This window comes from Plecotus auritus (assembly GCF_963455305.1).
Source record: "Plecotus auritus genome assembly, chromosome: 6".
NCBI lineage: Eukaryota > Metazoa > Chordata > Mammalia > Chiroptera > Vespertilionidae > Plecotus > Plecotus auritus.
The window spans coordinates 14,746,044-14,890,222 of NC_137773.1; the positions used below are offsets into that span (position 1 = coordinate 14,746,044).

Genomic DNA, 144,179 nt, shown 5'->3' on the forward strand with positions numbered 1-144,179 from the left:
CCCATCCCTCCCAGGTGACAGACCCACCTAGGGTCCTGCCTAGGATTGGGGTCCTAGAGGTCAGGGCCAGGCCAGACATTGCCCAGTGCAGCCCACAGCAGGAGGATTTAGATATTGCTGAGTCAAAAGCAGACAAGCAGGATTTATGGGACAAGTCCAAGGGGTCACTTGCAGACACAGGGTCAGATCTGTTGAGCTCTGGGGGGCAGTAATGGCAAAGGCAGAAATGGATTCCAGGGGGTCCCCACAACTATTCCCCACAGCATGGCCGGAGGGGCTGGCACACACCAGCCCCTGCCTGCCACCCCCACCCCCCACCCCATCACAAATTACTCACAGCCGCACAGGAGAAATGATCTTTAATGTTCGACTTTGTTTCCAACTCCGCCAAAGTGCCAAAGTGCCAGCGTTCAGTGTAGTACAAAGAGGGGCTTGAGAGGTACGAAGTCACGAGACAAACAAGGCTCCCACTGCCTCCTGGGCGCGCACTCGCTCTGCCCCCCACCCCACCCCCCACACACATGCAGACCACACGTACACACGCACGTACACACGCACAGACACACGCACGTGTACCCACAGTTAAATACATGTACAGAGGGACTCATTTATATATATATACACAGAGAGAGAGGCGTAATCCCGGCCGGCGTCGGGTCCCCCAGGCTCTCGGCATGCTCGGCCCAGCTCTGCGCTGTACCTGGCACCCATGCCCCTGCCAGAAAAGCAGCTGCCCCTCTCCCCACCCCCCTCCCCGCGTTTCCCCTTGGGCCCGGCTCTCCCAGGCGCCGACATTCCCCTCCCCTCCGCCCCTCCCCCCACCAGGATTTCCTTCCCAGGGAAAGGGAGCCGTGCGCGCGGGGCCCTACAACGGCGCGGGCGCCAGGGGCATGTTGGTTTTGAAGCCAGGCTGCCCGTTGGCCACGTCGGCCGCGGCCTCGCAGCCCACGCTGCTGGCGTCCCCTTCGGTCACGGGGCTCTCGGGCTCGGCCAGGAGCTTGAAGGTGAAGAGCGATCCCGAGTCGCGGCGGCCGCAGTGGCCGGGGGGCTCGGGCAGGCTCAGGAGCGCGCCGGGCGCCTTCCATTCGGGGTAGGCGCACAGCTCGACGGGCGGCGGCGCGCCCCCGCGGCCCAGGTAGCCGGGGCTGGGCGAGGCCGAGGGCAGGGTCCGCTGGCTGCCGCTCAGGCAGCTGCCGCCGTCGTCCAGCGAGTCCTTGCGCGACTGCGAGCGCTCCAGCGAGCAGCCCCGCGTCCACGGCCGGTAGGTGTAGGCGCAGTTGCCCAGGCGGCGGCGGCGGCGGCGGCGCCGGCGGGCGCGGCACTGGCAGCCGAGGATGCGCAGGAAGGCGCGCTTGAACTCCTTGCTGGAGCACGGGTAGATGATGGGGTTGAGGCAGCTGTTGAAGTAGCCCAGCCAGAACACCACCTTGAACACGGTGTCGGGGGGCTTCAGGGTGGAGAACAGGGAGCCTGCAGGGGGAGGGGGGGGGCACAGGCAGAAAGACAGACAGCGGTTTGTGAGTAGTCAGACCCTCCACGGGCTCCACCTGAGCATCACCCACCGCAGGATGCTCCCTCTGTCTGGAATGCTCGCCTTGCTGTCTCAGAAGGAATGAATGCTACATTCACTTCTAGGGCCAATATCGAAAACTCCCCCTTCGCCCATGAAAGCTTTCCTGCTCTAGCTGAACAACATCTAAGCTCCTATATCTCTAGATTTCCTAGGACAGCGCTCACCAGTTTCTACTAAATTGATACTAGTCACCCACAACTGCACGCTTCTTTTGGGTCAGAGGCATTATGCTGGGCCTTTTACTTGTATTGTTTTATCCATGAAGTAGACACTCATTTATTTCCATGGCAAATATGAGATACATTACAGACCTTTCTGAGAAAGGTAAAACTTGAAAGGCAAAAGAAGACAATGAAAAGGAAGATTTTTTTTGACCTAGGGATGAAGGAAAATGACCCAACGCCTCAAAAAGATAAACTACAAGAAAAGGGTGGGAGAAGATATTTACAATGTCTAAGACAGGTAAAGGGTTGATATTTCCAAGAAAAGGATGGCATTCCCAGTAGAAACAGGGACAAAGAAAATGAACAGGAAATGTACAAAATTGGAAACCTGAGTGTTAATGAGCACATGACAAGAAGCTCAAAATATTAGGTAGTCAAATAGATTGAAATGAAAACCATAAAGAAATATAATTTATATCTGTTAGGCTAGCAAAAATTAGGAAGATGGACAGCACCAAGTGTAGGCAGGGCTGTGGGGACATGGGGAGCCTTCTGCATGGCTGGTGGGGGCAGAGGCTGTGAAGATTGGAGAAGACTCTATGTGGTCCAATTAAGTCTACACACACCTCCTAACCTCAAAGCTCTGCTCTAGGGCATAGATCTCAAAGAATTTTTACATACGTCCATAAGGGACATGTATGAACATGCTCAGGGCAGTGTTGTTTGTGGTGACAGGGAGCTGGAGAAAACCTGGGTGTCCCTCACAAGGATTTATGGAACGGTAGGGTGAGGTAGATGCACAGCATGGAGATTGTGTAGCATGTAGAGGCCCCGGTTGACAAGTTCATATCACAATATGGAAAGGTCTTAAGTACATTGTTCTTTGTGAAAAAAAAAAGTAGGAAACAATGAGATTTATAACAATACTATTTAAGTAACATCCCAAACAACCACACACATTTTGCAAAATTACTTTCAAATTAAAAAAATACATATTAAACACAAAATGAATGACTAAAGGTGGAGGCAGAGGGAAATGGGAACGAGAAATGGGAATAAAAGGAAGTAAATCAATAAAATAAGGATGATGCCCAACACAGACCTATGATGATGAGATGGTATGAATCCCTTTGAATGTGAAGTCCCACAACATTTTATGTTTATATTGAGTTAAAAACAATTTCCATTTTATTTATTTATTTTTTAAAAAATATATTTTATTGATTTTTTACAGAGAGGAAGAGAGAGGGATAGAAAGTTAGAAACATGGATGAGAGAGAGACATCGATCAGCTGCCTCATGCACGCCCCCTACTGGGGATGTGCCCACAACCCAGGTACATGCCCTTGACCGGAATCGAACCTGGGACCCTTGAGACCACAGGCCGACGCTCTATCCACTGAGCCAAACCGGTTAGGGCAACAACAATTTCCATTTTAAACGCAAGGCAACTGAGGCTTGGAGAGGTTAAATGATTTGCTCCAGGTCACACAGCATGTTTGTAATATAGCTGGAATTTTAAACTAAATTCTGTTAGAATACAAAATACGTTGTGTGTACTTTTTAAAAAGTGCTACTAATAATACCTTTTGTGGAAAATGAGAAAATATAAGAAAGCAAAAAGAAAAAATATTTTAAAAGTACACATAACCTCTCCATGCCGAGAAATCACATTTTGGTGCATGCACTTTCAGATTTTTTATATGTAAACTAAAGGCCCGGTACACGAAAATTCATGCACTGGAGGGGGTCCGTCAGCCTGGCCTGCACCCTCTTGCAGCTCAGGAACCCTCAGGGGATGTCCGATTGAGGGCTTAGGCCTGCTCCCCACGGGAAGTGGGCCTAAGCCACAGTCTGGCTTCCCTCTGTGGGAGGTGACCAGGTGGGCGGATCAGGGGATAGTGCCGGCTGGTGAGCCCCCCCATTACCTCTCCACCGCCCACTGGTTGCCACTGCCCCCCGCCCCCCATCACTGTCCCTTCCCTCTGCTTGCTGGCATGCGCCTTGGCTGGCCTGGCGCCACCTGCTTATTGGCCCCGCCCCCCTGCCAACTGGTTGTTCAGCCTTTCAGTTGATTTGCATATTACGCTTTTATTATATAGGATATTTTTTAAAAATGGGATATTTTATAGGATATGTTGTAACTTCAATCTGTGTCTCTAACCATGCCACTCTGCCTTTTATACAGTGACTTTTATATTCCTGTCTTATCTCCTCTATTAGACTGTGAGCTTCCCAAGGGCCTGGTCATCAGGATCCCCTGTGAATCCATTTGTTGAACAGAGAGCACGAACCTCTAGAATATATGAATGGGAGGAGCTTCAGCAATCATGTCCAAACTCCTTGTTTTGGAGATGGGGACACCAAAGCCCGAAGAGTGGCTGAAGATTCCACAGGTAGGTGGTGGCAAAAATGTCACAAAGATTCCTATCTTTGATTTTGGATTGCACTTGAGTCCTCCCCCTTTCCTCCCCCGCATGCACTTCACCTTCTTATTATTTGAGGTTTAACCTGTTGTCACAAGGAGCCTTCTACTTTTCTGCTTAGCAACCCAGGGATGGTGGCTGGGGGGAGATGGCTGGGCTCCTGGTGCAGGGCTTAGTCAGAGAGGGGTTCCACTTGGGAAGAGGGCTATCCATCTGCGATGCTAATTAAGTACACTGACCTCTTTTCTCAACTCAGGGGGAACTGTGGGAGTGGACTACATTCTGGGTTAGCTTTAGGGGAGGTAGATGAGGTCTAATTCGTGACAAGGCTTGTACCATTAGGTTTTTATCTCACCACCCCGGATACTTCTTTGGATTGAGACACTGCACAGAAGGCCCCAGCTAAAATGCAAATATGGCTATTCTTTTCCCTCAGCCGATTTAGGCAGTGTCCCCATTGGGTGGAGCACAGGGCTTGGGAACTTAAAGACCTGGTTTTGAATCTCCCCTTTTTGTGTGTTGGCTGTTAGACTTTAGAAAAGTTATTTGGCCCTTTCAGACTCAATTTTCTCATCCATAAAATGGGGACAAATATCTGTTTCATAGGGTAGTTTGAATAGATGAAAACATCCATGTAAAATTCTTGACACAGGGCCTGGCATCTTGAAAATAAATGGTGGCCATTTTCCAAATATACTTTATATCCTGGCCTAGTCATCACCCTCCTCCAGGAATTCTGCTCCTCACCTATCGCAGATAGACTTCTTTATTCTCTGCCCCACAGAACATCGACAACCAGATCTTATTCTCTTTTTTTTTTATTGTTAGTCATAAGTGTTGTTAAGCAATCCCAGGGCTGGCCGAGTCCTTGTTCATCACCAGACGTTAAATTCCTGCTGGGCAGGAACCACATCTTTATTTCCTTTTTTTTTTTCTCTCTCTTCAGATTTTTATATTTTTATTCCAAAATGATACATAAAGGGATGAATAGGTAGAGGGCAGAGAATTTTTAGGGCCACAAAACTACTCCATATGACACTATAATGGTGGATACATGTCATTGTACATTTGTCCAAACCCATTAAATGTACAACAGCAAGAGTGAACCCTCATGCAAAGTATGGACTTTGGGTGACAGTGATGTGTCAATGTAGGCTCATCAACTGTAACAAATGAACACTCCAGTGAGGGATGTTGATAATGGGGGAGGCTGTACTCATGTGGCTGCAGGGAGTATATGGGAAGTCTCTGTACCTTCTTGACAATTTGGGTGTGAACCTGAAATTGCTCCTAAAAATAAAGCCCATTAAGAGAACCTCACTTACTTAAACTAAAAAAGCAACACATGCTGAATTTTAAAAGATTACACATTGCAAAAACACTTTAGAATATAGAGTTCAAGTAGAGGGGACCAGAGTTACCAGTAATAGTTTTGTTTTTATCCTCTTAGGATATTTTTTAAAATGGAGTCAGACACATACTTTTCCCCAAATTGCTTTCTTTGCTTAGAATACATATAAGACACTTTCCCAAGTCAGGACATAATGGTGCTACAGCACTCCCCGACCCGCTGCCTCCTGTTGAATTACAGCCTGTTGTCTGGATACATAGTAGTTTACCTAACCCTTTCCTAATGATAGCCAAATAGGTGATTTCCAATTTTTAGCTGTTACAACCGCAGTCATGAAAAGCCTCTTGCGTTTTGATTTCTGCACGTTGGGGTGTTTCTGTAGAATGAATTCCTAGCAGAAAAATCACTGGGCCAGTTCCACATTCAAGCGAAAGCACTGCAGCCAGCAGACTGCCTTCTGAACTGGTGGGTGCAACGGTTTCCGCCTGCATCGGCTGTGTATGAGTACCAGGGGCCTGCCCCCCGGGTCACCTCCGCATTAACACAACCAAATGATGATGGTTTTTGTAAATCACTGTGGTGGAAACCTGCTTCCAGGAAGCCTGTGTATGAGACCTCTGTCTGGGGACTCGATGTGTCATTTGGGTAAGCTGCTTTCCCTTTCCAGGCCTCAGTGTCCTTCCTTTGGGTGAGTGGTTTGATCTGGGTCCTCTCTGGCCTTAGAATCAGTCTGTGAAGTCTGAGATGGAAGTCCTGTCCATCCCTGCAGGAGTGTGTCAGTTTCTCTAGACTCACCACACAGGGGCAGTGTAGGTCAGGGACTGGAGCAGCTGGTGCCTGGGATTCCTTGCATATTTCCGCCCCTTTACTCCTCCCTCTCCCCCTAGCAGCATAGTAGTTACTGGGAATAGGGGCCCTGTTTGCCACACTGGCCCACCCCGGTGGGAGCCAAAAAGTCTAGTTAATTGAGGAAGGAGCTGAGCCTCTTTGGCATGAAAGAGGATGGGTGGCAGGGATCTCTTCCGCTGGGCATCCAAACAGACCTCAGGGGAGTAAATATCAACAGGAACGGAGGGTTTCTGGAAGCCTGCTCTCTGCTGGAAGTCAGAGCTGTGCTGGCTCTGTGACAGGGCCACAAGCTCACTATGCATGTCCCTGAGCCTGGCTCCACTTCTCCTGCTTATGACATGGTCCAGGGCTCCCTGCCCCGTGTCTTAGAATCATGGCTTCACCGAAGCTCTGTGAGGATCGGTGACTTGCTCAAGGGCAGTCAGCTGGTAAATGGCAGAATGACCATCAGAACCTGTGGAAGTTGTTCATTTGGTTCCACAAACACTTATTGGAGCTTTGGGGTTAGTGGTTAAGGTTCTGTTCAGAGGTCCCAGGAAGGCAGATCTGGCTTCCCAGTTGTGTGGCTTTGGAGAAGCTACCTGATCTGGTGTGGCTGTTTCCTGGGAAACAGGGAGGGCGATAGTTCTTCTGTGCACGGGTGAGATGAGCTTATTAGGCTTGGTTAGTGCCAGGCATGGTGAGAGCGCTCCATGCAGCTATTCTGACTGCTTCAAACACAACTACTATTACTACTGCCAACACTGCCGTCCCTGCCAGTAGTACTGCTACAAAGACGAGGAAGGAGGCGAAGAGGCTGAGATCTGTGCTGACCACGTATTGGGACCCTTACTGCACTGCTCTTTATTTAAAAACATATTTTTATTGATTTCAGAGAGGAAGGGAGAGGGAGAGACAGAAACATCAATGATGAGAGAGAATCTTGGGTCAGCTGCTTCCTGCATGTCCCCCTACTGTGGATAGAGCCCGCAACCTAGGCATGCGCCTTGACCAAAAATGGAACTGTGACCTCCTGATCCATAGGTCAACATTCAGCCACTGACCCACACCAGCCACGCATGCTCTTTTCAATATAGGCCCAAGGATGGGTCCCACCCAGGTAGTTCTTGAACCAGCTGGAATTGTATGTGACTTTCACCCATTTTTCTGGGGAGAATCCACAGCTGTCACCATGGGCTTGAAGGAGTCAGCAACCCTAGAATGGTTAGGCCTCACTCATCTCAAGTCTATGGTTTCCAAGCATCAGTCTCTCTACCCCTGGATGGACCACCTGTTTTTACTACCTTTCTTTAAGTCAGCTCACTTTTAAAAAAATTAATCCTCACCCAAGGGTATTTTTTTCCATTGATTTTTAGAGAGAATGGAAGGGAGAGAGGGAGGGGCAGGACAGAGAAATATCTATCTATCTATCTATCTATCTATCTATCTATCTGGAGGGTAAGAGAGAAGGAGACACACACACACACACACACACACACACACACACACACATTGGTTGGCTCTTGCACATGCCCAAACTGGGGCCAGGGATTGAACCCACAACCCTTCAATCTGTGAGCTGACACTCTAACCACTGAGCGAGCACACTGGCCAGGGCCGAGTCAGCTCACTTTTGGTATCTAAATTTAAAAAACATTTAAGGAAGCTTTTATCGCTATTTAAAAACCTGTATTGTTTGCTATAAATAGGATGTCATGGTAGAGAAAAATGAGATCACCCCAGACAGTGGTGGGTCCAAGGTCTGCTCTTTTTCAAAAAGGGAGATTAGCTAGGGTTGAAGGGTGGTGAAGACTTGCTGCCCTAAACTGAGGGGAATTCCTCTTTGAGGAGCCTGAAGGATTGAAAGAGAAGTGAACCTGGAATACCATTCTCACTGGCACATAGTAGGGGGCTAAATAAGTAATTGCTCAATGACTGACTGAATATGTAATTCACAGACTCTTGTGCCACATGTGGCTGTCATTTCAAGTTATTCTGCACACCACTCAACTCTGTACTGAACCTGAGTAGCAGTGTAGTCCTGGGAAACCGCTAGCCGGAGGCAGCCATGGCTCCTATTTTGATGCCTCCCGTAGCTTCTTACTGAGGCTTTTAAAGCAGATCAAATGAGACAACACTTCTGAAAGGGCTTGGAGGGCTTGGAAGCTGGACACCTGAATGGGATGAGGAGGAGGAGTTTGAGGGGGATGGATAAAGCCGAAAGCAGATGGTGCACCTGGGCCTTGCCTGCTTTAAGGCGATTTAGAGGGATTGTGAAGTTCAAGGATCAAAAGCTAAGGCTGAGCAGGATTGGCACAGGGAGAAGCATTTCTTGGCTGGACGTGGTCCCAACAAGTCATCCTTAAGGTGCCATTCATCAGATCTGAACAGGGAACACAAGGTCTCTGTGAACCTCCCCTCTTCAAAACCATACGGCATGTTTGTGGAATAGTAGCTACCATTTAACAAGCTTACTCTGTGCCAGCCACTGGGCTAAATGCTTAATAACCGTCATTTTCCAGTCATTCTTTCAACAGTCACTGTTCCCAAGGCAGCTTGGCATGACAGTGCCTTGCTTTAGGGGGCGCCATTCTACACTGTAGTCTCCACACTGTAGCCTACTACAGCACTCCTTGGTGACTGTGTCCAACCTGCACGTGTCTGCCGGAGGCCATCACTATTACACTGGTGTGTGTGTGTGGGGGGGGGGGGGAGGGGAAGTGGGGAGGAGAATGGAAGGTACCCTGCTCAAGGTCACGGAGCTAGTTAGTGGGTGATAGAGTTAGAATTTGTTGGCATGGGCAGCCTCTTAATCACTATTGATACAGCTCATGGGAAAGTACAGTTTGTATGCTGACATGTATAAAGGCTGGAAGGACATACATGGAAGGAAACCAACAATTTTATCCTTGGGTGCTGAAATTACGGGGTAATTTTCCTTCTATGTGGTTTTCAGTGTTTTTCTAAATTTTCTCCATAAACATGAATTACTTCTTTAATTGGTAAAAATCCAATGAATATTATTTAAAAAATAGTCCTGGCCAGTGTGGCTCAGTTGATTGGGCATCATCCATGCACCGAAAGGTTGCCGGTTTGATTCCTGATCAGGGCACGTGACCTGGTTGTGGGCTGGATCCCCAACAGGGGGACATACAGAAGGCAGCTGATGGATGTTTCTCTCTCTTTCCCTCTCCATTTCTCTCTCTCTAAAATTAATAGCAATATTAAAAAAATAACCCAAATCAAAATATATATGTATTTTTAAAAAAAGATACCATGTTTATTGGGATCCTTGTCATGTATTAGCTAACTTTATGTTCTATTTCACGTAATTCCCATAACAGCTCTATGAGCAAAGTGGATTATCCCTACTGCAAAGAATGAAGATGAAACAGAGACACAGGTGGAGGGCCGCACTGCCCAAGGTTCTGTGCAGGTAAGAGGGTTTGAAATGAGATCTTTTGTTGTTAAACTCAGCAGCCTCCTCTGTTAGTTTCTACTGTGCCTATGAAGCCCCTACTGTGGGGCAGAAAGGGGCCCTTTTAATTCTTTCTGTACATCCATAGGCCTTTATTAAACATGGATGCAGGAATGACCGATGGAAGGGTTTAGAGACTGTAGTGAGACATGAGGACCTAATGCATCATTTATCTGGTCCACACAGGGTTGGGTGGTTTGTAACGTCCCTCTGGACTCTGACATTCTGGGACTCTAGGCTATAAACTTGACTTGACTTATTTCATAGTCAGCATCAGATAAGCCAATGACTGCAGCGCAGCCAGTGGGTGGTGAAACTGTTTGATCAGCTTGTAAATAGAGTGGAATCCTTTGCAATGTGTCTCTCTCTCTCTTTTTAAAAAATACGTTATTATTGATTTTTAGAGAGAGAGAGAGAGGAAGGGAGAGGGATATAGAAACATTGATGTTAAAGAGAAACATCCCCCACCCCCCCACCACCCAACAGGGGATCGAACCTGCAACCCAGGCATGTGCCCTGACCAGGAATTGAACCGGTGACCTTTTGGTACAGTGACCACACTCAACGAACTGAGCCACACTGGCCAGGGCCAATGTTTCTCTTCTTAGGAGCACTGGCTATACCTGCAGCCAAGCCAAGCCTCCCAGTTGGGCTCAATAAAAACTCGAAAAAAATTTAAAAACAGTTGCTGATTCTTTCAGCACCAGCTTTGTAAGGGGGGGTGGGGTGGGGTGTTCCTTGGTTTTGGAAATTCCTTTCAAGGTTTGAATGAGATCTAAAATTGTCCAACAGATACAATATTTTTGGGGCCAACAGGTCCAAGTGAAGTTTTAAAGGAAATGCTGAAAACAATAAGAATCACCAGAGGCACCATTTACAGTGAACTAGGAACCAGTTATTAGGCGCTATGTCTACAACCTTTGCTCACACTGTCCTTCCAGCAGCCCTGCTTTATTGTGTCTCATTGCACAGACGAGGACATTGAGGTTTAGGAGACAAAGCCACGTGTCTAGTAAGTGGGAGAGCTAGGACTAAAATCCAGCTCTGAAGTCTGCTTCATTGTTTATTATTAAGAAAAAAGAAGCTTCTATTTACTTCCTTAAGCACCAGGTAATTTCTCCCTCAACTGGGAACAATCTCTCTTTTTGCTGAATTGTCACAGCACTTTATCTCCTTCTGCCTAGAATTACAGTTGCTTAGGGCTATGCCTCATGTCCCCTGATTAGACTGTGAACTTCTAGGAAAGAGAATTCATGTCTGATTTGTCTCTCTCTCCCAGGACCTAGTACAGAGACTGACACAGGACAGGCACGCAGCCAACCTGTGTTACATGAATAACAGTGGGGGAAAAGAACTGAAATATGTTCTCCCCTGGCTACTCAGAGTGAGGTCCCTGCAGAAGCAGCATGGACACCACCTGGGTGTTTATTAAAAATGCTGAATCTCCGTGATCCAGTAACTCAGAATCTGCCTTTTAACAAGATCCCAAAGTGAGAAGCATGGGCTTAGCCCACATTTCAATTTTCCTTTCAAAATTGTTTTTTCTGGGTATCTTGGGATTCATGGATGAGCAAAGGCTGGGCTGAGAGCCACCTCACCATGGGACCGACCGACCTCCTTGCCTCCAACACTCCAGCGGCTCCTAGAGTTTATAGGACAAAGTTCAAACTGCTTAGGCTGGAATTTAAGACCTGCTCAACTTGGCTGCGATGGCCCGATTCTTCGCAACATGAGTTCACTTTCTGGCTCCTTTCCCTTATTCACGCTGTCCACTGGTGTGAGAAGCCCTTTCCTTTCCCCTCCCCCTCTCTACCCTTTCCAGGCCTGGCTCAAATGCCTTCTTCCCATAACCACAGCCCACAATGCACAGCTCCCTCTGAAGCGTGAAAGCAGGAGGAAGGGATGTGCAGGCTTCAAAGACCTGCCAAAATCCAGGTGACCCGCACACCTTACCTAATGTAATTCTCCATTCCCTGTTTACAGCTGTGGAAACTGAGTCTCTGAATGTACAGAACTCATCCAATGTCACACAGCTATTAAATGATAGAGCTGGGATTCAAACCCAAATATGCCTAGTTCCAAACTTGGGCAGTTTCCACAACAAACAATATGTCTAGAGGCCAAGAATTTTGAATCACTGTACCCCAGTGGTTCTTTTTTTTTTTTTTTTTTTAAGACTTTTTAAAAAATTTTATTGATTTTTTTACAGAGAGGAAGGGAGAGGAATAGAGAGTTAGAAACATCGATGAGAGAGAAACACTGATCAGCTGCCTCCTACACACCCCCTACTGGGGATATGCTTGCAACCAAGGTACATGACCTGGACTGGAATCGAACTCGGGACCCTTCAGTCCGCAGGCCGACGCTCTATCCACTGAGCCAAACCAGTCAGGGCCCCAGTGGTTCTTTACTTAACAATACTTATTATGCAAATAGTTTAGCATCATATAATTTCAGGGTCTCACAAACCTGCTGAATCCCATCCATGGTACACCCATGAGGTGCACGGTCACCAGATTAAGGGTCTCTTGCTGTTCTCTCCACAGATTTCTATCATAACAGCTATTGGACTTATTAAGATTCTATTTCCCTTGTTTACAAGTTCCTTCAGGCTAGGGTTGATCATACTTGTCTTAGTTTGTCTTGCACCTAATGCAGAGCTTGGCTTATAGTGAAGGTGTGAAAAGATTTGTTGAGCACATGACCTCCTCTTCATTTGTTGTGTGCATAGTAGGTGCTGAATAAATGGTTGTGGAGTGACCTCTTACTTGTACTTTTTTCTCCTCTTATTTATTTATTTAAAGTGTGACACAAGCCAACGCCCAGTGTGGCTCCCATCTCCTTCCTGAAAGCTTTCCTTACTGCTCCAGGCCTCTTCTCCTTTATTTCCCATAAAAACAGAGTCTGCAGCAGATGGGTTAACACGAAAAGTTACTGTTAAGGGATATGATGCTTGACTTTTTAGGCAGACAGCGTCAACTCTCCTTAAAGATGGGGTCTGGCTTTGCTAGCATGGCTCAGTGGTTGAGCATCGACCTATGAACCAGGAGGTCACAGTTCGATTCTTGGTCAGGGTGCATGCCCGCGTTGTGGGCTAGATCCCCAGTGTGGGGCATGCAGGAGGCAGTGATCAATGATTCTCTCTCATCATTAATGTTTCTATCTCTCTTCCTCTCCCTTCCTCTCTGAAATCAATAAAAATATAAATTAAAATTAAAGATGTGGTCTGTGTCCTATATTTCTAGCACAGGGCTGAGCATATGGTCAGTGCCATCAATTACTTGCTGATGGATTGACCCATTCCGTCTTCCAGAAGGGAAGCTACCTCCCGGCCGAGGCTCAGAGTTGAGAGCAGATGGGGTGGAGTGGTGTCTGTAGCACTTAAGGGTCCATCTTTGATGCCAAATGGAGAGTGTTCCATGCCTTGACCTCACTGAAAATAGCAATTTCCCTGTAGAACACTTAGAAATTGAGCATTGGTGGGGCCTCCGTGAAGGAAGCTATAACACTTCATAAAGGGGCATAAAAGAAGATGTGCAAGAAGGAGAGACTTGGCCTGCTTTAGTACAGGAAGTCTCTACCCAAGATGACTTCAGTTTTTCCCAAACTAATTTGGAAATTGAAGACAACCTCATTAAAATTCCAACAGGAGGTGGTTTATTATAATTACTTTCTTGGAAGGGGGGAACCTAAATGATCCAAAGTTAAGTATATGGAAGAATATGGAATATGAAAGAATAATCATGAAAAAACCCCAGCAAGGTCAATTAAAATAAATAAGAGGAGTGGTGGAGATGGTATTAAGAAGATGGGTCGATCTACCCTTACAGATATTAAAACCTGTTATAAAATCACAGTAACTAAAAAAATACTAGAGCAGGAAGTGCAAGAAGAGGCAGATAGATCAATGAAATTATAAAGTTTGTAAAGACAACCATATATCCACTAGAGGCCCGGTGCACGAAATTTGTGCACGGGGTGGGGTGTGTCCCTCAGCCCAGCATGCACCCTCTCCAATCTGGGACCCCTTGAGGGATGTCCGACTGCCCGTTTAGGATTGGGCCTAAACGGGCAGTCGGACATCCCTCTCACAATCCAGGACTGCTGGCTCCCAACTGCTCGCCTGCCTGCCTTCCTGACTGCCCCTAACTAATTCTTTTGCCAGCCTGATCACCCCCTAACCACTCGCCTGCCAGCCTGATTGATGCCTAACTGCTCCCCTGCCAGCCTGTTTGCCCCTAACTACCCTCCCCTACAGGCCTGGTCACCCCTAACTGCCCTCCCCTACAGGCCTGGTCCCCCCCCAACTGCTCTCCCCTGCAGGCCTGGGTCCCCCCCAACTGCCCTTCCCTGTAGGCCTGGTTGCCCCCAAATTCCCTCCTCTGCTGGCCTGGTCACCCCTAACTGCCCTCCCCTGCAGGCTTGATCGCCCCCAACTGCCCTCTCCTGCAGGCCTGATCGCCCACAACTGCCCTCTCTTGTAGACCTGGTCCCTTCCAATTGCCCTCCCCTGCTGGCCATTTTGTGGTGGCCATCTTGTGTCCACATGGGGGCAGTCATCTTGGGTATTGGAGTGATGGTCAATTTGCATATTATTCTTTTATTAGATAGGATTAGATAGGATAGAGGCCTGTTGCATGGGTGGGGGCCGGCTGGTTTGCCCTGAAGGGTGTCCCGGATCAGGGTGGGGGTTCCCTTGGGGCATGAGGCAGCCTGGGCGAGGGGCCTGTGGTGGTTTGCAGGCTGGCCACGCCCCTAGCGACCCAAGCAGAGGCCCTGGTACCTGGGATTTATTTATCTTCTATAATTAAAACTTTATAGCCTTGAGCGGAGCCAAACCTCCTGCTTGATCCGTGGCTGCTGCCATTTTTGTTGGGATTTATTTATCTTCTATAATTGAAACTTTGTAGCCTTAAGCGGAGGCCAAGGCAGGCCAGGGCAGGCGGAAAGCTTGGCTTCCTCCATTGCCGGTGAAACGCAAGCCTCCTGCTCTCTCTGTGGCCACAGCCATCTTGGTTGGGTTAATTTGCATACTTGCTCTTGACTGGCTGGTGGGTGTGGCTTGTGGGTGTAGTGGAGGTATGGTCAATTTGCATATTACTCTTTTATTAGATAGGATGAGAATTTCATATGCCATTTCAATGTTTGTGGGAAAGAAGAGATTATTCTATCAACACTGTTGGACCAACAGGCTAGCCCAAGCATGTCAAACTCGAGGCTTGCGGGCCGCATGCCTCATTTATTTGGCCCACGTTAGCCTTTGATATGGTTGGGCTAGGCTTTTAGAAAAAAATAAAGGTGGAGTTCTACTTTATTTCTTATATCAAAATAAGCCCATATGGATCCAAGGTTTTGAGCATAAAAATTATTATAATATTAGAAGGTCTGAGTGAATATTTTTATTATTTTGAAATAGGAAAGACCCTGTTAAGCATGACAGAAGCTTAGGGTCTGTAAAGAGGTATTGGGAGTTTGCCTGGACATTTCTGTAAATCGCAAACTTCAAAAGCAAAGCTAAAAGAAGAACTGAGAGAAATATTTGTAATTTAAACAACAGTAAAAGGAATAATATTTCTAATACACAAAGCTCTGTTTCAAATCAAGAAGAAAAACAACTTAATACAAAACAAAGCAAATAATATGGATAAGCAAAGAAGTACAATGAACAGCCAATGAATGAATAAAAACACAATAAAATTCTTTCAGAAAATAAATAATGCCAATTAAAAAGTGGCAAAATATTATGGATCTATTAGTTTGGGAAATCTTAAAAAAACTGCTTGAGATGCTAAAAAACTAAAATTGAGAATACCCAGATATTGGAATTAGAAGGTAGCATAAAGGTTTATTAACTTAATGGGGGAAAATCATAACCAAAGTGAAGTGGGGTGCAGGTAGGGGTGGTCCTACGGTGGCTAGGGAAAGGCCTGTGTGATACGGAGGAATTGAGAAGGAACTGGCCAGGCATAGAGGGTTCAGGGGAGGGTATTCTAGGCAGAAGATCAGAATGTGCAAAGAGCTCTGTGTGTGAAAGAACTTCGTGTGTTCCTGGGAGTGAGGGAAGTCAAAGTATACGGGAGAGATGGGGAAAATGGGAAAATGGCAAAATAAAATGAAATCTAAAAACATTTCACGTGCTGAATTTGGCAAAGGTGTGTGGAAACAGATTTTCATCCATTCTGGGTAGGGGTATACATTTTGGGTAGAAAATTGGTTTTATCTGATAAAATGAAAATGTGCACAGCTTTGATCTAAGTACCTTCTCACCCAGGAATTTACCCTACAGCAGCACTCTTAAAAGGGAGCAGAGACAAAAACACCAGGAACTGCAGTGAGGTTCCCGAAATGGGAAATAGCCTAAATTCCAACATAGGGAACTGTGAAATAAACCGTGCAGCATTCGCACAATGATCACCACCCGCACAGCTCTTACAGCAGTGGGCTATTCCACATGGGTTATGTCCATGACAGAACTAAGTAAAAAAAAGCAAATTTCAGGAGAGAATGACACACACCTACCTGAAGCAAATTTCAGTATAATCTGATTTTTATAAAAAACATTGTGTGTTAGTATGTTCATGGAAAAAAAAAAAATCACCAAACTGTTCATAGTAGTTATCTCTGAGGGATGGCTTTATGACAAGATTTCCACTTCGTATTTGAAATTCTTTTTGCAATGAACAATCATTGCTTTTGAAGAAAGAGAGAGAGAAGAGAGAGAGAGAGAGAGAGAGAGAGAGAGAGAGAGAGAGAGAGGCCGAGAACATAGGAAGAAAAGAACCAGTATAGGCTAGGGCAGCCGTGGGCAAACTACGGCCCGCAGGCCGGATTGGGCCCATTCGGCTGTTCTATCTGGCCCGCGGAGCCGAAAGAGCGGAGGGTTCTCTTGCTCTCCCCTCCGCTCCTTCACCAGCAGCAGTGTTAACATGGCAACGTCGGGAAACACGGCCGCAGCTCCTTCTTCTGAGTGGGCGGATTTATATCCGCCCATTCAGTAGAAGGAACAACCTCTCAATCTTCCAGAGGCTCCTTGTAATGGCCGCGGACGCGTCCCCCGACATCACCCTGGGAATGCGTAGACACGTTATCGTGGTGATGTAGGGAGACACGCCCCTGGAGAGCACAGTATCAGAGCATTAGCTAAAAAGGAGACCGACAACACTGTTCCCACTGAAGTTGATGTTTTAAAGACCAAAAACCTTTCAACCCAGTCTACATTGCCATCTACATCTACGTCCCGGGCATAATTTGGAAGTTGCACTAAAGAAAATGTTTAATTTACTGTTTACACATTTTGTTCTTTTCTATTTGTTTTAGTTTTAAATTATTTTATTATATTTAAGTTTAATTTGAAAGGCTTTTGTACCTTTCCTTTGTTAGGCAATTTTATTTTGCCTTTGCCATCTTCAATATAAGGTATGTTATTGTGCTATGATTCCTCCATTTTTTGAAGTTTCAAATTATAATAATTAGTGTTTACATTCTTCTTGTTAAAATGTTGGAAATGAATAAAACTATTGAAATAAAAAAAAAAAGACCGTACCCTTTTATGTAATGATGTTTACTTTGAATTTATATTAGTTCACACAAACACTCCATCCATGCTTTTGTTCCGGCCCTCCGGTCCAGTTTAAGAACCCATTGTGGCCCTCGAGTCAAAAAGTTTGCCCACCCCTGGGCTAGAGGCTAGCTGGTCGATCTTTAGGCCCGATCACCATACCACCTTCCCGGGCCCCCATTTCCTCATGTATGAGACAAAGGGGCATTAGCCACTAGGCCCTCCTCTTTCTCAGACTGTAAGCTTTGTATTCATCCCATTATAGAGGTGGAACGGAAATTAGGGAGAAGATACAAATGCACCTGCAGCCAGAGTGCCTTTGAGCCTAGATCTGGAACAAACATCACACATCACTTGATCTTTCCTTCTGAGGCAGCAGATGAACCTGCTGGCTAGCCGAGAGGCCCAGTGTCTTTGGATGAAAGGCTCCACAAGGGAGCAGGGACAATTACTGGCTTTGGCGAATAAGGTACAACGCCTGGATTGGGCCACTTAGCCGATTAGGCCCCGCACAATGCCTTTGATCCCCTCTCCCAGCAGTGGTCCACAGACTTCCCTGACTCATCCCTCTGTTCTGTCCTTTGGCTGGTGGTAATCAAAACGTTGCCCTACATCCAAACTGGTTGGCCAAGTTCAGTCTGGCCTGGGACCCCCGGACAGCTCTGCGCCTTCTTTTTACTTATCCGGCCTCATCTGGACATATTCCTACCTGAGGGGGCCACACCTGGGGTCATGCCCTCCTTATCACTTGCAGCCCTCAAAGTTTCTGGACCACAGTGTGAGAGATGCCAGCCGGCTCTCTAGGGTGTCTTGTCTTCTCACCAGAGCCCTCCCCTGCCTGTCTGAACCCTGAGAGCCAGGCGCGTGGCTGGTATCTTGAATACCGTTTAATGAAATGATTAGTCTGTGCTGTTGCATACGTGCTGCTCTGCAGGTTTTGCAAAGCGGGACTTCCTCCTGCTTCTCAGCACAGGTCCACGGCATGCCATAAAACAACCCTGAAATGTCTGCCTTTCTCCCAGCTCCGAGGCTCCTCACACTCGGAGATGGGCTGGGGGACAGAGCTGGCCGGGCTGGCTGTGGCCACAGGACAATGTTCAACATTCCTGCCTGTGCTGTTCATACTTGTGTAGCTCACACATCAGCTGGGGGCCTTCCTGCCCTTGAAAGCGAGGTGAGATTATCCTTAGTGACCCTTTCCATAACCCTGGGGAGTCCGGAGCCCTCGGTGGAATCTGTAGAGTGGGGCAGGGGACCCCCTTCATTCCTGCCCCTCCTCTGGCGTCAGTCCCTGGACAGCCCGCTTGCTTCTAGCACCTGAGGCAATGAACCCTCCTCACCCTTTCCCATATCACATCCACTCCTCCCAGGTTGCTCCAGCGTTCCAAATTCTTACTATGTGTGTGTGTTTTTAAAAAATTTTTTATTTAAGGTCAGTATTTCTGTCCTCCCTTTGGTAGCCTTGGCATCAGCCTTGTTGAGGGCTGCGGGGAGGAGATGGATTTGGTGGTGATGGGGGAGATGGGTTTCACTTTCCACCTTCAGCTCTAATTAAGATATTTTCCCAAAGAAAAGCTAGATTTTCAGAAAATGTCCATTTTATGGATGAAAAAATTAATTAAGGAAATTGCTTCAAGATTCCTTAGTGCGGGAGTCGGGATTCAATTCCTGGCCTGACCCCAGAGCAATAGCTGTTTCCGCCAGCCCAATGCTGATTCCCACAGACTGACAACCTGCTACTTCCCTGGAGCACTCTGTGCGCAGTGCCTAGAAGACCAGGACCAGCTGGTTACTCGTCCGGATGGGGCGAGGTGCGTGGGAGACAGTTGAGGAAGGGAATGCTGTTTGACTTCGCTGCTTTCAGAGAACATCCCTGCAAAAATGATTCTATCTTCATACATTTTGAGGAGACAGAAGGTGGACAGGCAGCCTTGGTGGGTGAGGGTGCAATGGGGCAAGTGGTTTCAGAGAGCTGGTAGCTTATTTAGTTCTTTGGAGAGAAGGCCTGACTCCCTGCAGTGTCCTAATCACAAGGGAGCATGCACGCTGACTCTCACAATAGTTAGAAATGGACCCGGTCTTTCTATAGACACAGACGACAGTGTGGTGATGGCCACAGGGAAGCGGGGAGGGCGCTGCGTGGAAGGGGGCTGAAGGGGAGGAAATGGGAACATCTGTAATAGTGTAAACAATAAAAATAGGAAAAAATATAAGCTAAAAGGATGGAAAAAACAATCTTAATGGTGTTTTCAAAGAAAATGTAGTGATCCGAATTTAACAACAATGACGATGACAACATTAACAATAACAGCTACCATCTATTGAGAGCTTATAGGTGGCAAGGGCTGTACCTAACTCCTAACATGTATGGTCTCATTTAGTACCCAAAACAATGAATTCTATGTGGGCGATACAGTTACTGTCCCCATTTTACAGACATTGAAACTGAGGCTTAGAAGAGAAGCCATTTGCTCAGAGTCACAGAGCTATCAAGTAGTAGAGTCTCATTAGAACCCCAAGTTCCTCCCTGCCCATCTTCTGCTGTTTTGACCTTGTGAGGAGGGGCCACCCAGAAACCAAGGCCTAAAAGAACCTTGTAAAAAGTGGAGCAAATTTCACAGGGGAGTGCAGGGTACGGTGCGGGGGGGGGGGGGGGGGGGATGTGGGGGGGTGGGAGAGGGAAGAAGAGCTGGGCTTGGGTGTGAATATACTTTTCAGATGATTCATCTTCCCAGCCAACTCCGGTGGAACTGTAATTATTTAGAATTGAAAAGTCATCCTTCTGCCATCTCCTGGCCTTGTGAAAGTAAGTCCTGGACACGTGAGAAGGCAGAGTGTGTGTGTGTGTGGGGTGGGGGGTGGGGTGGGGGGGAGAAGGAATGTTTAACAGAAATTCTTCATCATCTGCAGACAGGCAATGCCAAGAACAAAAGTGAGAGGATAGGGCAAAAGGTAAGTTTTCACAGAATGGAGAAAAACAGAGTGAAAAAGATAAATGTAAGCCAGGAAATAAAAGGACAGGACAGCCCTTTCCCATCACCACTCCTCCCTGTGCTTCCGAAAAAGGATGAAAAGGATGTGGTAGTTGTATGCAAAAGGAGACTCTTATAAAGGTGGCCCTGGATGGGTGGGGAGGCCAGGGCAACTTAGGTTCCAGCCAGGGAGCTGCCGCACTTCCTGTGTGTTTCCCCCGGTGGTCTGGCAATTCACTCGAGTGTGTAATTGCTCTGTGCACCTCCTTCCTTTGCAGGCTGGGATAGATGTTCCACCCCCATTCTGAAGTGTCACTGAGCCTCGGTGGATCATTATGAAAAACGGCCCCATTACTCTCAGAAGCATGTGCTCACGCCAAGGAGGGCTCCCAGAAAAACCTGCCAGGCATAGCAGCAGATGGACGGGCAAGGCTCTGGCTCTGGCTCTGGTGCTTCCTTCCCCCGCTGTCCTAATCCAGGGCTTGTAACAGGAGGGTGTGGGTAGGATTGGTGGAGGCTTGACTGATCTGGGACGAGGCTTTCCAAATTGCAAAGGAGCAGGATGCAAGGGGAGATAATAGAAAACACCAGAGTGTGAAGAAGTGCGTTCGGCAGGAGGATCCCAGACTTGCTCTGTAGAGGCTGGTCAAGTGCACAAATGGAGGCAGGTCAGTGCTGGCCCGTCCATCTGCTCTTGCCGGGTTGGTAGGGGACAGCACGACCTAAGGTGCCTCCTCCCCACACAGCAAACGCACCATTACAGTGCATGGTCATTTTATTTCAGTCTCTTCTGAGCTGGCTCCTTACGCTCCAGGATTGTTGGAAAGAACAATCTGGTCAAACCAGCATTTTACTGGGTTTATTAGTCCTGCTTTTAGTTTTAGATTCAATGTTGTTGATGTGTCAATCCTCTAGCAAGCACAGGAGTACTTAATGGTGTCCGTGAAGCCCTGAGAAATAAAGGATCATTTGATGTGCATTTTCTGTGTAGCTGCTTCATAGCTTCCATCAGATTTTCAAAGGGGCCCATGTACCAAAAAAAAAAAAAAAAAGGTTAAGAAGCACTCATTGAAAGAAAATCAATGTTTTGATCGGGAACCGGGTTGCATGCATGCTCTAAAGAGTGTGAATAAGCTATGAGGTCTGGGCTTCCTTTCTTTAATGAATAATCAAAATTAATAGTGCTCCGTGTTGGTGATGATGTAAGTGAATGGGTTGGGAGTCATACCTTGATTGTGGGAGTATAAACTGGGATGCTTTCGGAAGTAATATGACTCAGAGACCTTACCTTGAAATGACAATTCTAAGAATTTGTCTTAATGGCTAAGGGCACTGGCTCTGGAGTCATTATTTATGTCACTGTGGGCAAGTTACTTAAGCTCTCTAGGCCTCAGTTTCCTCAACTGTAAAATGGAGGTAATATTATTTATCCATAGGATTTGGCCTGAGACACAATACATACTAAATAAATGTTCATTATGATTAAATATACAAGTTTTGTTGCCACATGAGTTATCATAACTAAAAATTGGAAACAACCAAATACCTACCCAACATCAGTGATTGGTTTAATGATCCATACAACTCAACCATTAAAGATCAAATTAGTTAATGTGATTAGTTAAAATGTTCATAAATTATCAAAAGACAGCATAGTATGTATGATACCGTCACATAGAAAAATGGTTGAAGAAACAAGCATTTAATATTTTAGTGGTTATGTTTGAGGGATGGCTTTTTCTTTTTGATTTTCTGTATATTCTATATTTTCTGCAATGGGTGAATATAACTTGTAGCAATAAGACAAAACTAACCCAATAAAAGTTACTTTTTTAAAAAAGGATGACTAATCTGAGTTGAGAAACACTGAGTGGCTTTGAGTAATCATATCTGTGAAGGTCCCTCCCTTCATGTCGAAAATGAAAGCTGTACCTTCTCTCCATCTTGAGATAAAGGGAAACTCAAAGGAAAGAGCGAGGGTGAAAGTGCTTTGCGAAGGTGTGGTACGTGGCAGGCGCAGGAAAGCAGGGGTTCTTAACCTCACGAGATTGTCTGTGTTGCAGGAGGACCCCAGAGGCCCAGCTATCTGGACGTGGAAAACCTGCCTCGAGCCCTGGGCTAACGTCCTGTTGTGATTGACTCTGGGGACCTTGGTATGGATGGAGGATGAAAGGTACAGCGACTTTCAGCTACAGAAATGGTTCTGCCGTCAGGATCCCAGGTTTAATCTCTGCGAAACTGATGGGCGAGTGTGGCCATGCTTACTAATGAGACAGCAGCGATGTAATTGATCAAATCAATTCCCTTCATGACGCAAAGCCAAAGAACCCAGAGACAGCTTGGGCTTGGAAGAGCTTCCAGAAAGCTGGGAACACAAATCGCTCCCCCAGAGATGTTAACATGGTCAATCTAGATTGCCGTGCTAATTGCTGGCTCTTTCCTCAGTATCTGATGACATGGTGCCGCATAGTGGCTCCCGTGTCCTTCACGTGCCAGACTCTGGGTCGGGTGATTTAAAGTGTGCTCATTCACTTCTTTCCTGGATTTATAGCAAGCATGAAACCTCATCCAGGCTTACAGAGCCTTTGCTTGCTGGAAGGAAGCAAAGTTCTAGCCGGGTGCCCTATTTCATGTATGAATAGCCTTACTGTTAATTTGAAAGTCATTGTATTAAAAAAGAATGGAGAAGGGAAACCATTAGAAGAAATGCGGCCTATTGCAGCAGGCAAATGTGGAGGCCAACATTTTCAATGCACTTAGTCTAGATCAAAGGAAGACAAGCATGAGAGAGGCTGCTGTCGTTGAGGGAAACGAGCAGGGGAGACGGGAGCAGACCGTGCTGGTTCCAAGCTCCGGGCTGGTCACTTAGGAGCCCTGAGAACGTGGGCCAATCATTTTCCCTTTCTGAGCCTTGGATTGCTTATCCGTCCAATGGAGAGATTGCTACCACCATTAAAGGGTGGTCAAGATTAAATAAGATAACGTACAGAAACACCTAGCTCAGGGCCCGGGACACAATAAACGCTCAGTAAATATTAGTTCTCTGCCAGCGTCTTGCCCCCTGAACAAAGCCCTGAGATCATGTTGTCTTTCTGTGACACTGGATTTCTAGACTATGCTTCCAGACGAAGGTGATTGGTAGTCTTTCCAGAATTTGCACCATATGTCAAATTTGAAAAAACATAGTCAACATTCTTCTATAACCTTTAATGCAAGGTTGTTTTCGTTGTACGCATCGCAGAACGCAAAGCTTGAATCTTCTTGGCTGGTGGTATAAGAGAATCTCTGATTGCAGAGGGCATGTGACTATCAGTTTAGAAAAAGGGGTCACGGTTAAGCCAGACTGAACAAAATGATTTACAGAATGTCTCTCTGGCAAAACACACTTGGAAGCCAGAGAATGACTGGAAGGGGGCACGAGGGATGCTTTGGGGATGTGGGTAATCTTTTCTTTCCTGTTCCAGGGGCTGCTTACAGGGATGTGTTCACTTTGTGGGAACAGATAGGGCCTTACCCTTGTGATAGGTGCACTTTTCTGTATGGATGTCATGTTTTAATGAAAAGTTTAAAGAAAAGTAAGTGGCACACACTTGGCACATGCACACATTCAGTATGATGGGACAAGACCTGCAGATGTCTCCTGTCAATTTCCTCAGGAAGGTGGAGAATTCTCCATAAACCCTAGATCATACTTTTCCCTGAATGGCCTAGATTTTTATAGGTAAGATGAGAGTGCAACCCCAGCCCCCCATCACCTGTCTCCTGGATCACTTCTACAGCCTCCTCAGTGGCCTCCCTGACTCCTCTCACGAGCTTCTACAATCCATTCTCTGTTTATCCACAGAGGTCTTTAAAGAATGTAAATCAGATGATATTATTTCCCTTTCTAAAGCCCTCCAGTGACTTTGTATCCCATTTAGTGAAGTCTCTAAGCTCTTTATCCTGACCTACAAGGCTGCTGCATGAAAGGTCCATGCTATCTTTCTACCTGACGTCATCTGTCACCTTGCTTCACGCAGCACTCCACCTGCCATTCTTCCTGCTCAACCAGGCCAAGCACATCCCTATACTGGGGCCCTTTGCGTTCACTGTTTTGCTGCCTGCAATGCTTTTACCCCAGATCCCTGCATGACTGGCTCCTTCTAGTCACTCAAGCTTCCGTCTGTGGTCTTAAGGAACCCTTCCCTCTCAACGTTCTTGTGCTTTTCCATGATCTTCCCCACCCCATCCCTCTCCTGCACACCACCTCCTTTTATTTCTGCTACTAGAGGCCCAGTGCACGAATTCGTGCATGGGTGGGGTCCCTCAGCCTGGCTGGCGATCGAGGCCTATTGGGGGACTGACCAGCTGGGGGAAGGGGCCCTGGGAGGTGGCCAGCTAGCCCCCCGATTGGGGCCTATTTGGGGGCTGGCCGGGAGGGGGGGAGGGACAGCGGGAGGTTGGCTGGCCAGGGGGAGGGGTCGCAGGAGGTTGGCTGGCCACAGGAGGTTGGCAGTGGGAGCACACTGACCACCAGGGGGTAGCTCCTGTGTTGAGCATCTGCCCCCTGGTGGCCAGTGTGAGTCATAGCGACTGGTTGACCAGTTGTTCCAGTTGGTTAGTCCTAATCGTCGCTTAGGCTTTTATATATAGAGACTAGAAGCCCAGTGCACGAAGGTTCGTGCTAGAATGGGCCTTCCTTTCCCTGGCTGCCAGCACCACCTTTCCACTCTGGCCCAGCCCCAGAGCCACCTCTTTCCGCCCCGGCCCTGGAGCCGCCTCTTTCAGCTCCAGCCGGCCTTCCCACCCTGCCCAGAAGTCCTGAGAGACTTGGGGTGAAGCAGAATGCCTGCATCGTCGCTATGGCAATGACACAAGTGTCCTGCCCACCCCAGTCGCTCGGTGCCTGTGTATGCAAATTAACCACCATCTTTGTTGGGTTAATTTGCATATCACTCCTGATTGGCTGGTGAGTATAGCGGAGGTACGGTCAGTTTACATGTTTGTCTATTATTAGGTAAGACTAGAGGCCCGGTGCATGAAATTTGTGCCTGGGGGGGGGTGTTCCTCAGCCCAGTCTGCACCCTCTCCAATCGGGGACCCCTCAGGGGATGTCCGACTGCCTGTTTAGGCCTGACAGTATACACATACTATTTGTTCCTTTTCCCCATTCCCCCAAGACTGAAAGCCTTATGAAGGTGGAGGCTTTGCCTGTCTTGTTCACTCTTGTATTAACAGTGCCTATAAGAATGCCCAACACATCGTGGGTACTCAGTAGATATCTGGCTGTGTGATCTTATAAGCCTCCCAACCTCTGAACTTCAGTGTCCATCTCTGTAAAACTAGACTGATCATAAGCCTCTCCATCTGTCCCCAGAGTTGTTGTAAAGGTTACAGGAGACAATGGATGTGAGGCCTTCACACAGTGCCCAGCTATGCTCCCAGGGTGCCAAATGCAGGCTGTGTTCATCTTATACCAGCCAGAGGCCTCTGACTCATTTGTCAGGAACAAACAATCATGTTTTATTATGACAAAACTGCAACATGGCGTGTCGAGAGACCAGGTTCCCCAGCGTTGTTCTGACGTGTCTTTGGTGAGGGCTAGCCCTTCTCTGTGTGCTGTATAATTACTGACTGATTAACAGAGACCTTGTGCCACTTCGATCATTCTTCAAGAGGCAGGGCAGATGGAATCTGTACCCAGAAGAATGAGTAGCCCGCAGGACAATGCACCCCAGTTGGGCATGTAAGAAACGAAGACACAGGAGCACGACCCTCAGGCCAGTGAGAGAGCAGGCTGCCAAGGCTCTGGCTGGAACAAATGGGGCCATTTGCTCCTGGGGCTTCCTGAGCAAATGTCTTTAGAAGTGTCTTGTTAAAAAGAAAATGGAAAAAAAACTGCTAGAAAGGTTCAGGGGGAACAGGACCCGTCTGCTTTAAGGAGTTCACAGAGGTAAAAGTGATCTCTGTAAGACATCAGTGTAAATAAATGGGCAAATCTTGGGTAAAGAACCTCACTGAAGGATAAAGAGCTAACTGATTAGAAAGGAAGGAAAAACGCAGAAAGATAAAAGTGGGGAGGAAGGGTCAGAGAGAGCGAATGAGAGCCGATTGTGGCTGTCAGTCACCAGGCAATAACATCCTGATTGGAAGGACCTCACCACAGAATTTTAGCTACAAAATGAGAAGTGTTTGTTCCATTGTGTTCCTTTTCATTTTATCTTTTTTCTCCCCCTCGTGATCTAGGGAAGAAAAGACTGAAAAAAAAATTGGGGAAAAATCAAATGAAAAGCAAATCTCTTCTCTTCTCTGACCCCTGGGAACAAAATTCCCCTAAGTAGGTCACACGCGGTGTCCTCAATCATCGCGGTGAGGACAGGTACAGAAGCATAAAGGCATTTCCAGGGGCTACTCATTCTTCTGGGTACAGATTCCATCTGCCCTGCCTTTTGAAGAATGATCGAAGTGGCACAAGGTCTCTGTTAATCAGTCAGTAATTATACAGCACACAGAGAGGGGCTAGCCCTCACCAAAGACACGTCAGAACAACGTTGGGGAACCTGGTCTCTCGACACGCCATGTTGCAGTTTTGTCATAATAAAACATGATTGTTTGTTCCTGACAAATGAGTCAGAGGCCTCTGGTTGGTATAAGATGAACAAAGCCTTGCATTTGGCACCCTGGGAGCACAGTTCCAGGTTAGTGAGAGGCGATGACAGGTGACGGAGACAGGACATCATGCAACTAACAGCTTTTAATCAGGTGGAGCTAGGGGTTGGGGACCTTCATGTCTGGGGCTCTGTTAGCCTGGAAATCAGAGGAATAGCCCTGTGGGAGTAGTTGCAGCCCCAGAGAGTTCAGGGCTAGGCAAAGTTTAAGCTTGTTTTCCTTGGGAGACCATAAGAGGTCTATTAACAAAGTATCTGATTACCCTTAGGTAGTTTATTTTTTTGAAAAAACAAAACACACACACACACACACAAACAAAACTTTCTCTTTATTCTAGTTCTCTTTACTTCCTACAGAGACTCTTTCAATGTATGCTTTTATTTTAATAAAGAGCTTTAAAATTGATTGTTAATCCGAGTTGTTGTGTGACCAGATGTTTTCAATTCTGTTGGGTATTTAGCAGGAGTGGGATCGCTGGGTCAGAAGGCAACTCTATGTTTAACTTTTTGAGGAACTGCCAGACTGTTTTCCAAAGTGGCTGCAGCGTTTTGCATTGCCACAAAGAATATGTTTGTTTGTTTTTTTAATAAGAAAGAACATATTCACGGGATCAGCGGATGCATTTATCCTCTCGAGACATCATCCACCACGTCTGGAGCATCTGAGAAACACTGACTCAGAACATTCACGGTGATGAGGATGTTCCAAATCTGTGCCGTCCGGCCTAACTGCTAGCCCCATGTGGCTACTGAAATGGGACTTCTGTGACTGAGGGAGGGAATCTTAAATGTTGTTTAATTTTAATGAATTTACATTGGATTCACCTCATATGGCCAGTGGCTACTGTGTTGGACACACAGCACTGACGCTCTCTGGGGTATGAACACTCACAGTCCCTAAAGGCACCTTTAGATGCCGGGGAGTGACCCTCCTTCTGGCCCGCCCCTTGCAGCTCCACACCAGCTTTTGCCACAGAATTACAGAGAAGACAGTCAGAGACTGTGATTTAAATCAGAGACGCACCGCACTGAAATTCAGGTAACTCCCAACCTTTTCAGGGATGTGTTTGGAAAATTCACACTTCCTGCACCTCCTCTATGCTTTCAGCTCACTCGGGAGAAAGAACTGTCTTTATGGTTTTGTTTCTTAAATCACAAGAGTAATACATGTTCACTGTAGAAAGCATGAGCAGAAAATAACGGCCAGTGGTACTACTCTAATATCGTGTGAGTGAGTGAGTGAGTGTGTGTGTGTGTGTACATAGAATTGATTTATGTTTCAGCTTTGGGGGCAGGAGCAGAAAAGGCATTGGAAGCAATCATATTCCTTCCTCACAGTCCCTCCTCATAGTTCCGGGGATAAGATTTTGTTCACTGAGTTCTCACTTTGTGCCAGGCCTGTGGTAGGTGAGACCCAGTGTTCTGGGGAGACAGACATCAAAACCCCCTCCCAGCCAGTGTGACTGCTTTCTGAGAGGGACAGAGGAGGGCAGTGAAAGACAGGAGAGCAGCAGTCTTTGGTGGGGGAGTTGTGGAAGACCACAAAGGGGAGTGAGTGACACCTGCGCTGGACATTGGAATTGGGAGAATTCATGGCACAGAGAAGGGGTTGAGGGAAGAGCGTATGCAAGGGCTTAGCAGGGGTGGGCAAACTTTTTGACTCGAGGGCCACAATGGGTTCTTAAACTGGACCGGAGGGCCGGAACAAAAGCATGGATGGAGTGTTTGTGTGAACTAATATAAATTCAAAGTAAAGGAGCGGAGGGGAGAGCAAGAGAACCGGATAGAACAGCCGGATCCGGCCCACGGGCCGTAGTTTGCCCACGGCTGGCTTAGGGCATGAATGAGCCAGGCGTGTTCAGGGAAGGGGAACTGCTCTCGTGTGGGTCACGTGTGGCTTATCTGCTTTATTGCCATTTAGTTCTCCCATTAGCCTGATAAGTAAGATGTCAACCCCCATTTTACAGGCAGAAAGTGGAAGCTGAGGGTGTAATTTGCTAAAGGCCGCACCACTTGTGAGGGTCGGGGCTGGGATTCCAGGTTGCTGAGCACAGACCTCAGTCCTGAGGGATGAGGTAGATTGAAGCCCAATTGCTACGAGACTTTTCTGCCATGTGCAGGAATTCAGAAGTGACCTGGGAGTTCAGCAGGGTCTGTGTTTTAGGAAGCCCATTGTGGCAGCGATGCAAAGACAGGTTTGGAGAGAGCTCAACCCACACGTCAGCAGTTTACCTGGGACTGAACCACTCTACACACTCACACTCCTACACTCACACTTTCACACTCACACATACACACTCACACACATACACACTCATACACGCACACTTTCACACTCACACATACACACACATACACACTCATACACGCACACTTTCACACTCACACATACACACACACACTCATACACGCACACTTTCACACTCACACATACACACACATACTCATACACTCAAAACACACACACACATACACAGACACTCATACTCACACACTTTCACACTCACACTAACACATACACACACGCTCATATACACTCAAACACACAGAACACACAGAACACACACACACACACACACACACACACACACGGCTTCAAAGATAGAGCCTCTGGGAATCCAGCCCTTTGTGTTTCTCTCTCTTCCCAAATGGAGATCCATGCCAGCAACTGGAGTTCTGGTCTACTCCAGAGCACGGTGACGGAGACTGGGGGATCTCAGATACATCACTTTCTCATGGCCCGTTTCCTCTTCTGTCAAATGAAATTCGTGGAATGTTCATCTCTAAATGCCCTTTCCGCCTTTAAAACTGGCTGGCTCCTAAGAGTAGTGGGAACTATTACAGTATTTCACTCTGGCCATATACTATGGCTTTTGGGGAGCTAAGATAGTTACAGACTGACTGCCCCCAAGTTTAGAGACTCTCAGCATTTCCTGCACAAAGCCAGGGACCTGGCTTTCCAGGCATCACTTGAAGACAGGTCAGAATCTTCCTTTTTTTTCAGGCTGTGCCAATGGCAGCAAATAACCTAATTAGGACCTTGGAGCAGCTTGCCCAGTGGAAGTTAATTTAATTAGGGCCTTATTAGTTGTTATAACTACTTTTTAATGAAGCTTTATTACATTCAAGTACGCAGATCCCAAACAATTGTATTAAATGTTGGCAAACGACCCATTAGTCTTTGATTTCACTTCTTTTTTGCACCATTCCCAACTATTCTGATATTCAAATGCCTGTAATTTTTTTTTCATCTTCAAAGCCAAGTGCAACTTCGAAGGCATATTTTCTCTTTTAAGATCTCATTTCCCATTTCTCTGGTATTCCTGCCCATTGGAGTTGTTTGGGAGCTATGTGGAGGATGGGGAAAGGCTCCCTGTTGGCCGTCCATATTCCCTAATATTTCCACCATTAATCATTCCCAATCTGCACAATTTTGAGGACTAAGGGCCCCTGGTTGAAATGCTGATGGTATTTTGGAGGCAAACACAGAAAACCATTATGAATTAACACTTTGGTGAGGATTAGTGCATCATATTAGCTAATAGTATGCCCAATAAATGAGACTTCAAGAGAATCAATCCTGGATTGTGTAGTTTTGACAGTGGTGTGTAAAGCAAGTTGGGAAAAAACCAAGAGTTAACTAGTTTATGCTATGCACCAGGCACTGAGCTAGATATTTTCATGTTTATTATCCCATTTCATTCTCTAAGTTACCTTGGTATGAATGTATTCATGTAACTGATTTACAGATGTGAAACAGGAGCATAGGGAGGTTGAGTCAGCTTAAAAGTCACGCAGCCAGTAAGAGGGAGAGTGGTGATTAGAAGTCCCAGAACGTTAGGCAAAGGCTAGGAGAGGGTTGCAGCGAGGAAAGCCTCGGCCTCTAGGGGGCAGTATTAGGACACTGGTGGTTAAGAACCCTGAGGGATTATCTGTGGGCAGGTGAACCCCCGGACAGGTGCCTGAGGAGCACTAAGGACAAACCTGGCAGGGCTCAGAGTTTGGCCCCGGCAGGGCTGACCTGCTTGTGTTCTGTCTCTCATCATCAACGGGCAGTGTGACGTCATCCTTATGAGGACAGCACTGGCACCTCTGGATCCAGATCCTGGTTCCAGCCCTTTCTGTAGGTATGGCCCTAGGCAAGCTGTTCAATCTCTCTCAGCTGTGCTGTTCCCATCTTGGTCTCTCTCTCATATTCTTGTTGTGAAAGCTCAAGGATATCTCTCAAGCACCCAGCCCAAGCAGAATGCTGGGAAGTAGTGGCTCCTGCCCTTCTGAACCGGCCTTGGTGAGCTGTGTTGGCTACGGCGGGAAGGCCTTGGGCAGCAGGAGACCAACCCACAGGGAACGTGGGATCTGGTCTTACTGGGCTAGTGGTTCTTAAACTTGAGTTTGCATAAGAATCACATTTAGGGTTCAGGAGAACCCAGATTGCCAGGGGAGTACTCCAGTTTCTGATCCAGTAGGTCTATGATGGAACCCAAGAATTGTCATCTCTAACAAGCGCCTGGGAAGTTTTGATGCTGCTGGGCTGGGGACCACACTCGGAGACCCACAGGCTAAGGATGTTCCTAGTGAGTGCTCTCTGGCCACCACAGCGGTTCCGATCCCTTGGGCGGCCATGGGCAGCAAATACTCTGAGTCCACTGAGCCCGGGGTGATTCAGAGAAGAGGGGCTCTGGCCTCTCTCCTCTTCCCCGTTTTCCACTCCGCTTCTGTGGTTTCTGGAGCCTTTGGGAGCCAGTCCTTGCAAACAGGGGCCCAAAATGTTCACTTCATTATGAGACCTTATTTATTTTTTGCCATGCCAGCCCTGTGCCTGCTTAGGCTGAAGGGATATTTGTGGTTTACTAGTAAATGAACCAATTTTGTGGCTGAAAGTGCTGATGCCATTTATTCTTCACAGAGAGCAATGAGGGTTGGGCTCTGAGTAGCAACTTCCAGTTAATCTATTAGCCTGAAAATTTACATTTTTAGTAAGTTTATCACTGATTTAATGAATAGGATATTCTTAGATATGCAGAAGAAACAGTGCCTGCCTTCTACCTCTCTTATTTTTTTAAACCAGGAAGAGGCAACTCACTGGATACTAGTGAAAGAATATTATACGTGAAAGTGTCTAGCATGATGTCTTATAAATGAATTACATTTTGTTCTTATGTTTATAGAACAAATATTTTTGAGCTCTTATGAAATAGTGACCACAGGCTTTATGTTAGGGTTTCTCTACTTTGGTCGCTATTGACGTCTTGAGCCAAGATGGTTCTTTGTTCTGGGGGGCTTCCCTGTGCATTATAGGATGTTCACCTGTGTCCCTGGCTTCTCCCACTAACTGCCAGTAGCACACCTCAGTTGTGACAATAAAAAATGTCTCCCGACAGTGCCAATGTCCCCTGGGGCGTAAGGGGCGGGGGAGGAAAATCACACTTGATTGATAACCATTGCTTTACAGGAGGAAACTTATTTCATCCTCACAATGACCCAGTGAAATGTTATTTGTGCCATTGTAGAGAGGAGGAAGAGGGGGAACAGAGAGGGTGAACAATTTGCCAAAGACCACACAGCTAGTAAGGAGCAGGAGTAGAATTTGAGCTCAGGACGGACATAATCTAGAGCCTCAGTCTTGACCACTCTTCTCCTTGCTTCTGAGAGTACACGTTTAAGAAGGTGCAGAGGACAGAGTCCATTTAATCACGTGCATTCTGGAGGTTGCCTCGGAGAAGGAGAGAGATGACTGGGAAGAGGAGTGGGGCTTTAGATGTATTTGTAACATTTTATTTCTTAGAAGAAAAAGGATATGTAGCAAATCCAGGCACATGTTAACATTTGTAAAATCTGGGTGGGGGAATCTTGGGCATCTCTCTTAAATTATTATTTTTGGAAATGACTGAGATATCTCATAATTAAATGTCAAAACAATTTTAAGAAGAGAGAAACATGAGTAGAAATGTAGGTTAAAATCTTCTGATATTTTCTGAGCATGTGACCATCATACTCAGCACTCTATTTATTTAGTTTTTTATTCTTTTTGTCTTTCTAACAGAGGGGCTGCTAACCTTTAAAAAATTTTTTTTAAAAAATTGATATCCGAGAAGAACGGAGAGGGAGAGATAGAAACATCAGTGATGAGAGATCATCATTGATCAGCTGCCTCCTGCACCCCCCGCCCCGCACCCACTACTGGGGACCAAGCCCACAACCTGGGCATGTGCCCTGACTAGGAATTGAACCCTGACCTCCTGATTCATAGGTTGATGCTCAACCACTGAGCCACACCAGCTGTGTGAGACCTCTAACCTTTTAATGAGAAGAAATTGGTCCAATTTTTGTTTCCCCCAAAGGTATAACCCATTCATAGAATTAGTCATAATCACAATATCAGATACTTATTAAATATCGCCTCTGAAGTCAATAATGTATTAAAGTCTTCACATGTATTAACAGTTGATGTTTATGAAATATGTAGTTATATTTGGCACCTGGCTGAGTCCTTTTCATTCGTTTTTTTATTTATTCCCCACTACGATCCTATGAACAGATGAGTTCAGCCGCATTTTACATACGAATTAACTGAGGCTTAGAGAAATGAGCCGCAGGGCCAGGACTTCCGACCTGGATTTGTCTGATTTCTATGTCCCTGTTCTTGCTAGTACTCTAAGCTGCCACTCACACAGGAGTCCTGAAGGTCTAACGAGGATGTCCCAGGGAAGGGAAGGTGCCAGTCCTCTTCACTGGGTGGCAGTGACAGAGACAGGTGGCAGAAAAGGCTTTCCTGGTCAGGTTCTGAGGATCCCTGGGTGATCCCAGGACCCTGGTTTAACATCAACTTGATCTCCAGCCCCTGTGGCAGTGGGTCAAAGTTCACCCCCTTCCTGCCTTGTCCTAGATGTTAGTTCCAACACCTCTAGATTTAGTTCAGTCTGAAAATAACCCTGCCTTTCTTTCCAGGGCAGCCGTTCAAGGTCAGGATTAAATTATGCCCCTGACCCACCAGGGCCCATTGACTGTCTCTCATCAAAACTCCTTCCCCGGCAGAATGCTCTCAGTGGGCCATCTCCCTGATTCTTGAATGGTGCTCAATTCAATTTTTAATTCGTGAGGCTGGCATCTTCCAGAGCCAACTTGAATATTTCAACTAAAATGTGGTGCATTTGCCATGCCCTTGTCTAAATATAGGCTGCCCACTGCGTTCCCAGGATCCGCACAGGCCCCCACCGTGGGGTAGGGCAAGCTCGGATGCCCAGTGGAGTTCCTACTTATGAACTCATCCTCTGAATGCTGCACACTCGATTGTTTTCCAGCCTTTTCTTTTATATTGTTATGGTTTTTAATCGGGATGTCAGCCCCGGAGCCTTGAACCACTGATGTGGACCTCGGTGGGCCTGGCAGCCCTGAGAAAGATCAAATGCGTTTACACACCGTGGGTGACTGCTTTTTGTTCTCAGATCCGGGGTAAAATACACACATTCCAAGGCTGCTGCCTGCTCTGGTTCCCCTGATGGACGGGTGTTGTATTCCAAGAAGGCAGCTTGCTAGCCTTGAACTTGGGAAGCTGACACCAAGTCAATTGGAAGGATTTGAAGCTTCCCAGCCATCTTATCACCTCGGAGGGGAAGCTGACTGTCATGCAGATGCCTGAAACTTCTGGGGCCTCAGGCCAAGAGGAACTATCTGTATAAGAAGCAGTTTCATTGGCTATGCTGAGACACACTTACTGGAGTGCGAATTGCCACACCCTTCCCAGGGGGTCGTCCAAGGCCTTTCACAGGAGTCTACCTCTTGACCTAGCCATTCATACCCCAAGGAGATCCTAAAGGGCAGGCGCACAAAAGATATTAAAAACGTGTAAGAACCTTTGTCACAGCTGAAAACTCAAAACAAATGTGCACCAAGAGGGGATGGATCAACGCAACCTCATCCACAAACATTTCACCCATCAAGTTGGCAAAGATTGACAGTCTGATAACCCACTCTTGGTGAATGTGTGGGCACTCTCAAATGTTCGCTATGGATATTTAAATCTCCATGGAGAACAATTTGGCAATATTTATAAAAATAAAAAAGTTACCTCAAAATAGTCCACTTCCAGAATTTTATCATACAGATAATATGGGAAATGAGGCATGTACAAACGTTTGCAATGGAATACTATGCAGCTGTGAAAAAGAAGGATCTCTTACCCCTTGAGACAGCATGGAGGGACCTGCTAAGGGAAATGAGCCAGTGAGAGAAAGACAAATATCACATGATCTCACTTATATGTGGAATCTAATGAACAAAATAACTGACGAACAAAATAGATCCAGAGTGCCCTAGCCAGTTTGGCTCGGTGGATAGAGCGTCGGCTTGCGGACCAAAGGGTCCCATGTTTGATTCCGGTCAAAGGCACGTACTTTAGTTGCAGGCGCCTTCCTGGCCAGGGCTGGGGTGTGTGCAGGAGGCAACCAATCGATGTGTTTCTCTCACATTAATATTTCTGTCTTCCCCTCTCTCTAAAAGATCACCAACAAAACAACAACAACAACAACAAAAATAGATCCAGAGACATGAAAGTATGGAACAGATTGATGAATCTCAGTGGGATGGAGAGAGGGGAGGAGGAAGAGATTAACCAAATAACATATGCATATATGCATAACCCATGAGCAAGAGTGCAGTGAAGGCCTGGGGCAGGGAGCGGGAGCAGGATGGAGGGAGTCAATGGGGGAAAAAGAGGGACATCGCTAATACTTCCAAAAATAAAAATAAATTTAAAAAAATGTTTGCTACAGTATTATTTGTAATAGCAAATGATTTGAAACAACATAAATATCTTTCATAAAAGGTCTATTTGAAAAAAATTAGAATGGAATACCATGTAGTTATTAAAAAGAATGAGATTGCTCTATTTATATTGAAATGAAAAGATTGCCAAAATACATTATTCAGTTAAAAAAGCAAGGTACAGAAGAATGTTTCTAGTGTTATTTCCATTAAAAAAAGAACGTATAAATATATGTTTGTATGCATAGGATATCACTGACAGGATATGCAAGAAACTGGTAGTAGTAGTTGTCTCTTGGTGGGGGTGAAAGTGAATGGCTGGGGCCCAGTGAAGTGAGAGGGACATTCTTTTCACCCCACGTGGGCCTTGTGGATGTGATGCCTTGTGTATGTCTCACCTATTTACATAAGTGGGTTGTCATAAGTGGTTAAGTACATAATGATACCTTCTATCATGAAATGCAATGCAACATTAAAAATACGTGAAAAATAAATGAAAACATTCCAATTTATTGAAATGTCAAGAGATCCATGCTTGATACTTAGTAATAAAAGCACTAGTCAGTGGTTCTCAACCTTTCTAATGCCGCGACCCTTTAATACAGTTCCTCATGTTGTGGTGACCCCCAACCATAAAATTACTTTCGTTGCTACTTCATAACTGTAATTTTGCTACTGTTAAGAATCGTAATGTAAATATCTGTGTTTTCCAATGGTCTTAGGCGACCCTGCTAGTCCCACCACAACATGAGGAACTGTATTAAAGGGTCGCGGCTTTAGAAAGGTTGAGAACCACTGCACTAGATGATCTGGTTTGTATATATGCACACACATGCACATATGGAACATTCTGGGAAGTTCCATAGGAAAATATTAAACATAGTTATATAGAAGGTAGGATTTGGGTGACTTTCCCTTTCTTTTTTATAGCTTGCTGTAGTGTGTGAATTATTTTTTTGCTATCAAGAGAGAAAATTTCTCATTTAAAAATTATAAAAACAAAAGTCAGCAAACAACATGTTTTTGAACTGGAGGAGTAGGCAGGGCTGTACCCAGCAGAAGAAGGGGTCAGTAATTTTCAAGTGTTCTAGAACTGGTGATCACATAGCAGGACATGTGTGTATGTGTTTCAATCAACTAAAATTATATTAAATGTGTGTCAAGATTAAAAAAGACTAAGGATGCCCAGCCTGAGTGGCTCAGTGGTTGGGAGTCAACAGGAGGTCATGGTTCAATTCCTGGTCAAGACATATGTCTGGGTTGCGGGCTCAATCCTCAGTGTGGGGTGAGCAGGAGGCAGCCAATCAATGATTCCCTCTCATCATTGATGTTTCTATCTCTCTCTCTTCATTTCTGAAATCAATAAAAATACATTTAAAAAATGACTAAGGACAACTACCTTTTCTTTCTTGGCCCTTGATTTTTTTCTTCTAAACATAAAAATGTAATAGTCTTCATTATAATTCTATTGGAACTCAATTTATATTCTATCACAGTTTCTTAATCACAAATAGAATATTTGCTCATTGTAACATATGAAATAATGCAGAGGTATGTAGAAAAAGTTAATCTACTCTTGCTCACTTCATTTTATCCCCTGAGGTGACTAAGTTAATAGCTTTTAAGAATAGATTGATTACATATTACTCTATGAATTACTTTTTAAAATGTAAATATCATGAATAATCTTTCTAAATGATAGTTTAGTAGACACAGATCTAACCTATGTGTTTTAATACCACTTTACATTTTACAATATTTTAAATTCCTTATTTAGTAAAATTGAACATAATTAGGCTAAACCTGAAATATCAAATATTTCTTGTCCCAGTTCTTCCATTTCTATGAATTTATCCTGAATACATGGGCACAGACATCGATTATAGTAGTAAAAGGTTAAAAATAGCCCAAGTGCCAATGAATCATGAAATTGGTAAGTAAAATAGAATACTCCATAAAGTGAATTACTATATAGCCACAAATAGGAAAGCAGTAACTCTAAACATTCTGACAGAGAGTGATGTCCAAGATATGCTGTTGAGTATAAAATGTAACCTACACTGTCATGCTTATAAAATCCCATTTGTAAAAATAAACAGCGTGGAAATACACATATTCCTTACACATACACACTCAAATATATATACATACTTGCATGTGCATGTTTACAAACACGTAAATAGAATGTTTCTGGAAGCACACACAAGTAATCTGGTAACAGTGTTTGTTTCTGGAGAAAAAACAGATGCAGAATGGCAATGGACCAGGGCCTTGGGAGAGCAGAAGAATTCTTTTCATTGCTTTCTTTTTCTTTCTGATTTAAATAAATCTATGCATTCTTTTTAATAAAGAAAGTAAAATCTCCACAAGCAGTCATGCAAAACAGTTGCAAAATATGATGGCATAGTCCAAGTTCCCTGTGGTCCAAAGACTATAGTTTTGAAAAAGAAAGAAGAAAGAAAGAAAGAAAGAAAGAAAGAAAGAAAGAAAGAAAGAAAGAAAGAAAGAAGGAAGGAAGGAAGGAAGGAAGGAAGGAAGGAAGGAAGGAAAGAAAGAGAAAGAAAGAGAGAAAGAAAGAAAGAAAAAGAAAGAGAGAAAGAAAGAAAGAAAGAGACCCTCACTGCCTGAAGCACAGCTTCATAATGTCGGAGGCAGGGTTCTGGGGATCCCTAAACTTGGATGGGAAAAATTACCTTAAAAACAAAACAAAACCCAAAACAACCCCAAACTAACCTTTGGCGGAAAGTGAGCATTTTCTTCAATAAGAATGTAGGCTACAAGCCACAGTAGAATTAGCAGAATTTTTCACCAATATAAATCAGATTTATGATATCACATTACTTTTTTTGCAGGTATCTTGAAATATTTTCACTTTCACTACTCCAAAACTGTACAAGTTATTTATTTGACTTGCTACTAGATCTTTGTTTACTTAATATGTTAGTAACGAAGAACACTGTTTCACTCTATAATGAATTTGCCTTTGCAACATCATAACTAGTTCCACCTAATTGGTTTTCTTTGAAGTCCTGTGCCTCTTATTTTATGTCTGTTGTGCATAGGGGCTTCACCAGATTGCCAAAGGGGCTCATGGAACACTTTGTTAAGATCAATTCTGAAGGGTTGGGGAGAAGAAGTTTCAAATGGACATGGTGAGGGTGTACCTGCAAGCAGAAAGAGGGGGCCCTACCACTTTCTCTTGATGCCAGGGGCAATTTATGGCCTGAATATAGAAATTGGAGGTATAATATTTGTTGTTACAGTTGGTGGAACCTCTCCCCCCCGCCCACCCCCTACAGCTGTCTCCCTGGATCCCTGCCCAGCCCTGTGCTGGTGCTATGATGCCTGGGGCCTGTGCCTATGAATGAAAGTGAGCCCGGCTTGTCCTTGGTCCCATGTTAACCTCCTTCTGGGGCTGGGCCAGGGTGCTGAGCTCAGCCTCTAAGCGATGCATGTTTGCCTCACAGGAAACTCTATTTCAAAAAGCGTACAAGGCCAAGCCCCACATGCATCCCAAATTCAGGGGAACAAGTCACCGAGGGCCTGTATTATGAAAAAAGTTAAACGGGGCTCGGTGAGGAATGGTCCACTCGCATGTGCTAGGACATTCTGTTTCTGAACATTTTGGCCTGAACTGTTTATTGGTGCAACTTTTATAGCACAATTTGTGTACTCACACCAGAGAGGGGCACTTGAGTGTTCAAAGGGGACTCCTATGTGCCATGGGTAGGTGTGGTCACGAGTGGGCTGTTGACAGAGTTCTAAGAACACTAGCCTACCAGTATGGACTGTGCCCTGACTCATGCTCTGTCATGCCGGGAGGGAGGGTGATGGACAGGGTGAGATGCCCTCCCCCTACAGCCATTCCAGCCTTATAAGTCATTAAGACATACCTTGCTTCCTTTTCCTTCCTCCCAATTCTTGTGTCAGCCCCCCTTCTTTCCATCCCCCTTACATTCCTGAGACACTCATCATTCCGATCACACCATTTGCCTCGTGCTGAAATGGATCCATTCCTTCATTTAGTCATTCGCTAAGTATATAGGGTCAGCCAACCATGGATTCAGATCCCAGGGTAACCAGGGTAAATTAACTGAAGATTTAAAAACGTCAAACTAGCATTTACAATAACTCCTATTTCCCACAAAAACCCATACATCCTTTCTCGTTAAATTGATGTTCATTTCATTCTCTGGATCGTGACAGCTGTGGGTGCCAGGTTCCCTCTCTCCCCCATCTCAGGCTCCTTTCAATGGGCTGCTGGGGGTTTCAAGGCATGGGACAAGTCACCTACCTCCTCTGAGCCCATTTCCATTATAACATGGGAGTAACACTGATATCTATCTGATGGGCTGCTGGGATGTTCCAAAGTTGGGTACACACTAAATTATAGCTTCAAGCGCCATATTCACCAACAGTCACCTAGGTACACGTCTCTGGGTTGGGGGGACAAGAAGATGTGTCAAACCTGGACCCTGCCCTCCAGAGGTTTGCAGCCAGGTAACTCTGTTAAAGGTGTGCACATCAGTCCTGGTCCCATGAACAAATGTGGCAAGTACCATAGGGTCTAAAAGGAGTGATCACTGCCAGGAAAGGGAGTAGGAGCCAGGAAAGACCATGAGAGAGGTGTCCACAGAACTGGGGGTTTACAGCTAGGCAGGATTGGGATCTTCAGAGGGTGCAGGTAGGGCATTCCTGGCAGAGGGAACAGTCTGAACAAAGGCACCGGAGAAGGAAAATACAAGCTGTATTTGCGAAATGCAAATAATTCTATTGGAGTTAGCGTATGCTCTTAATTCTGCCAAACTCACAGTGCTGTGCATTCACTCATTCCTTTAGCTTTGGTGACCAGGGTTAGGCAGTGAGGAAAAAATGTGGTCACTGCTTATGAGAAGGTCACAGTTTGGACAGGAGACAGGGAAGTGCCTCAGACAGGAGGTTGCCAGAGAGAGCCATTCCTGTGGTGTTTGGGTGTGGACGAGGGGACCTACTGAGCCTCAGACCCCCTCTCTTCATGGGGTCCTCCAAGGCCCTGGGAGGGAACCCAGCATGGTTTCTCACGATTGTATGATTTTGTAAAGTTTTCAAAAGTAGGATCTATTACCTACAATTATTAGGACCACTGTCTACTTCCATTCTGACCCTCCTCTGCCAGATTTCCCCTCATGTGGGTGTTAGTATAGGAGCCATGGGCATTTGGGGGAACTAGCTGAGAGTTAAGGTACATTTTATGTGGGTTCTGTTGAATACACGTATGTGGCTTGTAACTTTTTCTTTCTGTATAACTAGGTTACCACGAGCCAAAGTTAGGGCACGGTGGACAAACAGCTTCTAGAAATACTCTCTTGTCCATGATGCCGATTCACCTGGCCTTGTGGCATCGAGTGGTCAGACTAAAGACTGGTCCCTCATAGGAGAGTCCTGTGGTGCTGGGACCGCATGGATGTGGATGATGGAGGTGAAATGTATGCAGCCAGAAATGAAACTGCAAAAAAGTCTTCCAGATTTGATGTTTCCCCAAATTTCATAAAAATCTTAAAAATGTTATGTGGCATTACTAATAAGTTGTGAAGCTGAAGAAAGTCTGGAGTATCCTATATAATAAAAGTCCAGTGACAATAATGGCAAAATGACCAGAATGACCGCTCGACTAGTCACTATGAGGTGCACTGACCTCCTCTCAGTCTCTTTCCCTGGCCAGCAGGCTCTAATCGCCGATGGGGAATGGGGAATCGGGGTGGGTGGTAGGGATGCAGGCGGCACCAGGCCAAGGCCCCTGCCCTGCCAGTTGCCCCCCACACAGAGGGTGACCCGCAGCAGGTGTGGGGCTGGCGAGCAGGCAGCAATGGCTGACCTCTTGGTCCCTCCCCCGGCCATCAGGCTCCCGTTGCCTGATGGCGAATGGGGAACCGGGGTAGGTGGCAGCGAGATGGCCCTGATCGCAGGCTAGGCCTAGGGACCGTACCCGCCAGGCCTCTAGTCTATATAATAAAAGCCTTAGCAACTGTTATGGCGGAACAACCAGAATGACCGCTCAATGCAAGAGCTGCCCCCTGGTGGTCAGTGCACTCCCACAGGGGGAGTGCTGCTCAGCCAGAAGCTGGGCTCACGGCTGGCGAGTGCAGCGGCAATGGCGGAGCCTCTCCTGCCTCCGCGGCAGCGCTAAGGAGCAGTGAGCCGAGTGGTAAGGAACAGAGAGCAGGCAGGCGATAAGGAGTGAGGGGTCCCGGACTGTGAGAGGGCACAGGCCGAGCTGAGGGACCCCCCCCGCCCCAGTGTATGAATTTCATGCATTGGGCCTCTACTCCATAATAAAAGAGAAAATTTGATTTCTCTTGCTAGGGGAAGGAAGACTCAATTATTTTTATGCTAGAGGCCTGGTGCATGAATTCATGCATGGGTGGGGTCCAGCTGGCCTGCCCCAATGGGGGCCCATTGGCCCGGGCTGGCTGGGGAAAGGGGCCGTGGAAGGTAGGCCGACCCCAACCCCGATTGGGGTGGTGGGCTGATTGGAGGCAGGGCCGGCTGGGGGATGGGCCATGGGAGGTTGGCCAGCCAGCCCCAACCCTGATCGGGGTAGGGAGGCCGATCATGGGCGGTGCTGGCCGGGGGGAGGGGCTGCAGGCAGTTGGCCGGCCAGCCCTGCCCCCAATCGTGGTCGGGGGGCTGATCAGGGGCTGGGTTGGCCAGGGGAAGGAGCTGTAGGAGGTTGGGGCAGTCCAATCGGGGACCCCATTGGGCAGGTTGGCTGCCACAGTGCACATCATAGCGACCAGTCATTCTGGTCATTCCGGTCACTTGGCTTTTATATATAATAAGATTCTCTGGGTTCTCACCAGGATACTATGCCTCTTGGTGGCTAAACCATAGGCAGCCCCTTCCCCTTCCTTTCCTCCTTCTCAGAGTAGGCTCTGGTTTCCCCAGTTCCTTCATGGGGTTCCATAAAGGGGCTCAGAGCCCCATCCCTAGGGTATCCCTAGTGATAAACTGTTAGCATTACCTGGTTACCTAGACAATCCAGGTTCTGTCACTAATCAGCTGGGTAGCCTGAGGCAAATCCCTCAGTCTCTCTGAGTGTCAGCTTCCTCATCTATAAAATGGAGACAATAATAGTGCCCCCTTCGTAGGCCTATGGGGAAGAGTGAGTGAGAGAATGCATAGAGAGCACCCCTGCCTGGTGTAGCACAATGAGGCTGGCACATGGCCGACCTAATAAATGGTAACTGTTAGTGTTATTATTATCAGACGTGGTCGGGGCACAGTGGCTGTGGAAACCCCCTGCAGAAATGGCAGAAAGCAATTTCCCAGTGTGGCCTGGAAGCCATCAGTTATTTTTATGAGCCACGCACATGCTCAGGTAAAGGCCTCTCCTGCATTACAGATCTTAATAGGCCCATCTGTGATGTCACCGCAGCTACACACAACCCGCTGGCATGGCTGTGGCCTGTTTTGCTCTAGCAGGACTGGATGTCTCTACAAATGGCCCCTCATCCTGTTGTACCTGACAAGCATGCCCTTTACATCACCTTCCCTCTCCCCACCCTCTGACCCAGTCCTCTGAACCTCATGGCAAAGCTGAGGCTAAGATTCATCCACTCTCTCCTTTCTTTTCTTCTTTCTACCCTGCCCCTCGCTTCTTCCCACAAATATTCGTTGTGTCCAACCACCATAGTGTTTTCCAGGACTCCAGGACTTTAGGAGACTCATAGTAAAAATTCAAAATACATTTTTTTGAGGGGACATAGAGTTACCAACTTTTTGTTTTGCAAGTAAGGCATTGAACACACACACAATGACTATCACCACCGCTTATTACCATCCTTTCTAAAAAGAACATAATGGTTCCATTAAAAAAAATGCTATTTCAGTGCCCCAAAATAGAATAAAAGAACAGTCATTTTATATTGAATACATTTGGAAAAACACGGAATTTTTATAATTTTTTTTCTCGTTTCATCACGAGCAGCAAAAATTTATCACCCAAGGGCACCAGACCTCAGACAAATGTTTGGGAAGCACTGTGATTACAAAAGGAATGATATAATGACTGTTTATTAAGTGCCAACTGTGGAGTCTGGTAGACTTTACCATTTACTAGCTGTGTGACCTTGGGCAAGTTACCAAACCTCTCTGAACTTTTGTTCCCTTGCCTATAAACACAGGGATGTTGCTCTGCAGAGGGGTTGTAAGAATAGAACACCCGCTACACTGACGATGCTGCTTCCACAGTGCTCATTTTCCTCCCCTTCTCCAAGGAGGCTTTGGTTAAAGAATTCACTTTCCCTCCTGCCAGCCTTCCTGCCTTCCACCATGTGGACTAGTCCAAGGGTCTGGGCAGGATTGAGATGCTTCTGGCTGTACCAGGGGAGGCTTAATCAAGCTTTCTGGTCCCACCATGGGGTGCTGATTCCAGGGGTTCCCAGGCATGGGGGTGGGAGGCTGATGTTATCTATGCTGGCTACAGAAGATTCACCTGCAGGAACTTGTTAAAAATCAAGATTCTCGGGCCCATCAGGAAAGATTCTGATACGATAGGTCTGCAGATGGTGGTCCAACAAACTTCACTTTTAAAAACAGCCCCCCTTGCCTGACGTTTCTGATGAGCAGCTAAGTTAGCTGATGATCATGACTCTCTGGCTTTTGGGTTGGGACACTCTGACCACTCAACCCATAAGTGTGTCTGGCAGATCATTCCTAGTATGGTGTCTTATGGGCCCTCATGAATGGGGTCTGAAGATGATCGTGGGAGGAATTCTCTTGGCTGTGTGTTTCACCCCACCATCCCCCTTCCTATCTTCCCCATCTCAACAAATGGTACCTCCATCATCTGGAAACCTCAGGGTTATTCCAGACACATTTCTTGCTCTCACGAACCCTCCTATATCATAACTAACCCACCCCCAAGTCTTTGAACTGCCTGCTTATCTCCATTTCCACAGCACCAGCGTGGTCTAAGTCACCACCAGCTCTCACTGGGATTGTGGCCTCCTAACTGCTCTGTCTCTGGTCTGTGTTCTACATGTTGGCCTGAGTTGTCTTTTTAAAGACATAATTCAGATTCTATCTCTTGTCTGCTTTAAATCCTTCAGTAGTGGCCAATGCAACTTAAGATAAAATCTGAAGTTTTTATGGGGCTTAAAAGTTCCTGCATGACCTGGCCTCTGCCCACACCTCCAGCCTCCAATTGCACCTGCCTCCCCTCCATTCTCCGGGCTCTGTTAGTTTCCTACAACTCCTACCTCAGGAATTATGGGTGTGCCCTTCCTTCTGCCTACACTCCTCTCCTTCTACCTGCCCCCCTTCACTGAATTAGCTCCTCCCAACTGCCCAGGATTCTCTCTAAATGTCACTCAGGGACCCCTATGATATACTGATTCCCATTATAGACTTCTAATAGCATCTCACCCCCTTTCTTCAAGTCACTTATCACAATAGTGGGCATGCAAAAAATACATACTTATTCAGTGAAATGAAATGAATGAATGAATGAATGAATGAATGAATGATGAAATATGTCGAGCTAGAACCCTAGAGGAAGGCCAGGACCCACTTTTTCCTTCGGGATGGGATGAAAGGCTGAACCTTGAAACACTCACATCTTATACAGTGCAGGAGGTGTGCAGGAAATCTAGCTAGATATTCTAGAATGTTGTATGAACTTCCCTGACATTTTATGGGTGCATCCTTTTTAGGAGTGAGTGAAGAGTGGGAGAAAGGTAGGGCTTTGTAACAGAAGTACAATAACCCACTTTTGACAGGTGGCTCTGAGTTTCCTGGAGACCAATTGCTATGAGAGTAGGTTGGAACCACAGAGCAGAAAGGCCAGACATCTCCTGGGTGCAGTGGAACAGGTATGTGCCTGCTCTGACAGACCTGGATTCAACTCTTGGTACCATCAGTTACTTGCTGTGTGACCCTGAGCAGGAAGACTAACCTCTCTGAGCTCCAGTATGTTCCTCTGTAGTGAGGGAGCAATTACTCTCCCCTATCAGAATTAATGAGGTAATGTCTGTTGAGGGCCTAGCAGAATGTCTGGCTTATAAGATGTGTTCCATGTTAGTATGATGTCACTAGGCTGTAAGCCTCCTGCAGGCAGGAGCCATGTTCATTTTTGGCCCAACAATCCAGTAATTAATATAGTGTTTGGTACCTAGTAGGTGCTTTAGAAAGTCTTTATTAATGATTTCATTAATGGTCAAATGTATTTTCCTTCTGTAGGATTTCCCTCTTGTAGGAAGGATTCCCTGTGTGTGAAAATTTGTCCTAACTCAAATCAACTGCTTTCCTTGTGAGCAACTCAAATCCTTGTGTTTTGAAACCTCTGAGCTGGAGGATTAGTTGTGTTTGTGGGGGTGGCTTTGTCCTGAGTCATCTTTGAGACCCCCACCCTCCCTATGCTCCTGTGGGAGGTGGGGATTCATTCCACACTTGGAATGAGAGGACTGGAGAAACAAATCAATGGCGAGAGGAATTCCTATTTGGTTCCAGTACTATAGAGAACACAACTGCTTCTTTGAAATAGACCTTCATTTATTTGGAGGGGAAAGCAGTTAGTTCAATAAGGGCTTCCTAGGGCCTTTCAGCATTTTAAAAGATGGAAGAAAGATTTGGAGCAAGGCAAGGTTCCAGTGTTTTCTAAGCAACACACTAAGCCCAGCTACTAGTTGGCTGCCCAGCACTTCCTGCTACCCCCGTCCCCACCCCATCCTTCCCCCCAATGCACTGCACTTCCCTCAATAGCCCAGCCACTTCTTGAGACCCTGACCAGGCCTTCCCCAGGCAGGTGGGAGCTGACCTTCATTAGAATACTGGGCAGGTGAAGATTCCTTGGACATCTTGTACATGACCCAAATGAGTAGAAATGCTGCTCTATTATATTCCAATTATTTCCTGTCTCTCCATGGCCTGATTCCAGGGACCAAATAAAGAGGTCCTTGTTTGGTGGAGTCCATCCCTGCTCCAGAGTAAGTGAGAGCTGGTCCCTGGCCGTACTTGGTCTGAGGCCACAGGAAAAGGGTGGGGAGGAGGTAGGGAGGGTGTTACAGGTGGGGAGGGCTCCACAGGAGATGAGAGGCAGCCCAACCCTGCTTCCAAAAATAAAAATAAGGGAGGAAGGTAAACAAATGGGGCTCCTAACTATGACACTGCAGGGGGAATGGCTATTTTCCCTCTTTCCCAAGAGGAATACCAACCCTCCTCTCCCACGGAGAAGACAAACACGGCTATGGAAATCTCCTGCCATCCAGGCCCCTATCGCCAATTGGAAGTTACTCCTACCTGCACTTGTGTTTGCCAGCCATTGTCTTCTCAGATCTGCTTTCTCTCCTTATGAGCAGAAAGCCTTTCATGGAAAATTTAGAATTTGGAACCTTCTTCAGATTCCAAAGGAGTTATTGTTCTACATCATGCTACTCTTATTTGGGTGTTATTTGAACTCAGAGAAAGTAGAAACCCACATCTAGGGTTTGCTTGGATGCTCTTGCTGAATTATTAAGAACATGTTAATTAAGCACCTTCTCTATTTGAAGCTCTTGTGTACCTTTTCAAACCCAAAGCCTGGAGTCCATATTCCTCATCTGCTAAGGCGAGGGGGCTGGAGGAGAGGATGTGAGTGGGGTCAGTTCAGGGGCAGCTCACTGGGACATCTCTGGGAGATAATGGCATGGATGGTCAGAAAGTTTTCATGGCAAGGATAGGAGAGAGGAGCTTTGAGAGCATCATGGTGGTAAGAACATCTCACTTTCTGTGGTGTGGAAGCTGTTACAGGGATAAGGTCTCAGAAAGGCATCAACAGAAAGGGGGAAAGTGGGGAGGGTGGGAGTGAGAAGAAACTGAGGGTGGTCCTGAAGAGCAGGGCCCAGAGAGCAGCCACATCATCCTGAACCACCCACCCTGTGGCTGGGGAAGGACGAGGCTTTACACTGTGTAAAACCATGGCCTCCAGCAGGCTGGACAAGGGTTCCAGCAGTGGCGCTCCAAGCCTGGTCGGCGGGCCACCTTTTCAGAATCACCACGTGGACTCCTGGGATCCATCTGATCTACTGAGTCAGAGTGTCTGTGGGTTAGGCCTAACAAGCTGAATGTTTTATCAGGTTCCACAGATGATTCTGATCCTTATTCAAGTTTGCGAGCCCTTGATCTAGAACCCTGTGGTTCTTTGAAAGTGATCTCTGAAGCCCACAGAGGTAAAGCAACAATCCTAAGGTCACATGATGGCAAAGCTCACATGGAAACCAAATGGCTCCTGATCCTCAGAGCAATGCATGAAAAACTAGACTCCTCCTGACTCCCAGACCATTCCAACATGCCAGCAGCCTCTTCACCTATTTGGAGCTGTTTCCCTTGCCCGCCTACTGTGAGCGCCTGCCCCTTTGATCCATCCCTGCATCCTGCTGGGGCCTGCTCCTTCCTGAGGATACTCGGGTCATAGCCTCTGCCTGCCAGTGGGCAGGAGCAGAAAGGCCCAGTTCTCTTCTGAGCCTTTAGTAACAGGTGTGGGGACTGGCAAATGAGTAGAGAAGGAGGAAATACACAGTTATAGCTGAGGGGTGACTTGGGTTGGGTTTGTAGTACTAACAGCTAACTTTCGTTGAGCATTTGCTGTGCACCAGACACTGCATTAAATGCTTTCCATGCATTAGTGCAAACCCCATGGAGCAAATCGTAAACAGGTCTATTTTGCAGATGAAGAAACTGAGGCCCACAGAAGAGCTGTCTTTGCCCAAGGTCACTTAGCTAATGACACGTGGCCAAATCACTTCCATGTACAACTAGGAGCTTTGAATGGCCCAATGCAGTGTGAACCGTCATCCACTTTAACCTGACGAGCCTGCGAAAGGACCTTGAGACCTTGGGAAAGAAAAGAAAGCTTCTCTGCAGTGGGATGTGATCACTCCGGGTTGGGGGGGCAGAGCTTAACCCTTTCCACTGAAATCATTCATGACGCCATTAGCCGGGCTTTAGAAATGGTAATGTGGAGAGTAGGTTAAACAGCCTTTTCCCTTATCTTTTTTAAAGGCAAACTCCTGATATCAGTTTGCTTTCTTTCCATTTGCCTCTTTCTCTTAAAGTAACGTGTCTTCAGAATTGTAGTTACTTGAGGAATTTGGTTGTGTAGGGTTCTAACTGAGCCTCTGGTGTGATTGCAGGCATGTGTGGTCCATGTCATATAGCAGCTGCTATGTCTTCTGATACCAGGCACATGACTTTGCCATGATCGCCTCCCTCCATTCATTTTTCTTGAGCGTCCCCCAGAGATAGGAGAAGAAATCAAAGCAGATCAGTGCCTCAGAGGAGGGGACAAGTGTTTCCCAGCCCATGTGGATAGCATGTCACACTATGCTTTAGGTTTGCCTCTTAACCAGACCTCTTCTTCCTTAGAAGAAATCAGTCAGGTAGCCTTTGAATAACTCAGTTGGACCACCAAAAAAAAAAAAAAAAAAAAAAAAAAAAGAGAAAAAAAAAGATGGACATATTTTTATTGGAGGGGAAGGACTCAATTTCATCCTAGCAGGATTTGGTGTCTGGCAGCTAATGGTGAGGGACGACTATAATTTAATTCTGGTCATTTCATAAATCACCAGAATTAGGAGCATTTTTTGGTGAAAACTGAGAATATGTGATCTTCAGGTCATCTTCCTTTTCTTTCAAATCTCAAGCTTTAGATAACTTAAAGGCAAGTTGGGGCTGTGTGACTGTAAAATGATCTTATTAACTCATAATGAAGCTGTGCAGGGAGGAGGGGGAGCACGCAGCCTCTGCAAAGCTCTTGAGCAGCGTGGGGCTCTCTGCAAAGAGCCCTGGAAATGCTGAATGAAAACCGCCTTTCTGTGTACGAGCTGCCTCCCTGCTCTCCAGTGCCGCGTCTGCGGTAACTACAAACTACTTTGTATGCTGCATTCGTGAGGCTGCCTTAGCTGACACATGATTACTACTGAAATAACGCTGGTGTGATGTTCAAGTCCAGCGGCCTTTTTAATTATTAAACTGAGGATGCTGAATGAATTATTCTGCATACCAGATTTTCCTCCTGTGGCTCTATTTCAAGCAACTAGTACCTTAGCGTGTTCCACTAACACCTGAGTTGGTTCTTAGCCAGCTATCCAATCTGCAAAGCCTTTGCAGACAAACAGTATTCTTTAATCTCCAAACACTCACAGACTGGAAAAAACAACAACAAACCACATCACCCCCCCCCTCCACACACACACACAAAAAAAAAACTTTAAAGTAAGCTCATCAGTAAAGCCAAGATCGGAAAATGCACACAGTCCCTCCACCATGCCCCCAACTCACCAAGTGGTAGAGCGATGAAGAAGGGTAGCCAACACAAGATGAACATCCCGACCACTATGCCCAAGGTCTTGGCTGCTTTCTTTTCCCTGGAGAACTTAAAAAGTTTGACAGCTATGGAACTCCTGGGGTTGTGGCCCTTGGCCTTGGTACTGCTGAGAGTGTCCTCGTGAAAGTTCTTGGAGTGGATCCTCAGGGTCAGCTCCTTGGAGTTGCACATCTCCCTCATGACTCCGGCCTCCAGGTTCTTGGTGGTCCTCTTGGCAACTATGTAGACCCGGCAGTACATGACCAGAATGACAGCCAGAGGGATGTAGAAGGAGCCCAGCGAGGAGAAGAGGGCGTAGAAGGGTTCTTCGGTGACCCCGCATTCCTTGTCATCGTTGGGTGCTGGCTCCTTCCACCCAAGGAGAGGCCCGATGGAGATGACTGTGGATAAGACCCAGACACTGAGAAGCGCCAAGATGGCCTTTCTCCGGGTGACAAGCGTGGGGTACTGCAGAGAATGGCGCACCCCAATGTAGCGATCGATGGAGATGGCGCACAGGCTCAGGATGGAGGCGGTGCAGCACAGGACGTCCACGGCGGCCCAGATGTCACAGAAGATCCGGCCCAGCACCCAGTAGCCCAGCACCTCCAGGGCAGCCGAGAAGGGCAGCACGGTGAAGCTCAGCAGCAGGTCGGCGATGGCCAGGTTGACGATGAAGTAGTTGGTGGGTGTCCGCAGGTGACGGTTGCAGGCCACAGACAAGATGACTAAGATGTTGCCTACGATGGCAAAGATGATGAAGGCGCCCAGCACCATGCCCACGGAGATGGCCCTGGTGATGTCCAGCTGGGGCAGCCTGGAGTTATTGGAGGTCTGGTTGGGGCCAGTGAAGTTGGCATTTTTCAACTCTCCCCAGTGGGCAGGTGCTGATGTGTTGTGGCCGGTGTCCAGGTCGGGATTCATCTTAGAGTCCGCCCTCCATAGCCAGGGGGTGGACAGGGCTGGAAGGGCTGCGGGGAGGGCTCCTCAGCTGCCCTGAAACTTTGCCTCCCCCGCGGTGGGCTTCTTCCCAGAGGCGCCCTCCTGGCGAGGAGGCATCTCCCCTAGCAGCCGGCAGTGCGTCTCCTGCACCGCGCTGCTCGCTAGCTCGCCTGTGCCTGTGGAGGGAGGAGAGAGGGGAGAGGCGGCAGCTCCAAGTTAATGGTCCACGTCAGGCGCCGGCCGGCTCGCGAGGGAGCAGGGAGCGGAGCAGCGGGAGGAGGGGCGCGGGCGGGGGGCACCGGGCTCCCGGCGGCGGGCTCGCCCCGCTGCGGGTCTGCGGGCAGCAGCGTCTCCGCCCAGCCAGCACCGAGGAGGGTCCGCTTTCAATGAGCCGCCTCTGGGCTGACTGCACGCTGGTGACATCAGGAGGGGGAGCCCGGCGCCCTGACTCCACGCGGCACTAGGGGGCAATGCGGGTCTAGCGAAGGCGCCCGCAGCCCCGACGCCGCCACCCTGGTTAGCTAGCTGTGCCCCCACCACCGCAAGCCTGGTGTGTGTGCGTGGGGGTGGGGAAGAGGGGGTGGGCAAAAAGAACGACTTGAGCGTGGGAATTCCCGTACGCCCCATCCCGAGGTGGCACGCTGAGGTTCTTTTCCCTCCTATTTACTCCTCATTTTAAAAAGTGGGGTGGGGGTGCTTACCTCTAATAGGATGGCGTCTGAAGTCAACCCCCAGAATTAGCGGGATATGCAACTTGTGTGGCACCTAAAAGAGGAAGAATGCCTAGGTTAGGCAGGTGGGAAGGACTTGAGTCAGATCTGAGACCAACCTCCATCCTTCACCTCTCCATGAAAATAAAACTAAGGCTTCTCTTCATTCATTCATCCATCCATTCACTCATTCACTCAGACACTCACTCATTCATTCAACAGATTGTTAACTAAGTGCCCATGGCCTGCCCTGGGTTCTGTTCTAGGCCCCGTGGGCATAGCAATTGAACCCATAATAGACAAAGACCCCTAGGAGCTTACATTCTAGTGGGAGGAGACAGTCATTAAAAAAGCAAGCAAATTGTGAGGGGTGTCCTATGCTGACAGATATCACGAAGAAAATATGGCAAGTAGGGGGGAAATGGAATGGGGTGTGTGTAGGGGGGTGGCATTTGAAATTTTGAATGAGTGCTCAGGATGTCACTGAAATGGTATTTGAGTCAAGACCTGAAAGAAATGAGGAACAGCCGAAACCGATTTGGCTCAGTGGATAGAGCGTTGGCCTGCGGACTGAAGGGTCCCGGGTTCGATTCTGGTCAAGGGCATGTACATTGGTTGCGGGCACATCCCCAGTGGGAGGTGTGCAGGAGGCAGCTGATCCATGTTTCTCTCTCATGGATGTTTCTAGCTCTCTATCCCTCTCCCTTCCTCTTTGTAAAATATCAATAAAATATATTTAAAAAAGAAAAGAAGAAATGAGGAACAAATTAGTAGTGGGTTATCTGGGGGTGAGGATGGTGATGGTGGGGGTAAGAGACCTCTTGGCATCGGGTGACAGGACTTGGAGAATCTAGATTAGTTGTTCTCTCTCCCCTCCCCCTTTCTGCCTTGTACTAGTATAATCACCATGCCGTACATTAGATCCCCAGATCTTATTCATCTTATAACTGGAAGTTTGTACCCTTTGACCAACATCTTCCCATCCCACTCTCCCAAGCCCTGGTAACCACCACTCAATTCTCTGTTTCTATGAATTCAGCTTTTTTAGATTCTACATATAGGTGATCTCATATAGCATGTCTGTTTTGGAGTCTAACTTATTTTACTTAGCATAATGCCCTCAAGTTTCATCTATGTTGTTGCAAATGGCAGGATTTCCTTCTTTCATGGCTGAATGAAATTTCACTGTATATATACACCATGTCTTCTTTATCCATCCATCAGTTGATGAACACTTAGGTTGTTTCCATATCGTGGCTATTGTGAATAATGATGCAATGAACATGGAGTACAGTTCTCTCTGAGTTCCTATTTTCATTTGTTTTGGACATATACCCAGAAGTGGGGTTGTTGGATCATATGGTAATTCTGTTTTTAATTTTTTGAGGCACTTCCATGTGGTTTTTCATAGGACTGTACCAATGTAAATTCGAGATAGGGGGTGGATTGATTGTTATAGAAGGCACAGTCTTCCAAATAGTCAATTTTGGGACCCTGAGCTACTCCTGCTGGGAGGGAACCCACATATATTGAGCTCTTACTGATAGCCAAGCATTTACTAATTTTCCTTTATTCTTCACAACAACCCTTTGAGAGAAGTATAACCATTCTCCATTGACTGGTGAGAAAAACCATGATTTAGGAAGCGTTTGTATATTCCTGAGGTCACATGGCCAGTATACATGTGGCAGATTAATAGGCAGTCACAGCTGGAGACTGAAAAGTAAAGCCTCATGCCTTCTTTCACTCCTGTCCACAAGCCTGCATCTAGGGTTTCCTACCTCCACTATAACCTGATATTCAGGGCTAGAGAACCAGGAAATCACTCAGGGTGACTGACATTTAGGCTCCTCAACCTAGAGGAAGGTTCTGAATTTCTTTTTATTTACTTTATACATATATTGGGGGGGGGGATAGGTGGTTGTTATACATCTAAGGTTTTAATCTTTTCCCACCAAAATGCACAAAACACACAATTTCAAGGGATTCCATGAGATTAAGATATCTGAGGTGGAGAAAATAGGTGAAAATTTCCCATTTTAATTAAACTGGCTTAAGTTGTTTTTTGATATTTTAAAATAAGAGATTCACAGATGTATGGTGACTTCACTCTTCAAGAACTATTAAACCCTCACTTGCCCATTTTCCATTTTGTCTTTTTTTAAAAAAATATATATTTTATTGATTTTTTTACAGAGAGGAAGAGAGAGGGATAGAGAGTTAGAAACATTGATGGGAGAGAAACATCAATCAGCTGCCTCTTGCACACCTCCTACTGGGGATGTGCCCGCAACCAAGGTACATGCCCTTGACCGGAATTGAACCTGGGACCTTTCAGTCCGCAGGCCGACGCTCTATCCACTGAGCCAAACCAATTAGGGCACCCATTTTCCATTTTGGAGGTGGCCCAGGAGGCAGTGGCAAGTGGTATGCTCCCACAGCTAGTCAGGTGCAGAGCTGGTGATCAAACAGGGCTTCCGTGGCTCAGAGCTGCGCTCCTTCCTCTGCCCCAGAGGGAAGCCACACAGGACAGCTACTCATGACTTACACAGCGGGATGTGAGACTGGGACAACTCTCTGCCAAGGGTCTTTATGAAGAGGAGAGATTGTCCTTGGTCCTGGGTGGCTTAAACTGGTTTATTCCCAAGGGGGAGTGGGAGGAGGTAAAGAATGCCAGTAAGTCGGCAGAAGCTGGCAATTAACACAAAGGCAGGGATGTGGGAGAGGAAGAGTGGGACAGAATGGAGAGCAAGCCCTGAGCCCACATTTCGATGGTGGTGGCCCATTTCCCACTTCCCTGGGCACTAATCTCACCAGCTATTGAACAGCCAGCAACACACCATTGAATTCACAGAGGCTGTGTGTACATAATCACAGTAACCAGCTGCAGTGCGAAAACTCAGTCCATCAGGTATTTTCCTGTGGTGGCAAAAGGCCAGGAAAAGAAAAAGAGCAAATGTGAGATTCAGAGTTGGTTTATAGTTGTTTGAAAGAGAAAAGTGTATTACCTAGATGAGACCTTATGTCTTCATTCAAGTGTCAGGATGTGGAAGAGATTATTGAGCCACATCCAGAGGTTCAAAATCCTTGTAGATTTCAGACATGTCATTTACCGGTGTCTTTCCCGAAGACAAAACAAACATCCCACCATAAGGCAAACAGGAATTAGCTTTAATAGCAGCCATGTACCAGGACCCCACTAAAGCAACCTTTGCTAATGGTCCTTTCCTCGCTGTTCCTCCCCTCTCTTCACTGGAGATGCCTCTTAACTCCGCCTGGCTGATATTTGACCGATGGAATTGACCGTTTGTCTAGGTGTCATGAGGATACAGATGATATTTTATTTTCTCGGTACTCCCTGGGGCAAAGCCAAGCACAGAGCTCTGACTCACTCGAGGCTTGGGGAAGAAGAACCTTTTCATTATCGGTGATTACATTAGAATCCTCTGATGTTACAAACTCCCATTTCTGGGAGCCCTCTAGGTGAAGCTGCCACTGAGTTTGACCTCTGGGGAGACCCAGGCAATGTGAGACTCAGAGATCTGCTTCGAGGATGTATGGAGGAGAGCTCTCACATGAGATCATGCAGTTTTGCATGGTTCTCCCTCTCCAGCTCTCTCCAGGTTTGCATTCAAGCAGCTACAGACAGGGCATCTACTCTGTGCCAGGCACCATGCTAGGAGCTGTGGGTGAGTCAAAGATTAATTAAATCAAACCAACAGCTTAGCACTGATCTAGGTGCCATGGGCAATGAATAAGATGGTAGAGCACCTGTCAGAGAGTACCTTCTATGTGCCAGGCACTGTGCTAGGTAGGTACTTAGTGTGCATTTATGCAAATCTCCGCAACAATGTAAGGTAGGAATTACCCCAATTTTACAAATGAGGAAACTGAGGCTCGGAGAGGTTCTGTGGCATGGCCAAGCTTATTCGGTGAGTAAGCAGCATTGGTATTCAGAGCATTGTCAGGCTCCAAAGCTTGCATCCCTCTCTCTGCACCAGACTGAGATTAAAAAAAAAAAGGCAGCAGAAGGTTCAGTGTTCGCCTTGAAGGAAATTACAGCAGAAGACAGAATGTGATCAGGTTCCTGAGCGAGGCAGAGGTCAGGGAGCGGACGGCAAGGCAGAGCTGGCCAGGCGAGAAGGTCCTGCTGAGGAGCTTCTCAGGTCGGGCTTCCTGGCCAACACCCGCTCTGCTGAGAATTTGAGAGCCGACTTGGAATCTAATCCCGCCTCTCTCATTTAATAGCTACTAATGTGACCTTGGGCAGGAGAGTAAAGTGATTAAGAGCCTGAACTTTGGCATCCAACAGATCTAGATTTATGTTCCAGTTCCACTAATTTATTAGCTGTGCGTCCTTGGGCAAGTCATCTATCTAATCACTTGGAGCCCCACTTGCCTCATCTGTAAAATGAAGATCGAAATAGTCCCTGCCTCATGAGGTAAGGATTAAATGCAATAATGTGTGTCATGTGCCAGGCACAGAGTAATAGTAATAATATCAGCTAAGGGTTATTAAGTGTTGGCTAGATGCTAGGCATTGTGCCCCAAATGCCTTATGGCCATGATCTGATTTAATAACATGAGGTAGATGCTATTATTATCAACATTTATAGATGAGGAAACTGAGTCTCAGAATGGTTGCCCAAGGCCCCAGGGCTAACAACTGGCACAGCTGGAATACAAAGTACCCAGTGAATGAGGCTGAAAATGAAAAAAGAGGAGGTGGGAGGCTTCTGCTCCAGCTACACGAGGGTCGTGATGGGAGGCTGAGAAGCACACTCTCCTGGGCAGGAGACACTTCAGCTGAGGTGTTTCCTCCAGCTCCAAAGGCAGCAGGTCAGAGGAACCCGGGCATGAGGGATTTCAGCTCCCTCTGGTAATGACAATTTGTCAATCTTTGTTGAGCACAGATTCCCTCAACTCAGGAATTCTCATTGCACAGCCTTCCCTGGAAGGTAGAGAACGCGGGAGTATCCCTTTGCAGCAGGCTGGCGAGGATTAATTGCCAAGTCATCCAAGGGCTGAATTCATGTCACATGTTTGGGAAGAGCCCTGAATTGGAGGTCTGGGGTGTGAGGGCACAGGAGTGCGGAATGTGAAAAACCTGCTAACTCAGGAGCTGGAGAAGGGGGTCTATTCTCTCTTGGACCCCAGCAGCTCCTCTGATGGGTGGGACAACATAAACAGGTTGCCCAAACCAACCCGTGGTGCTGCACAGTTGAGGGCCAGGAGGGAGAGTGTGCCATTTTCTCGAATGACTCTGGCTGTCCCTTTATGGCCATGGGCTTTGCCCGTCACTCTGCCCAGGAATCTATAGTGACCCCAAAATTGATCTAGGAAGGGTCTCTAGGCTATGATCTGATTTGGAGCTGGGTGGGCAGTAGTGTCTGCAGCATGTTCTCCACAAGACAGATGTCTTTGTCCATATCAAAGACTGAGGGCAGGGAGCTGATGGAGATTTTACTGGCACTAAAGCTCTCCCAAGCTGCCTCTGTAACTGCTGCTGCCAGAATGTACTTTCTAATCACCCTGTTGAAACCATTAAAGGTTAAAGTAAGACGTAACAAAACAAAACTTATGGCAATAGGCTCTTTACAGCTGATTTTTGAAGGCTACACTGTTGTAGTTAGGATCATGGACTTGAGAAATGTCAGAATCAGAAGGACCCTAGAGACTGCCTAGTCCAGGGCTCAGCAAACTATAGTCCTTGGAACAAATCCAGGCTTGTGCCTGCTATTTTTTTTTTGGTAAATAAAGTTTTATTGGAACACCATACCCATTTGCTTGCACATTGTCTATGGGTGCTTTTTCATGCTACAATGACAGAGTTGAGTGGCTGCAACAGAGGCCCTATGCCCGGCAAAGCCTAAAATATTTGTTCTCTAACCCTTCGTAGAAATCGTTTATTGACTTTGGGCTAGTCCATCCCTCTTATTTTACATGTGGGGACACAAAGGCCCAGAAAGGGGGAGGGATTTGCCTAAGGCAAAACCAGTGTCAGTAGCCTGGGATTTTGATTTCACCAATGTGACTTTTTTTTTTTTTTTTTTTGCTGTCACCTATTTCTGCAGCCTGGAGCAGGCTCTGAGTTTGAATTATAGCTTTAGTTGACCAGATGTATGATCATGGGCAAGCTACATAAACTCTTTTAGACCTGGGGATAATGCATTCTATTTTCTTGAGATAAGGCACATACGAAGTGATTGTGACAATTAAAGGAGCCTGTAATGCTTATGCTGGGATCTGGCTCATACAAAACATTCAACTGCAAGTAGCTACTGTTATTGTACTGATGTCCTCTGTGATCTTATATGCATTAATCTCATCCCTCCCACTCCATATTTCATGAGGGAAAGGGCTACTCCTTACCAGTGGTTCTTTAACTTTTTAGGTCCTAGATCTTATTGAGAACCTACTGAAAGCTATGGGCACATGGCTTTAATCCATCCTTTTCCTGAATTTCTGACAGGGGCTTCCTCATTGCCAAGATCCTGGCAGTCCCCTTGATGACTTAATCTTTACCCTGTTACTTCTTATTTTTGTTTGCTGGGGCTCTCTTCTGCTAATTGCATGTTGGTGTCACCTCTTTCAGTCCTGGGCCACAGAACTAACCCACTGTTTCCCCGTTCATCAGGCAGTAGAACTTGAACTGAATAAAGTGAATGTCCTCTTGGAGTTTGTGGTCTAAGATGAATAACGGAATGTGCATCTGAGGATGCATGGAGCATTGTGTGAGACATTGAACATGGATGCAAGTTAAATAAGGAAACAAAATACGTGACACAGGTCTCAAATTTTTCCATACTTCCTCTTCTTCCTTTCTTGTGGCCCTCTGAACCAAACCACCCAACCCTTTTGGAGGATTCTCCCTTGTGGTGGCCACCAAGTTCAGAAAGGTCTACAGGAAGTGGTAGAAATCACTTTTTCCTTGGGGGCATCTAAAAATGGCATCTGGATAAAGTGTTAGAGCCCAGCTTCAGAGAGGACAGACTAGAGAAAGGCAAGAAAGTGATGTCAGAGGGTGACTTCTGCCTTCTCATCTCTTCTCTGGCAGAGATGACAGGGTAGGACCCTGGATGGGGGTGGGTATGCTTGGGAACTGGTGTGTACATTACTGCGGGGCCCATGGGCATGGAAAAGGAGGGCAGAGGGTGAGAAAGGCAGTTTTCTTTGCCCATCTCCTTCATGTACTGAGGAATGCTGGGACAGGAAATGCCCAGCGTTTCTCAGTTGTTTACTGGACGCCAACCTGGCAGATTTGGGAGTCCTAAAAAAAATGAAGGGAGGAGGAGGAGGAACCTTGGTTTTTCTGCCTCTTGGGGGACTGCCCTGGTAAGTGCTTGGGGGGTGGAGTTTGGGGAAGATTTTGTGAAAACTTCTAGACAGGAGCAGCCTGGTATAATGGCAGTTAGCTGTATGCTGTGAATTACAAGTTCTTGGAGGGGCCTTCAAATATCTACCCTGCGTTTTGGGGTGCTATCCATTGAGAGGTACTATTTTAACTAACTGTGACTGACTGAGTGCAGTCATGCATCAGGCATTGTGCTAAGCTAATTCACAGGCAACATCTCATTTAATCCTCCAAAAACACTTTTGTGCAAGACATTGTTGGCTTCAATTTGCAGGTGAGGCAACTGAGGATAAGATTAATTACATGTCCACGATTACCCCGAGATGGGATTAGGGCAGAGGCAGTTAGACTCAAAATCAATACTTTTCACCTCCCAAATACTACTCAAATTTGGCTGTAGGCTGACCTCTCGGCTAAACAAAATTACAGGAATTTCTGGGCAAACCTCAGCCAGCCAGGTACATGGATTCAGAGGCAGAAGTTGTTTTGGGCTGTGTGTGCAAACATGGGCCCTTCTCTAGAATGGGGTCCAAGGATTACATCTCTCCTCCTTACCCTTCCCTGGGAAGCTCAAGTGAGCTGGAGGGCATGTGTCAGGTTGGAATCTCAAATCTTCTAAGAAGAAAAGTGGAAGACCTGACCCCATAATGTCTTTAAGGACTGCAAAGGCTATTGATCCCATGATGATAACCAACTGTTATCTATGAGAGAGAGAGAGAGAGAGAGAGAGAGAGAGAGAGAGAGAGAGAGAGAGAGAGAGAGAATATAGAGTGCAAACTCAGTATGAGAGATGCTAGTCAGACCTAAGGAACTAGCTTATTAAACATCAGACCAAGTTCTAGTTTCTGGCACTTCCTAGCTTTGTGACCTTGAGCAAGTTACTTCATTTATTTAAGCTTCAGTCTGTTTATCAGTTACATGGATATTTTAATGATATTTACCTCACTGAGTTGTTGTCAGGATTCAATGGGACTTTGGCACCTAGAAACCTCCCAATAAATGTTATCGTTGAATTATGTATAATTATAAAAACATAAAACAGATTTCAGAATCTGGGGTATTGAGGTAAAGATTTTCCTAGTTGACCTCTCAGTGAACCTTCTAACCCTTTACTTGCCAATTCATATAATTTATTCCTTTTTTCTGATATAAATAGTGGCTGGAAAAATAACAATAATACCAATAACAATAGCTACCACTTGTTGAGAATCCTACTGTGTGCTAGGTTTACATACTATCTCATTTTAACACAAGATCCTAGGTAGGCAGAAGTATTATATCTGGCCTTTGAGGTGCAATTCCTGAAATGGCCTCTGCCATACCCAGAGAGCCTGAGCTTGCTGGAAATATCTCTTCTTGCAGAGAACTCCTGGCAAGATTAGAGACAAAGCCAGTGCCAGTGTGGGTGGGCTTGGGAGTGGGGTGTGGTGGGCAGTGGGCCCTGTGAGCTCTCTGTGCAGAGGGAAAGGGAAACAGCTTGGTTCAGCAGGCAGGTGGCAGGCTCCCAGCCTATAATTCTTGGCTCCTGGTACAATTAGCGTCAACAGGAATTTTCCTTGTGAATCAGACCAAAGAGGCTCACAGACTATAAACCATCACATCAGAGGCCGACCATTCGTGCCCTAGAAAGGCAGGGAAGGACGGGGGCACCTGAGGACCTCCACCTCTCCCTAATACCTCAGAGAGGTCCAGATCTATGAGAAGGGGAAGAAGAGGGGGGGTGGGGAAGGGGCAGAGGACAGACTCCAGTGAATATACATTTTCAACTGAATTCCAGGGGCTGAGTGGAGAAGTGAAAAGGAAAAAAGTACTCAGTCCTGGGTGTTTTCCCCCTCTCAAGTCATTCTGGGAAACTTATCCATAAAACAATGGAACCAACTCTAGGTGTGAAAGTTCAGTCCTCTGTTCTCACCTGAAAACTTAAGAATGTTCCTTTGCTCCATTTGGGGGACTGCCCATGTTCCCCCTTCTTGGTGCTGCTCCCTTGGGAGCCTAAGAATTTAGGAAAAAGGAAGTATGGATCCATTGAACAGACCAAGGTTTGCCTACACAGCCAGAGATACCAAACTTTCCTGGACATGAGCCACCTATAGGGGGCCTTAAAATTCAGATTCCTGGGTCCTGGCTGCAGTAGATCTGAAGTGAGGTCCAGGAACATATATTTTTCACAAGTCACCCAAATGATTCTACTGCAGAAGACTGGCAGACCACATTTTGAGAAACATTATTGTAGTCCATTACCCCCATTTACAGATCATTGAATGGAGGCCCAGAAAGTACAAATGACTTGGCTGACTTTCTCACAGAAAGCGTTCTTGTAGGGTCTAGGTCTTAAACACAGGTTTTTTGATGACTTGCCCTGCTAGTCTTGCCTTAGCTGGACACGTTAAAGATGACTTTGGCCTCCACTTGCTGTTCCTTATTCCTTACTAGGCAGGGGTCTTCCTCTTCTTCACAGCTCAAATCAATGGTCACTTCCTCGGGGAAGACTTTCTTGCCTCCTCCCCACCTTAGTCTAGGTGAGGTTCCTTTCTTCTCTGCTCTCAGAAAACCACATCCCTCTCCTTCACAGCATTCACCCTGGTTTGTGATTACACAGCCTCCATGCGATTATTGCATCAACATCTGACTCTCTCCCTGGACTTCAGGTTCAGTGAGAGCAGGGGTTTCTTTTTGCTCATCCAAGGGCCTAGCACAGTGTGTGATGGATAGATAGTAGGTACTCAATAAATATTTATTAGATAGTATGTGAATGAATGAATGATAGTCTTAACTGAAAGTCAAAATAAAGCAAAATTAGTGAAATGTTTGCCTTTCAATGAGCTTTCTCTTTTGAGGCCTTTTTTTTTTTTGGGGGGGGGTGTTGTTTTTGGCTGAGCCTGTGTGATCCTAACTGCTCATCTATCCCTGAAACCAGAGCTTCCCGGAGGCAAAACTGTGTAGGAGGAGGTTAGCTTTCCTTGATTTTGTTTGTCTGTTTGTCTCTCTTCTCTATCATTTTTTAAATCTTTCTATTATTATAGCAGGTTTTATGTTGGGGATCCATTCTCCTCTATGCAAGCCTCCCTTCCTTTCAACTCTAACCCTTGCCCAAGGTCCCAATGCCCCCATGTTGCCTCCAGACACCCCTGAATCCTGAACTTTTCTAACCTCCTGTTCCTGGTCAAAATCAACCAGTCCAATGCCCTACCTCCTGAAGGCCTGTGTTAGGACAGCTCTTCAAAGTGATGGCTTCCTCCCAGCAATGGATCATGACCATCTGTTGCCTCCCCTCTCCCCCTTTACCTTGAACTAAGCCATCCCTTTCTTTGCCAAAGGTGTGTTGCTTCAGTGAGCTGGTGAAACCTTTGATATTAGGGATCATCCTCTATGGAGCCCAAGAAGCACTGATGATGGGAAGAGGATTCTAATAATCAGCAAATATCTACTGAGCCCCGTGTTAGGGTCTGAGGGACATACAGAGATAAAGAGTGTTTTTTTTCTCTCAAGGATCTTTACGGAGGTGTCATGGACTCACATTTAACAACAATGTGGTAATTAAATAACATTTCTAGACACTTGGTTGCTTGTCCAACAAATGATGCTTACTACCAAGTGCTATGAGTGTAAATTAGATTCTATGTATAATGCACTTTGTATTTGGCCGGACACACAGTAGGCCCACTCAGTCATGGTAAATCTTCTTCCCTCTAATGGAGGGAGGGATTTTTCAGGGCTTGAGTAGGTGAGCTGGCTTCCACTGAGGAGGGGTGTTCTCTTTGTGGTTTTGGGGAGAATATTCAACTCAACTCCATAAATGCACCCGCTTGTATTCAGAATTGATTTTTGTTTGAAAACAATTCCTCTCTTTGCATTCAAGTGGGTCTCCTAGGATCCAGCTGAACCACACTCTTACTTGCTGTGTGTACACAGGAGAGAGGCATTCAGAAGGGACTGTGGAAACTGTGTAGCCCATCCTTCATTTCATAGATGGGGAAACTGAGGCCATGCAAGTTACCTGACTGTGGTCACTCAGAGCCAGAACCAGAATGGAAGCCCCTAATGTCCAGCTCAATACTCTCAAATATAAGTATATTTAATATAACTATATATTATTTACATTATTTAATCCCTAAGCAATGAAAATAGCTTTTAAAAAAAGTATGGAAGTAAATTGTGCTTTTGGTAAAACTAGGGAAAGATATAGAGAACAAAAGGGAATCACTCTTTGTTCTACTGTCCAGAGAGAGCATCACTGTAAACTGCAAATGTTTTCTAGACTTTCCACATTCACACACACATGCACACACACCTGCACCCATGCACACATACAAGTGCATCTTGTTTGGGCCCCTTACCTCCATTCAACCTCCCTTGGTACTCACAGCTGTCCTCTGAGTCCCACCTCTCAGACACAGGCTCATCCCCTCCTATGGCTCTAGGGTCGAACCCTAACTCAATCCTAGCCAATGAGAGCGCAGGACTTCTTTGCCATGAGATCTGAAGATGAGGGGAAGTAGGATTTGGAGCAAGGTCTGAGGCATTCCAGCCACCATGTGACCACTGTGAGGGTGCCTGTACGAATGTGGAGCTGAACAGAGCTGACTGATAGTGCCTGTCCTTCCCACTCACTCCCACAGGAGTTATTCCCATGAGGATAACTCCAGTGCTTTAGAGTAGCTGGCAATGACCAGTGGATCCAATTCTTAGCAGGACTTTGAGCAAGTCACGTAGTCTCTCTGAGCACAGTTTTCCTCATCTGTAAAGTGGGATACTACTTGGGAGGTCATAGTGAAGAAAATATGCTACTAGTTCTATCAATCCCAATAATAACAATTACATTTACAGCTGCTTCTATTGATTGTTTGCTGTGGTCAGGACTTATGACAAACAATTTAATATATTGTTTCATTTACTCTCCATACCCACAGAGAGTGGAAGGGGGATCTGCTCTGGCTGTTTGTGTAAAGGCAAAGGATTGAAATGCAGGACCTGATTCCAGCTGCCCCGATTTCTGTCTCAGTTCAACCTCCCTTGGTACCCACAGCTGTCCCCTGAGTTCCCCACCTAACTGATCCCTTTGCCTGTTTGAGTGTTTGGTAGCAGGATCTTGATGCTTTTCAGGTCCTCTTGGCTGGGGGCCATCTTGCCCTTTGCAGGGAACAGGACACTGATTCCAAACTAGAGAGTGGGGAGCCCCTGCAGGGTTGTCACTGAGAAGGTGGGGACATTGGCCAGAGTCCTCTCTGTCTGCAGTGCTCCCCTCCTGGCTGTGCCCCAGTGTTCCCTAGGTAACCACGGGGATGCTGCACAGATTTATGGCCCTGCTGCTCCTGAGTAAGTACCTGACAGGTTTTGTCTGAGACAGATGGTGTCTGGCTCCCAGATGACTCATTGGGAGGGGAACAGACACCCATGGGTGACACAGAAGGAAGAAAACCCCCTCCTTCTCACCTCCCACAAGCAGAGAGACTGGGAGTAATTTCTCCATCACACAGGCTGTTCAAAAGGCAGATATTCAAGGCTCCCATATTACGGATGGGGGCACCGAGGCCCTATTTCATGCACTCCTTCACTTATTGCACAAACATTTGTTGAACTTTGTGCCAGGCTGTGTTAAGACTAAGCTGAAAATGCAAATGTGCAAAAAACATAGACTCTGTCATCAACAATACTATTGATTATGCAGGAGAATAAGTCATGGAACAGGGAACTATCACCAGGGTGGGATTTAAAGTGTGGGGCAGCCCCAAGAGTGAGCATGTCAATCATTTGTGTTCAAATGGGTTCAACTTTACTTTATTCTTTCAGCATCTACCAGGTGCTGAAGACAGCTGAGATGAACAGGAAATCCCTTAGGGAGCTTTTAGAAAGGTGCTGGATTTTCCTCAAGGTTGATTTTAAGAAAGGTGAATGATTCAGAATTGAAATTACATAGTGGGTTCATTAGTTCATGCTGACATTTAGCAAGTCTTTATTTTAAAAGTATTGTTCCTATTGGAATTCTATTTGGCCTGTTTGGCTGGTTCTGGAGGCTGGAGGGGATGCACCACCTGGGAAGTCCCCTCACTTTCCCCCCAGGAAGTCGAGCTGACTACTCTAAGGCAGAGAAAAGAGATTTCACTGAGTCCTTTCAGAGAACGAACTATGTTTGGTCTCCACCTGGGAGCCTATTGGAGTAACACACATATTTTATATATTGTGAATAATTCTACATTAATGTGCCTACTTAAAAAATATCAATATGTCCATGTATAATTTTTCTGCTTCTGAGTAGTCACTTCGAGAGGCAATAAGCTTGTTTCAATAATCCCATTAAACTATATTTTCCCTCTCTTTTTTTTTTTTTTTTTTTTTTTTAAATATATTTTATTGATTTTTTACAGAGAGGAAGGAAGAGTGATAGATAGTCAGAAACATCGATGAGAGAGAAACATCGATCAGCTGCCTCCTGCACACCTCCCACTGGGGATGTGCCCGCAACCAAGCTACATGCCCTTGACCGGAATCGAACCTGGGACCCTTCAGTCCGCAGGCTGATGCTCTATCCACTGAGCCAAACCGGTTTTGGCTATTTTCCCTCTCTTTTAATATTGTTCTCAAACCAATGCATGTTCTTGGGAACATTATGGTGGAGTCAAGCACTCATTGTTTGAGAGCAGATGTGATTTTTAGAAGCAATCAATAGTCCTTATGAAGGCACACAGCCCTCCCTCATCCTTGGCTGTTTGTCCCAGATTCTTTCCATGCTGTCCCTGGGCTGTTTTAAATGGCTGGGGGCTAACTCCTTACTCTCCAGGGCTATGGTCAGTGGGGGGCATGGCAGGAGGGAAAGAAATAGGAGAAGCCAGGACATTACTCTCCTCAACCCTACACTCCCTTCTCTCTGTTTCTTGGGGGCTATTTCCAGTAAAGTTTCATCATTTCCATGGTTCCTTTTCCACTAGAAAGATCATACACATATAATTATAGAAATAATCCTATATAATAAAAGCATAGTATGAAAATTGTCCCCTTGACCGGGAGTTGTCCAGGAGTTCAACCAGGGGGTGGGTCTGGCTGGGGGAAGGGAGGGAGGCCCTGGCCAGTAGCCGACAGTTGCTAGGGACCCTACCAGTGCATGAATTTTGTGCACTAAGCCTCTAGTATATATATAAATCACGTATAAAAATATATATCAATGGCTTACTATATATACCAGCATGAACTTGCTATAAAATATAATAAAAGAGATTTCACTCACAATAGCAACCAAATATGCAACACCCAGGAATATCTTTAACAAGAAATGTAAAGGATGGCCCTGGCTGATGTGGCTCAGTTGGTTGAGCATTGTCCCATGCACCAAAAGGTCACGTTTGATTGCAGGTCAGGGCACATTCCTGGGTTGCAGATCTCCAGTAGGGGGCATGCAGGAGGCAGCCAATTGATGTCTCTCTCTCTCTCTCTCTCTCTCTCTCCTCTCTCTCCTCTCTCTTCTCTAAAATCAATAAAAACATATTTTTAAAAAAGAAATGTAAAGGAAGTATATAGAGAAATGATTCATTTTTAGTGAAGAGCATGAAAGAAGATTTAAATAAATGGAAAGACATGTTATGCTTCTGGAAATAATGGAATCTATTTAAGGCAATTACATAAAAAATATCAATGGGATTTGGAGGAAACTTAACAAAATGATTCCAACGTGCTTCTGGAAGAATACATGCTTAATACCAAACAAATTTAGAAAAAGAAGGGTTATGTGGAGGTAACTGCCTACAAATTAAAATGCTGGATAATGTGACGGGCCCAGGATTAGGCAGGCAGATTATTAAAATCTATCACCTAAAACCAGATCCACCTATGCACCAGAACTAATATGTGATATTTCCATTCTTCACATATGGTGTAAATTTTGGAAATTTGAATAAATAAATAGTTAGACCCTTACTTTTCACCTTACATAAAATATAAATTCCAGATAAATTAGAGATTTAAATGTAAATGTCTAAATTATAAAACTTCTAGAAGAAAGGATAGGTGCATAGTTTTAGCTTCTTAGGATTAGGGAAGTATTTTTTTAACAATGTTATCAACATCAGAAATCACAGAAGAAATGAGTATGAATATAAATAAAAATGTGGAACTTGTATGTAACTTATCACATTATCAAGCTAAAACACAAAGGATATATTAAAAACATATTTTCAACTTATAATAATAATAGATATTAATATTCTAGATAATTAAAGAATCTTTCTAGATCAATCATGAAAAGAAGAATAACTTCCAAATAAAAATGTGGAAATGACAAGAATGGATAAATCTTAAGTAAAATATGTACAAAATCAATAATCATATAAAGCTTTGTATAGTAATAAAATAAATGCAAATTACACAACAATGATATCTAGATTTTACCTACTGCATAGATAGAAAGGAATAAAACTAAGTGTGAAAAATCAGAAAAGGGTGAAGGAAAATTGATTGTCTCACACAGAGTTGGTAGGTGTGTAAATTGGCACTTTTCTAAAGAACCTTTGAGAAAAGGTGTCAAAAGATTCTAAAATATGTATAGCATTAACCTAGCAATCCCACTTGTTGGAATTTATCTTAAGAAAATAAGCAAACAAATGTGCAAAGATCAGCTCATCACAGTTTTTCTGTAAAAGCAAATTCACACACACATATACACTCACACCTAATTGGAAATGTCAGGGTAAATGTCTACCAATAGGGAACTAGGTAAGATATTATAGTACATCCCCATGGAGAATGCTATGCAGCCATTTAAATGACAAAGATGTCAACTCATGACATAGCATATATTCCGTGACATTCTGTCCATGAAATATTGAAAGTGAAAAACCGAGGGTGCTAAACTATATAAATAGTTAAAGCCATTTTTATAATTATGTAAATGTTTAGATGATTAGAAAGAGGTAACAAGCATATATACAAATATATTTGCTGGGCTTATATTTGAATAAGTAGAAGGTTTATAGGTGATTTCACACTTTTCCATATTTTCTAAAAAGTTTCCTTTTCTTTTATAAACAATAGACATGTAATCAACTGTCCATCTTTCCCTCCAAAAATTATTTTGAAAGGGCAAAGTCAATTGGAGGCAAGTCTGTTAAGTAATGTAGGTGTCAAGATGGAAGGCTTTTTCACACAGAGGTCTACTAACACTGTACTTATCCATTTTCCCACAAACTTTTGGCCCATTTTTTTCCCTTCTGCTAGAAATACTCCTTCCAAGATGCCTTTCTCCTCTTAATAATCTCAATCCTCTCTACTTATGAAAGCTCTACTCAGCCTTTGAGGGTTGGCCAAGTCTCTGTGGCCCTCTCCCCATCCTTGCAGCCAGATCTGCTTGCTTCTTCCTCAGTGTTCCCACAGTGCCGTGGACACAGCTCCAGCACAGTCCACACATGCAACCAGGTGTCACTGTTTCCTGGGAACTTCCTTTCCTATTCTCTGCCCTTTACAGGGGAATCAAGCTGGAGTTTTGCAGGTTGGGATAAAGGTGGTGAAGCGCCACCTGAAAGAATGGAAGGCATCAAGTTGCAGGAGGGCTCCACGTGCTCACATCCATGCAGGTCCAAGTGCAGAAGTTAGGGAGGGGACCAAATCTGGCTGTGTGGACTTGAACTAGAACCAGAGATATCATGCCTATCAGGACCATGTGCTTACAAGGATTCTAGAAAACTAGCTCCAGTTAGCTTAAGCAAACCCAGGAATTTATTTATGTTAGTTGAGTATAACACACAATTCAAACCTGTGTTTGGGCTACAGCAGCAACTGGACTCAGGGGTTTAAGAACTTTTGGAAAACTCCTCACATACCACATCTCATCTTTGTTTCCTTCTTTTTTTTCCCACAGGGTGAAACCCTTTTCTTTTGATTCACATGATGAGAAATAAGACCACAAAAGTTGTAATTTTTACATTTTAAGAATGTACGCAGTCACAAAAATATCTGGCTCCTTATTCTAAAACTCCCACGGAAGGGTTCAGATAAATTTGAGGGTCAGATAAATTACATGAAGTTAAATCCTGATTAAGTAAAAATAAAATCAGCTGTCACCAGGCAATGGTTCTATTATTGCCCCAGCTTGGGTAGGTGACAAGCCCTGGATCATCAACCTTGGCCAGGGGAGAAAGGTCACATCCTTCTGGGATGGCTTCCATGGTGATTGTACAGACAAGGGGAGAGACAGTTCTCAGAAAGAGGTGCCTCATAGGTATTCACTACAGAGCACACAGGATGCAAAATGGGATGGAGGAGAGCCTGAGGGTTTAACTAGAAAATCACTTAACATTGGGAGATTAGTTTTATGAGCCAGCAAGAATACAGTGTTTGGATGGATTGGCCACATGCCTTATTTTTTTCCTTCTAAATTATAAATACTTTGAAGTCCTGGACTCTTTTGTTGTAGTTTGCTCATCTCTCAGTGATTGTGAAAGCCCCTTACACCTAATAGGTGGTCTGTAAAGGTTTGTTGTAATTTTGATCTAGAGTGTTCTAATTGGGGGTTTTGCACACTGGATCTGCAGGCCTTCAAAAAGAGTACTGGAAGCATTTTTGACATAAAGAAATAAATTCACAGCTTCCTTCCCCAGGTGACTGCTTTGATGACAACAGTCATTTAGAAGTGGAAGTTTTGGAAAGCAAGTAATAACATTTCATTTCCTAGTCCCATTACGTGTGTGTGACGTGTATGAGAGCAGCACTCACGTGGAATCTGGGATGCATACTGAGCATCTCACAGCATCACACAGATGTCCCATTTCTATTGGGCTCCTGTCAGTGATCCAAGACCAATTTTAGCCAGAGGTAGAGGGTGTAATATTCACTCTTTTGATCTATAAATCCAAACATTTCAGTTAGGATCCTGTGATTGGAGAGTCTACATCAGACTACTTAAGCAAAAGGAATTTACTGGTTTATATCAGAGAATGTCTGGCTTCAGGGGAAGCGTGGTGCAAGACTCAGACAGTACAACCTGTATACAATTCTCTATTTTTAAATTTTGCTTCTTTGGTAAGGGCTCTATTTTTATTTAATCAGGATTTAACTTCATGCTCCCCCAAATTACTGCCAACACTTCGTGGGCTACATGCTTCCAGGTTCACATCCAGTAGGAGAGATGAAGCTCACCTCTACGCCAGCTTAGAAAAATCCCTGGATTTGAGTGTCATTGGCCCTGTTGGGGCTATGGGTTCAGTCACTGTGGCTGAGGGTTTGGGGTGGATGAGACACACTGCTCTGTTTAGCTTAGTTATATCAGAGTTTAGCTCATGACTGGAGTAAAATGTAGAAGTTGAGAGAGAGGAGGGCAGCTCTCCAAACAAAATTGGGCTATGATATCACAAGAGGCAGAAGAGACGTTGGATGGTAAAATCAACAACAAAGTTCACCACAAAGCACACATCTGGCAGGGATTTGGGGTCCCCGTGATCTAAATAGCTCATTTCGTAAGATGTACAACTAAAGCCCAGAGAAGGTAACACGCTTGCCCTAGGACACATAACAGACTGAGAACAGGGCCAAGGACTCATTATTTCCCACTTGGAGCTCTTTGCACTGAAGCACCTACCTTTTAAGGACACACCCCTACATCCCAGGTCACCACCTCCTACCTCAGTTTTCATCTCCATGAGGGATCATAGGAGCAGGGCTGCCAAGTACAGTTGTGCAGGTTATGGACTGCAGGATTTCAGGGGGTTCTGTTTAACCAAAATCAATATGAATGGCACCTCTAGAGTTGTGCAGAGCACGACCTGTATGGGCATAATTAGGAGGCCTAAAACAAGAGGATGGATCTGGAATTTGTTCTTCAATAGGGATGGCAAATACTTGTCACATGTAGTGACACTCCTCCCTTCAGTAAACATGACATGCATTGCCTACCAGTCATGTCACTCTTTCCCACTAAGCTCAGACTTAATATCAGAATTTTTCGCAACCCAACCTTCTAGGTTCCCACCAGTTTTCATTTGTAGCTAGCACTTGAGCTAAAATCTATTTGCTTTCTTGTACTAAAGTGAGTAAGTAGCGCACTTCAGAATGATTCCCCTCCCAAACCTCTACTTAGCTTCTGACCGTTGATACTAGCATCAGATAATGAGAAAACTCCCAAACAAAACAGTTAATATGGCCATGACAACATCATAGAATGTTTTAAGGATTAAATGAGATAATACAAGTAAAGTCCTGAGATGGTAACTGACATCTTGCAAATGGTCAATAATTAGTAATTGAATAATAAAATATTAAAAATCACCATGTTGAAACCTATAAACACATGTTTGACCTTCTAATAGCTCCTAATCTCTGTTGGTATTCTTTTTTTTTTTAATTTCTTGATTGGAAAAAGGAAAATAAGGTTTGTAGTGCTTAAATAAGATTTGTGCCTTGTTCAGAGCCTGACAGTTATGTTCTTTTTAATATATTTTTATTGATTTCAGAGAGGAAGGGAGAGGGAGAGAAAGATAGAAACATCAATGATGAGAGAATCATTGGGGATGGAGCCCGCAACCTGGGCATGTGCCCTGGACCAGTCAGTCCGCAGGTCGATGCTCCATCCACTGAGCCAAACCGGCTAGGGCTGTTTGTATTCTTGTTTAAATCCTAGGTTAGAACGTAAGTAAAAGGTGAAAATTTAAAATCCAGGGGGATAATTCTCTCAGCCCTATGCCTTATGGCTATCTCTTGAGTTGGTCTCTCTTCTCTCTTCCTCTCCCCCAACCCTGGCTGTCTGTGTTCATAGGAACCAGTGAACTTGTGGGGGTGTGGTAGTGGCAGGTGCCAGGGGAGGCCATCCGTCAGTGCTCTTCACTGGCAAAGCAGAAGCAGCCATGCACATTGGGCAGGACCACAGACATCAGCACAGATGGTTTCTTTAAGTGGAACCAGGCAGAGCTAGTGGAGACACCACAGACCAGCCTTGCCAAGGACTTCTCTGCCTGTGGTTTGCCAGCCTGGCCAGGCAAGTGAGGAGAGAGAGCAGGGAGGGGTGGTGAGTGTTATTAGGTTGTTGGCATTGGAATAGGGAGCTCTGCCAGACTCTGGCAGGAACATTTCTTTTCAGGCACCAGTGCCCCTTGTCCTTATCCTGCTACTGAGCCTTTTGTAAGTGAACAAGGAAGAAGTGGCCAAACTCCTTACATGTATGTTCAGAACAGAGTGACAGAGAATGTCCCAGCAGGATGGAACTTTGAAGATCATGTGACCCAGACTCTTTATTTTATAGATGAAGGCACTGAAAGTCCAGAAGCAAAATCTTGACTCAAATGTTCACCAACAGGCATAGGCCTGGGCTCTTTTGAAGTCTCAGATGGGTCAGCTCTGTGAAGGGTTCCCTATGGACACTTGACCTTGCAGAGAGATGAGCAAGGGTTTCAGGCACCTTGCAAGGTCATTGGAGGAGACATTTTTGGGGGCAGAGAAATTAAAAAAAAATCACTCTGTTTAAATGACCATCTACTTCATCTATGAGTGGGGCCGGTTCAAGAGATACCAAATCAGCCAGTGGGAAAGGCAGAGGAGTCCAGAGAAATAGCCCTTGGGGTCCAAAAAGCTGCACTCCCATCCCAGCCGTGCCACCTCCTTGCTCTGTGACTGTAGGTCACTCCCTTGATTGTCTGAGCCTTGAATTCCTCCTCACTGCTTGGGGGTAGCAGAGCCATTGCCAATTTGCCAACAAGGGTTGCTGGGGAGAAAAAACAGGAAAAAAAAGCCGGGAAATTTCCAAATGGTCCCATGTTCTATAAGTAAGTATTTGGGACCTGGACAGTTCGGTTACTTTGAGCTCTTTCATGACAGAAGGGAATTCTCAGACTCCACCATGCTGGGCACCACCTTAGGCACTCTCACCTGTTATCACATTGAATATGCATGATGACCCAGCATCTTTCTGTCTTGAGACAGATAACTAAGATGCTTTTTCTGCCCGGTGCTGGGCAGTACTTTCTGTTCTTGAGAATTTTGTCGAAGGGGCTATGAGATTTGAGGTTCCAGTGGAGCATGGCTGATGAGTGCTCTATCCTGAGATGGTCACATCAGAAAACAAGAATGGATTTGACAGAGGACCTAACATGCTCTTCAACTTGCAACTGGTTTCAAGTCATATTAAGTTTCCAAACCCTGTGAAATAAGGGACTCATGTAGTCCCTATCCTTCCACACCCACATGCAGTGAACAGTAGATCATCAGATTTTTCCTTTCTGAGCTCGCACCTTTTTATCTGAATCAGGAGGGACCGCTGAAAATTCTGGGGACACATTTGATCACTTAAAATTGATTGATCAATCAAAGGACTTGTATGCATGCATATAAGCACAATAAATGGACACAAGACACTGGCGGGGGGGTGGGATGAGAGCATGCGACAGGGGTAGAGGAGGCTGGGGGAAGGTCAATGAGGGGGGGGAAAGGAGATATATGTACTACTACATGTAATACTTTAAACAATAAAAAAAATTAAAAAATTGATTGGTGCCATTAAGCTCTGGGAAAGTGATACAAGAGCTTGGAATTATGGCAGGCATACAGAGGAAGCACATTTCTGACTCCTATAATACCTATAGAGGTCACAGTATGGTGACTGGCACAAACCAAGCCTCTTCAAAGGATGGCAATTATTTTTATTTGCCATGAGGAACCCATTTCAAAATTCAACATTGATAACTCAAGCTTTTTGACAAGTTCAAGTGACTTCTATTTTACAGTCATGGTAGAAACGTAAGGAGACTCTCCCCTATCACAAACTCTACGCCATTGAGCAGCCTAGAGTTTGTACCCAATCCAGGCTTCCCTAACACCAGCCTGCCTTCGTCTCACATGGAGTCAGGCCTGGTCTCCAGCCGAAGCACTGAGGCTGCATGGCTGCAGGAGGTTGTTGTGAAAATTCTCAGCGATGAATCACTGATGTTTTGCCTGAGGGCTAAAAGCACAGTCAATTTATTTGGTGCCTTTCTGCCTCCAAATTATCTAGCGCCTGCAAGATCTTTCGCTTGGGAACATTAACTCAGGTTTGCTAGGGCCTCCTTTTCCTGTTGTATAAGCCACCTTCCTACCTGGTTTCCTCTCCCACCTCAGCAAGCTTGCTGATGTGGAACATTTTTCATGCCGAGGTGTCAGCCCCATAGGGCTGGGTCTTCATGAATATAATTGAAGACAGCAGACGTTAAGCTGGGGAAGTGTAGCATCAGTGATTTTCAAGCCACATTGGTACTTAACACTGTGTGGTTTTATTCATTTACTTTTTTTCGTCAGAAAAGTAATCTTGTAGTTTATTGATTAAATGAGCCTGTGCAAGCAAAAGCACAGTGTGAACTGTAGAGCGTGTATAGCTCTAAGGGGTAATTGAAATTAGTATCCTTGGGGTCACGTGTGTAGCGGGGAGCGCTATTGAGATGACATTTGCATTTATATGTTTTTCTTTAGAACAAGGATCCAGAAGACAGTTTGGGACTCACTGAGTGCAGTCCCTTTCTTAGAAGGGGGATGTGGAGAGTTTTTTGGACTCATTGAGGTGCTAGAGGGTGTCTTGGACCCACTGAGGGTTAGTATACATAGAAGGACAGGTGCAGAGTGAGTTGCTACATGAGAATTGTAGCAACTGAGTTGAAGGAGAACGAGTCGAAAGGGACCTTCTTAACCTAGGAATTACTGAAGGTGACTGTGGCAGAAAGTATTTTCCCAAGGTGGCTGTGTCAATATATCTCCCATTCCACAGACTTGTCTTGCAATGTGACATTGACAGTCCTCCATTGGGAAGTGTGTGTGGGGATCTCTCTTCCCTCCCCTTGAAGTGGGGTGAATTTATGTAACTGTCTCCACCAACAGGATGAGGTAGAAGTGATGCCACATGACTTCCAAGGTTAGATCATAGGGGGCAACACAGCTTCCACCTGGCTCATGGAACCCAGCTGCCATGTGGTAAGGAAGCACAAGCCAGGGAGAGGCCATGTGTGGGAGCTGTTTCAGTTAATCATGCCAGCCTACAGCCAGCATCAACTGCCATATATGAGTGAATGAGCCCCTTGGATGAATGCAACCTCTAGCCTTTTAGTTTTCTAGCTGAGGCCCCCCACCCCAATCATTATGGAGCAGAGATAAGCCACTCCTACTGTGCACCCCACCCCAGAAACCATGAGAGGGAATACTTGACTACTATTGTTTTAAGCCACCAGGTTTTGAGGGGATTCATTATACAGCAATAGATGACCAATTTAATAGATAGCAATTTAGAATAGGAGGAGTAGGGTAAGTATCCTGACCCATGGAGATCCTTGGTTGGTGTTTCAAGGAGGTTGGAGGTTCTGAAATTGCAGGGGAGTAGAGGGCAAAAATTTTCTGACAGTGCTTGGTCTGGGAGAGGGCAAGAGATGCAACAAAGCCAAGGGCTTCCTGGATGGAGTGAATCTTTGTGGGAGAGGCATGAAGATGACTCTGCCATTGGGTTTTGCACATAGTCCTCAAGAAAAATGACTCTTCTCCATCATCATGGCTGGAGATGGCATGCTTTTCACGCCTCTGCGTGCTGGAGGCTCACAGCATACCCCAGCCCCTCAGGACTTCTGCAAGGTCCATACCAAGACCTTAACTTTCATTGCCTATTTCTCTTGGATATAAGAGACAAAGCTCCCTAAAACCTATGGGTAATCATAAGTGCTAGACTCAAGATATAAGATCTCTGGTCACAAAACATGGGAGGAGTTTATGCTAGTAGAGGGTCTTGGTTGCAAGCAATAGCTAATTATTCTAGATGAGTTAAGGCGAAAATGAAATTATTGGAAAGATTCAGATAGTTCTTAAAACCTTGGGAGGGTTAGAGATTAAGGGCCAAATCACATGAGAGGACCAATTCAGTATAGGCACAGTTGCCATAGCCCTTGGAACCTAGATGTGGCAATTTCTCCATCAGGATGTAACCTTCATGTCTCTATTTCTTTGTATAATTAGCTCCCAATTCCAAGTCCAGAAACAGATAGATCTGATTGGTAGAGCCTTGGTCATGTGCCACCACCTAGCTGCAAGGGGATTAAAGACCTAGAGTTCATCTTTGTACAATGGGGGATTCCCCCCAATAGAAAGAGATCTCAGGTACTGAGCTGACAAAAAATTATAAATGTCCACTACAGGGCTGTTCCAGACTTGGTACTATGTGGGTATATCAGTGTGCCAATGTGTGTTTGTGGGGGAGAGGGAGAATAGACACTGGGGAAACTTCTGGGAAGAATATTACATTTAGAAAATATGGTATGCTAGTTATTTCCTGCTTATTCTCTGCACTATTCTTGCCCTTCCATGCCGTGCCCTGCATCACAGGGCCTGGACCTGCAAACCACAGATTCCAGCCCACTTTTGGTAGGTCTGGCCAATGGGAAGCATTAGTAGGAAGTGGGAAGGTGGGAGGAGGTGAGAAAGCATGTTGTTCTGTCTGCCTGTCTATCTCTGTCTCTCTTTTTTAAAAAATATTTTTATTGATTTCAGAGAGGAAGGGAGAGGGAGAGATAGAAACACCAATGATGAGAATCATTGATTGGTGGCCTCCTGCACACCCCCTATTGGAGATTGAGCCCGCAACCTGGCATGTGCCCTTGACCAGAATCAAACCCGAAAGATCTTTCAGTCAATAGGCCAATGCTCTATCCACTGAGCCAAACCGGCTAGGGCTGTCTCTCTGTCTCTTGATGTTCCTCATGTGATCTTTGGGAGTGACAGCATCTCTGACAATTCCAACTTCAGCCCCATAGCTTAGTACTGGCCTGGGACAGCCCTCCCCATTGCTCCTAGTACTGATTCGGTGGGCTCTCCTTGGTGGTGCCTTCACATTCTCTGGCACCCCCCAGTGGTGAAGTCATAAGTGCATTCCTGCACTTGGATAATAACATGCTCTCATCTCTGTCCCAGCCCTGGGAGAAGGAACTGCTTTCGGCTTTTTCCTAGTCTCTGGCTTACCTCACTTTCTCCTTTCTGTTCTTTTAGCATTTCCAACACTTTGCAACTAGTTTCTTGCATCAAATCCCCTGATTTGAAATACTAATGTGCTTCCTGTTTCCTGACTGGACTCTGATACACGTGGTAACTTGGCAAGAACTATATGCTTTACATTTATAACATGATTCTCAATCAAAGAGGTTGAATGTTTGAAATGCTCCAATTTCTTCCTTTTTAACCTAGTAAACTCATATGCATTTTTCAAAATTTTGTTTAGGCATTAATTCTCCTGGAAGCCATCCTGATGTTACTCCTGTACTCTGCCCCTCTAAGTCCCAAGGTGGCAAATACAGTACCACACACTCACAGGTAGGTGTGTGACAGTAGTGATGTATATAGTGACAGTCATGAAGATCAGAAATGTATATTTGCAAGAGAAAGTGTCAATATCTTTTCTTAGGCAGGTGTAATGATCTCTGAGTCTAGAATTCTAGTTCAGGTTTCATTAGTAGCTAGCTGTGCAATCTTGGACAAGTCAGTTGACTTTTCTGGGCTATGACTTCCTCTCCTGAAAAAATAAGTGAGTTCAATTAGAAGGGTGATTTCCAAATGTTCTTTTTTAAGTTGTGAGTAATATTATGTGGAAGCCTAATATGGAAACCAGAAATATGCTCTGGCGGAAGCCCGTGGTGGGCATTCCAGAGTTCTATGAACCCCAGTGCTCCCACAGTCCTGAACCCTTGGTGACACCTCTACCATGACCTCTAGGGCTCCATGGATCAAAGTTATAGTTGCACTATATTGTATCTCCTATGTCTTTCACACACAGAAACAAGGAGGTGAGCTAATTTATTTATATACATACAATAAGTGACCGTCTGACTGGTCGTTATGACCACCAGGGGGCAGACACTCAACGCAGGAGCTGACAAGCTGTGGTGACTTGGCAGCGGTGGTTCTCAGGTGATGCACCCCGGAACCAGAGAAGAGGGAGCCCGATCCCGATTCTGGGTACGTCACCCGAGAACCGTCCTCTCACAATCTGGGACGCCTTGGGGGATGTCGGAGAGCTGGTTTCAGCCCGATCCCCACAGGCCAGGCCGAGGGACCCCCACCTTCCAGAGGGACCCTGCTCACTCCGCAGATGCCCTTCGAACCACCCCAGGTGCGGCCAGTCGGGGAGGGAACTGCGGGAGGTTGACTTCAGGGTGTGTCTGACCCATCTCGCCCAGGCCTGCCCTGCTGGCCACCTTCTAATTAATTTCCTTTCAATGTGCATGAGTCCATGCACTGGGTCACTAGTGAAATATGATGCCCATGCATTGCTCAAATGATAGCCTGCATACAGCATCACTTCAACCAACAGATTTAGAAACTGGGGTGCAAATCTTCTCTAAAGCCATGTCAAATAGACATGCATATTTTGTCCAACTGGATAACCACACCATATTCCCTGGCAGATGTAAATGGAATTCTAGGGAGATATCTGAATAAGTGTAGCCCACATCTTTTCACCATAAACCTGATAAGATCATTTATACTAGCTTTGAGGCTTAGTTACCCCATAACAAACATTCCCTCTTGAAATTAACCTTATCTGTGTTGGTTCACCTTTCCCAGTTCTATATGTAGTCTGACTAATTGGCTCTACTGAGTTGAGGTGGGTGTTCACCATTAACACAGCTTGATATGATAGAAAATTATCTTTATAAAGCCAATTGATTGGGTAAAGTTCAATTGCACTGAATTGTGCTTTCCTTAAGGAGGGAAAAAATATGGGAACATGGGGCAAAATAGAAGACAAAAGTCTATTCAAATGAGGCTGGGACCTATCTGGAGTTGTTATTAAGAAGGAGAAACTTTGACCATGAGAATTAACACATGTTTTCTATACACTCAGTTTCCATCATTGTTGTCATCATCTTTGCACCCAGTATCATTATATTCAAACATGGAGCAATTATTATGTGCCAGGCATAATGCACATCCAATCCCCACAACCATCCTAATCTTATTATTTAAAGAGGAAGAAACTGAGATTTAGAGAAGTTCCATTATTCACTTTTTCTGCTTTCATCAGCTAGCAAGTAACTGAACTGGGAGTCAAATCCACATCCGCTTAATTACAAGACCAGTCTCATAACCACGGCATCCTACCACTTTCCCATATCCAGAACCCCACCTTGCAAGGGTGGGCTCCTTATTTCTGTTTGTGTCATTAGCACGATGTCAGTCTGTTATGCTATCATCAGCCTGCCCTCTCACTCATGGACAATCCAAGGCCTGTGAGGTTCCTGGGTGAAGCTCCTGGTGACTCACCCTCTGCTTGAAGCAGCTTTGAGTGTTTGCTAGACACTACTGAGCAGTCACCTGGATTGGTAGACCCACAAATCAAGACGGAAACCAATTAGCACAGGAAACCTGCCAACTCATCCTCCACGCCCCCCAGGAGGCCAATGAATTTCTTTGCTGGTGAGAACTCCCCACCGGCAATGATCTTGCCAATGCACTGGGGGATTTTCCAGGAGAATGACACGTCTCTCTTCAATGGCTGCAAAAAAGTCAATTAATGAGCTGAAAAGGCACAAATGAAGAAAGAGATGGAAGGGAGATGAGCACAGAGAGCCAGCAATGTAGCCAATGGTTAGAGAGAAGAGCCAGTCATTTAAGTCAGACTATGGGTTCCATGAGAAGGGATGCCTTGGTGAAAGGTTGGTTGAAGAGACCACACTGGTTTTTGAGCTCTGAAATCATCACCATTCATACGAACATTTAAGAACACTAGGCCTCAGTTTAAATTCCTGAATGATACTAACTTATGGTGCTTTTTGGAGCAAGTCTTTCCCTTTCCTGGGTTATAAAGCATGGAGGTTAAGAATGCAGGCCCTGTAGTCGAACTGCTTAAATTTTAAATCTACCCCCATCCTTTCCAACTGATTCTAAACAAGTTATTTAATATCCCCAAGACTTAATTTCCTCAAATGTAGAATGAGATAACAACAATATGCATCTCAGAGAGTTGCCACAGGATTAAGGAAAATAATGCTGTAGGGTATAAGCACTGTCACATGGTAAGCATTCTCTCTAATTTAGGATGTTTTTGACTGCAAGTAATTGAACCTCCAGTTCAGAATGGCTTATATAAGGAAGCGTAATAGCTCAGGTAATCCGAAAAACAAGGAGAGGATGTATTCGAAGTTGGTTAAATTGGTTCCTCAATGATGTCATCAAGAACCTGGTTCTTCCCAAGTTTCTGTTTTGTGATCCTGAGTGTTGGCTCCACTCTTAGGCTGGTATCAGGTTGGCTGCCTCATTCCCAGGAATCATATTTAAATGTGTCAGTATCCTGGGGAAGAAGGATGTGTCTCCACAGACTATTTAAAGCACATAAACTTGTTTTGTATCCCACCAGCAAACCTGCTCATATCTTATTGGCCAGAACTAGGTCAGGTGCTTGTTCTCACCAATTACTTGAAAGAAGCATTTGACCTATAGAACTCACTCTGGACTTGACAGGTACAGTCAGCCGCACCTGAGGCTACTTGGAAGGAGGTTGGGTGCCTGAACAAAACTGAAGTTCTGTTGGAAAAGAGGAAGAAAGATAGGAACACTGGCTGGGCATCTGACTAAAATCTCCACCATCAGTAAAATTCATTACTGTTATTTTTATTATTCTTTTTTATCAGTGTCTGCTTTGGACTGCTTGCTCTCCCAGTCTCTTCCCTGTTCTGAGAGCCATGACTCTGATCTTACTTGGTATTCTCAGTGTACGCTGGGTTAAGTTTGGTCCCTAACTCTTCTGATGAGAGGGTAACTGAAATGTACCATGTTTGCTTCCAATTTTTATTCTCCTCTCAAAAATACCTCAAGCCAGCATACTAAAAACCAGCCAAAAGGCACTGATTTCAAGAACCAAGCATCTGTCACTCACAACAGTGAGTTGGGTAACTGAGCGGAGGATACAGTTGATTATATGCCAAAGTATCTGCCTTTTTCGACTCCAGGAACCTACCTTGGAATCCTTCCTCTACCCAAGATGGCAAGCCCACCTCAAATAGTGTTCTGGATTAAAGGGCAGTAGATTTGAACATTTCTAACTCATTGAGGTAGCTCCTCAGTGTTCTGTGGCCACAGATGTGCACTTTTTTTATTTTAAAGAAGGACCAGAGTGGACAGTTTGGTGAAAAACCATTCCCATTTTGAAGAAACATCTCAAAACATAATGGTATGCCATTTGGGGGTTGGGAAACTATTCCTTAATTACATGGAACAACCAATTTTTTAAGCTCCCCCACCCCAAAACATAGCTTAGTTCCACATGCATAATTGAATTGATTTTTTTCTTTTTAATTTATTCTTGGCTTTTGGTCACAATAAAGGCTGTTTGTTGAGCAGATGGCACAGATACCTTCTCATGTCTGTTGCAAGTGGTCGGCTGAATCAACCATCAGCAACCCCTCAGCTGCTGATCAACTGATCTGAGTCAACCAGAAAGTGATGTGTTTGGTTCTGAGGGTAGAAATGATTCTATTATCTCATAGTTTGGAACACGTTTTTCCTCCAAGGGTCAAGCCAGCCCCTGCTCTCTAATGTCATAAACTCCCAGGCAAATGGCAGAAATTCAGCACCATGGGAGTGCTCTCAATGATAAGCCAGGAAATCTCCAGAATCTGGCAGAGTGAATTATGGTTCATTGAGTAAGATATTCATTACCCACTTCTTAGAAATAAATTCCCTTTGCTTCCTCAGAGAATCATGAACCCTTAGAGCTAGAAGTGACTTTGGAGGTTATGTGTTTAAATGTTTTTGCAGCAAATTCCATGGGCCTAATTTGTGTCTGCTGCAGGGACTCTGACGCAGAGATTCTGTTTGTATGAAGTCCCCATAGACCTTTTAGGAGAACAAGTGAGGGAATATGTTGGAGCTGACTGTTTGTTCTAGGCTAAAATTCTTGAACCACGATGGGAATAAGGGTTGCCCCTTAACTCTTGAATTGAACCAACTCTAAGTTTGAGTCTAGTTCTTGGATGGCCTGTGAAAGAAGGGAGATAATTTTGGATGCTACACTTTTTGGATCTTGCCCTCTGTTCCAGTCCCAAATAAACCTCGTCCAAGTTCCTAGAAGAGAGAACATGGTAAGAAATGAGTGAGTGAAATGAAAGAATCATACCATCAAGCTGCAAGATACATAAGAAGAGAAGGGAACTCTGGGAGCTTGACAAGAGTTTGGTCTTATGATTCTTGGAGTGGTGGAAGCATGACAAGAACCAAGTCAGAAAGAGAGAAGGGAGAAGGGGCCAGACCAACTTCTGAGCTAGAAAGCCTGTGACTGCTGCAACCATGCTACTCAAGATTTGGCACAAGAGGAGTAGTAAATATGGTGGCATGGAGAGCCTGGGATAGCAGTTGGACAAGAGAATGTCAGTGGCCACTAAGCAGGTGGTAATGTAAAGCTCATCCATCAATCTCCCTCTTTGAGAACCTTATATCTTGGGAAGACTGGCTGACCTTCGTATTTTCCAGCCCAGGTGCCTTGACATTGTCAAGTTGGAGAGCTCCTCAGCAGTCTCTCTCAGTCTTTCTTTTAAGCTAGTTAGAGTTGGATTCTGTTGATTGAAATTAAATGACCCTAGCTGTTATAGGGTCCCTTTATGAATTAGCTAATTGCAAAATAGATAGATGTCCAAGGAGCAAGTTTGACCATTTAGGGGACTTGAGCCATGTCCTGCGGCTTAAACACTGCCAAGCACAGCTGTATGCTCGGACTATTGGGCAATGGTAACGTGTTAGTAGTGTATGCTGGGCGCTTCACTGCAGGTTGAAGGTATAGATGGTTAGCTTGCCATGATAATTATCCTTGTCAAAAACCATTGCTTTCTTTCTTGTCTCAATCTGACCTATGCCAGCAGGAGGGCTCTGGGAGTCAGCACAGTGGGCAATCAGCAAAGTTCAGGCTCTGGCTAGCCATGTGACCATGAGAAAGTCACTTCACCCCCCTGCAGTTTCCTCACGTATAAAAGAGTAAATAACATACAGCAAACCAACATATAATATTAAAAATAGCAGAATTGCTCTGGTTGCTGGAAGAATACTGGTGGGCCAGATGGTGACAGTGGGGGGAAATCTGCCTACCCAGTCTCCCTGGTTACCTCCTCTTTTGGTTCTTGAGGTACTTCTGGGAAACACTAGAGGTCCAAGGAACACAGTTTGATAACTACATGGCTAGATGATCTCTAAGGAAATCCCTAGTCTACAATCAATGAATTCCTCTTTCAAAACAGTCACATCCCCCATTTCTCCAGCCCTAACCACAACCCTCATCACCCTATACACATAATCCTTCTCTATGAAAACAGGGAAGAAGAAAATGGGCTGCTTATGTGTCTAGCGCTTGCTGGTTGAAGGTGGAGATGACCAGGATCACTGACAAGATGCTAAGGAGTCATTACTAATTTCAGTGGCACACCTCCCACAGGAGGGAACCTTGAGCCTTCTTCAGGCCACCTGTGGGCACTGATTAGGCCTTTAATGGCTCCATGGTCCTGAGGCTGAATTACAGAAGCACAAGAAGGTCTGAAGGCCCAAAGTCCCTAGCATACATGTTTGGACATCCTAAGGATAAAATGCTTCTCTGAGAGCATTCTGAGTCTTTCAGGTGGATTTATAATATTGGTACTTAAAGGTGTAAAAGAGATGCCAGCATTTTTATTCACTAATACTCCTTTCCCAAAGAATCTTTTCTCCCCTATGACAAACCCTTTGAGTCCTTGCTAAAGAGGGACTGAAGGATGCATTTTTGTTCTAGATGATCCCCCTTTGCCTGCCAGCTCTCACGGATTGGCCTAGGAGTGGCCACTTGATGCAAGTGTGACCAATCAGTTTCTCTCTAGTGGGCCATAGAGCTTCTGTCATTTAGATGCTGATGGACATGGAGCCAAATAGGAATATGGCTCTGGGACAGCTGTCATGTTGAGTCGAGCAAGAGAGGGACCAGTATAGCTAGAGGAGAACATAGCAGACACACAAAGAGAATGTAGAGAGCAGAAAATATAAAGGAAGAAAGAGAGAGAGGTTTCTAATATTGTTTTCATTTCACAAGGCCTTTCAATTTTCCTACATTTAGCTTTCTTCACAGTATCTCAGATCCTTCTCTCAAACCTGAAATTTTAGTTGAACTAGCCAGAGACACTGTTCCTGGCAACCAGGCAATCCTTAATTAAGACAAAAGTCTTAATGAAACAAGTCATGGCACCATCTACCCTGCAAGGACCCATTCATCTCATTATTCACTCAACTGATATTTACTTAACCTAAATGTGCCAGCACTGTGGGTACCAGCAGGAGGGATACAGTGATGTACAAATATTTAAGGATTTAAAATTATTTCAAGTGTGAAATGGTTGAAGGGCCTGGCTTGGTGAGGAAACAGCACGATGATGGCTGTCATCTTTATTTGAAGGGAAGTGACAGGAAGAGGAATTAGACTTGTTAGCCGCAGAGGGCATAAGGGAGTTGATGTGCTGAAATGAGAGCTTTCCAGCAGTTTGGCACTGCCTAAAGGTGGAACAGTTTGGCTCAGGAGTTGAGTTTCTCCTATGGAATGGCCGAATGATCAATTTCCAGGGATTTTATAGGGTAGATACAAACATTAAAAGAAGGTTCAGATGAGAAGACCTTTAAGACTGTGGCCTGGATTCTAATTTTACCCTGGACTTTCAGAGCTCATGTGATTTTATACAAGTTATTTAACTTCTCTGGGGCTGTTTTCTCATCTGTGAAAACTGGAACGAGAAACTCTCTTTTGCTGTGTTGTTGTGAGAAGAAAATTGTGTGGCACTTAGATGGTGCCTGGCACAGAGGCGAGCTCAGTAAGTGAGTGAGTGCATTCTTGATTTTTCTCTGTTATAAGTCAGGCTTTTCTTTTCATGAAATGCTGCTTTCTCAACTGCTGCTGCCATTTCAGGCATTTTATTTGCTTTAAGTAGCTGTAGTCCATAAAGATGCCAGAGCTTGTGTCTTGTTTTCTTTGCTTAGTAAAGGACTGTGCACAGAAGGAACTTAAAAAATACTAGTAGATGAGATTTAACCTGGAGTCTAAGCTTACAGTCCCCACACCAAAGCGTGGATGAGAAGGCACCTCTCCTCTACTCTTTGAAATGAAACACGGGGTCACAAGTAGACATGTGTACATGCAGAATTGCATGCACAGACACACGTTCATGCACACAGACTGCACCTAAGTAAATGCAACATGGCATGCAGACAAGCATGGCCATGCACACCCATACACAATGACAGGCAGACGTTCACTTTCCTCTCCTGTAATCAAGAAGATGGAAGATGAATCTGTCTGTGGGATGAGTCACAGGCGCCTGGGATGAAGGGCAGGATTCAGCATCCCTGGGGAATCTTTATTTATAGCCCTGGAGAGGGGGTTGAAATCATTCCTAAGGAGCTTCAGTGATGGTGAGAGTGATAAGATAACCAAGAGATGTCATTCCCACCATCGTGCTTCCTTAGAGGCAGGCGCCTGTTGCTGCAGGAGCCCAGAGAAGCGCTGTATCACTCCAGGTCCATGCAGAGGAGTTGAGCTGATTGCGTTCCAGCTGGTCCACCAGCAGCCGCTAGCCCCTTTCCTCAGTGCACAGGCAATCTCTATGCTAATCCCGGCAAAGCCTCCCAGCTCCAAGCAAACAGAAACCTCCCTAAGGCGGCAGGGGCCACTGATCATGAAGGATGCAGTTTAGATTCAAAATGATACAGTCTAATCTGCTGGCCCAGTGGTCCTGCCCTTGTCAACAGTGTGGTTTCTGTAATGAGCAGAGCAAGTGGCATGAAGAAAATGTCAGTGGACTCAACCTTCCTTCACAGGGTGGGAAAAGGCATTGACTCTTTGCTGAGCTTTGAGGGACACCAGCAAAATTTGGTGGTGGTGCTGTTGGGGTCAGTGAGCTCTTTGAGTGCAGACTCTGTGTCTCACCTACTGTTGCACCCCTAGCACCCTGCATATTGCCTGACATAGAGGCAGCACCCAGAAGATGGGCACATGCATGATCTCTTTAATTTCCTAGTGCATGAGGACCCCAGTTACAGTTCATGGGTACTACGCATGCTAGAGAAGAAAGAATATTTTCTAGGGATCCAGGAAGACCAAACCTCTAATCCCGCCTCTTCTTCTAGTCTAGAAGATCTTGGCAAGTAACTTAATATCTCCATTCCTCTGTTTGCTCATCAATAAAATGGGGACTCACTGATACCTACTATGTTTTAGGCACCATGCTAAGGATTAGAGATGGTGCAAGTGTGTTACTTCACTATGATATTTGCTACCTGGGAGGAATGGATATGAAGTTATTACCAACCAGTAACACTTTAGTCGGATTAATTGATCAGATTGCACCTGTCAGGAAACAGGGACCCCTGCACCCCACCCAAGACTTCTGGGGAGTGTTTGTTCTATTGGCCTTTTATTTGTGAGCCCTCCTGCTTGGCCTGGAGCCCTATTTGGAGTTTGGGTTCTCCTCTCAGCTCCCACTGCTTTCCGTTGGCACATATGTGCATCTGAACTTCTGTTTCAGGCTGAGGGAGACCCCATCTCAGTGCAGACCCTGTGCTCCACCCACACATGCTCTTCCTCTTGGCCCTTGACTCCTGGCCCTGGACATGGCTTAGGTAACAGCCACCACTTATCTTTGAACTCTATTGATTCAAGTGGGTCATTCTGGATCTGCTGGTCCTGACCTCCCCAACATGCCAGGGTGGCCTGAGACTGTCCTGCCCTTTGGTCCCACCTATCCGTTTCTACCTCTGATTTCGTGGGCCTAATTTTGCCTTGGAGTCCTGATGGAACCATGCTGAAGTGCATTAAACCTGATCTTCTAGGATACAGAGCACCAAATCCAGCACTTGAGTTCTAAAGTTATTCCTGGGGAGGAGGTCAGAGTGCAAAAGAGAGCAGTGAGGCTTGGGAGAGAAGGAAGAATCAAGAAGTGGAGGACAGTAACACCCAGCCTTATCTATACACTGAGTGGCCAGATTATGATGATCTCTGAACACATAATAATCTGGCCACTCAGTGTATATCCTATATAATAAAAGGTTAATATGCAAATTGTCCCCTCGACCAGGAGTTTGACCAGCAGGCAAGCCGGCCAACCGCCCATGTCCCCTCCCCATGGCCAGGCTGGCCGGCCCCCACCCATGCACAAATTCATGCACTGGGCCTCTAATCCTATCTAATAAAGAGGGAATATGCTAATTGACCATCACTCAGTCACAAAGATGGCTGCACCCACAGCTGAGGCCAAGTTCCCCTAAGAAGCCTTAATGAGCAATCAGCAGGGACCTGAGGCTACACCCTCCCCCACCCCCGTGGGGCTTGATAGAGGACCTCAGGCTGCACCCCCCACCCTGCAGGGCTTGACAGGGGACCTCAGGCTGTGCCCCCCACCTGGCAGGGCTTGACAGGGGACCTCAGGCCACGCCCCCCACCCGGCAGGGCTTGACAGGGGACCTTAGGCTGCATCCCCCACCCAGCAGGGCTTGACAGGGGACCTCAGGCCGGGCCCCCCACCCGCAGGGCTTGACAGGGGACCTCAGGCCACGCCCCCCACCCAGCAGGGCTTGAAAGGGGACCTCAGGCAGCGACCCACGACCTGGCGTCAGGCTGTGGGACCTCAGGCTGCAACCCCTGCCCCAGTGCCAGGCCAGGGGACCTGAGGCCATGCCCCCCTGCCTGGCAGGGCTTGACGGGGGACCTCAAGGTGTGCTTCCCATCCTGGTGCTGGGCTAGGGAACCTCAGGCTGATCCCCCCACCCCAGCGTCAGGCTGGGGACCTCAGGCCGCACCCCCCACCAGGTGTGGCTTGACAGGGGACTTCAGGCCACGCCCCCCCACCCCAACACCAGGCTGGAGGACCTCAAGGTGCACCCCCAGTGCTGGGTTGGGGGAACTCAGGCCACACCCCTGCCCAGCGGGGCTTGATGGGGGACCTGAGGCTGCGCCCCCCTCCTGGTGCTGGGCCGGGGGGCCTGAGGCTGTGCCCCCCCACCTGGCAGGGCTTGACAGGGGACCTCAGGCCATGTCCCCCACCTGGCAGGGCTTGATGGAAGACCTCAAGCCATGCCCCCCACCCTTGGTCTGGGCTGGGGGACCTCAGGCCACACCCCCGTCCTGGCACCAGGCCAGGGGACCTGAGGCTACACCCCCTGCCCGGCAGGGCTTGACAAGGGTGGAACTGGCCGGGTCTGGATCTAGCCCAATGCGGGGGGTGGACGGCCGGGTCTGGGTCTCATGTGATTTTGAGGTGCATGTGGGTGAGCGGGGACTTGACTCTGGGTCCCGTGGTGAGCCCCAGACTCTGACAGGAGGAAGGTTTTCATATACATTTTACTAATTTTCTTTCATCTCTGACACTTCTATTATAGAGAAAGGGCAAATAGCAATATTAAATTATTTCCTCTAATTAATCTCCTTTTAATGTGCACGAATTTTGTGCACTGGGTCACTAGTGTGTGTGTGTGTGTGTGTGTGTGTGTGTGTGTGTGTGTATATATATATATACACACACACATATATATACTGAGTGGCCAGATTATTATGCATTCAGAGATCATAATAATCTGGCCATTCAGTGTATATGTAAAAGCCTAAGTGACCGTCTGACTGGTAGCTATGACACACACTGACCACCAGGGAGTAGACGTTCTGACCAGTACCTATGATGTGCAGTGACCACCAGGGGGCAGATGCTCAACGCAGGAGCTGCCAAGCTGTGGTGACTTGGCAGCTGCAGTTCTCGGGTGATACACCTGACCCAGAGAGGAGGGAGCCTGATTCCAGGGTGCATCACTGGAGAACCACCCTCTTGCAATTTGGGACCCCTGGGGGTATGTCAGAGAGCCGGTTTCAGCCCAATCCCCGCAGGCCAGGTTGAGGGACCCTACCGGTGCATGAATCTGTGCACTGTGCCTCTGGTTCTAGAGGTAAAGCCACCATTAAAATACCACTTCCTAGATGGAGAGAATACTATAATTGTTATTCAAAGTCCAGGCTTATGAACCAGACAGATCTGAACTTGAAACCTGGCTCTGTTGCTTGCTAGCTGTGTGGCCTTGGGCGAGTTGCACCATCTTTCTAAACTTTGGGTTCTCACTTATAAAATGGGATCACTAACATGTTGCCCCTATCTCAAAGGGCTGTTGAGATCATTAAATGAGACACCCTCAGCACTTAGCACAGTGCCTGGTACACAGCAGGCAGCCAATAAAACGGTAGCTATGATGTCTGAGATTTACTTCTGTCCCAGTGGCTGCTCAAGGTTATAAGGAGGATCCAATGAGATAAGGGATGTGAATGTGTTTAAAAGAAGGTTGGAGAGCATGACATCACATAGAGTATTAAAATAATTATTTTATCTTAGTTTTTTAAATTTTCCAACTGATGTGCTATTGGACCTGGATTGGGCACCTGGTTGATGTAAGGTGTGATGGACTCTTCTAGACCTGTTTGCTGTCTGACATTTCAATCTGGTACAGTGGGAGTAAGGGGCATCTAGAGGGTCTGCTTAGTGTCCCCAGGCCTTCTGAGGCCATCAACATTGTTCAGTCCTTTCATTTTAGCAGAGTGGTTTATAAGTGGAGAGGGCACACTAGACCAGGAGCTAAATTTTTATTTGCTATTTCACAGAGCCTGTGGCTCTGAGGCTGCTTGGGACTGAGTGAGCCAACAATGAGGTGACAGAGGACCAAGCAAAAAAACCCTGATTTATGACCTGAGATTCCCATTCCAAAAGCCACATCATCAGTCCCTTTGGGAAAGAGTTTCCACCAGATGAACTGCCCTCCAGCCTCAGTACTGAGTCTCAGGCCTGCTCCCAAGGGCAACCCCTTTTAATGCACCCCGTAAGGGGAAGAAAACCCAGAAAGCAAATTCTGGGACTGGGTCAGGATAGAAACCTGTCTTCCTATTGGCCAGTGAATACCCAAGAAACAAGAATCGCATCCCCTAATGAGGAGGGCTGGTAGAGTTCATAATAAAATGGTCTTATTGTCAACTGGGCTTACAGAGAGTCTAGAAGGAGGGATAAATAGTTCTTCACTTTGTATTCCTGACTTATCTTATATCCCCTACAAACACCACAGTAGGTGATGCCCCTCAGCCACATTCTAGTTCTTTAATATCCCAGTTGACATGGGGCCATTATAGTAGAATATTGGGATGCCCTTCCTGGCCACACCTCTCCATCTTCTTTTTAGCAGAACTGTGTAGGCAGCAATGTACTAAGGCAGACACCTCCACTAGATCCAGAGATGAACCAAGTTTGTTCTTTAAACTTAAACATAATAATTCCATCCCCATTGCCAATGTTTGGTTTATGGGTGGTCCTGTGGTCCAGCTCTAGCCAATGGGATCTGAGGAAAAGTTTTTTGGAGTCTTCTGGAAAGATTTTGCTCTTTGATAAGAGAGAGACATGGGAGGAGAAACTCTGATCTCTCTTTTCTTTCTTTTGAATGTCATTGGGTGAGGATGTGGTGCTTGGAGCTGTGGCAGCCACCTGGCCACCATGAGGAGAAGGCCAAGAACACTGCAGAGAAGCTGACCCAGAGCCTTGAAATTGTTGAGTGCCTGATCTAACCCTGCATCCAACAGCCAACTTGTAGACTTTCTATTAAAGTATCAACAGTCCTTATTGTTTAAGAAACTTTTAGTCAGATATTCTGTTACTTGTATCCCAAAGAATTCAAAGTAATTCCTCAGGGAAACCTCTTCATTTGACCTTCTCTCTTCCCTACCATAACCCAAGGGACTCAAACTTGGATGCTTGCAGGGACCAGGTAAGTAATACAGAAAGGTGAAACTGCCTGGTTTAAGAGAAGCAAATTGGAGAGTAAGTACTCCTTGTAAAGGGACTGGTGCTGGCTACTTAGCTTCCAATGGTGATGGCCATGCAGGAGTGCTAACAGGGCATGACCAGGTGTTTTTATTTTTTAAGTGAAATCAGAAAACTGTATTTTTATGTGGAATCTCTCAATCTTATATAAGCATTTAAATTTTAACTAATATACTGTATGGACCAAGTGAGCACTTCTGAGCACTGTGTATCGTTCAGAGGGCACACATTTGTGACATGGCTTTAATCCCAGAGTTCCATCTCTTCCTGGGCTTGATCTCAAGTATAGGCTGTCAGTGAGTTCTTTCAGATTTTGCTGTTGGGTGGGGCTGTGGTTGTGGGCTTGGGTGAAGCAGTAATGGTAGATAGAAGATGGGGGAAGGGAAGAGAAAGGCCAAAACTCTGGCTTGTGGTTAAGATGGAACATCTGAGGGACAATCAAACCTTTACTCTGCAGGATAAACCTTCTCTTCACACAAATATTGGTAAAATAGGTCTTGTGTGCAATTTTACTAAAAGGGTAGCTATGACTTTCTCTACTAAGCCCATTAGGCTCTAAGAACAGGAATGATGAGAGTCTATTCCACCAGACAGCCATGAAGCTAGGAAGTTGGATGCAGCCTCCTAGGAAAGTGCCATTCTATATGACTTTATTAGTGCTATAGAAACACAAGCTTTGTTGGTGAGCAAGCCTCTTCAGTTCCATTTAGCCCAATAAGTGCTCAGTGTTTTTCAGCAAAGTAAAAATATTCCATGGAAAATCCAAGGACACTGTTTTCAGACAGAGGCTTGCATTGCAATATCATTCCCCTTCTGTGCTAAGAGCATTTTGAGGGGTGATAAGTTCAAACTAACCTTTGTTAAACTAACTTTCCATGGACCTGGGGACTGTGCTCCCCAAGGGCAAGTCCAGAGTCCTGGTGGCTGTGTGACCCAGATAGGTTGCTTAATTAAAGTCCACAGGCTATAAACTTGGAAATCTTCATGTTTGCATCTAGACCATCAAATTAGAAAGTTTTTGGAGCACTTCTACTAAAAGGCATCAGAGAAGAGCTAACAGGGACTTCATGCAGTGTACTGTGTGCTGCCCTTTGATGAAACAAGAGGTGAGTCACCACCAGCTTCAGGGATTGAGAAGAAATGTCAATGAAGGATGAATAATAGGTGCTGTACTGACACCTAAGAAGGTTAAGGGCAGGATTAGTTGGCAGGGAAGAAAACAGTATGTGGGGGAGGCCAGCTTCTGTAGCTCATTGCCATTTGATTGTTTAGCCAAGAAAATAAGGAATTTCTTTCATTTTTTTTAAGGAAAAAATTATGGATGTGTTGGAGAGAGGGGTCTTTCTTCAAGGGCAGACAGTGGACTTGATAGTTTTCAGAAGCTCCTTCAAGCTCCAGGCCTTTATCACAGTCAGTCAGAAATAAGTGAATTTGGGCATTTCTCTAAGCATTCCAGGCATGTCAGAAGGAACATTCTGCAGAAAGGCAAAGCCTAACCTTGGCCACTTCTAGGTGGACTTCAACATCCCAGAAGTGCTGAAGAGTGTTAGGATGTGTTTGAGTCCCTGCCACCAAATTAGTAAGTGGTTATGAAGTCATTTCCTGGCCTCTGCATAGGAAACAGAGATGAGGTTAAAGAGTTGGTGGTTATGTTTCCATAGACCAAACACTTTCTTGGTGACCCTTTCTGGGGGGAATCAGCAAAGAATGATCATCAAGAAAATGACCAAATGACTCACCATCTGATAGTATCTTCACTTGCTTGTCAGTCTAAATTATCCAGAAAAATCTCAGTGAGGGCAGGTTTGGAAGCTTGTAGAGTGTCTAAGAGAAAAGGAGGTGACACCATCCCCATTGCTTTCACTATGATGCACAGTGACACATCATTAACTAATATGTGTAGATTGAAGGGTTATGGGCCAAGATGAGTTCACAGCACTGACAGTGTTGGGCATGGTGAGTTCTTTCTTAAAGGGAGATCTTAGTGGGGCATCTCTTTGTCTTCCACAAGATCCAAATCTCAAGCCCAGAGAAGGTCCTCTTGTTGATGTGGTAGCCACAAAACAAGCCTTTCAGAACCCCAAGTTATGCCATTGACCAAGGCAGTTGGACAAAGCCACTGAAATGAATGCAATGGTAGTGAGAGCAGAGCAGAGCAAGAACACAGCCTTTAGATTCAGATAGACCTGGGTTCAGAGTCCACACTAATACCTACTAGCTATGTGACTCTGGGCAATTAATAACCTTCTCTGAGCTTTATGTCCTACTCTGTGAAATGAGGGTTAATATAATATGTGTGGGTCACAAGCCTCCTTGTCCTCAGATCCATGCCTATCCCTCCCTCCTCTGCTCTGTGTCTCAGGGAGCTGATCTCTCAGGCTACTATTCCCAGGCTCCTGTATCGGCTGGCTTCTAGCTGAGTTTGGCCAATTTTAGGAGATCTGGGATAAGAAGAAGGGGCTAGGTGGGAGCATTTCTCCTTTCCCGTCAGCTTCAGGTAGTGTCTCAGGCAGCAGCTGCATCTCCATAGTGTGGAGCTGGTATTAACATGATGACAGTTGCAGGGCTATGTGTACAGGTTTTAACAATGTTGACAAGTCAGTGCCTTAATAAAGATTATTTTGGTTGATTAACCATCACTCATGTAGAGGATGGGATATGAGATGGGAATTTTGATTAGGACATAGAAAAGTAGATGATAAAGTATGTCAAGGTTTATCATGCTGCAGGAGCGCTGGTGAGTAGTTAAAGTAGGGGGAGAAGGGCTTTAGGGTGTCGGATGGTGGCAGGGAGGCAGAGAAGGAGACCCTACATTACAAGGCATTTAAGCAGCAGTGGAAGTCAAGGTTGTCAGCATCAGAACTCTGCAAAGAACTAGACCCTCAAAGACACCTGAAATTGGCATTTCTAAGCCTGTCAAAATAGACCTTAGACGCATTTTTAAAAAATATATGTATTTTTATTGCTTTCAGAGAGGAAGGGAGAGGGAAGATAGAAACATCAATGATGAGAAAGAATCACTGATCGGCTGCCTCCTGCATGCCCCCTACTGGGGATCGGGCCCACAACCCAGACATGTGCTCTTGACCGGAATCGAACCTGGGACCCTTCAGTCCACAGGCTGACTCTCTATCCATTGAGCCAAACCGGCCAGGGCTGGACCCATTTTTATTACTCTTTCTTGAAACTTGTGGTGGGTTGAATGGTAGCCCTCAAAAGATATGTATAAGTTCTAACTCCAGGTACCTATGCATGTGACCTTTTTTGGAGATGAGGTCTTTGAAGATGTTAATGATCTCAAGATGAGGTCATCCTGGATTTAGACTGAGCCCTAAATCTAATGACTGGTGTCTTCTTAAGAGAAAGGAAGGAGAGGCTTGAGCTACAGAGAAACCTTGAAGATGGAGGTAGAGATTAGAGGTAGGTTGCCATAAACTTAGGAACATGGAGCCACCAGAAGCTAGAAGAGATAAAGAATAAAATTTCCCCTAGAGCTTCCAGAGGGAGTGTGGTCCTGTTCACACTTTGATTTCAGACTTCTGGTCTCCAAACTGTGAGAGAATAAATTTCTCTGTGTGTGTTTTTTTTAAACCTATTCAGTTTGTTACGGCAGCTCTAGAAAACTAACACAGATCCCAAATTTCGGCTATATTGTGTCACTGAGCTATTTCCTGAAAGTCTAGCTCTTTGCTTAACTTGGGACTTTGATTATGTTATATTTGACATGCATATTTATATTTAATGCATGCATATTTAACTATTTGGCAAATATAAAAAGAAACAGGCTAATTGATAGATTGATAGAGAGAGGCAGAGAGCAAGAGGGAACTAATAGTGAGGCTACTGGGGACAGTTCTGCCCACTTTCCACATGGTACGTGATGAGTGCCTGCCCTGGAGGATGCAGGAGGCTTGGCAATGACTGCTCCTTCTCTCCTCTCCTATGGACTTTGTACTATGTGCGAGTTCTGCATTTAGAGATTCATATTTTTTCACACAACTTGGCACCTCAAGGCAAGCTCACACATTTGTCTGATGCTCAACTGAAGCAACAGCAATTGATTTCAGAACTAGAGGAAACACTATATTGGATTTCTTGAAAGATATTATGTCATTTTGCCAACACAGTCACTGCTGAAGGAATTTTCAAGGGTACTTTTGACTATCATCTAGTCATGATTTTTGTTTTTTGGCTTTATGCATTGATTTTAGAACCTAAATGCTGAGTAAGATTAGATTCCTTTAAATTCACTTTGCTTAGAATTCCTTGGCATGATTCATCATGCTACCTTTTCAAAAAATTCTCTCTTTACCCCTTCATCTATGTTGAATTTCTAGCTTCCTCAAACTTCCGTAACATTTCCCTCCATCTCCCCGATGTATCTTTGCTTATAGGAACTTGTGTACATATCAGCCTCCCTTATAGGAGCTCCTTGAGATTGGGGGCTACATATCTTTGACTTTTCCAACGGGGGAACTTGAACAATTTGGATGCTCTTCCTTACATGAAGCTGAAACCCATTTCCATGGTACCTATGGCTGCTGTTCTGCCCTCAGCAGCTTAAAAGAACTTTAGTCTCTCCCATATAACTCTGCTAAGTGTTTCCACATCTACCGTGAGTGGCTCAAGGGTAAGCAGCTTTATCTTGTCTGTCTGTACCTTTGGCACCTCAGCATAAAACTTGTTGTGGGAATGAATTAATGAATGAACATATACTTGTCCTTGCTACTTCTGTGAAGCTTGAACAAGTTCATGAGTATGAAAGAGATTTCTAGAAATTCATAATTTTCTTGTTTATTAGAAATCTCACAGCTAGCTGCCACATTAAAAATTATAAAGCTAGGCCATTTATTTAAGGCATTAATATTTGGGAATTAGCCTTATTGGTTACCTCTGTTGGGGGCTAGCTGGTTTTTTTTTTGGTGAGTTTTGGGGAAGAGTATTTATATTTACAAAGGGGATATAACTAACCCATGGAATTATGGACCTCAGTGACAGGCATATTGAAAAAGAGATTTTTGGACAAAAAAGGGGTTTTCTTGGTTTCTTGAAGCAGAAAATAAAATCTGCCAGCTTCAGTCGTACCCGCAAACGCCACAACTACAGCATCTTTTCTCAGACTCCTCAAAAAATGCAGTATAGTTGACAGGCTATATCTTTAATCCAGTCTCCATTTAAAATGAAGCACATCAAGAAGCCAGAATCAAAAGCAAGCCACATAGTGATTGTGGGAATTAGTGATCAGCGTGGGCTATGAACCATGCGAGTTATATTTTTGTGTTTTGTGCAAAAACTTCTTCCATTTCATTTTAAGTTGCATCTGCTTAAGTGATTTTTTTTCAGAGCACCATGAATGATTTATGACTATCGACGCCGCATCCCACAAGATTACATAAGGAACAGAGAAAAACAAGTGATTGAGCCAAACTTAAAACAACAACAAACATTTTCAAAAGCAGATTTTGTTATGGCTTCAGCCAGACAACAGTTTTTTACTCACCGAAAGTGCTTCCTCATTCCAAAATGCACCCCCCTTTCTGTGAGGATCCCCGATTTCCTTTCTCTGCTGCCTGCACTCTACCATCAGCTTCACATTTGGCCCCCAGTGAGGTCCTGGAATGTCCAACTGCCCTGATTCCTCCCCTTCTCCCCCAATGTGAACTTTGCAGTTGGATTGCATAAACGACCTCATTCGTTTGGTTAATAATTGGACAAAAACACTGATGGGAGTAACATCTACCAGGCTTGTCATTTCTTTAATGATAGAATAATAGAATTTCAGTGTTTGCCAGGGCCTGGGACCATCTATTTATACCTGTTTTTTGACAGCCAGAGACATTAACGGCAAGAGAGCTAACGTGACTTGCTCAAAGTCCCACAGCAAGATACTTCAAGCAGAGCAATGGACAGAATCCAACCTCAGGGCAGTCTAGTCTGTGCATATTAACCAAGAAACCCTCATCTCCTTATTTAAGTGGAGGTGGTAACACTGGGCATTGTTTTCAACTAATTTAGTGGTTACTGGTAGAATTTCTATTGCTGACTTGTTTATTCAGCCAGAGCCAGTCTTGGGAAGGTGACAAGTGCTTGCAAGGCAAAAACTTGTGTTGAGGGTTCGAGTACTGGGGAGCAGGCTGGATGGGGTAAGATGGCTCACCAGAGTGGTCAGAGTGGCCTAATCCTGGGGATGAGGGTTTGTTTGAAACCTGAGGTCTGGGTCAGTGGGTCTATATACAGTATCTGGTTTGACAAGTAGGTGTAAAATGACAACCTGAAGGTGAGAGCAATGTGAGGAGTTGAGGAGTGACAGAGAGCAAGAAGGTTGAGATGAGTGGTCAGAGTGTGGGCTATGACAAAGTAGCAGGGACCACTAGGAGAGGCAGGGCCAACTGTTGGTCTTAGGGATCAGGATTGGGTCAGGTCATTTTAAGTTTAAAGGCAAGGATTGAAAACTCAATGCCCTTGCGTATGAAAAAAAACAAGTTACGAACAGTGTGTAGAGTATGACTCCATGTGTACATAAATCTGCCTCAACCAGTGGAATGAAGGGTACCACATAGTTTCCTGGTCAAGAGCATGGACTTAGGACTCAAAAATCCTGAATTTGCTTTTTTGGCTCTGCCTTTTACCAGATGTGTGATTCTGGACAAGTCATTTAACCCCTCTGTGCTTTACATTTCCCAACAATAGAATAAAAGCTGCTTTATCAACTTGCTGTAAAGGTATCAGATCATTGCATATAAGGCATTTAGCACAGTGTCTGGCATATAATAAAGGCATAAAAAAGGCATATATATATTTATTAATCCTCATCTGAGGATATTTTTTCCCCATTGGTTTTAGAGAGTGGAAGGGAGGGGGAGAGACACACAGAGAGAAACATTGATGTGAGAGAGACACATTTTTTTTAATTTAATAAATCTTTATTGTTCAGATTATTATAATTGTTCCTCTTTTTCCCCCCATAGCTCCCCTCCACCTGGTTCCCACCCCACCCTCTGCCCTTACCTCCCCCCCACTGTCCTCATCCATAGGTGTACAACCTTTGTCCAGTCTCTTCCCGCACCCCCTATACCCATTTCCTCCTGAGAATTGTCAGTCCACTCCCTTTCTATGCCCCTGATTCTATTATATTCACCAGTTTATTCTGTTCATCACATTTTTTATTCACTTGATTTTTAGATTCACTTGTTGATAGATATGTATTTGTTGTTCATAATTTTTATCTTTACCTTTTTCTTCTTCTTCCTCTTCTTAAAGAATACCTTTCAGCATTTCATATAATACTGGTTTGGTGGTGATGAACTTCTTTAGCTTTTTCTTATCTGTGAAGCTCTTTATCTGACCTTCAATTCTGAATGATAGCTTTGCTGGGTAGAGTAATCTTGGTTGTGGGTTCTTGCTATTCATCACTTTGAATATTTCTTGCCACTCCCGTCTGGCCTGCATAGTTTCTGTTGAGAAATCAGCTGACAATCATATGGGTGCTCCCTTGTAGGTAATTAACTGTTTTTCTCTTGCTGCTTTTAATATTCTCTCTTTGTCTTTTGCTCTTGGCATTTTAATTATGATATGTCTTGGTGTGGCCCTCTTTGGATTCCTTTTGTTTGGGGTTCTGTGCGCTTCCTGGACTTGTAAGTCTATTTCTTTCACGGGGGGGTGGGGTGGGGAGGGGAGTTTTCAGTCATTGTTTCTTCAAATAGGTTTTCAGTATCTTGCTCTCTCTCTTCTTCTGGCACCCCCATAATCTGGATGTTGGTACGCTTGAAGTTGTCCCAGAGGCTCCTTACACTGTCTTCAAATTTTTGGATTCTTTTTTCTTTTTGCTTTTCTAGTTGAGTGTTTTTTGCTTCTATGTATTTCAAATCTTTGACTTGATTCTTGTGTTCCTCTAGTCTGCTGTTAGGTCTCTATAATATTTTTTATTTCAGTCAGCATATGTTTAATTTCTAGTTGGTCCTTTTTCATATCATCGAGGGTCTTGCTAAATTTATCGGCCTTTTCTAGGAAATTCTTGAAAAACCTTATAACCATGGTTTTGAACTCTATATCCAGTCATTTGCTTTCCTCCATTTCATTCATTTGTGATCTGTTTCTTTGTCTCTGCATTTTCATTGCTTCCCTGAGTTGGTAGAGTAGCTTTGTGTGCTAGGTGTCCTATAGGGCCCAGTGGCTCAGCCTCCCCAGTTACCTGAGGTGGACACTCTTGGTGCACCCCTTTGTGGACTGTGTGTACATCCTTGTAGTTAAGTCTTGATTGTTGTTGGTATCACTGGGAGGAATTGACCTCCAGGCCAATTGGCTGTGAGGATCAGCTGTGTCTACTCCGGGAGAACTTCTGTGCTGGAGACAGCCTTATGAGACAAGACTTGCAAAATTGCAAAAGCCTCTGTGCTCAGTTGGATGGGGCGGAGTCTCAGGGCAGAGCAGACAGCCTTGGCTTCCCGTCAGCCCTGCCTTATGAGGGCCCTGGGTCTCAGTGTCCCTTGGTAATTGCTGCAAACACCTCTGAGAGAAAGCCGCCCTTGAGTTTCACCCACTGCAAGACAGTCCAGTTTCTCCCCCAATCAATCTGGATTCCTAGATTCTCTCAGCGCAGTCAGGAGTTTCTGACTTCCTCCTGCTAGAGAAAGCCAGCGGCACACTCAGCAGTCAGTCCTCTCTGAGTGCACTTGCACGCGCGCCTCCAGACCTTTGGCTTTTGCGGCTCCCCTGAGTTTCCGTGCGCTCCTTTCTTTTCCCAACAGTCCAGATGTCCCCCCATATGAGTCTGGGACCCCAGGGTCTTGCCCAGAACTGGGGTTCAGTGCAGTTGGAACTGGGGTTCAGTGCAGTCAGGAGCTTCTGTCTCTCTCCCGCTAGAGAAAGCTGTCAGGAACTCAGCCGCCCGTCCTCTCCATGCGCGTGTCTCCATACCTCAGCCTTTTGCAGCCCCTCTGAGTCTCCGTGTGCCCCTGTCTTTCCTTCTAGTTGTAGAATTTCCACTCAGCCAGCTTTCCTGTGGTTCTGGATGATGTCCGTTCTGTCTTTTAGTTGTAGTTTTGAAATTATTGTGCGAGGCAGCAGTTTAGGTGTTCACCTATTCTGCCTTCTTGGTTTCTCCTTGAGAGAGACACATTAATCAGTTGCCTCCTATACATGCCCTGACCAGGGATCAAACCCACAACTTAGGTATATGCTCTGATGTGGAATCAAACCCACAACCTTTCAGTGTACGGGAAAATGCTCAAACCAACTGATCCACCACCCGGCCAGGGCCATTCAACAAATATTTGCTAGAGTTTATATGCGAGGCACAGAGCTAAAAATTAAGTAAATAAACAAATATAAAAATAAAAATAAACAAGAAAGAAAAGAAAAAAATGTAGAGCAAAAGAAAAAATTGTTGATTGTACTTCAAATTAGTATAGAAGAAAAGACATTGGACCAGGAATGAGGAAAAACTGTTACTTCAGTTGTAGATGTTCTATTAAATAACTGAGATTTTAATGAAGTTACTTACCCCTCTGTGGGCTTCAGATTTTCAAACATAAAAATGAGGAGTGTGGGCACATTGCCCTGGTTGGAATGATCCATTGAGTATTCCTCTTTGAAGAATGGACCAAGAAGGAGAGCTCATTTCCAGTGGGGTTCACACTAAACCATTCTTTAATATTTATTTTCTCTTTGTGGTCAGCAGAGGGAAGGCCCAGATTTTCCAGAGAGGGATTTCCCACTTGCATTGGTAAAACCAGTAGTTGGCCCTGGCTACCTCACCTGGTTTTCAGACTGATGTCAGGACTGAAGGAAGGTGGCTGAAATGGGAGTTTTCAGTGTTGGCTGCGAGAGACCTAGACTCAGAGGGGTGGCCGCATAGATCCAAACATTGCCATAGGAAATTCAAGAGCTTCTGTAAGTTAATGCTGAAATCTTTCCTTCCACATCTCAGTTATTTTCTCTGTTCAAACTATGACTTTGCTCCAGTTTAGCTGCCTCCAACTTTGATTTCTAGTACAAATATGTTTTTAAGTTCTTTGGGATATTTGCTCTCAGCCACCCTCTCAAGATGTGTTTGGCACGACTTCCTAGGGAAGAAGGTACCCAGTTCCACACGGGGCATAGAGCCTATCTGTCCATGATGATAGTCCTTCTGGCAGCTGTGGAACCGAGATTCAGTGGTGGTGACAATGGAAGGTGCTGGCCGCCCCAATATCTCAGAGATGGGCTGTGAATGACAATAAACGTAACCACTTGTGCTCTTGGAGACAGTTGAGGTGTCATGATATTGTGATAGATGGTTCCCTCTTCCCCTGCCACTCTTTAAGGAAGTGCATCTATCCCTGAGCAAGGGCTTCCCAGGTGCTCCCAGAGGAGGCTCCTGCTGAGACTGAGCTAATGCTCAGAGTGGTATCATCCCCACTGACCAACTCTCCTGGGCTGCCTTTGGCTTCCAACACCAACTCAGGGTGTCGCCAGAGACACAGCACCTTAATTATCCCACCTGTAAAATGAGGGGGATGAATTAAATCAGGACTTCCTACCATTCTGAGGCACCCTGGCTGTTTTTCACAGCTGTCTGTGTATGGTGCGGGGAAGTGATGGGGTTTCAGGCAACTCCTCTGTAATGTCTTACACATTCTGAACTTTTCTCATAAGATTTCCTTGGAAGAAAGTGTCCTCCTTTAAAAAAAAGTTTTATAAGATCAATAGAATGAATGCACTCATTTGTGCACTTTGCTTTTGAGCACCAGCTATATGCTGGGCACTGCTAGAGGCCCTGGGAGTCTAGCTGTAACAATGACTGTGTCCTACTCCTCATCCCCAGGATTGATCCTTCCCTTGCTCACCTGCTTCTTATTGTGGCACCTCTGCCTCTGCCTCGGGGCTTTCCTGGGCTGCAGCCACATGCTCAGCCCATGAGCAGGGCAGGCTGAAGACTGATATCTATAGGAAGAGCCCTGAATTCACAGATGGGAGTTGGGAGAATATCCTCCTAGTGGGGGCAACTCTAGAGCATGTTCTCCATCTTCTTCCAGAGGTCCCCATTGGGAATATGAGTTAGTTGCTCATTAACACATCCAGTCTTGGTTTCCTTCCCTTCCATCTTACCTCCCCCACCCCCTAAGAGGGTTTTCTGGAATCACCTCTGAAATAAATCACTTGCCCTTGAGTCCTTGGCTTAGGGGCTGCCCTGGGAAAGGAGGGAATTCCAAACAATCCTTGTTGAGCTTACAGCTGTGTATGATGTGTTTATTAGATGATGATGAAGGTCCTTTAGGCCCTGGTGTGGTCAAGGAAGCAGAGCCAAGGACCTGAAGCTGCCTTTGATCGGGGCAGGCCCCAGTCAGCCTTTTAACCAACCTTCTGATTAAGTGGTCAAATATTTACCAATGGCAACTGTGAGCCAGTCATGTACTGGGCTCTGGGACAGGGAGCCAAACATTGGATGGCTAAATGGACCTTTACAACGCCTCCTTTAAGACCTACTGGAATTCTTTTGATTTAGAGAAATAAGAGATATTCCTAGACTGGAAAGAGAAGGAAAATCTTACCCCCATAAAACAGTTTGAGAACAAAAGTAAGGCAACAGTAGAAGAAGGTTCTTGGGTAATATCACAATTCACAGGTATAAAGTATAACATTAATATTAATTATATATGTATGTACACACATACCCACACACACAAAACTTCCTAAAACTGGAGAGTAAGTACACCAGTAGCAAATGGGTACCAGCTTTAACTTTGGGTTCCTTAAGCAGGCTGGTCTTCAGAGCATATCTGGTTAGGGACAGAGGGACCTCTCCAAGGGGCAGACCACAGGAGTTCGAGGAATTGCATTACAGAGTCTGAGTGAGCAGCAGAATGGATCAGTCTAGGACTGCCTGATTCTAGCTCCTTTCAGTATTTATTATTGAAATTCCACTGGGGGAGGATCAAATTCCTCAATAGGTTTCAGTCCCAAAGAGCGTTGTTTTCTACTAAGTTCCATGGGGCATTGGACCTTCATTACACATAGACTGTTGTGTTTGTCTCCTCCAGCAACCACATTGGCTCAGGACCCTCAATGATTAAGTTGAATGTTTCATCAGCTGGAGCAGGCATGCAAAGCTGTTATGTGAGAAACTTTGCTAAGTTGCAGGAGAATATGAAGGCTATGTTGCATGGCACTCAACCAATTGGTCTGTTTGTGCAAATAAAACGGGTCAATTCATTTAAAGAAAACAAAGTAAATGTGGCTGGCTATTTGGCAAAATGAAGACAAAACCACTGGCTGAAGGAGGAAGTCCTCATCTTTCACCAGATGGCCCAGCCACGTGTAGTCTCAGACTCTATAATCACACTTGGTCAAGTTTTTTCTTGTTCCTTTTTATTTTTAATAAAATAAACCTCTGGATGCAACAGCTTAGATCCCAGTTTGTTGGATAGGATGTATTTCCTTCTCTTGGCTCCCCACCTCTTTTCTGTCATTGAGATGAATTATCAGTGGCTGGTTGCCGGGGTACAGAGGGGGGCTGATTTGGATGGAGAGAGACTCTGCAGCCTGTCTTTGTTTCCTCAGGTCTAAATCTGAGCCCCAGCCCAGCTCAGCTGCAATGATGTCTCCAGGCCAAGAAGCTGTCTCTTTTCATATGCCCACAGACCCAGAAAGAGGTTCAACCTTTAAACAACGTGGAGTTCCCAGGAAGGGTGGGTTAGTGGGTGTCCACTGTGTGACAACCTGGAATCTCCTGCAGGTTTGGACAGTCCTCTTGTAGACTGCAACTTGGTTTAACCCAGTTCCTGCAGCCTTCAGAAACTAGACCCAAACACCAGGTCCTGTCTTCCTCATCATTTGGCTCCGCAGTGATCAGCTTAATCCAACCCTAATTTGGCAGAAAATTAGAAGGGGTCTCCCTCCAGGTTGGTGGCATAGTGAGGGCCTGAAGCTGGCTCTCCTGCCTTCCATCAGGCTCTCTGTCAGTTCAGAGATAGGAGTCATAACTTCTAAAGGGATTGTGTTCTAAAGTGAACACACAGGAGAAAAATTGGGTGTGGTTGAAATTTCCCTTGAACATCCCTTAGAACAACTTGTCCTTGTTGGACAATGTAAGTCAAAATGGTTGGACAACCATTTTTCTCCCAGTATTGGACCAGATCATTGCTGTTTCTTAGAGCGTCAGATGGCATAGCTAACCTACATTTAGGTAAAATAAAAAAAAAAGTATCTAGAATCACTTTTCCTATGTAGTGTTGATAATGCTACAAAAGTTGGCCATGGACTGATCATCAGTGCACATTTTCAATTTGACACTCACCTTGGGAGTCCATGGTCAATGGTTAGAAGGACAGTTGGAATCACCTACACTACTGGATTCTCTCTCTCTCTCTTTATCTCTCTTTCTCTAGCTTTTTTTTCTTTTCTTCCTTGCTTGTTTAAATATATCTAGCTGAATCCATGTAAGTTACACATATGGCTATAGGGTATATGAGTCCACAGTATACCATGGTAAAAAGCAAGAGTTTTGGAGTCACACTGATGTGAATTCTAATTTTGGCTCTGCCCCTGTGTTGTGATCTTGTGCCATCTAATTAATATCTCTGTACTTCTTTTCTCATCTGTAAAATGGGACTAATAATACTTACCTCATAGGGTTTTTGAGAGAGTCAAATGAGAAAACATGTGCAAAATGCTTGGCATGGAGCCTGGCTCAAATACTCAGCAGCTGCCAGCTCTGAGGATGCACATGAGGACAGGGGGATGATAATTTAATCGTGTTCCTGGGGGCTAGACACTCTGTATATCCAGAACTCTTATAATTTGAGATTTCATGTTTACCTACCCTCTTTATTTCCTCACTATCTCTTTTAAATTGGCTTGCTTTGCTCTTCCACCAATCTATCCTATACAATAAAAGCCTAATATGCAAATTGACCATCACTCCAACACACAAGATGGCCACCCCCATGTGGACACAAGATGGCTGCCACAAAATGGCCAGCAGGGGAGGGAAGTTGTGGGCGATCAGGCCAGCAGGGGAGGGCAGCTGGGGGTGATCAGGCCTTCAGGGGAGGGCAGTTAGGGGTGACCAGGCCAGCAGGGGAGGGCAGTTAGGGGCAACCAGGCTGGCAAGGGAGGGCAGTTAGGGGTGATTGGGCCAGCAGGGGAGGGCAGTTAGGGGCAATCAGGCCAGCAGGGGAGCAGTTAGGCATCGATCAGGCTGGCAGGGGAGTGGTTAGGGGGTGATCAGGCTGGCAGGCAGAAGCATTTAGGGGCAGTCAGGCAGGCAGGCAGGCGAGTGGTTGGGAACCAGCAGTCCTGGATTGTGAGAGGGATGTCCGACTGCCCCTTTAGGCCTGATCCAAGATTGGAGAGCGTGTAGGCTGGGCTGAGGGACACCCCCCCCCCCCCGTGCATGAATTTCGTGCACTGGGCCTCTAGTATATATATAAAAGGCTAATATGCTAAGTGTCCATCTGGGTAATGATGTCACGTAGCAATGCCCAGCTTCCTCTCCCTAGCGACTAGCCTCCTTGCAGTTTCTTCAGCCCAGGAACACGACTTATTTTATAGCTAGGTGGAAACATTTCACACTTTAACCAAATGTCTGTGAAGCATTTTCCTGTGCCTACAGAAGTCCTGGAGTAGGTAGATAGAAGACTCAATGGAATCCTATTTTCTTTTCATTAGCCAAAAACGGAGATTTAGAAAGCTTAGAAACTTGACCCAACTGAAAAGAAGTAAGAAATAGTGGACCTTGAAAATGACTTCAGGTTTTCTCACTGCACAGAATATAGTCAAACACTGCTACAGTTAAATATTTTACCCTTTGTTCTCCCTGTGTGATCTACAATAATAATGTGCTTCATGTTGATATTTACTGCTGTGTTGCTGACAATTACCTGAAAGAGAAGTTGGGGTGCTTCACTGGGCTGGAAAAAGTTTAGCTAAATCACAAAGCAGGTCTAATTAAGTAAGTTTATTCTATATCTATAAAAGGCTAAGTTGACTTGCGTATGCTAGATACATATAAAGCTCTTGCTGTGCCAATAGCACAGGTGTGTTTCGATCTGTCATTGTTGATCGTGAATTTGACACTTCTATTATAGAGAAAGGGCCAAGAGCAATATTAAAATATTTCTTCTAATTAATTTCATTCCAATGTGCACAAATTTATGCATCAGGCCGCTAGTTTGAAAATAAAAGCCAAAGCAGAGCAACAGAAGGTAAAGATTCTTGAGTTGTACTGCAGATCAAGGCACAAGGTATACATGCCTAAGTGAGATTCTCCATCTCTCTGGACCTGAGATGCTGTCTTTCTATCATAGGTCTCAAAGAAAAAGAAGCACATTGGACTGAGTGTACCTTTGATCTGATTAAGGATGGAGTAGTTGCATTTGGGGTATTAATTACCTAATAATTAAAATTTAGATTAATTACTATTAAGCTTAAGAAATGTTTGGAGACATAAAAGCCAGTCTTGTGTCTATTACATAGTCACATGGTATCCTGGGACAAGCCACTTCTCTTGGGGCCTCAACTTCTCTCTTCATAAAATGAAGTTGAATTACATTTACTAGTGAAAACTTTCGTCATGCAAAATCCCACACCAAACTCCAATATAAGAAATCAGATAAAAATGGATCCATTTTGGTTGAAGAACTCATGGGTGACCTAGAGATTTTCTAATTTGGGATCTTCTTTCTCTTTCCAAAGAGCTTCTTGTGGATCTTCAAGATACCCTCTGTCTCCAGGAGCCTTAATTAAATGGTGCTTCCTTTAACAGTCCAGAGTCCCCCAGATGCGTCACCAAGGGCCTAAATCTAAGGTGGAATTCTGAAGTGGCTCTAGAAATAGACATACTATCTACCATTTTTGGACTGCTTTCTCTGAGAGAAGCACTATACTTAGCATCTTGCAAAAGTCATCTCCTTTAATCCTAACCACGTCTTTCAAAAGCAGCGACTATTATTATTCTTATTTTACAGGTGGAGGAACTGTAATGTTTCTCCATGGAGAGTGTGTGCCTTTCTAAAAAGGCAGCAGCTTCAATGAACCAGGTCTGTCCCCAGAGCCCATGTTCTTAACCATTTATCTAGCTTCCAGCTGCTGAGGTCAAGGAGTAACACTCTGCAGGCTTGAGATGGCTGCTCTATTTTATTATATCAGTCACTACTTAAAACCACAGTTAACTGTAATTGTTTAAAGTGGTTGCCAGATGTTAACTTTTATTAATGGTTCTGTGTAAACTTGCATGTTATGAACATAAATAATTCACACCCTGGATGAGCTTGTTTGTTGGAGTGCCCTCTTCATCACCACTGAGACCCTGGAAGAACTGTTACATGTGTACCCTTGGAGACAAACTGTTTTATAGATGACCCAGTCATCCTTGGGCTGGGTGGGGAAGGCGCTTTCCCTTTTGGCTGTTGTCTTAGCTTTCTCCCATCACTGGTAAAGTTCCTCCTCACTCAGTCATCTAATCATCTTAGAGTCAAACTCCTGGCTGGCCAGGCACCTGTTAATCAGGATGACTCAAGACAAGGGCTAGGGCGGCCAACAGCTGTCCTGACACGTTACATGATGCAGACAGCTCAAGAAACATGTTGGCTCTGCACTGTCCTTCTGACTCATAATCTGCTACGTGACTTGACTCTTCCACTTCTGGGATGTTTTTCAGTTTACAGAGCATTTAAAAATCCATTATCTCATTTGACCCTCTAGGAGCTGGATAATCCTGGTCCCAGTTTCCACATGTAGAAACCAAGACCCAGTGGGGTCCATGATTTCTCCAAATCATGTAGCTACTAATTAGCAGAACAATGACTCAAGTCCAGCTTTTTGTCTCCGAATGATATATCCAACTTTGGCTCAGGCTATTATGGGATTTAAAATTCTCTTACCTTTCTTTTCTTTCCTTGTTTGACCTCTGACTTCATAAGCTCAAGTTTTTTCATCTCTGATTCCATTATAGTGATTGGTAATGTCTGCTTCAGATCCTGGTCATTATTCCTTATGGACAACACAGTGACTACATTTGTCTTTCAGTTTATTCCTTCATATTGTCATCCAGAAACAAACATTCACTAAGCACCTACTGTGTACCAGGCATTGTGTTCAGGGTTGAGGCTTTAAGTGAGAACAAGAAACCATCCTGACCTCTCTGCCATGTTGGATGCCACTGACTAGGTTCTTCTTATATCTTTCCTTCATTGCCTCCTTCCCCATCCATGTCTTAAATATTGGTCCAGAATAACAACAAAACCAGAGGCTGGAGCTGAGTCATGCAGATCTAGAGCCCTGGTGAAGGCCAGGCTGGAGGGTAGTCTGGGAGTCATTGCTCATGCTTTGTGCCTGAAAGTCTGAAAGGAAAAGGCTGCCTCTGGAGAGAGTATAGACCAAAGGTGCCCAGAGGCTGGGTCTGCTGCTCAGATGCTTGTGTTGAGCATACACTGAATTTTGGATAAAAAGCAAATTAGTCATCGACATTTAAAAATTAGGGAAAAAATTATATAAAATCTAGGTTCCTGGTGTCTATTTAATGATGGAAAGATCTGGCAATATTAGGCCCCCATTACAATCAACATTAAAGCTGAGTTGCTGCTGCCCCTTCAGAAAGGCACACAACCTTTAGGTCCCCACTGTCCCCAGAGGGCCCACTCCTCTCATTTTCATGAGGACTTTTCAGTTTGCGACACTCATGTTCTTAGTTTAAAGTACTCCAAGGGAGATCCTTTCCTCTGGTGTCACATCCAGTTCTTCTTCATTGCTTCCGATTTTATTCATAAGATGTGAGTTCGATCTTCCTGAAGGAAAGGACTTCTGCATGGCGAGGTTCAGTATGTTGCTCACTGCAGTGGGTGCTGGTGGAGGTGGGTATTCACCTCTGCTAAAAGAATGACACTCATTCACTAGTCTCTAGCATTTGCAAATAATCAGAGCCAAGGAAAGTTAGCAATGAAAAGACACCTCTAGGCCTGCCTACAGAAGAGAAAGGATAAAGAAGGTTGGAAGTCTGATGTTCAGTTTTGGAGCCAGTTACCACTCAGGCCAGGGCTGAGAAGCAATTTGTTTTTTGTTCTCCAATTGCCAGTGGGCTGATCTTCCCCAGCGATGTAATCTTGTCACGCCTCACGCCGTGGTTACACTGGGCCACATAAATTCCACCTTTGTTCTCCAATGAGGCAGACACCGTCTTGCCTGCTCTTTTTGCTTTTATAAAAAAAAATCATTACAGTATTTTCTACTTCGGCCTAAATGTGCTTTGATGAGAAAAAAAAAAAAAGGATTTCAAAGGCATATCTGGCTTATAATCCAACGAAAACATTATCCTGGGTTCTGAGTTGTTTTTGTGTCCTGCCTGAAGTTTTTGAAAACCTGAAATCATATTATTTCCTTTTTTTTGTGTGTGTGTGTGAGCAAAGTGGTTCATTGCAGCTAAGGCCTTCCATAATAATAGCCCCAGTTCTAGGGCTTCAAAGGGAGTGGCCACTCATTTCAAAGGTACCTTTTAATTTTCCCTTTCTTTCGACACTATCAATTTAGTGACCTGAACACATTATGTTGGATAAATCACTGGGCTGGAAATTAGGGTTCTAGATTCTAGTACCACTCTACCTCTAGCTTTCTGTGTGACCTCAGGGAACTCACTTTCCCTCTCTGGGCTTCAGGTTGTCACTTGTAAAATGAATGAATTTGACTGGATCAATTTTCCCAAAATTCAGTCATTCAAGTACCACTTTCAGTGATCTTTTTACAGCCTCATATTATCTTATTGTTAATATGCTAGTTTTGTTTAAATTTTAAGTATCTCTCATTTACAAATATATTCTATATTACTATTAATAAGAAAAAACAAATATGGTGTCCCTCACATAGAAATGAACTATAAACATAAGTATAATGAGAACAAGGCTATTACAGTCTAGTAGGATTCTGTTGGCTGTGATTCTTATATTACTCATTCGATCCTCAAGGTAACTCTGTGAAGGAGGGACTATTATTATCCCCATTTTAACGATTACAAAACTGAGCCACAGAGAGGTTAATCCACTTGCCCAAAGTCCCAGAGTCAGTGTGTGCCTTAGCTGGGATTTTACTCCAAGTAGGTTGTGCTGTGTTGCCTATTACCTGTGGGCAGTTCTCCCTTTGTTAAAGAGAGATTAGCTTGCGTCAGAGGGTATTAAAGACACACTACTCTAAAAGAGAGTTTCTCACTGATGTAATAGGAAGGCATGGAAGAGAATCAAAAGAGGACGATGTGCTCACCAAGTGATTCAATATACCTTACTCCTTAATTCATCTTGTGTGACTGTTGTCCCTAATGCCCACCTGACTAAAAACAGTTCTATCCCGTGATGCCCTTGCTTTGTACCTAAACCCTTATCTTACTCATTCTCAATGGTTGAATATCACATTTTGCTCTAGTTATTTTTCTTAAATGAAATTTTAGAAAATAAGCACAAAATGGGATTTCTCACATGGGGTGCTCCCTTCCATTAAGAACACAAAGGAAGTCTGAGATTAGCTGCAATCAGCTAAGTCCCCATAATGTCACAATAATGACTTGAAGTATCTTTTAATAGCAGTTAATGAATCTAGTGTGGGTCCTGGACAATTGTCATTCACATCACTCACCTGCCTCTCTCTTTCATCCTGGGTTCCTTGGGGGTTCAGGGTGGTGTGGCTGGTGACAGCAGGTGGGAGGGGAGAGGAAGGAGTGGGAGGCAGGCAGCATTGAAGAGAGTCGCCTTAGGATCACCTCTGGAGGAGTGTGGTGCTGAGCTGGACTGCAAGGCTGACTCATAGTGGGCCCAGGGCCAGTGTCATGAAGAGTTGTTCCAACCATTTGTGCAAAGTGCTTCCCTGATGTGCAATAAAGGGCCCCCAGCACTGTGACACATTCCCGTTTTCTAAGAGAAGCAGTGTCAAATGTGGCTGGCAGGTACCTGGCCTAGAACTTCCTGCTAGAAGCACAAGCTATTCATACTGACACCCTGACACCCGGAGTGGCTTCTGCCACATCTAAGGAAGAGAGTCAGGTGGTTTTGGGCTGTTTCACAGTACAGGGGCTAACTGTTCTTACTTTTGCCTTAATAATCATACCAATTACAGTTATGGTGCCCATGCTGTGCATTGGGCAGTAGGCTAAGTGCTCAATGAGCTTGATCACTTTTAACCCTCTCAACAACTCAGTGGGGTGCATACTATTATTTTACCCATGCTACAGATGAAAAAACTGAGCCTTGGCGTAGTGAAGTAACTAGGAACTGGTGAAGTCAGGATTGGAAGCCAGGCAGGCCTTGTGATATGCAAAAGCAAAGGGTTTATTAGACAGGTCCTCTACAGCTCACAGGATGGAAGGGAGAGGAACATCAATCAGGTTAGAACCAGGGCAGATCTGAGACTGTCCCTTCAGGCCACTGCCACTGAGGGACTCAGCTTTAAGCAGCCTTCATAGTAGATGATATTTTAGCAGCTGCTTTTCGGCTCTGAGGTTCAGAGGGACAACTGATCACAGAATTGCCGTTTTACTATTCTGTGTTCTGGACTTGGAGGTATAAAGACTCTGCGCTGTGTGTCCCTGGGCAAATAATTTAACTTCTTTGGCCTTAGTTTCCTTATCTGTAAAATAGGGGGCAAAAATAGGGATGTCATGGGGGATTAAATGAATAAATTTTTGCCAAGCGTTTAGAACAGAGCTGGACACTGTGCAAGCACCACAGAGTGACTATCACTAAAGGAGGAGTGGCTGGTTGAACCCTGACAGCTGTGGATCCTAAGTATTTTCACAGGGTCCTAGATCTCCCTTTAGACTATGCTGTCAGCTCATCCTGAGGAATGTGACCCCCTAGTGAACCTGCTACTCAAAGTGTGGTCCATGGACCAGCAGCAGTATCAGTCATGAGCTTGTTTGAAATGCAGAACCTCAGGCCCCATCCTGGACCTACTGAAACAAACCCCGCACTTACTGAGATCCCCAGGTGATTTGCAGAGATAGACAAGTTTGAGAAGCACAGCTTTAGAGCCACTAAAGTCAGGTTGAAAGCAAAGAAAAAGAAATCTAGGATCTCCTCTTTGTTGGAGATTCAGTCCAAAATGTACTTTTACAGGGGTCCTCAAACTTTTTAAACAGGGGGCCAGTTCACTGTCCCTCAGACCGTTGGAGGGCCAGACTATAGTTTAAAAAAAAACTACAAACAAATTCCTATGCGCACTGCAGGCCCGGGACGAGTCCGCTGCTAAGCAGGACAGGCAGCGGCACCCGGCGGGCCGGATAAATGTCCTCGGCGGGCCACATGTGGCCCGCGGGCCGTAGTTTGAGGACCCCTGCTAGGATAATAATAATTCACACATCAGTGGCACTTTACAATTCGATTAAAGGGCCTTCACACCCACCTTTTGCTTGCTCTGTAGTACCACCTTGTGAGGTACACAGAGAAGCCAGTGTTATCTCCATTTTCCAGATGTGAAAACTGAGGCTCAGAGCCTTAAGTGATGTTCCAGAGTTACCCGCTACCAAATGTTAGAGCCCAGTCCTTCTGACATCCTAATTCAAGGCTCTGTGCAGTTTCCACACTGTTCCTCAACAATGAGAGAATCAATGCCAATTCTCTCTCTTCCTTGATACTTAGACACAGCCCGTCACTAAGTCCTATGACTTTGTTCCATGAGGATGTCTTGGGCTGAGCCTATTGTTACAATTTCCCTGGTTCCAGCCTATCTGTGATAAAGTAACAATAATATTAGTTATTGAATGTTGAGATTTCTTCTGCTAAGATCTTTCCTTGTATTACCTAACTCATTTAATCATCCTTGCTACCCTATGGAACAGGTGCCATTATCATCACCGTCTTATCACAGATGATGAAACTGAGGCTCATCATCTGAGATCGAACCAGACTGAGTAGTGGAGCTCAGATTTGAATGTGACATGTTGGTCACATCTCAGTTTCTGCACTAGCTTCTGAGCTGGTCTCTCCACCATGGTCTGTTCTCCAAGTCTTTGTAGCGCAGGCCCCCTGTCTTCCCTCCCCTGCTTCTGCCTTCTCTCCAGGAAACCTTTTCTTGAATAGCACATTCCTGTGAAGTTCTCTTGCTTTTGCATTTCATAGCACTCAGAATATTCATAGTACTTTATTGTAAATTACTCATTTACATTCTCATCATGCTCATGAGAGTGTGAGCTCCATGGAGGCAGAGGCCATGTCTTCTTGGTCACAAACATTGTCCCGGCACAGTGACCAGCCCAGAGTAGGTGCTCAGTAAATGTTTATTAAATGAACATCACTCATTGCATGAGTTTGGTGTCTTCTTCTGCGCCATAATCCTTCTAAGGAGATTACCCCAAACCACTTTAGTATCCCCCACCTCACATAAAATGTTCTGGAACAGTGTAGATCATTAATATTTATTGGTGCAAAGCCACATATTCTCCTCAGTTATTCATTCACTCAGTGACCATTCATTGAGGGCTGACAGAGCCATTGGTATTTAGTCCTCTTGGGTTCTTATCCCCGCCTAGGACAAGGTGAGGTGAAGCCCTTATAATCACCTTGTTTATCACCACCAGGATCCAGGTGGAGATTTTCGGTCAAGGAGGACCTGAGGTAAGGAGACCCTGCACCTTATATGATATCTTGGACTAAGCTTGAGGTCCTGTATAATCAGTGGCTCCATTAGCCACAGTCTGTGTCTGGGCTCATATGCCAGGCAGGGACCTGTGGGAGACAAGAGCCTGTCCCCTTCCCTGCTTCTTGGCAGAAACCAGTGTTGATGAACTACAGGAGGAATTTCTGCCTTTGAGGTATGAGCCAACTGAGTGGCTGCTACAGATTAGCTAAGAAAAAAAGTCATCCCAGCCTTTGTGGTTCACCCAAGAGCTGGCGCCAGAATGGGAACTGGGCAGATCTTCCTAGGATGGCCGGGAGCTGCCAGAGATAACAGCTGAGCTCAAGTGAAAGCTTTCTGGATGGGGATGCCTAGGCTTGAGGGTGTGTGACTAACTCTTATCTTCAGACCATGGTGTCACAGTCCACCCCTTGCCTTATCTTCCAGTTGCTGAGAGGCCTAGCTTACTCAAAAGAATTTCCCCATTGGCTGCATTTATGTAATTCAGGTGAGCAGGGACCCTCTTTTCTGTTCCATGGTGGTGAAAAGACCCTCTGATTGATTAGTTGTAAAGGAGCTGGCCTGTGGTGCATTCTGTCTTACAGTCCAATACTGGGAGGGCTAGCTTCACCCACCACCCACCACCCACCACCTACCACCAACCCTTTGCAAGAGACCTTGAGTCCTGCCATTCTTCTCTTCTCAGGCTAAACTCAACTGAATTTCCAGGGTGGTGTAAGCATTTCTACCATGAAGGTCTCAGAAGAGTGCCTTAAAGCAATACAGGGAGGAAACAGAGATGGGGGCAGTGGGGTGCTGTGACTATGAGGAAGGGAAGAATGTGCTAGTGTAGGTGTCTGGGGAATGGCCCACCAGATGCTTCACCTCCTGTCTCTTAATATTTTTAGTTCCCCTTTCCCCAGTACCTCTTCAAATTCCTCCCTTTCATTAGATACTCACCCCCTCCCTTGGGGGACAGACATGCCTCCCCACATAAGGTCTGAGCCCCAGTAATCAGAACCTTCTTGCAAATGACAGTTGGCTGCAGCTCAGACAGGAAGTTGGGGGGCGGGTATAAGGGATCAAAGTGACTTGTGAGGTAAGATGATTTATTGGAATATTAATTTGTTTTTCAGCTTCCTCCATTATTCTTATTTTATGCAAGTGGCTTGGCTCTTTTGGGCTTCTTACCTCAGGGATTCCTGTCAGTAGAAGCAGCCTGCAGCCCACAGCTCATCTGCATCTTGTGAGGAGATACCAATGGTATCTCCATGGAGATTCTATGGAGAAAGGGAGGCAATGAGCAAGTGTCCTCTGGAACAAAAGGGAAGAGAGGTTTGGGTCAGGGGCAGACTGAGGTAGTGAGCAGGAGATGCATCTTCTAGGCACATTCTCAGAGTAGTGCTTTTCTGTGGGGAGGTCCTGTGGCAACTCCCTAAGGAGATAAGACCTTTTGGGGATGGCAGCTTTGTAAACCCCCCTTTCTTCCAGGAAGGCAGGACCCTAAGACTGGGGACCTGGGTCACAAGGAAGTTCTGTGCCCCATGCAGGGCATGGAGACCAAGTAGCCTGTGATGCTTTAATGGACCACTGTGGGGGTGGACCTTGAAGATATCAGTGGTATCCATGATAGGCTGAAGGTTACAACCCTTTTCTGTTTCTATTACAGCAATGCACTGTGTTCTTATTCATGGGTGGGAGGGAATAGGAACCCTCTATTAAAGACTTAACCCCTCCACTTCTACCCTGGCAGATTGAGGGCTCAGAATAGGAAGGAAGCTGATTTTAAAATAAAGAAGGTGATATTCCTGTCAAATTGCATTTGAGGCCTGCAATGTGCACTTGCCTTCTTATGTCCAGGGAAAGACTCATCTTTTCTTTTGACAACATTTCCTTTACAACTTGCACCCATCCTCTCTTCCTTTGGCATTTCCATTTACTCATTCATTCTATAAATATTGATTGAAGGTCTGCTCTTTGTTAGGTACTGGGTTAAGTGTGGAAGATACAACGATGCACAAAGCCGGCCCCTGCCCCCCATGGACCTACCGTCTCACAGGGAAAGACATATGTTTATCACATAATTCTGCAAATATTTTATATGCAAATGCAAGTATACACTTGGACAAAGACTTAAAGGGAAATAGATGCTGCTATAAGGGTGAGTAGTAACAGATCTGATATAGTCTAGAGTGGGGTTGAAGTGGAGGGGGTTTCAGGAAAAACAGGAAGTCATGTTTGAGCTAAGCTTTCAAGATTAGATAAAGTATGTGTGTGTGTGCAAATGTGAACACACATGCATGCATATGTGTGTACATGTATATGCAAGTTTGGGGGTATTTCAATGAGAGGGGAGAGCATTCTTAAAGGCCCTGAGTGAGTCAAGGGGGTTGGGGAAGGAGCCGGGTGTCTTTAAGGAACTGAAAGAAGTCTGTATGGCTGCCAGAGGTGAGGCCAAGAAGGAAGTGAGGAGCTAGGTCACCTAAGGCCTCGGAGATCAGATTGAGCAGTTTGGCCTTTGTTTTAAGAGTAATAGGAAGCCACTGAAGGTTTCTGAGCCTGAAGGTAACAGGATCTGATTTACATTTTAGAAAGATTATGCTGACTGCTGTGTTCAGCAAGGATGATGAAAAGGCAAAGCTGAGGCAGGGAGACCAGGATTGTGTACGGAGGTAGATCTAAATGTGATCATGGGGGAAGGAAGATGTTCAAACATTAGTAAGTAAAAAAAACAAAAATAATCACAAAAACATAAGTATGATTCTTTAGGTAATTTTATAAAGAATATGCATAGCCCTAGCCAGTTTGGCTCATTGGATAGAGCACCAGCCTGCAGACTGAAGGGTCCCGGGTTTGATTTCAGTCAAGGGTACATGCCCGGGTTGCAGGCTTGATCCCTGGTAGGGAGTCATGCAGGAGGCAGCCAATCAATTATTATTTCTCATTGATGTTTCTCTCTCTCTTCTCCCTTTCCCTTCCTCTCTGAAATAAATAAAAATATATTTAAAAAAGAATATGCATAGATATATACATATATTCTCTCTCTCTCTCTCTCTCTCTCTCTCTCTCTATATATATATATATATATATATATATATATATATATACACACACACACACACACACACACACACACTAATAAAAAGGTAATATGCAAATTGGTCAGGACACCCTCACAGTAACAACCGAACAGAAGGCTGCATGGGGTAACCAGGCCGGCAGAGGGGTTTGTGAGGTACGACCAAATGACCGAACAGCAGGCTGCATGGGGCAACTAGGCCAGCAGCGGGGGGAAGTAAGGGGTGACCAGGCCAGAGGGGGGGCAGTTGGGGGCGACCAAGCTGGCAGGGGGGCAGTTTGGAGTGACCAGGCCAGTGGGGGGCAGTTGGGGGCAACCAGACCGGTAGGGGGCAAGTGAGGGGTGACCAGGCCAGCAGAGGGGGGCAGTTAGGGGTGATCAGGTGGCAGACAGAGGTGGTTAGGGGTGATCAGGCTGGCGGGGGGGGGGGGGGCAGTTAGGAGCAACCAGGCAGGCAGGCAGGTGAGCAGTTAGGAGCCAGCGGTCCTGGATTGTGAGAAGGATGTCTGACTGCTGGTTTAAGCCCAATCCCCAGAGGCAGTTAGACATCCCCCGAGGGATCCTGGATTGGAGAGGGTACAGGCTGGGCTGAGGGGACTCCCCCACCCCCCGCACAAATTTCATACACCGGATCTCTAGTATATATATAGTTGTGCAGGCATATTACTGACTTTCCATTATAGGATGGAAACTGTTCTGGACTTGGGGCACAAGCTTGGGTTGCTGCTCCTAATTACTGACTTTGGGCTTTTCTGTGCCTCAGTTTTCTCATCTATTCCGTGAAGGATTGGGACCTATGAAATCTAGACATGAGTCCCTTTTACTTCTGGATTCTTGTAACTGTGGGCAGAAGGAAAGTACAAAGAAGCAGGGCAGCAGCATACATTACACAGGCAAGTTGTGTAACCCCAGCTCTATTTGAACACTGCAGAGTTAGGGTGACATTCGAGAAGAACAGCAGGAGGACGGCGAGAGTGAGAACATCTCACAGGGCAGCCTGACAGGAGGAGGAGTGGGCAGCTGGCTCCTCGCTGAGCTTTATCGCCTGCCTGGACCAAAATATCCCCATTTCCTGGTCTGCTCCAGGAAGTTCCTTCCTGGTGACATGAAATCCACTTACCCAGGGCTGGTGCTAGATCGACATTAAACTATTCCCCTCTAGGATCCCCTGAGCCCAGATGAAGACACTAGGCTAGAGGAAATGAAAGAAGGGGACCAGAGGAAAGAAGGACTCCAGGCCTAGCCAATTTTGAAAGAGGGAATTTTGGAGACCACGCCCCATCCCTTACGACTGGTCCTGGTCCGATTGGGGTGAGGTGTAAGCAGCAGGGCGGGGTATTGTATATATCAGGTTGTACCTTGTAATATAAGTTTGTAAATAGGTATTCTTCAAAATGGGGAATCTGTGGGCAAATAAACTGGGGAAACACTGGGTTAAACAATGTTGAGCAGGTTTTTCTACCCTAGGATTTATAACTTTATTAAGCTAAGTTCAAGAATCCTTGAGGAGGAAGAAAAATAGTACACAGTGTGTCCACCTTTTTAAAAAGACCACTTTCCGTAAGAGGTCTTCTCAAATCACACTATGGGAACAAGAGGCGAGGTTCTAAGTCCGATTGTGGGGAAGGGGCCTGGGTCTGACTTCCATCTGAACACCCAGCACCTACCACCCTGGCAGATCCACAGTGGGTACATGATGGTTATTGAACTGAAAGCTTGCAAAGTAATTTTGCTTGTTTTAAGATGTGTCTGGGGATACATCTGGATGCTTAAATTCCCATAAATTATAGACGGGATGGATGTTTGTTTCCCATCATAATTCATGTGCTAAAATCCTAACTCCCAATGCAATAGTATTAGGAAGCAGTTAGGGATATTAGAGGAAGCCGTTTCGTAGAGTAGAGGGTTGGAAGCCGGACTGAAGAGGATGACAAAGATGACACATGGGGAGGGAACCTTTTCTTTTTAATTTTTATTGATTTCAGAGAGGAGAGGAGAGGTAGCGAGAGACAGAAACATCTATAATGAGATAGAATCATTTATCGACTAACTCCCGCACAACCCACACTGGGATCAAGCCTGCAACCCGGGCATGAGCCCTGACTGGGAATGGAACCATGACCTCCTGGTTTATAGGCCAATGCTCAACTACTGAGCCATGCTAGCCAGGCAGGGACAACTTTTTCAGAAAAGATTGATCTAAGGGAGACAGAGGAATGGGGTGGTCATTGAAGGAGCTGTGTGTGGGTGCCCAGGTGATGGGAGATATTGCAGTGAGTCTATAGGCCTAGGGAATGATCCAATGAAGAAGAACCTCTTGTTCATACAGAAGAGCACAGGGACAAAGATGTCAGCAAATTCCTTGAGAAGGAGAGAAGCAATGGGGTTCCCTGAACAGATGGAGGCATTGGCCTTAGTCAGGTCATGAGGAGGAATTTGAGATTTGTGGGCCTACAACCTTGTCTGTATCTTCTTTTCAAGCTACAATGTGCATGGAAGAAAGTTGGAGATACATGTCTTCAGGCCTGAGGTTTTGCCACAGTGGGAGTGCCCTCGAGCAGCTGTGTCTGCAGGGAGTAACAAGAGAGATCACAGGCAGGGCAAGAGGAAGGTAGGAGCCTAAGGTGTTGAGGCAGCTGTGACCCCAGCCTCACAGGAACACAGCTCAGGGTTGTGCAGTCTTCCTGAGGAGTCTCTCTGTACCTCTGCCTTCCTTCTGGCCCTGTTCCCTTCTTACCCGAACTGCCCTCTCCCCCAGTCCAAGTGAGGCAGCGTTCTTCAGTGATGGCAGAAACACTTAGTCCTGGTTGAAAAGGCAGATCTCTGGGCCCTATCACCATCTTACTGAATCCAAATCTTTGGGGATGAGCTCAGTGTCTGTACATGAAGCAAGGGCCGCGGTGCCCCCATCAATGCCTTAGGAGCATTAGCTTGTTTTTAAAAGGAATATTCACTTAATTCTTTGCTCTAGGTCATATTAGCTACTTGGGTTAGAGAAATGGCCAGGAAGTTTTGATTCCTTCCTTCCTTCCTTCCTTCCTTCCTTCCTTCCTTCCTTCCTTCCTTCCTTCCTTCCTCCCTCCCTCCCTTCCTTTCTTTCTTCCTCTCTCTTTCATTATTTCTCTTTATTGTAGAGAGTATTACAGATGTCCCCCTCTTTTCCTCCCCACATCGTCCCCTTCACCCAGATCCCACCCCTTTCCAGGCCTTTACAACCCTATTTATTGTCTGTGTCCTTGGGTAATGCATACATGCATATAAGTTCTTTGGTTAATCTCTTCCCCCCAGAGATTCATCTGCCTGCTCCATGTCATTCTTCTTCTGATTGGCACTGGAACTTTCCTTCCTTTTTTATTTAAAAATTTTTTTCCCCTTCCCTCCTGAGAAGCTACCACACTGAGCACTGCCCTTCCAGTGGAAATTCCTGAAAGATTCTAGTATTTGGTATCTTGAGGTTCCCGGGGTGCGGTGTGTTGGCTAAGAAAGCAGAGCTTTGTGTACTCATGAATAAACTCAAAGGACATATTCATCTTGCCTTAAAAGTTTATTTCCCAACATGAAAACCATCTGTTTCTCCATCACCACCCTCAGCCCTACAGTATATGAAAGCTTGTTTGCCCTTTACTTTTGGCCATGAATGCATGCCATTTGGCTTCACAGAGGCATCCATAGATGTAATATAAAAGGAGGGCCAACTAGTTGCTGTGAGAATCACTGTCTTTGCTCCATTGATGATCTTGCTACGCTGGTCCACTTTCAGTTTCTTTTTTCAGACCTGGTGCTTTCCTGCCCCAGGGCCTTTGCATATAGCATTCTGTCTGCAAATCTCCTCCTTCCACCCCCATTTTACCTGGCTGGTTCCTCTTCATTCTTCTGGTCTCTTTAAATATTACATCCCCAGAAACCTTTCTCTGACTATCATGCTTACTGTAGGTCTTCTAACTATTGCCACCTCCCCCATTCCTGTCACAGCACCATAATTGTTTCTTTTATTGATCTTCCTACAGTTCATAATTATTTTGTTATTTATTTACTTAATGATCCTCCAATAGATTGTATGCAATAAGAGGGCAGGACGTAGTTTGCTTTGCCCCTCATTTTGTCCCCAGTTCCTGGTACATTATGGGGCCTCACTTTGTTGACTGACTATAGGAAGCGGTATGATTAAAATACACTTTGGTTCATATCCTTTGTGTACCAGTTGGGATTAGATTAAGTAGCAGGTGACAGAATCAGATGGGTTTTGCCTCTTTCCCATTTGCCCCCCAGGGGAGGCCTGAGTGAGGAATGAGGCAAGAGACCAGGAGGGTTGCTCTGGGAAGCTGAGGAGTTAAACTCCTTAAATGGCATCATAAAGTCAAACTTCCTTGGTGCAACATCCAAGCACCTTTGTGATTTTCCTGGGACCTATGTTTCCAGTTTTATCTCTTCACGTTTCCTCTGCTCCAACATTTCCTTACCTCAGGCCTTTGCTCATGCTATTTTCCTGCCTGGAGGGCATTTTCCTTTTTATCTCTGCATGTTGGACTCCAACTCCTTCAGAGTCCAGAGCCAATGCCATTGTCTTCAGGAGGTCTCCACCAACCCCATCATACCAAACCCATCTCTCTTTGCTCTGTGTTCCTATGGCTCGTTGTTTATGCCACCTCCTCTTTATTTACACATGAATCTGTGGCAGAAGTGCTAGTTGCCTAGTGGGGAGACAATAAGAGGGGGCTTATATGACCGAAGGGAGGATAGCTGGAAGCTGGAGGAGGAAGGAGGAAATAAACACAAGGCTGCATTTGCTTGGAGCATCTTTGTACTTGTCTCCTTCAGACTCGACATACGCCCCCTGGTTGCCATTGGCCTCACCATGCCCTGCATCACTTACACTGGGTCCATCTCACATAGTAGTGACCCTCTTCTATAGCCTACTTGGGATGTGGCTGAATCCGCTTTGCCTGCAATACATCCAGAGGTAGAGAAATGCTCTCGTATGGGCCAGCCTGTGGCCTTGAAACACCTCAGTCCCATCTCTTCGGGTTACACAGATTTTCCTGACTGTCTCTTGCACAAGACAATTCCTCTGACATACACAGTAGTCAGATGTGTTGCCACTGTTTTAATCTCCTCTCAATGGCAAGCACTCATAACGCTCTGTTGTTTTTATGAATGATGCTAATAATGTTATGACTGATTATTAAATGCCAGCTGTGAGCATTTAGCAAATGAAGGAAGCCTGGGTGAGCAAAGGGAAATGAGAGCATCAGAATTTTCTGGGCATTTTAGAGATCGCTAGCCCAGGGAAATCAGACAGCCTCATGTGTCCATTGATAAATGGAGAGTGGCTGCTTGGAGCATGGTGCTGATTCCCAGGCTGCATCTGGGCTCCCTGGGAAAGGATTAGTGATGCCTGCCAGGAAGAGGAAAAAGGGGTGGTGGAGGGATGTCAGTCATTTGCCATCTCTGATTTTATTCAACTTCAAAGGCCCAGAGAAGTGGACGAGTCCCGCCTGGAATAAGGTGCAGTAGGGGATTTAGAATTCCTGATTTCTGCTCTTGAGTTTTCTTCCTTTTGACCAAGCTGCTTCACTGCTGTTGGTGTCTTCCAGGGGAATTCAGAGGTCAGTGAAATGTTTACTAAGACTTTAGTGGTATTTTGTTGTTGTTGTTCCCTCATTTTCTTACCTACTAGCTGTCTCATCTACCACCTCCAAAGGCTGCCTTTTACATTAATCTGCCTATGTGTCTCTTTCCCTAGTTAAATAAAAAAAAAGAATCATCCTGCTCCTTCCACCTTTCATTTTTTTTGGAAAAGCACAATAATCAGTATTTAATGAGTTTGTGACTCTGAACTGAGGTATAATAATTTCGGTGACTCTGCTGCTTCCGTTGATGGAAATATATTTATTTTAGAAGCTGATGACCTGTGGGAAAAGACTATTATTTTGAATATCATGATGATGTCATGGGAGCTGATGGAGAGTTTGGGTAGAGGGGGAGGAGATAGGGAAAAGAACCAATAAAAATTAGAATTGCATATGAATGAAAATAGACTGCTTTCTATTCCGAGCAATAGATCCTGGTTTTGTGATTCTTTAGGGGTGCTGAAGCAAATGTACATAGTTGGAAGCTTCTTGCACTGGCTCAGCCTTTGTCCAGGGTTCCTTCCACTGGGTGACATGCGCTAAGGCCAGCCTCAGGTGCTAGGATGGAAGACCAGCAGGTGTTAGGAGTGAAGAATGGGATGGTTGGTGATTATGCATCATAAATTTATAGGATCTTAGACTTGTCCCAGTATGAAAATTTTATATAAAGTATTACATTTTCGCCCTAGCTGATTTGGCTCAGTGGATAGAATGTCAGACTGCAGACTGAAGGGTCCCAGGTTCAATTTCCGGTGAAGGGTACATGCCTGAGTTGCAGGCTCGATCCCCAGTAGAAGGTATCCAGGAGGCAGCCAGTCAATGATTCTCTCTGATCATTGATGTTTCTATCTCTCTCTCCCTCTCCCTTCCTCTCTGAAGCAATAAAAATATACTAAAAAATAAAGTATTACACCTATTATGTAAAAGCTAGATGACCAGAAACAAACTAATAAACAAACAAAAGTGCATAGTCACCCATAATCCCATCCCTTAGCCATTACCACTAAGATTATTTATACAGATATATGTATACATATGAATTTTGTAGATAAGGATTTTAGTAGACATATCTTTCTTTAATCTATTTTTTCTTACTGAACAGTATGCTGGTCAATAAATGCAGATCTGTGATGTTGCACTGGACTTTCCAAACAACTATTGCTTTCCAAACAACTATTCCTATCCTTTCATTTCTTAACAAAATGAAGAATTTCCCAGCCAAATGGTTTGGGTGAATCATCCTAACCCTGGCTTCATTCAGAATAGACTTTGATTAGATTGAGCCAATCATCTTATCTTATCACTCAGACTTTGGTGATTGGTTCAGGGGTGGGCACTTGACCCAGTTTGGATCCAAGAGGAGACATTTGCTGAGGACCTCTGAGTTAGAATGCTTTTCTGTCTTTCATGGAAGCTTCTGGAATTGATGCTCTCTTTTACCTTAGGTGGTGTGGCATGAGAGGGTGGGATTAGAAGTTCAGCAATCATTATTACTAACAGGAGAGGGTGGGACTGGCTGAGACTGAAGCTATACAGAGTAGAATTGAGAGTGTGGCAGAAACACAAATCAGAGCCTGGACTCCATCACAAACCTCTGGATGAAAGCATGCCGGAGGCTCGTGCCAATTCTAGACGTTTCAATTAAATGAGTCAATAAATCTAAGCCTATTTGAGTGGTATTATCTGTTCCTGACAACCCAAAGCATTCTAAATAATACAATTATTTAAAATAATGGTATAATATCCTATTACATGGATGTGTTAAAAGCATTTTCATGGCCTACTATCCAATTTAATCTTTAAGCAGTTTTATGAAGTAAACAAGTATCTATTTGGCAAGTGGATAAACTAAGGCCCAGAGGGGACAACTGATATATTCATAGCTAGTTTGTAGCAGAACCAGGCTTTTTGACTTCTTTTTAAAATTTCTTTATTGATTAAGGAATTACATATGTGTCCTCATCCCTCCATTAAACCCCCCACCCCCATTCATGCCCTCACCTCCCTGGTGTTCATGTCCATTGGTTAGGCTTATATTCATGCATACAAGTTTTTTGGTTGATCTCTCCTCCTTTTCCCCACCCTCCCCTACCTTCCCTCTGAGGTCTGGCAGTCTGATCGATGCTTCTCTGCCTCTGGATCTGTCCCTGTTCATCAGTTTATGTTGTTCATTATATTCCACAAATGAGTGAGATCATGTGGTATTTGTCTTTCTCTGACTGGCTTATTTCACTTAGCATAATGCTCTCCAGTTCCATCCATGCTGTTGCAAATGGTAAGAACTCCTTTTTTACTGCAGCGTAGTATTCCATTGTGTAAGTGTACCACAGTTTTTTAATCCACTCATCTGCTGATGGGCACTTAGGCTGTTTCCAAATCTTAGCTATGATGAATTGTGCTGCTATGAACATAGGGATGCATGTATCCTTTCTGATTTGTGTTTCTAGTTTCTTGGGATATATTCCTAGAAGTGGGATCACTGGGTCTAATGGGAGTTCCATTTTTAGTTTTTTGAGGAAACTCCATACTGTTCTCCCCATTGGCTGCACCAGTCTGCATTCCCACCAGCAGTGCAAAAGAGTTCCTTTTTCTCCGCATCCTTGCCAACACTAGTCATTTGTTAATTTGTTGATGATAGCCATTCTGACGGGAGTGAGATGGTATTTCATTGTTGTTTTGATTGGCATCTCTCAGATGATTAGTGACTTTGAGCATGTTTTCATATGTCTCTTAGCCTTCCTTCTGTCCTCCTTCGAAAAGTGTCTATTTAGGTCCGTTGCCCATTTTTTGATTGGATTGTTTATCATCCTTTTGTTAAGTTGTATGAGTTCCCTGTAAATGTTGGAGATTAAACCCTTATCATTGATATCATTGGCAAATATGTTCTCCCATGCAGTGGGCTTTCTTGTTGTTTTGTTGATCGTTTCTTTTGCTGTGCAAAAGCTTTTTATTTTGATGTAGTCCCATTTGTTTATTTTCTCTTTAGTTTCCATTGCCCTAGGAACAGTATCAGTGAAGAAGTTCCTGCGGCATATGTCTTGAGATTTTTCTGCCTGTGAATTCCTCTACTATTTTTATGGTTTCAGTCTTATGTTTAAGTCCTTGATCCATTTTGAGTTTATTTTTGTGTATGGTGTAAGTTGGTGGTCTAGTTTCATTTTTTTGCATGTATCTGTCCAATTTCCCCAACACCATTTGTTGAAGAGACTATCTTGACTCCATTTTATGTTCATGCCTCCTTTGTCAAATATTAATTGGGCATAGTGATTTGGGTCAATTTCTGGGTTCTCTATTCTATTCCATTGATCTATATGTCTGTTCTTATGCCAGTACCAGGCTGTTTTAAGAACAGTGGCTTTGTAATACAGCTTGATATCTGGTATTGAGATCCCACCTACTTTGTTCTTCTTTCTCAGGATTGCTGTAGCTATTCGGGGTCTTTTTTGATTCCAGATGAATTTTTGGAAAGTTTGTTGTAGGTCTGTGAAATATGCCGTTGGTATTTTAATGGGGATTGCATTGAATCTGTAGATTGCTTTGGGTAGTATGGACATGTTGATGATGTTGATTCTACCAATCCATGAATACGGTATGTTCTTCCATCTATTTATGTCTTCCTCTATCTCTTTTTTCAGTGTCCTGTAGTTTTCCGCGTATAGGTCTTTTACCTCCTTAGTTAAGTTTATTCCTAGGTATCTTAATTTTTTTGGTGCGATGGTAAATGGGATTGCTTTTTTAGTTTCTCTTTCTATAAGTTCACTATTGGTGTAAAGAAATGCCATAGATTTCTTGGCATTTATTTTTGTATCCTGCTACATTGCCAAATTCATTTAGTAAGTCTAATAATTTTTTGATGGAGTCTTTAGGGTTTTCTATGTACAGTATCATGTCATCTGCAAATAAGGACAGTATTACTTCTTCTTTTCCAATTTGGATGCCTTTTATTTTTTCTTCTTGTCTGATCACAATGGCTAGTACTTCCAGTACTATGTTGAACAGGAGTGGTGAGAGTGGGCATCCCTGTCTTGTTCCTGTTCTTAGGGGAAATGGTTTTAGTTTTTGTCCATTGAGTATGATGTTGGCTATGGGTTTTTAATATATGGCTTTTATTATGTTGAGGTATGATCTTTCTATTCCCACCTTGCTGAGTGTTTTGATCAAGAAGGGGTGTTGGATTTTGTCAAATGCTTTTTCTGCATCATTGATATTATTATGTGATTTTTATCTCTCAATTTGTTTATGTGATGTATCACGTTTATTGATTTGTGGATATTGTACCATCCCTGCATCCCTGGGATAAATCCTACTTGGTCATGGTGTATGATCCTTCTGATGTATTGCTGGATCCGATTTGCTAGAATTTTGTTGAGGATTTTGGCATCTATGTTCATGAGGGATATTGGCCTATAATTCTCTTTCATTGTGTTGTCTTTAACTGGTTTTGTTATTAGGATGAGGCTGGCTTCATAGAATGAACTTGGAAGTGTTCCTTCCTCTTGAATTTTTTGGAATAGTCTGAGGAGGATAGGTTTTAGTTCTTCCTTGAATGTTTGGTATAACTCTCCTGTGAAGCCGTCTGGCCCTGGGCTTTTGTTTGCTGGGAGCTTTTTGATGACTGCTTCAATTTCTTCCATAGTTATCGGCCTATTGAGATTATTAGAATCTTCCTGATTGAGTTTTGGAAGGTTGTATTTTTCTAGGAATATGTCCATTTCCTCTAGGTTGTCTAGTTTGTTCAAGTAGAGTTGTTCATAGTATTTTTTAACAATCCTTTGTATTTCTGTGGGGTCTGTTGTTATTTTGCCTCTTTCATTTCTGATTTTGTTTGAGTCCTCTCTTTTTGCTTCTTGGTGAGCCTGGCTAGAGGTTCATCAATCTTGTTTATCCTTTCAAAGAACCAGCTCTTGGTTTCATTGATCTTTTGTATTGTTTTTTTGATCTCTATGTCATTTATTTCTGCTCCAATCTTTATTATCTCCTTCCTTCTGCTCACTCTGGGCTTTTCTTGTTGATCTCTTTCTAATTATTTGAGTTGTAGAGTTAGATGATTTATTACCATTTTTTCTTATTTTTTGAGGTAGGCTTGTAGAGCTATAAACTTCCCTCTCAGGACTGCTTTCATTGTGTCCCATAGGTTTTGGATTGTTGTGTTTTTATTGTCATTAGTTTCCAGGATGTTTTTAATTTCTTCTTTGATCTCTTTGGTAACCCAATCACTGTTTAATAGCATGCTATTCAGCTTCCAAGTGTTTGAATTTTTTGGGCTGTTTTTATTGTAATTTCTAATATTATGCCATTGTGGTCTGAGAAGATGCTTGATATGATTTCAATCTTCTTGAGTTTGGGGAGACTTTGCTTGTGACCCAATATGTGGTCTATTTTTGAAAATGTCCCATGTGCACTTGAGGAGAACGTATATTCTGTGGCTTTGGGGTGAGATGTTCTGAAGATATCAGTTAAGTCCATCTGATCTAGTGAGTCATTTAGGATTGCTATGTCTTTGCTGATTTTTTGTCTAGAGCAGCCGTGGGCAAACTACGGCCCGCGGGCCGGATCCGGCCTGTTTGGCTGTTCTATCCGGCCCGCGGAGCTGAAAGAGCAGAGGGTTCTCTTGCTCTCCTCTCCGCTCCTTCACCAGCAGCAGTGTTAACATGGCAACGTCGGGAAACACAGCCACAGCTCCTTCTTCTGAGTGGGCGGATTTATATCTGCCCATTCAGTAGAAGGAACAACCTCTCAATCTTCCAGAGGCTCCTTGTAATGCCCGCGGACGCGTCTCCCGACATCACCCTGGGAATGCGTAGACACGTTATAGTGGTGATGTAGGGAGCCTTTCTGAGGTAAGATTAAGAGCTCTACTCAAACACAATTTTTTCCTGTTCCCACATTCTGTACATCACAATGACTTGTTAATAAAACAACAAAGACTTTCAGCTTTTAGTCACTTCAACTGGTGGCCTGTCCTTTGTTACAAAACCCTGAAACAGCACCAGAAGAGGTGCAACTGGAACTCATCGATCTTCAGTCTGACTTTGTCCTAAAGGAGAAATTCAGCTCTCTTGAACTAAGAGACTTTTATGCTTCACTTAATGAAGCCACTTTTCCAAACATCCAGAGGATGGCACAGAAGATACTGGTGCTGTTTGGGTCAACCTATGTTTGTGAGCAGACATTTAGCGTCATGAACATCAACAAAGCCCCTCAAAGATCCAGCTTAACTGATGAACACCTCAGATCTATCCTGAGAATAGCCACAACAAAACTAACTCCAGACTTTGATGCATTAGCTAAAAAAGGAGACCAACAACATTGTTCCCACTGAAGTTGATGTTTTAAAGACCAAAAACCTTTCAACCCAGTCTACATTGCCATCTACATCTACGTCCCGGGCATAATTTGGAAGTTGCACTAAAGAAAATGTTTAATTTACTGTTTACACATTTTGTTCTTTTCTATTTGTTTTAGTTTTAAATTATTTTATTATATTTAAGTTTAATTTGAAAGGCTTTTGTACCTTTCCTTTGTTAGGCAATTTTATTTTGCCTTTGCCATCTTCAATATAAGGTATGTTATTGTGCTATGATTCCTCCATTTTTTGAAGTTTCAAATTATAATAATTAGTGTTTACATTCTTCTTGTTAAAATGTTTGAAATGAATAAAACTATTGAAATAAAAAAAAAAAAGACCGTACCCTTTTATGTAATGATGTTTACTTTGAATTTATATTAGTTCACACAAACACTCCATCCATGCTTTTGTTCCGGCCCTCCGGTCCAGTTTAAGAACCCATTGTGGCCCTTGAGTCAAAAAGTTTGCCCACCCCTGGTCTAGAGGATTTATCCAGTGATGTCAGTGGTGTATTAAGGTCCCCTACTATGACTGTATTGTTGTCGATCTCTCCCTTGATATATTCCAGGAGTTTTTTTTTTTTTTTTTTTAATGTATTTGGGTGCTCCTCCATTGGGTACATATATGTTTATCAGGGTTATATCCTCTTGTTGTATTGATCCCTTTAGTATTATGAAATGGCCTTTCGTATCTCTTGTTATGGCCTTCACTTTGAGGTCTATTTTTTCAGATATAAGTATTGCTATCCCAGCTTTTTTTTCATTTCCATTTTCCTGAAAGATATTTTTTCATCCCTTCATTTTCAGTCTGTGTGAGTCCCTTGTTCTAAGGTGGGTCTCTTGTAGACAGCATATATATAGGTCATGTTTTTTTATCCATTCACTCACTTGGTGTCTTTTGATTGGAGCATTTAGTCCGTTTACGTTTAAAGTTATTATTGAAAGGTAATTGTTTGTAGTCATTTTTATTTTTTGTGGCTGTGTTCTTTCTTACCTTTTTATTTCTTCTTTTTACACTAATCCCTTTAGTATTTCTTGCATTACTGGCTTTGTAGTGATAAATTCCCTTAGCCTTTTTTTTGTCAGTGAAGTTCCTTATTTCCCCTTCAATTTTGAATGTTAGCCTTGCTGGATAGAGTATTCTTGGATTCAGTCCCTTGCTTTGCATCACTTTGTAAATTTCCTTCCATTCTTTTCTGGCCTGATGTGTTTCTGTTGAGAAATCATTTGATAATCTAATGGGAGCTCCCTTGTATGTAACTTTCTGTCTCTCTCGCAGCTCTTAAGATTTTTTGTCCTGAACATTTGCCATCGTAATTATGATGTGTCTTGGTGTGGGTCTTTTCAGGTTCATCTTGTTTTGGACTCTCTGTGCTTGTGTGACTTTTTTCTTACCCACATCAGGGAAGTTTTCTGACATTATTTCTTCAAGTAGGTTTTCTAACCCTTGTTCCTCTTCCTGTTGTTCTGGCACCCCTGTTATTTGTATGTTGCTTCGTTCCATGTTGTCCCATAGCTCCCTTAGGCTCTCCTCCCGTCTTTTAATTTTTTTCTCCAATTGCAGTTCAGTTTGGGTGTGTTTTGATTCCCGCTCTTCTAATTCACTAATTTGGTCCTCTGCTTCTCCTAGTCTACTGTTGAAACTTTCCAGGGTGTTTTTTATTGCAACTATATCACTCTTCATTTTTTCTTGGTTCTTACATAAGTTATTGATTTTTTTCATCCATTTCTTCTTGATTCTTACATAAGTTGTTGATTTTTTCCTCCATCCAGTTTATGAACTGTAGGACCCTTATTCTGAATTCTTTTTCTGACATATTTCTTGCCTCTGTTTCACTTAGCTTCTTTTCTGGAGAGTCCTTTTCTTTCCTTTGGGGGTTTCTTTGTCTACCCATTTTTGGTCTCACTGACTGATCTAGATGTCAAGTCGTGCAGGGGCTGCTCCTTGGGTGGCAGTGGCTCCTCGGGCTGGTGGGGGAGGCTGCTTGCACAGCTGCTGTTCCTTGGATGGGGGGTGGGCTGCTCGCGTGGCTGCTGCTCCTAGGACAGGAGCAGACTGCTCATGTGGCTGCTGCTCCATGGATCAGGGCTGGCTGCACACTGATGCTGTTTCTCAGATGCGGCAGGCTGCTCATGAGGCTGCCGCTTCTTGGACAGGAGCAGATTGCTTGCTGGGCTGGTGCTCCTCATATGGGTGCAGGCTCCTCGCACAGCTGCTGCTCCTTGAATGCGGGATGGGCTGCTTGATTGGCTGTTGCTCCTCAGGTGGGAGTGAGCTGCATGTATGGCTGCTGCTCCTCAGACAGGGGCAGGCCTCTCACCCAGCTGCTGCTCATTGGATGATGCAGGCCTCGTGTGGCTGCTGCTCCTCAGCCCAGTGTGGGCTGTGTAGGGCGGCTGCTCCTTGGACATGGGTGGGCTGCTCGGGCGGCTGCTGCTCCTCGAATGGGTGCAGGCTTCTTGCGGCGCTGCTGTTCCTCGTATGGGGGCAGGCTGCTCACACCGCTGCTGCTCCTTGGATGGGGGCAGGCTGCTCACACCGCTGCTGCTCCTTGGATGGGGGCAGGCTGCTTGTCGGCTGCTGCTTCTCGGACAGGGGCAGGTTGCTTGTGCAGCTGCTGCTCCTGAGACAGGTTCAGGGTGCGGGCTGTGTGCAGCTGCTGCTCCTCGGATGGGGGCGGGCTGCGTGGGGCTGCCGCTCCTCAAATGTGGGCGGGCTGCTGCTCTTCAGATGGGGCGGGCTGCTCACGTCGTTGCTGCTCCTTGGACAGGGGAGTGGGCCACTTATACAGCTGTTGCTCCTTGGACAGGGGCAGGCAATGTGAGGCTGCTGCTCTTAGGCCTGGGGCGGGCTGCTTGCGGGGCTGCTGCTCCTTGGACAGGGGGACGGGCTGCTCACACAACTGCTGCTTCCGCTGAGTCTCTTTCGCCAATTCGGGTTGGATGTTACTTGTTTCAGCTGTTCTTTCTATCTGCTCCGGGACAAGGCTTGGGACATGTCTGTCTGTCCCGCTGCCATTCTGTCTCTTTGTATGTCTTCTTTCAAAAAGTGTCTATTTAGATCCTTTGCCCATTTTTTGATTGGATCATTTATCTTCCTTTTGTTAAGTTGTGTGAGTTCTCTGTAAATTTTGGAGATTAAATCCTTACCGGAAATATCATTGGCAAATATGTTCTCCCACGCAGTGGGCTTTCCTGTTGTTTTGTTGATGGTTTCCTTTGCTGTGTAGAAGCTTTTTATTTTGATGTAGTCCCATTTATTTATTTTCTCCTTAGCCTCCATTGCCCTAGGAGCTGTGTTTGTAAAGATATTGCTATGACATATGTCTGCTATATTGCTGCCTATGGAGTCTTGTAGGATTTAAAAAAATATATATATTTTATTGATTTTTTTACAGAGAGGAAGGGAGAGGGACAGAGAGCCAGAAACATCGATGAAAGAGAAACATCGATCAACTGCCTCCTGCACACCCCCCACTGGGGATGTGCCCGCAACCAAGGTACATGCCCTTGACCGGAATTGAACCTGGGAACCCTCAGTCCTCAGGCTGACGCTCTATCCACTGAGCCAAACCGGTTAGGGCTCTTGTAGGATTTTTATGGTTTCCCATCTTACATTTAAGTCCTTTATCCATTTTGAGTTTATTTTTGTGTATGATTTAAGTTGGCGATCTAATTTCATTTTTTTGCATTTATCTGACCAAATTTCCCAGCACCATTTATTGAATAGACTGTCTTGACTCCATTGTATGCTCTTGCCTCCTTTGTCAAATATTAATTGAGCATAATGGCTTGGGTAGATTTTTGGGGTCTCTGTTCTATTACATTGGTCTATATGTCTGTTCTTGTGCCAGTACCAGGCAGTTTTGAAAACCATGGCTTGGTAATATAGCTTGATATCTGGTATTGTGATCCCTCCAACTTTGTTCTTCTTTCCCAGGATTGCTGCGGCTATTCAGGGTCTTTTTTTTTATTCCAGATGAATTTTTGGAGAGTTCGTTGTAGGTCTGTGAAATATGCCGTTGGTATTTTAATGGGGATTGCATTGAATCTGTAGATTGCTTTGGGTAGTATGGACATTTTGATGATGTTGATTCTACCAATCCATGAACATGATACATATTATTTTCAATTAAACTGCTGTCAGAAGACTTATTCAGGCAAGTCTGGTTGCCTTTTGGCTTTGGACTCCAGGTACAAAATACAATGTGAACTGGAGATTCAGCCACTGATGGGTAATATGGTCAGAATGGTTTTAACGAATTTTGTACAACTTTGGCCATTAGTTCCCTTTGGGATAAAATGCAATTGATCAGAACCTGACTATCTCTGTTCATGACTTTGTAAACATAAAAAGCCACTGGAGTTGTGTGTAGTGAGAAGTACCTGTCTCACTGACACAGCACATATCAGTCATGGTTTCTGGTGGCAGCAACAGAAGCTGACTCTGGCTAACGAGGCAGAGAAGTTGATTACCAAGAGGATACTGGGAGCTCTCAGAATTGTTAGGAGAAATGGAGAGCCAGGCTTGAAGCTTCCAGGAGCAATGAAAACACTCCATCAAACTGGACTGATCGGGGCTCACTGCCCCTGCTGCTGTCCCACCAAGCCCTCAAGGAAGCCACCACTGCCAAGATCTCAACCTTACAAACAATGTCACCCCCAAAGTCAGACCCCTGGCACCATTCTTGCCAGCAAAATAGATCTCCCAGAAAATCTCCTTGAGTTGCTCTCTTCATAGGAAATCGGCTCTGTTGCTGCTAACAGCTATAGCTAAGACTTTAGGCAAGACACTTAAACTCTCAAAGCCTCAGTGATCTCATTGGCCTCCTTGGGTAGATATTAAGTTAATTTCTGGGATGACGATAACATGTAATATAATACTGTGTGTACCTAGTAGGCACCCAATAAATGGTAGCCATTAATATTACCATTCTTTAGGCTCTGCTATAGACAGACACATTTTTTCCCTAAAGGGGTAGCAGAGGCACAAGGGGACCAAGGGACTGTATAAAATCTGAGCAAGAACTAACATCAGGACGTGCTTCTGAGCTCACTGATTCTGGGGACAGCTCCTATACCATTTCTAAACTTCATCACCTTGTGTAATTAAATGTGGCAGAAGTAATAAGATCTCACATTAGCAGGTTATTTTGGGGTAGGAAGATTCAAGAGAGTTTCACTTATCTTTCTTGTGTTTGAAAATTTATTAAGTACATAGTATTAAAAATAATTTTAGAAACTTTAGATAGTAATAAAGCTGTTTTCATTCTGGGAAACCAAGATTTGTCTCAGTTTGCATCCCATTCAAAGCTGAGCCTGAAATGAAGATGTGGGAGTGGGTAGTTTACGTAGGAGGTGACCAAAGTCTAAGTCCCTGGTTTTCTAACAAACTAGAAGGATTAATCTAGATGAACGTATCTGGAGTGTGGACTAGTGATCAAAGAGTGTTACCAGGGATTACCCAAAAAACAGGGTTTCATATGAAATAAGTTAGGGAAATGCTGGGACAAAAAGGCTTTTTTCTACTGCAGGACTTCTCAGGACCTTCACCCTACTAATGCACATTGAAAATCTCCGAGTAGGGCTCATAGTCCCCAATGTTATTCCAAAAGGACTTTGTAGGATTAGTACTCTCATGAGTACTTTGGGAAACTGGATGATCTCAGAGGCCATTTCAAGCTATAAAACTAGTGATTTCTGTGATCTCATTTAATCTTTTCCCCAAGTCAGCCAGATGAGGAATTGTGCTTGAAATCATCCATCAAAACCAAGAAGCAAATTATGGGCAGAACTGGAATTCAAATCCAAAGCTTTTGGACCTTTTTTTCTTCTTCTTACAGTGTGAGGAAGGCAGGCATCATGGGTCAAATTGTGCCTTGAAAAAAATATGTTTAAGTCTAACCCCCATCACTTCACAATGTGGTTTAATTTGGAAATAGGACCTTTTCAGAGGTAAACAAGTAAAAATGAAGTCTAATATTAGGGAGGGCCCTAATTCAAATGACTTGTGTCCTAGGAAGGAGAAATTTGGACACAAAAGCTCATAGATAGACGATGATATGAAGACACAAGGAGAATGTATGTGAAGGGGGAGGCAGAGACTGGAGGGATGATGCTACAAGCCAAGGACTGTTGAGGGCTATCAGAGGCTGAAAGAGGCCAGGGAGGATCTTTCTCCTATAGGTCTGAGAGAGAACATGGCCTTACTGCCACTTCAAGTTTGAACTTCCAGCCTCCAGAGCTAGAAATTTATTGTGAAGTTTTCTGTTGCTCTAAGCCACCCACTCTGTGGTTCTTTGTCACAAAAGCTCCAGGAAACTAATGCAGCATATGTAACACGAACCCAGGATTATTGCTTCCAGGCTCCTTTCTCCTTAGACCCAAATCTGAGCTCTGAACACAGCAGTGCACAGCTGGCCTGCAGGGAAAGCTGTTGGCCCCAGCCCTGGGGAGACCAGTGCCTCTGTTTATGAGCTGAGAGCAAGGAGTTTCCATGCTTCCCTTGGACCCTATCTTCCTCCTCTTCTGTCTCTTCCACTTGGCAACAAGCACGAGAACGTGGAGGCTCATAACCTTTTATAAACAAACAGAGCCCCTTCAATGTTCACTTTTCCAATGTGTCTGGCAGGACTGTTCCCTTGTACTGGGCTGCCAGGCTGTGGAATGTGACCTCTCTCCGTGGAAAGAGCAAAGAGCGAGCTTTGCCAGCAGAGTTGGCAGGTACCGAGCTGCCCCTAGTGCAGACACCTCTTGCTCAAACCTATTTGTGGAGACCTCCTGGGCGCTCACTGCCCTGGGCAGGGCTTGAGCCTCTACTGTGTGAGCCACTTTTGCATCATCATGAGAAGACCTTCCAATTACATGCCCATCACAGGGTATTGAGGGGTTAGGGGGACACAAACTGATTTCATCCCCACACTAACTATAAAATAGGCTGGTCATGCCCATTCTACCAAGGAGAAAACTGAGGCCCAGGTGGATGAAGGAACTTCTCCCAGCGTCATGGAATTAATTCATGGTGGAGCTGAGACTCTCCTGAAAAAGAAGCTGCACTTGGGAAGAACGGGATGTTGACCTGAGAAAATATAGGTGCAAGGCAATAGGTACCTGGAGGGCAGAGGAAGGGGTGGTGCCTAAGGGAAGTGTTGAGAAATGGGAGACTGGGGGGCCCAAGACCCGGCTTCAGAGTCAGAACTAGGTTTGAATCTAGGTTCTGCCACATACTAGCTACGTGGCTGGGCAAGTTGCTCTCTGTGCCTCATTTTATCTAATGGAAGAAGAAAATAATTGTACCTACTTCGCTAGCTGTTCTGGCCATTAGATGACGGGATACACATATTCAACTTGGCGTCCGGCTATGTGGGACTCCTAAGCCACAAGTATGATTGTGGGGGTTGTTATTTGCAGCCTGTAGTCGTGCTTCACCTCCGCCTGGAGCTGACCTGGTGAACGCTGCTCCCTCTGTGGTAGGTAGGCTCAATTTCGGAGAGAAGACAACCACACTGATGAGGGGTGTGGGTGGCTCCAGGTCAGGAAAGAGCAGCTTGTGAGCGCTGAAGAACGATGGGGATCCGAGCCTGCAGAGGCTATTTCGGCAGCTCACTCTACGGGCCTGTGAACAAAACAAAACAAAATGTGGTAAGAAGTTTCCCAAACGCTCTCAAGTGCTGCCAAGCCTGGATCAGTTTTCTGAGCCACACCGAAGAAGCTCCATCGCCCACTCCCTTCAGAGGCAGGGCGCTGTGACCCTGTGGGGGCAAGCATCTGTCCTGAGCAATGCAGCCACTGCTGGACCGCGCTTGTTTTCCCAGGAGGCTCCTCCTGGCTCCCACCTTTGTGCCCCTTACGCTGAGTTGTGAAGAAACAGGGTGGGGAATAAAATGCAGGGCCAGGGGGTCGGCTCTGCTGAAGTGAATATTAACCCTATAGCCCCTCAGGTATTGAATAAGTGCATTCCTGCTCAGGAATCTTCCCTGGCTCCCTATTGTCTGTATCTTACAGGATGAAGTAAAATTTCTTAGCCTGGCATCCCCAAGCAGTCCAGACCAGGACTTGCATTTCCTCAAATGCACCATGTCTTTGCTTGTGTTCATGGGAAAGATGGGTGTAATGGAAACACAGTAGGTGCTCAATATGTATCTGTTGAATCAAATCATACTTTATTTTCCCCTCTTGTCATCTTTAAAAAACAGAATAAAAATGAAATAGACAAACATAGCTATAGAGACTGCCTCAAATAGTGGGGATGCTTGAGCAAATTCCTGATGCTGCCTTGTCCATCTCAAGTCAGGATTACAGGAGGCTGGTCCTGGCATTGAAAAGAGCAAATTGGAGCCACTGTCCCACTCTTTGGGAGAGGGTAGCCCTGGACTGAAATGTCCCCCCGACTACTAGGCTTCATCACTCTTTGGCCCCCCACTCCGCATTACTTACTAAAGCAGGGTGGGGTGGGGGCATGGGGGAAGCCTGGTATGCCAGAGAATATAGAAGTAAAACAACATTTTGCAAGAGGGCATTTGTCTTTTCTCTGTAGGGGAGCCATTCATGCTGCCTCTGATTTGGTGGCTAAAACCATTTTGGATGTAGGGTTCTTGGATTAAGAAAGACCCATTAGCCCCAACAGCCTTGTAGTATTAGCTATCAGACTGTCTATATCAGTGCTCTGCTGGGGGCTTTTGTGCCTCCCCCCGCCTCCCCACCGCTGCCTCTGCTTCCCAGGGATGCTGTTCTCCAAATCATCTCATGATAGCTTGACTGGAGAAGTCTTCCCTGTCCATCTCATAGTTACTCTCTGTGATAATAACTTCATTCAATATCTTCAGAGCACTCAGCAATATCTGAAATTATCTGACGTATTTGTGTACTTGTCTATGTCTTTCACTAGAAAGTAAGTCTCATGAGAGCAGGACTCCACCTGTCTGGTTAACCTCTACATCCCAGTAGCTCAGACAATGGCGGGCGGCAGGAAGCTTTCATCCTCAGGAGATGAAGAAATGACTGGGGCCAGTGTTTGTTTCTGTTTGTCCTCATCTATTTCATCCTTTGGCCTATGTAACTGCCCCCACCCCACTTTATGAGTCCTCTGGGCACATTGTAAGTCTGGAAGACGTTTATCTTACTCTGTCATGTATGTGGATTCTGGAGGCATTGTGCTAACCTCCCCTGCCCCACTGTAAACTCCTTGAGGACAAGACCTGAGCTTTCCTCAGATTGCATTTCCTGGTCTCCCGCAGCTCACGCTGTGCAGAGTGCTGCCTAGATATTTGTTGATGCCTGTTGCATTGAATTCCACTTTGATCGCCACCCCCAGTGCGGACAGGAAGCTTTCTTCTTCTCGGGTATTTTAAAATAGAGGCCCAGCCTTTAGCAAACTATTTTTCACACCTAGTGAATTCTCAAGCAGACAGGCGATTGTTAAGGCAAGGGATGGTTGACTCAGGCTATTGTTTGAGCTCCTCCAAGTGTATATTCTCAGCAGAATCAGAGAAATTATGAAAGGATAAGTAGAGAGCCGAGAAAGTTACAAAATTCCATTGCTATCAATGAAATGTAGTTTCTGATCTTCGCTCAATTGCTCTTCTAAGCTAGGCTCGAAAAATGTTCTGAGACTCTCTTTTACTAGAATAATGCCAACCTAAGAATAGTAAGCATTAAATTCAAGAGAGTTAGAGCTAGAAGGAGCCTTAAAAATAATCCAGCTGAACTCTCCCTAATAGGAGATGAGGAATTTGAAGCTCAGGAGGAATTGTATTCTACATCATGCAAAAGTCAGGGGCCAATGTGGGCCCCCCGGGCAGGCCTCCTGACCGTGGTCAGAGCTGTTTTCATTCCAACATGAGTCCCTTTGTCACAGCTGCTCTTCTGATGCTGTCAGATAGTGTTTCTTCTCCCAAGCTGCAGGTGTCAATCCTGTAGGCACCCTGGCTGGTGGAACGGGGACCTGCCTTCATGGCTTGATTTCCAGAATATCAGGAACTCTCCCCCTTCCTCTCCCTGACCCAGTATCCCTGATGGCCATCACTGCTGCCAGAAATTGCATCACAACAACAATAAATTAAAGTACTATCTGACCCCCAAACAAACAAAAAAACCACTTCTCCCTCTCCAATTTGGATTTGATTTTTCACATAGGAGTGTGAAGCCATCTATAGATTCTTCACAGTGGACAGGGTATCAGAGAGATCAAAGAAATAAAATGTTTCCTCGGGGAACTGCATGGAAAACCAAGTTTGGGCGGCAAGTACAGGGCCAGGAATAGGTGAGGCATGGGAGGTGCCTAGGGTGCAAAATTTAAGGAGGCACTCACTCTCAAGGCTAACTCTGAACTTGCATGACCTGGAGAGTGAGTGCCTCCTTAAATTTTGCTCTCTAGGTGCCTCATTCCCTCATCAAGTATGGCTGTGTGTGTAGGGGAGGAAGGAGGACCAGATATGAGTCAGAGGACCCATATGTGTAGGTCAGGCTGAGTGGAGAAGACCACAGGGAGTGGACAAGGTACATGAAGGCCCCAGATGGGCAGTTTCCCAGTGGTATGAGTCTACTCTAACTTCTCAGAGAAGGAAGGAGCTGGGTAGTGTCCTGTGCTTATAGCACCACTGTTTGCTCCCCCCCCACAACCCCCCATATTGCCACACCTTCTGGAAGCCTTGATGCATTCCCGTCCCGAGTGATATCAGTGGAAAGTATGAGAAAACAAGTAGCAGCAGTTGTTTTTACCTCTAGACCAAGCAAGAGAAACAGTTGTGGACACTGTACCAGGCTAAGGCCTTAGTTTGCCCCTGATCTGGCGGGTGGGACAGGGTCTGTCAGCTAACCCAGAGGTCCCAGGAGCTTGCATAGGCCTCTGCCTCCTGTGAACTCCTTAGGTGCAGGGCAGACTTGTTGCCCTTGAGGCCCCACCTGGTTAATTCTGAGGAGGGGGAGGCTGGGCCCTTGTGGAACATGGCCTCCCTACTTCCCCAGTGGTGCTTAGCAGGAATCTGGAGGAGCAAGACTCTCTGGGCCAAAAGCCTGCAGTTTGGGCCCAACTCTGGGGACAGCTGGGTTTGTTTTGGTGTTCAAACCAGGGGGGAAGGACATGGTTTTAACATAAAAATAATAAATTGTTGGAGAGAGAGAGAAAGCTTCCAGCGGTAGCCCTTGAAGGCCCTAACCCTGCTGCTCCCTCACAGTGTCAGAGAATCAGGCCTGACAGGAGTCAGCAGTTAGCAAGGAACCCTAGGGAAATGAACAAAACGCGTCACAGGAGTGGGACCAATTATCCCCCAGATGTTGAGGGAGTGTCCACATAGCTTCTGAATTGTATCTCCTTGTTACCTGGGTCCTTGATGCCAGCTACTTGCTATTTTTAATACTACCTGCAGGTGCTTGGGCCTCTAAGCCCGATGGGGCTGCTTGAGGGCGGGGAAGGAAGGGGCGGAGGGACTCTCGGGAACAGGAGAGATGTGACAGCTGTCTGCAACTGTAGGATGATGAGGAAGCTGTCAGCTGGAAATAAGGAAAAACAGACTTCTCTGAGACCCCAGACTATATAATTAGGACCAGAGGTAGAGCTAAAGGAGACACATTTTTCTGTTACTATAAGCAAAACAACAACAACAACAAACCCAACTGTGTTTCTTCCACAATTAGAGCTGTCTGCCAATTGTGCTGGTCTCGTGACCTCAGAGAAGGCTTCCATGAACTCCTCCCCAACTAAATTTGATTCTCCCACAGTTATTTTTGTGCCATCAACCTATTTATTTCCTTCAAGTTACTTATCAAAGGCAATAAACATCATGTCTACTGTTGCTCACTTGCTTGGTCTCTGTTTACTAGTCTGAGCCATATGCTTCTTGAGGGCAGAGGTCTTTGTGCCTTGTCCATTCCTGCTTCTTCAGTGCCTAGCACGGGGCCTAGCGCATAGTAGGTATTCAATAAACAATTGTTGATTCAATTAATGAAGAGTGAGTGAATATTTTAGGAGGAAATAAATCCTCCACCCCTGAAAAGATTTAAGCAGGGGGTGAGTGGTCAATAGTCAGGGATGTTAGAAAGCCCTCCTTCCTCCTTCCCCTTCTCCTCCGCCTCCCTGCATCGGTTAGTTATGCCAGCTGCTGCGACAAACAGACCCAAACTCTATAATGGGTCAACCATCAAAGAGAGCTATTTTTGATAGGTAGGCAGCTGGCTATTTTTGATGGGTAGGCAGCTCTTCTCCAGGAAGTGGCTCAAGAACTCAGGCCCCTTTCATCTTGTGGCTCCATCACCTTTAATATGTGGCTTTTAGGTCACCATGCTCAGTGGGATCAAGTAGTTAGAAGAAAAGAGGTGATGACAGACCATGCCTGGAAGAGAGACATGTCTCTTTCACTTGCATTCCACTGACTAGCACTCCATCATACGTCATTACAGGGTTTGGGTAATGGCCCAGGAGAGAGGGGGGTTGAGTTTGGTTATAATGTCTCAGGCTGTGCCATACCTGCCTGGGCAGGAGCTGGGAGCAGATGGCTTCTGGGAGCCTCTGCAGTTCCCAGCAATCGTATTTGAAGATGTGTGTTTACCTTTTGCAACAACTTAGCACGTAGGGAGAAGTCAGGTACTTGTTATCTCTTTTCTAGCTTTGTAATTCTTCTTTCTTTTGCTCAAGAATTCTCTTCACTGTTTCTGGTGTGTCATTATGGACAGTGAGAACATTGGCTTAGGCAACCACAAAGATGCCCAAGTCAGACAGAGATCTGCCTAGGAATCACAGCCTTATCACTCCCTAGATATGTGGCATTGGGCAGGTGACCTAACCTCTCTGTGCCTCTACTTCCTTCTATGGAAAATAAGGACAATAACAACAATAACACCCACTTTCGAATGAGGCTTAAAAGAGTAGAGGTATGCACCATTCATGGTGCATTTACTCTAGGTCGTTATCCTAAATACTTATTTTTTATCACCTTTTTAAAGTTTTCACAGCAACTCTATGAAGTAGATAGTATTATTAGTCCTAGTTTTACAGAGGAGAACACGGAATCCCTGAGAGATAAAGCAGCTTGCCCCAAGTCACGCAGCTGTTAGACTGGGAATGGGAACCTGGACGAAGTCATCCAATTCCAGAGCCTACACTGTAGGTAATAGATGATAAGAATGTACCATGAGGATGATTTTTGTTGTTATTATTGGCACTAGAGGCTGAGCCAGCCCTTGGCTTACTTATAATATTAGTCATGATTTGCAACACATTTCACATTCTATAAAGTGCCTTTGTGGCTCTTAGCCTGATAGATCTTCACAATAATTCTGAGGTACTTCCATTAAGGTACCCCTTTTTGGGGGGCGGGGGGCGGGAAATGAGCCTCAGAAGGCATGGGTCACTGGTTCAAGGTCACACAACCAGAAACTAGTGAAGTGGCAACCAGAAACTAGTGGAGTTGGCTGTCAAACTCTGACTTTCGACAAGGCCTTTGGCTGGTTAAATTCAAGTTAATATTTGTTAAGCACTTAGAATGGTGCCTGGTACATAGTAAGCACGATGTAAGTGTTTATTAAATAAATAAATAAATAAATAAAATAAGTATCACACCCCGCTGGCCTCTTGTACCAACATTTCTCTAGCACCTGTGGCCATCTGGGCAGTTAGGGTGTGATAGCTGTAGCTGGGTCTCTTGTCCACTCCTCAGCCCTCTCGGGTCCAGGGGCTTTAGGCTGCCTCTGGGCTCGGCTGCTTTGTTCACCTTCTCCCCTCACCCTGGTCTGCTCTTTTTGGCAGTTCCTCCCCACAATTTTTAAAAATTGGCTTCTCATTGTTTCTGTTCTTTCAGGCCCCTGCTTGCTACAATCTGATTGAGGTGTTATTGACTCTCAGCGATCCGATGGGTCACAGTGCCCTCTCAAAAAGCTACATTCTAACAGGGGGCTTCGGTTAACCCAAATAAGTGATTGTGGCAGAATTTCAGACCAATGGGAGACATTTATGGATGAGAGGGCCTAAAATCACAGAAAGTTGCTCAGGGTTTTACATGAAGTCCATCCTGACTGGAAGATTGTCGATGTTTCTCTCTCTCTCTCTCTCCGCCCCCTTTGCATAAGAGCTCTTTCTTAAGTTGCTTTAGAAGATTCCTAACATTCTTGTCAAATGGGGCCCTAAATGATTTCGAATTCATACTTTTAACAGAACAGGAACACATTCTCTTCCCTCTGAGGACCAAGTTTTCTGGCCTCACAGGAAATATAACGTTCTGTTTTAAAGAGAAGTAGCTCAGAGCGATTCCAAAAATCATGGGCCCTACACCTTGGCCGGTGTGGTTAAGTGGTTGGAGCATCGGCTTGCACACCAAAGAGTCATGGTTTGATTCCCAGTCAAGGGTACATACCTGGGTTTCAGGTTCTCTCCCTGGTCCCCTTTACCTCCCCGTTGGGGTGCATGTGGGAGGCAACCAGGCAATTTCTCACACTGATGTGCCTCTCTCTCCCTCCCTCCCTTCTACTCTCTCTGAAAAGCAATGAAAAAAATATCCTCAGGTGAGGCTTAAAAAAATAAGATAATAAAAATAAATGGGCCCTACGTAATATGGTGATAAGTTGGGGGAAATGAATCAGAAACATATGGATTAATTTCTCCTGAAATTACATAGAGATTTCAAGAGAACATTCTCAGGGGAACAAGCATGTTTTTTTTTGCATTCCTTACCAAATCCCAAACATTGGAGAGATGCTTTTGAATAGTTTCTTAAAAAAAGAAACAACAATAACAAAATAACCCAAACCCTCCTGAGTCTCAGAACTTGAAAAGCAAGCTGAATTAGTATGTCTTTTCCATAGCCTGTTTTCAACCACTATATAACAAAAGATTTCCCTGGTATAATATTGCCTCAGCAGAGGTCAAAGGAAAAAAACATAATCCATATCCAAGATGTGTCCTCTGCCCTTTAACACCCCTGAAAACTGGGAAAGTTTATTTTAGTGGCTTCAGTTTTGGTTTCCTCATCCGTGAAACAGGCGCTATTATACCTTATTTGTAGAGTCATAGGTGAGATATTATACCTTAATGTTTCTGTATAAAATTTCTAGCTCATATTTAGCCCTTGATAAGGCTCTGACAATTGTTATTATTACATTGCTAAATAAATCAGTCCATGTAACGTAGGGTTTTTCTTAGTCCCTTAACATACAGTAATTTATTTCTAGCTAAATTTCTATTCAATTTATTGTTTACATTAGCAGAAGGGAGAAGTTGAGGGCTGAGCTAGAGAATTGGTTAAATACACTAGTTTTTTCTTCTTCTTTTTTAAATCATCACCAAGGCATGTTTTTATTGATTTTTAGAGAGAAAAGAAGTGTGTGTGTGTGTGTGTGTGTGTGTGTGTGTGTGTGTGAGAGAGAGAGAGAGAGAGAGAGAGAGAGATAGAGAGAGAGAGAGAGAGAGAGAAACACACAGAGAGAAACATTAATGTAAGAGAAACATCGATAGGTTGCCTCCTGTAAGCACCCCAAATGGGGATTGAACCCACAACCTAATTATGTGCCCTGACCGGGAATTGATGTATGGGATGATGCTTCAACCAACTGAGCCACCCAGCTAGGGTAATTATGCTATTTTAAGTCATCAGAACTGGGTTTAAATTCTATCTCTACTAGTTATTGACTATTGACTTTGTCAAAGGATTTAACTTTTTTCATCTGTAAAATGGGAA

The 144,179-nt window shown here is 45.1% G+C and overlaps 1 protein-coding gene across 3 annotated transcripts; it reads right to left on the reverse strand.

The window, feature by feature from the left end:
- Nucleotides 1-341: 341 nt before the first annotated feature.
- On the reverse strand, nt 342-96,540 carry ADRA1B (adrenoceptor alpha 1B). 3 transcript variants are annotated; one of them, XM_080676203.1, is made up of 5 exons: nt 96,389-96,540; nt 54,547-54,651; nt 51,724-51,787; nt 50,056-51,198; nt 342-1,470 (listed from the first exon to the last, which is right to left on the reverse strand). In XM_080676203.1, the coding sequence occupies exons 4-5, from the start codon at nt 51,002-51,004 to the stop codon at nt 866-868; spliced, it is 1,554 nt and encodes a 517-aa protein (XP_080532329.1). In that variant the 5' UTR covers nt 51,005-51,198; nt 51,724-51,787; nt 54,547-54,651; nt 96,389-96,540; the 3' UTR covers nt 342-865. The 3 variants fall into 3 exon arrangements, with proteins under 3 accessions (XP_080532329.1, XP_080532330.1, XP_080532328.1); XM_080676204.1 differs by lacking the exon at nt 54,547-54,651 and having other exon boundaries at nt 96,389-96,519; XM_080676202.1 differs by lacking the exons at nt 51,724-51,787; nt 54,547-54,651; nt 96,389-96,540 and having other exon boundaries at nt 50,056-51,360.
- Nucleotides 96,541-144,179: the final 47,639 nt, after the last annotated feature.

What these genes read in the sequence shown, in the direction of transcription:
- ADRA1B (XM_080676203.1), bottom strand. Translation starts at nt 51,004, where the DNA reads ATGAATCCCGACCTGGACACCGGCCACAACACATCAGCACCTGCCCAC. An exon ending in CTTCATCGCTCTACCACTTG is followed by an intron (nt 1,471 to 50,055) that starts GTGAGTTGGGGG and finishes CTCCCCCTGCAG; the next exon opens with GCTCCCTGTTCTCCACCCTG.